The following is a 120,505-nucleotide window of genomic DNA, read 5'->3' on the forward strand; positions in this document are numbered from 1 at the left end:
CAGCCTCTGGCTTCAACTCAGCAACCCCTGCCTCCCTAGCTGGTGGAAAAGCAAACGGCAAGCGCACAGGTCTTCCTCATCCAGCCACCACCTGAGCTAGGTGAAGCAGAGCAAAGCAAAAAAGAAGCCTTTCAGGCAGGCAAACCATCTGCCATATACTTCTGCTGCGCATCAAAAGGGCAGCAACAAATGTTCCTCTTCTGATGAGAGCTATGCACTGCTTCTGGTTTGGACTTTGCTAGCCAAGGTTATAAAAGCAGGCCCTAGAGGCACAGATATGTATTCAGCAGACCTCCAGAAACCGAGATGCTCTTAGAGTTCTTACTCTAGCTGCTTCTGAGACGCTATTCCCCATAGCTGTAAAAGACATCTGAAACAGTCATAGTAACTCAAGGTTCAAAAGAATCAGCAGTAACTTCATATTGTTGCCATTTCAGCATTATTTGCTTCCAGTAGTACCACCCCCACTCCCCCCCACTCCCAAAAATCCAACAAAAAAACCCATCCTTCTACCATCTGGGTGCTTTATCACGTACTGAAGCAAATTGTTACTCCCTCACAAAAATCACAGTCAGAATTCATTAGTCTATTCCCTCACCACCTACCATTTCTCACATTAAATGGAGAATATTTGCGATCTTAAGCAATCAAGTTTCTAAGGCAGAGAGCAAAAATTTGGTATTAGAATAGTCCATCACCACAGGCCTCTCCTTCCTTCCTCCCACCCACAACCTTAGAGGGAAACAGTTACAGCTCACTGGGAACAGAGGGAAACACCTCCCATTCAGCAAATCAAGCTCATGCAGATTGCCCTACAGAAATTCCTTCTTGGGCCAGGTGCAAATGCATGAAGAATACTTGGTACATACACGTTTGCACCCCAGATGATCTTGCCCTCTTATTGGGACAAACTAAACCATCCTAATAAGAGAAATGTCAGCAAAATTTGTCAAAAGGCTATTTCAGAAGTTAAGAGGTCCAAAAGTCAAAACATGCTAAAATTCTCCAGAAGAGAAAATGCTGACCTACCTCTAGGTGAGGCTACCCAGCTGCCCTCCTGTAGAAAGAAGCAGCAGCTGTCAAAGGATTCTGCAATTAAGAAAACAAGACACTGACATGTATTGACAGTTCTGGCAATGTTAAGGTTAATTTAACCTCCTCAAACTGTGTCCGCTGTGCTCAGACTACTATTTCTTCCTCTTCAGCTTGAAAGACTTGTAGCTCTCTAGACTCCCCCTCCTGCAGATGAGGAGGGATGAGAAGCAACGTACTGCAGCCACCAATGCCAAACTGTGCTGGTCTGTAGATTGTACGACAAAGACAGACTTGCCATGCTGACCTGAAGATACAGGTTTTACATCCTCTTCACCAAAGCAGGCACCTAACTACCTTGACTCACCTAAGCTTACGTGTGCTACATCTTGGCAACATTCTCATCTCCCAAAAAGGATGACGCCCAATATTCAAATCCCAGGACCAGGACAGAAGAAATCCTTCTTCTGCCATCTTGCTAGTAAACTTTTTTCTAAAACAAAACAAAAGAAACAAAAAAACTCTGTATAACAAACCTATTCTGCTAATTTATTTCACAATGTACCTAAAGTCCTAAGTAATTAGAAGGAAAGTTAGAGGACTTTGCACACTCATAACAACAAATCTTGCCCACCTAATTTTCCAAACAAGTTGAGAACCCAGATCCAACTACACACGTGTCATTTGGCTAGCAAGGAGGACTTAACTTACATTAATGAACACATGCCTTCATTAAACATAGTTTTAAGTTTAGCAATATGACAGAATAATCTATTGAAGGAGGAAAGGGACAGGATTGAAACTGCAGACTCAGTTATTTCTTGCTACTTATCACTAACAAATTAATAAAAATTAAAAATCAATACAGCAGGATAGTGCAAGACAAATGCTAATGTCTATGAAGAGGAGATGTGTTAGAGCCATCATCCCTGTGCTGCCAGGCACATCACTGACTCTGCAGGACTGGAGAGGACAGGGCCAAGTTGCTTTCCCCATCAGCAGCAGAATTGCATCAGCTTCCCCTCTGCACTCGATTTCCTGTTCTCTCATGCCCAAACCATCATCATCTTACGTAGACAGGACTGGTACCAACTTTGAATTTACTATAGTGAGGAAGCTTGTCACAGGGCTACTCGAGCTATTTGCTTCTGTCATTAAAAATGACCACAGAGTGAAAGGGAACACATTTATAATATTTCCTCTTAAGCATTTTATCCTAGACTATTTGCAAGGCCACTGATGACTCCAGTAATCTTGGGTCAGTCAAAATCCAAACCACATCAGCCTCAGGTGGAAAGCTGAAAATGAATGCAAAGGATCTAACATGTGACACTAACCATGCACCATGCAAGAGCAGTTTTTCCATTCTTCAAATGTGACTTCGGCAACACTTGTTGAAGTTACTGTGCAAAAACCAGTATGAAAATAGTATATAAAGCTCCTGGACAGAAAAAAGTTTTCCTCACAGGTGCTTAGCATAAAGTTACATTTTGACAAATTTATTACACGGTTGCACTTACCACAAGAAGGAAGAAGGAAAACTGGTGCCATGAGTTGAGAGAGACTTCTTCTGTATGACCTGCAATTTAGGTATGTTTCATACACAAAATGCAGAAATTTCACCATCATGGCAACTCAGAAAATATTCATGAAGGTGACTTGCCACATTTTATTTAAACTGGATTGATACCCTTTTATTTTTTAATTGCTCTAGGTAGGGAGACCTTCTGAAAAAACAACAAAAAAAATCACATCACTTTTACATTCAAAAATATCAATCCTCTTTCGGTTCCGTAGCACATGTCTCATAAGCACATGTATACTTATTCTCCTATCAAAAAGGCAGCTACAAATACCTAACCTTCAAAGTGTTTAACAGAATTAAGCATGTATTTAATTTTAATTTAAAAAAAAAAAAAAAAATCAGGCATCTTTCCCTTGTCAGTAACTCCCCACCCATGGAATTGATCCTTAAATCCTAGAGTTGTTTCTCCTTTAACGTAGACAACTATCTTTGCATGCATACGTAAAGATGACAGTCCACTGTACCCTCTTTCCAACTACTTCATAGCAACCTAAACATTTAATACATATTTCTTTAAAGAAATTTGAGTGAATTTATTGTATAAAATTATGATTGGCATGGTACAGAAAAGTTCCTTTTAATGCACATTTCCCATTAACTTGTACACAAATATTACAAGTATCGAGCAAAATGCAAAAGTCTTAAGAACTAATTCCATACTACAAAAGTGTTCACATAGTGAAGTTACTCTGGTTACAAAATGTCATGGAAATAAAAGCACTTCAAAATACATATTTGGGAAATGTTCTCGAATAATAACACAACCTTAAGTTAGTTTAAAAATGCAAAGAGATACCCTCTTCAAAACACTATTGTTGATTTGGCAAGATGGAGCAAAGTTCAGATCAGTTCATTTACTGAAGGATTGTTCTTTCCAAGAAAAACAAAATTAAAAACCTTTAGTTAAGGAAGGGCTCAATTATACTATGATGACAAATAACGCCATCAAAAAGTTATCTGGCTCTCTTGTTTTCACACAGGAGCTGTCAGAGGCAGAGATGCATAAATGAACACTTCCAGGCATATAGAGATTGCCTTTTCAAAAACAAATGAACCAAAAAAAATACCAAGCCCCAAAACAACAAAAAGGAGACAATCTGAACTTTGTTGTTTCATTTAACTAGTTCAGTTCCTTAGGTCACAAGACCCAAGAACAGCGGTTTGCAAAGGATACATACTTAAAGAACAAAATTGAACTTCCACTACCAAGGAATGCGTAGATGTCAAGTTATGCAAGTACTATACATCCTCACAGTAAGACTGTTAGAGGCTATCAAATCTCTGCTTCCCAACGACCTTGAAAACCTGCTATTCTCAACAAGACAAAAATGCTTGAATGCAACAAACAACCTTACAAAAAGGAGGCACCATCATACTATTAGAAAACAACAAAATTTTGAAGACTGAAAGCATCCTTGAAAACTTACACAAAATAACTACAAAATAAGCAATACATTACATTATTTTTGTATCAGATGACTTGCATGTATTTGAGCAATTGAACATTGGTACGTATTTCTACATGAAACTCACACCTACAAGACATCATGTTCAGGCATTATTGTTGTTTTCTTTTTACACACACACACAAGTTACTATCGGGTTATCCAGTCTATTCAAACGCAGTGAAAAACAGTCCACAGCACACATAAAAGGAGCATTATCCAATACAGTGTTGTCTTGCAAAAATGGAGTCAGAATTCCTGAGTCTCAGAGACATTACTGTCCTCCTCTGTTACTGGATTATTTATTTTTCCAAGGAGAACCTCTAGTTTTCATATCTTCACTCTGATGAAATTTATAATAGATTGCATCTTTTAAAAAATGTAGAACTTTTAGCAAAAACATGCCAACCAAAGTGAATTTTTAAAGCTTTTTAAAGGGAGGGGGGGTTCACTTACAAAATAAAGGCCACCTTCATGTACGATTGGTACTGCCGGTATCCCATCACTTTGTTTAAAGGAGAGATTTAGCTCCCTATTCTGGAAGCCTTATTACATGCAGCCATGCGAGTTGAAAAACTCCATCCTTTTAACAATTAAAAATATTATAAATAGGACTAATGTGGAACAGCCCTTTGTTACAATCACCAAGGTGGTAAAACCAAAGCAACAATTAAGTCATGAAGTCTCCTTCAAACAGTCACTGCAATCTATTATAACTTCTGTAATTTCCCTTTTACTTTGCATATTACACAGTGTAACTTAAAATGTTATTTAAGAGCACTTCAGTCCCACAATGTAGGATTTAAGCTTGTGTGAATACATACGCATGGCTCTGCAACATTTTTAATGACTTACAAAAATACATTCAACCAAAACTTTATATAGGGTTCTCTTTTTTTTTAAAATCAAAAATGAAGGAAAAGCCAAATGGTCCCATCATTAGCTAAATAATACACTCCAAGTTCTAGAAGCAATTCCAAAGCAAAAGCACATTCAAGAATAACATACATTGAATTGCATACTTTCTCATTCATCTTTATCAGTAATAAAATTCTACTGCATATAATTATTCAGCCTTATAAATAATGCAAAGCAGAAAAATATTTACCTCTGTGCTACTTTTCTCAATTTATAGAAGCATTTCTCAGTTTATAGGAGGCAAAGGAAAAAAACCTAAAGTGCAGACTACAGGCCATGACAGGCATAATAAATGACCAAAGGTGCAGCCAAATTTGCATTTACATCTTAAGTTACTTCATCATCTTTCTTTTCTTGCTAGAAGTCACCCCATGTGCAATTGAAGAGCTGGTCAGTTGGTTTGTGCCACAGTACAACCTGTAACCACTTGTAATTTTTTTTAAAACTAGTTGAATTGTCCATAGATATTTCTAGGCAATAGCTTAGGTTCACAAAACCTTACTTTATTAATACTTGAAATCACACAATATTGACACCTCCTCCAGAGAATGCTACTGTCCTTTTGTTGCAGTATGTGGTTGAACCACTGATGCTTGGTTGACTGTCTTTAACAAACGATGTCTTCATTTCCATTTCGCACGCTACAATAGCTGCATTCAGTTCCACTTGAGCTCGGTGAACAACATAAAACATGAGTCCTATACTTATGACAATCTGCAAATAAAATAAAAGAGTGTTGCAGGCTACATAAACTGTAAGCATGAATACAAAGCAACTCTTCTGAACAAAACAAAAAGTCGTCGACACAAAGATTCATGGAGGCATTTGTTAACTCAATGCTTCACGGGCAAAACATTATAAAGGAGATAAACTTAACCAGTGAGTGGCTCTAAACCTACATATGCTAACAATGTAACTAGCATCTCAGAACATAGTCATTACATAGAACTTAATATTTATATGAATTGAAAAGATGTTTTCTTTCTTTCCATTGACATCCACATACTTGTTAGAAAGCAATCCCTTCACTTTCTCTCTTGGCAAAAATGTTTCCACAAATTAAGTGGTGTATTTCTGTAAGTCAAAAGGCTTGTTGTTCTCCACGTACCGAGTGAATAATAGGTTAAAACTGTACTGAGCATCTGCAACTTGCAAAACAGCAGAGACAGAGGATGATGCACAGTAAAGGAAATAAAACTTCTTGTCCTTGCCCCTCTGGTATGGAAGATAGCAGAGAGAAGCAGTGTCACTGTTCTTCTTGGATATCAGGACTAAACAGGACAGATCAGAGTTTCTGAGCGACTTATAGTAGTCTGTATGGGAAGAACTTGGTTTCTGGAGGATGGCTCGGGGAGGGGACAGGATGTTGGTGGTATGATTTTTGGGGTTTTTTTTGTTTTAAGGAAGACATATTGTCTAAAACTAGGGTTTTAGTTCAGGTTTTTGCTCTAAATTTTATTACTAAGAATTTTTAAACTTTCACCACAAAAATTATCAGGAAAAAACTTGGACAATTTTTGCTTAGAAATTACTCATTCAATGACATCAGCATGCACAGCACTTCCCAGAGCAGCCTTTGGTTTCAATAAAACACCAGTTAAATTTTCAGTTGAGATACTCCTTAAAAAAAAAAAAATAAATCTTCAAATAAAAAAAAATAATCCATCTGTCTCATAGTTACAGTCCCTTTGAAAGAAGCAAATTCCTCTGCTTTTTTAAAGAATGTTTTATGAAACTAGTTGGAATCTGCAACTTCCTTTCAAAAAACCAAAAAGGTTATATTGTTTACAACAGAACCTAAGTTTTGACTTCAAAATGTGAACTTCATTATTAATTGGTAGGGTTATGTTTTAACATTAAGGACTATCACTTAAAGCATCTGTCAGCATGGCATAAAAGATGCTAGAATATGACCAAGTAAGATGATTGACAAGTACAGTCATAGGATAATTGCAGCTGGAAGGCATCCCTGGCAGTCTCTATCCCAACCTGCTGCTCAGAGCAGGGCTGGCTACAAGATCAGACCAGGCTGCTCAGGACTTTTGTCCAGTCAAGCCTTGAAAACTTCCAAAGATGGAGATTTCACAACCTCTCTGGGCAACTGCTCCGCTGCTTGACTATCCTTATGGTGAGAAAGATTTTCCTCTCGAATTCAAGTTATACATTTCAAAAACTAGCCAATGTAAGAGTCAAAAACAGACTACAGACACCAAATTCTGAATACAGAGGAAAAATCCTATTCTAAAAGCTTAGCCAAATATTTAAATTTGTCTTGTTTCAGAAATATTACTACCAGTAACCTAGTTCCCTAGATGAGTAATTTAAAAAAATATACACACACAGACAACTATGAAATGTGAACGATTTTTAGAGTTATTTACTAAATCAAAGTCCCATTAAATCCCAGCAAGGCAAAGCACCAAGCAGATGCCTGAAAGTGGGAGAACATAAGTAATTCCTCCACTAACAGGCTGCCCTTGACTTAGGTCCCAAGGATTGCTCTCAAGGAGGTGAGCACTCCTATTCATTCACCCTCTCCAGCTAGCACTTACCTAAGTGACAGTTATGGTACAACCTATATATAATCCACAAAGAGGAGCCCATGTCATTTAAAAAAAAAAAATTAATGGAAAAAAAAAAAGGGAAAGACCACTAAAAACTACTACCCTGGAAATAACATTTCATGACTAAAATGAAAGCTGATCAAGTAACCATTTATTTTCTCTTTGATCTATTGATCACATTTACAAAGGCATTTTTAATACTCATAAACCTGTCCTATGAAGTCTATAATTTATATGTTCTTTTTAAGAACACATAATTTGGGGGGGGGGGGGGGGGGTGTGCACGGTTAAAATGGTTCTAGACTTAGTTTTCTATCTTAGCATTGTTAAACGTCACCTTTATGATTGTAAAAACTGAGGAAGATAAATGACTGCAGTACCAACTAAAAGTCTGCAAACCATGGTAACTGCTGGTCAAAGACAGCCTGAAGCACCGATATTGTCAGAGCAGGTTTTAATATATAATCTGGTTCTGAGATACTCACTATCTCTGTGCTCGTAATGGTCTCAGACTTAAGGATTACCGCCAAGATTTACCGACAAATTATTTCATTGGCTAAGCTCATGTAAAGGTACAATATACTTCTCACAAATTTACTCACTTGCAAAATTAGGTGCATTTCTACAACACTTTTCATCCTAAATACCTATGCAAAATCAGGAGTGTTCAACGCTAATAGTGAACACTGAACAGGTGCTGGGTCTAAGCACCCTGAGCACACTACTTCACAGTTGGTGGCACATCAGCTTTTGTGTAGGGGGGCGTTGACAAGTCTACAATTCAGCAGGAAATTACCACAGAGGGCAAGAGAAGAAAACTTGACAAAACTGTGGCAGAAAGTGAAAAAGAGAACACTGAGTAAGTTCTGCTTTGTGTCACGTGAGGTATGAAAGAATTAAATTTTTCTAACAGAAGAAAGCAAAATCAAAAGAGAACAGTACACTGCAAACCCATTTCCCTGGGTATCTAGCAGTCAATAAGCCTGTGAAAAAGAAACGTCAGCTCAGTTTTACACAATCTACTGAAAATACCAATAACAGAGCTATACATCAAACACTTTTTAAAACCTGTTACTTTTCAATACCACATGCCATACTTGCTTGGTTCTCAGTCTGTAAGAGGTCGGCTGCCTCAGACTAGGGAGCTGTTATGCCAACAAAGAGCAGCTCTTAAGCCCTGAGACATGCATTGCCCCAAACCTCCTGCAGCCCACCCCTTTTACACTGCAGGCTGTACAGTCTGAAAGAGAAATCAGCAATGCTGAATCTCTCTACACCTCATACATGTTCCTACAGGCATGCAGTTTCCCAAGCTAAGATTCAATGACTTGAAGAGACAAAGCTACAGGAAGGAAAGTTGCCTACTGTCTCCAGAAGCAAAGTCCTGTCTTGAATCCCACTGGTACAGCAGATGAGCAAGAAATTAGGGGGATAAAGAAATAATCTCAAACACAAGAAAATGACTGTTTCCAAGAATCATTGCTTACCCAAACAGTCAGAGACTGACATTACTGTTACCAAGGTCTATGAGAGCAATTATTTTATCTTACCTGTAAACTGAATATAAAATAGCCACTAACACTTTGTTCTGCAATCACATCCTCCATGGTGCGCAAGGTAGTGCCCAAGTATGAGTTTAGGAGCTGAGTAGGAAGCAGCCCAACTGAAGAAGCCATCAGGTAGTTCGGTAGTGACAAATCTGTAATCTGAGTAAAAGAAAGTGTAAGAAAGCGAGCACCACTCCAACACAATCTAGGTGCAGAAACCACCAGACTGCTGCTCCCACAAGCACCCATGCAAAAAAATGAAATCATTTATTACATTCCTTCACTGAAACTTTCCACTGTATGTGAATCTAAGATAACACAATAAAACAGTACGTGGCTAGTTTTCATCTGGCCTTTTTGAAGTTACTAGGTTTTATTTCATTTCATCTTACATTACACAACATCTCTGTGCAAAGGTCATTAACTAAGGATGCAATTACACTGTTCATTGAAGATGTTTATTTCTTCATGGTGAATGGAGCCCTACAATTTATGAGAATTTGCTTGCGGGAAGAAATTACTTTACCAAATGTGAAGGTCTAAAGCAAAAATCTATTTGCTTTGCTTTTTACATGTATGGCAACTAATAAAAGAGGTAACTGTTCAAAATGTCACTGTATTAAATATGATCTAGGTAAACGGAATGGCAGATACGATTTGCCCCTGCAAGGGAAGTTATATACTCACTAAGATACATATATCTATCAGTGATCTCTAGTAGCAATATCTATTATCTATCAGTGACACACATGGGTATCATTAAGATTCTCTACCAAAGATATTTTGTGTCACACTTTAATTAGTGAAAAAAACCAGTACATGGGGCTGTAGCTGTTTGTTAGTTTCTCTGGAAAAAACCACTAATAATACTTCAAGATATTTTCCTCTCTTTGCTGTGAAATTTCTGTTCTGAGTCAGTATGTGGACAGTTTACAAGGGAACAAAGTACACAGCACTAGCTAAATTAGTATCAGCAGCCATAGGGAAATATTAAATTCAAGAGCCAAGAGGCTAAAAGATATTTACATAAGAAAAATGAAAACAGGAGGAAACTATGGGTTAAAAATTAGTATGAAAAGGGGTGATTTTGAAAGAAGCAGCCTAAGGAATTTTCCAGACAATTCAGTTGATCACATAGTAATAAAACAAGTTCTAATTAAGAACAGCCCCTAACACTGGGAGCCTACATTGAAATTATTGACCTTGACAGTTTTGTACAATGTCGAAGACAAGAGAATAGCAGCAAAGTTACTCATTTCATCATCCTATTCTTAAAATAAACTTTGGTTACTATGAAAGTCACAGTGCTGAATTCTCAGAGCTCTAAGCACCATCAGTGTTAAGTTTCTGGGAGGACGGAAGGGCAATGGTGGAGGAGAATGCAGCGAAGCATAAAGATTAAGAATAATTCACTGGAACAAGACCCATTAAGCCAATTCCAAACTTCACACTGCAAATTACACGTCCCACAGACTGAAATATATACAAGCAACGCAAATAATACATTTCCCTTTCTATAAAAGATTAATTTAGATTTCAAATGAAAAAGCACTATGGAATTATGTCAGAATTTCATATTTGACTGATGCTTTGAGAAGTCTTACTTTTTAATTTATTTATTTATTTTTAAATTTATAGTAATCTCGGCCTTGTAATAAGAATGCACAACCAAAACTTCCCGTATTGGCAAGGGAATGAAGGAACTGCTATTAAAAGTCTCTGAAATACTAATGCTGAGGCAAGATTTGCTAAGTAGGACGCTGTCATTAAATCTAATGGAGCTGGGAAACTTCCCAAAGATTGTTTTAACACTCCCAGGCACCTCTTTCATTTCTGTATACATATTAAGGACACTTTGGTTGCAGAGCAACACGTTTGCACAGCTGGATTTGTCCTGCAGCAACTGGACCTCCTGGGCCATGAGAGAGACTGTTTCCAAACCAAGGGGAGGCTGCCAATGGACACGCTGGACGGAGACTTGTGCTTCCCACTAAAATGAAAGTCAAGGGCGGGGGGGGGGGGGGGGGTGGGGGGGGTGGGGGGGGGGGTGGGGCAGAATTTACAGGTGCCCTTTTAACTGCTGGTTTGCAGGGTTTAGACCTACAATGGTATCCTTTCCCCGGAAGGCAGAGGAAGTGGACAGCATCCCTACCCAAGAAACCTGAGAAATTTTCAATAAAACTTACAGCTTTCCATGTCTTTCCTTCTACGAAACTTTACCTGTTCTAGAAACCTGCCAGACTGGGGTCTGTGTGGCCAACCTGCCAAACAGAGGCTACCACGACTCTGTTTCTACAGAAAGCTCAAGCCAGCAGAAATTAACAGTGAAATCCCAATGCAAGCATGGATGCAATTGTTATAGGCCATACTGATGTGTTAAAACAAACCTAAGAACTACCTAACCACTCTGGTAACAAAAGTGTTAGCCAGAAATTCTCCCACTAAACCTTGGACAGTCCTTGTCCAGTAAAACTTTTGTGTATTCTTTGCAGCTGACACCTTTGGATCAGTCCTGTCAAAGAATAAATGCTTGTGTCAGGACTTTGTTGGGAGCTCACATGCCTTTGGGGATTGCAGCAGATTTCTCTCCCCTCAATTTATGAAATCCTGTGTTTCAGATCAGATAGCAACCGAGACCAAAGAACAATTCCGATGCTCTTTAATTTCTCCAGAAAACCCCACCAAAAAACCCAGGTAGCAAATAAAAAACAAAACAAAAAATAGCTAGCAACTTTCCAACAAGCAAAGTAAGCAGCCTGCATGTTCCTGCAAAGCAGGTACCATTTCTTGAACTCTGATTTCACTGTGTGCCTTTCTCGAAACGGAGATGCACACTGGGACACATCATTTCCTCTGTACAATACTCCTCTCAGAGGAGAAAGAAGAATTATGAATTCTGATCTAAGCTACACCTGGCACTGCAAATAATCAGTCTGCACAAATCTAGCTCCAGGGACCCAGTAGTGGGAAGGAGGTGATAACCTGCATACCAGGCCTCCTTCCAGACCTGCCTTCAGAACACTCAGCTGTCAAGGGGAGAGGGCTGCGCATGGGCAAACACTTAGGAAGAGCTATTAGGCCACCCTGGCACCACAGGAACGATAAGTAAGCAAAACCCACTCAAAGAGGAATACAAACATGCCTTCAGTTAAGAAGTTTCTAGGTGTTCCAGAAAGGCAAGTAAATACATTACCCCAATGCTCCTACTATCAGCTCTTTCCCAAAGAGCAGCAGAATGACCTTAAGAAGAAAGATGTTCACGTCTGGCTGGTGAGAAACTAAGACATCCGTGTTAATTTTCTTCTTGTGCTGTTTCAAATAATACGATCCCATCACTAATCAAACGCTAGGAAGCTCTTCCTTCCTTCTGTACGCTCCTCTGCAATTCAACCTCCCCAGAACCCTCAGCAGATGGTACACACCACTAAACAAGTGCTTGTAGAAACTCATTAGTCCCAGCCCTGCCGATGACCCCTCTCACATCAAGGTTATGCCTTGTCCTGGACCTCATGTGTCACTTCCTCCCTTCCCTCTCATTTAAGTATTCTCAGTATCTCCAGTTTACTTACAAATATGCACAGAGAAAACATGCATAGACCAGACTGCTGGCAAATTAAAGATGTGCAGGTTTTCTTAAGTTCACTGTTCTTTCTTCTACTATTAAGAGCAATCCTTTTCAAATTCATTCCTGAACTTGCTAGCACAGGGAATGGATAGATAGTTAGGGCACCCCAAATCCCCTTGCATTATAAATGCAAGTAGACCATTAAATTTTCAAATAAATCAGACTTCAAAGAAATGACAACTCAGTCTGTGTAGGCAGAATTTTGTATTCTATACGTAGCTTAAACTTGACTCACAGCGAGAAACTGCCTTGAATTCCCAGATTTGCATGCAACATTTTATTTTGCAGTAATCTACTAGTTCATACTAAATGTTCTCGGTTAAAAATTGAACACACTGTGCTTTATTTGACTATGCTGCAAAGTAATAAATCCAGAATAATAAACGTAAACCAAACTAATTTTAGCAGGCAACATTCAAGTTATCTGGCATACTCAAGAATCTGGTTTCATCTCATTTCCTATCTGTTATTTTAATACTGATACCTTCCACTTGGAAAGAAAATTATTTAGCTTGCGGTACTTAGAGAATACAAAGCACTGATCTACAGCATCATTTTAATATTGCACTGGCCTGACTACTCTGCTGAATCTTGTTTCCAACAGAATGGTTATGCCAGGAAGGAAATCATTTTAACTCAGTAATTCTCTGGTCAGTTCTTCATATCCAGTACTGCCCTACAACATCTGCTGACTACAAGTGACTCCCAGAAGCTGTGAACAACCAAAGCACAACAGCTCTCCCCACTTCAGGAGAGTCACACTAGAGCAGAAGCTTCATCTGCTACACCAGGACCTTGGGCTCCAGGGGTACTCTGCTCCTGGCTGCATGGGTCTAAGCTTCCTCAGTCCTGCAGTAACACAGGTAAACAAATAAAACAGCTGAGGGTCTTCTCATTCATAACAAGGAAATGGTTAATGGATCTGCTTAAAAAGAAATTATAAGTTGCTACAGCTTTTACGGGCAGGAGATTGCAGCTCACGAGGCAAATGCCCCAGCACACACAGTTTTATACACAGCAATTTTAAATAATTGTTGTGGGTGTTAACCCCTAAAAATTGTGTGGATTAATTTTTTCTTAAATAACAAATTTGGTATTCAGTGACCTACTCATTTCAACCAGATGATTCTGCCAAAATTAAACAAGCGCATCAGAAGGGTACAGGATCAGGAGTGCTGATGGGGGGTGGAAAGCGTGCTATAAGAAAGTGGCACACCAAAACACTTGTTTATAGGGTCTCTTACATTAAAGAAGATAGGAGTTACTGTTAAACATTGTGAAGTATTTCACAATCTGGTTTGCTCTGTTTTGATTTCACCGAGCTAGCAGACACCACTGAGGCATAACACACAGCCAAAACCATATCCTTCAGCCAAAGCATTCAGGAAGAACTGACGGTCTGAAATTGTCATCATCAGCATGATGGCACTCAAAAGCAACACCCTCTACATTCGTCTACACTTTCTCCTTTATGATGATCAAAGAGAACAGTGAGATCATAAGTTTTAAATAATTTTTCTTAAAGAATGTACCAATCTTCATCTAAAAGTAGAAAGAAAAGCAAGTCCAACCCTTTTCCGAACTCAAGTTTAAATTAACTTTCAGTACCACTCCGGTGCACCAAGTCCCTTTTCAGCTGTGAGCCTACATCTTAATGCTCTGTCCAAACTGCGCAGCCTCTCTTGTGTCCATGGACTTAACACTCTTTATGGATTTGCTAGATGTATGCTACAAACAACCACCCAACTGAGCAAGAATTTTAATCTGTCTGCTCCTTTCTTTCCAATATGGTTATTTATATTAAGTAGCTGAGGGAGATCTGGCAAGACTGCTTAAAAATCCAACTTTTCCTCCACTCAGATCACTTTAAAAACACAAGCACTTTAAAACTGCTGAGTTCTCCGCAGATTTTGCTACACAGCTCTTTGGTGCTTCTTTCTAACACCAGAACAGAGTCTCAAAAGCCGGAGAGCAACTCTAACGCAATGCCACTGAACGAGACACCTCGAGAACCCGCCTGCCGTCCCTCCGCAAGCACGGAAGAGCCACTAGCAAGAGCAGGCAGGGGGGCTGCTTTTACCGTTGTTAAAAGAGAAAGAAACCAAAGTTTCTTCCCGGGAAAGGGGGCAACCTCCACCAGCCACCCTGGCCACCACGCTGCGAGCCATCCTCCCAGCCAGAGCGTCCTCCTCGGCCGCAGCCACCGCGCTGGGGCACGCGGCCCGGGCCGGGACTCACCGCGAAGACGGCGTTCTGCAGCCCGAAGGGGATCGGCGTCAGCCGTGCCAGAGCCACCACCTTGAGGCCGCCGCCGCCCTCCACGACGCGGACGACGGCGCTGAGCGTCTCGCTGCCCTGGATCCTGGCCCGCGCCCAGCGGGCCAACAGCCGCTTGCAGGCCACGTGGGCGACGAAGGTGCCGACGAGGACGCCGAGCACCATCAGCCCCATGCCCAGCACGAAGCCGTAGAGGTAGCCGGCGGCCACGTTGAGCAGGATGTAGCCCCATCCGCAGGGGAAGGACACGACGATGAAGCCCACGGTGAAGAGCAGCACGCCGGCCAGGCTGTCCAGGCTCTCGGCCCAGAGCAGCAGGTCCCGCAGGTACTGGCGCACCAGGGCCAGCGAGGCGAAGCAGAGGGCCGCCAGGACGCACACGCTGAGGCAGCTCTTGCACCAGCAGGTGCCCAGCAGGCAGCAGGAGCAGCGCCAGCCCCGGGCCTCGGCCAGCCCGGGCCCGCCGCCGCCGCCGCCCGCCTCGGGCAGCTGGCAGAGCAGCAGCTCCGCCGGCGGCAGCCCGCCCTGCTCCGCGTAGGGCCCCAGCAGCAGCCCGCCGGCCCCCGCCGCCTCCGCCGGGACGAAGCCGACGGCGTCCCCGCCGCCGCCTCCCGCCGCCGTCCCGGCGGCTCGGGACAGCCAGCGGCCCAGGTCCTGCCGGGCCCCCTGCGCCGCCGCCTGCTTCACGGCCCGGGAGAGGAGCTGCAGCGCCGCGGCCCCCGCGCCCCACATCCCCCCGCCCCGCCGCCCGGCCCTAGCGCCGCCGAGCCGCCCGGCCCCGTCGCCTCCCGCCTCCCCACGCAGCCTGCGGGCAGGGGCGGCCGCTCCCTCATCGCCCCGCCATGGCCCGGCTGCCGGCGGCGGAGCCCAGCCGAGGGCCGGGCGGGGGCGGGGAAGCGGCAGTGGGGAGGGCGGGGAGGAGGGGGCCGCGCTTCGCCGCCGCCGCTGCCGCGCGGGCCCGGCGGGCGGAGGGGCCGCGGCGGGCGGAGGGGCCGCGGCGGCCTCCGCGCTGCCTCCCCTCTCGGCCGCGCCGCCGGGGCTGCGGCGTTAGACGGCGGCGCCGCGCTCTCCGTCCCGGCAGAGGCGGCGGCGGCCCTGGCGGAGCGCGAGTCCCGGGGGGCGGCAGCGGCGGCGGCAGCAGCAGAAGCAGCGGCGGCAGCGGGGCTCCATCTCCAGGTGCGCTGGGCTCCCGCGCCGCTCCGGCAAGCGCCTTCTCGGAGCGGCGGTGCCGATGTGGCAGCCCGGGCGCCGCTGGCAGCCGAGGGGGAGGAGGCTCGGCTCCGGCGGCGGCGGCGCTCTGCCCCGCAGCGGGGCTCGGCGGCAGCGCCGCGGCCCGCCCCCCGCTCCGCTCGGCCCGGCCCGGCCCCGCCGCGGCCCGCCCCCTGCTCGGCCCGGCCCGGCCCCGCCGCGGCCCGCCCCCTGCTCGGCCCGGCCCGGCCCCGCCCCGCGCCGGTCCGGCCGGTGTGTGCCTCCGCGGGGCGCCGCGGCCCCTCCCGCCTCGCCCTCGCCCTCGCCCTCGCCTCAGGCAGCCGCCCGCCGGCGTCCCCGCCGTTTTCCCGCCCCGTCCACAGACGCGCCCTCCTGGGCGGCGGAGCCTTAGCGGCGGGATGCGGAGGGGCCGTGCTGCAAAGCTGGTTGTTTTCTGTCAGAGGAGCGCGTGGTTGAGGCGTCTCTGACGAGACGGTTACTCTTGGGCTCCCGTGACGCGTCGGCCGCTTTCCCTCCCTTAGGTGAAGGCTTCGTGTCACAAACGCCCCGGTGTTCTCCTCTTCACCGGCGAGACAAGGCTCTCCCGGCCAGCGGCCGGAGGTTTGAGCCGAGGGGTGACAACCGAGGCCCCTCAGCTCCGCGACTGCTGCGTGGTGCTTGCGGCATCGCCGCATCGGGACAGCTTGGCTCACCCAGCTGCCGGGCCCACGTGGCTGAAGGCTCAGACACACTTTTGGATGGCTTGAGCTTGAATTTTGAGCCATTGCTAGAAGGAAAGAAACAGCCTGAATACGCAGCGAGGGCTCAGTTTCGAGGGGTGTTTCCTCAGGAGCCTCGCTGAGGCTTGACAGCTTTGCGGGTCGCTGTTGCTCTGGTGTTACTAATGCCAGGAACTGTATAGTGCAGAAAGCGTTTTGTTTTCGTTCCAACGCTTAAACGTACAATGTGCTCCGGCAGAGTTATATTCCTCTCCTGGGAAATTTGCAAGTGTATATAAAATGAGAATGTGTGTGGGAGTTGTAAAGGTTAAAGGGTGAGTGGAAACACCCCCCCCAGAATCTCAAAATGAAGAGCATATCTTGAAGAATGTACTGCAAATACATTCACTTGCAAAATACGCCATTAGAAATGATATAAACTGGGAAATGCAACAAGTCAGCAGCCTAAGAAAATGACAGATGTCTTTGAGCACCACAGCAGAATAAAACAAACCTGGGAGACTCTGTACAGCAGGGAAGTTGCAGACAAACACCTCCAGCATAATCTGCTTTCTTACTGTTACCTGTATCTGAATGTGAGCACTTCATTTTGTGTGTGCTCTTTACTTACGATGCAAACACAGGCAGGGCATGCATCCAGAATAGGCAAGAAAGGTCTGCATTACAGCTTGTAAAGGATGGCGGGCATGCTGTACATCCAGGAAGGCATTTCAGCAAACTGGAGATGGCTGGAAGTTCAGTAGAAAAACAAGAACACAAAATATTAATTTCTGGTTTTATACTAAGAGCACGTATGTCTTTGATGTGGATTCAGCTTGTATATATTTTTGTTTTATGCTGCCCCTACATTTCTGCATTTAAAGTGCATAACCTTGTGCTCAGAGCTGGAATGAATCTCCTGCTGCAGCTCCTAAAAGCTACAGGGTTCTGTATGTATAATCACAGAAAACGTACGTGGAAAGGGACCACGAAAGGGTATGAGGAACATAGTGGTCTATCTAAGTGACAGTCCTGACATTACACTCCAACCTATAAAAATATTTTAACTAATTGGTTAGTGGAGATGCTTCTTCAGTCCCTAGGAATAAACAGGCTGAAACTCCTTGACCTCATCTATTGTCTGGCCACCCTAAAATAGCTAATCCTGGCATTGTACAGATCCTTGGAGCAATAGCTCAGGAAGGAGAGACAGCACACAGTCAGATTTTGAGTGACGCAGACCATGGTCATAGAGCAAAAGCTGAAGCATCTTTGGATAAACATCCAAGCGCGGCCGCAGGAATTCAGCAGGACTCAGGCAGAGCTGGGAGCCTCTCCCGCCTGCAGAGCGGATACAGCTACAGAGCTGAGAGGCAGCGTCAGCTGGCTCCTGTGTGTCTTCGCGGTGCGCTCTTACCATCTGAAGGGGTAAAAACCAGAACTCACAGCCCCTTGAAAATGTGCCACATTGGCACATTGCTGGACAAAATGCTGGACAAAATGGTCCGCCTTTCAGACTTACTAGTCAGTGAATCATGAGATATTCCCATACTATGGATGATGCAGTTGCAATGGTGTGATGATATAAACAAGGCAAGATCTGCAAGGAAAAGCAGTTTTCTTTTAATAGACCAATCGTCACACTTAGAAAAACAGACAACCTCTTGAGCACACAGCTCCTGGACAAACACTTTGCGCTCCAAAAGATAGCGCTGCTTTTTTTTTTTTTTTTTTTTTTTTTTTTCCAGGTAGGTTAGTTGATTTAGTGAATAATTTCCAACAAATGTTGTCTCACCTGTTTTTTAAAAAAGCACTGCTGGCCTGATTAGCTTCAGAAATTATTTGAAGTAATAGGAATAAAAATTACAGGTTTAGTACATATGGAGTGAAATGATTACATTACATCAACTAAAACTGCTCCTATATTTCCTCAGGCTGAGTTACTTAGATTCTCATTAAACTCATCTTTCTTTTGAGCTGATTCCTTACCTGTCTTTACATTTAATTTTGATATTTGTCAGCAAATCAATGTAAAACCTGAGAGGCACAGGGTAACAGCCAGAGGACTGTTCTCCTTCAAGAAAAGGTGTTTCTAGAGAAAGATGCTCTCATGATGATGTAGATTGTAGTGGATATTGAAGAATTTTTGCCATGTGGGTGTATTTTCCAGGCCCGTGTTGTAAGTCCAGGGTATTTCCTTGATCTGCCACAAGCAGCTGAGAAATGCTATTTTGCATTTTGAAACTCTGCTTCTCCTGTCTCATTTTTTATTTCAAGGAATATCAGGATGCAAACACACCCAACTGAGTGTATGAGTCATCCTACTGAAATGAAAGACGTGACTCATTTAGGCCCATGCAACTGGTCCACACTGAACAGGGGTCCTGAAGCCAGAGAGTAGGATACATTAAGCCACAAATCAGGAGCCAAAAGAATTCTGAGTTGCGAGCTCCTGAAAACTTGCCATAGTTATTTCTGAATTGCTCTTTGGGAGGGAGAAGCAGGACTTTTTTGAGAAGATGATGTTAAGGACCATAACTCCAGTGTACTTCTAAGTGCCTGTGCTGTTTAATTTTGTCAGCATTAACGTGAAGGTCCTTTGTTGGGAACTGCAACATTGACTAATTTGTGTCAGGAATAACCATTCTTTGGCCACAGCAGGCTGTCATTAGAAGTGCCCTCATCTTGTCTGCAGTCTTCCTTGTCATGTGTTCCTTTCCATCCATATGAAGGAAGGTGCATACACTTTGCTCATGCAGGTATTACACTTTTTGCTATTTAACAGAGAATGAGTTGCAGGGATTTGGGGGAAGATATTAGCAAGGAGCAAGCCATGACCAGAGGAATTACTCTGGTAGATGAAATTAGGTCTGTAGGCTATAGCCTGGGCACCACTGAGTTGGGTTGTTACATTTTAAATACATGTGCATTCATAGCTTTGTCAAAGTGAATGAGAAGTAAGCTGAAGGAAAACAATGCTATCATGTAGCTATATACGAGGTTGGTTAAATTCCCAGTGAAAGGTGATAGTTCCGAAGTTACTGCATCAGGAATGGGAGGTGTGAGAGGAGAAATGGCACTATTAGCAACTTATTTTTTGACAAATATTGATGAAGATGTAACAAAGCTTGCATTGCTTTCACCTGGAGCTATCTAGATGAGAAAAGATCTTTAAATAAAAGATACAAACATAAAAAATGAAATGTCCATAAAACTCAATAAATGTATGCATTAAAGAGTACTACTTTTTAAGTCTTAACGTGGGAATCCAGACTGTTATTTTGCAGCTTGACTGAGTAGATGTCTACCTATAGGACTAGAAACTTTATTACTTTATTTATAGTCCCAGCCTCCCAGATAAGTGCCATACAATCATGTTGAAAACATTGAATGACTTGATATACTATCATAAACTTATGTAATTCAGAAAATGAAAGTGTTTATTTTCATACATGTTTGTACAGTTAATACAGTGATGTAATAAGAAACATTTCAAGCAGATTTTATTACAACTATATGTAAGGCATGAACAAAAATTAAATACAGTAAGCAATGTGCTGAAATATTTACATTGAAGGGAAGATTATGAGACATCACTCTGGTATTAGTTATTATATAAATAGTGACACACCTAAAGCAAATCTATTTCAGTAGAACTGAGGATTTATATGACTTGCATAATATTCCTTAGAGTGTCCTAGCCCAGAAACAGCAAATGAGAAACCTTAAATATCCTTATACATAAGGCAAAAATACAGCTATATACTTGATACATCTATAGCTGCTTTCAGCTCTTGCAGTAATGGAAAACTTTAGCTAATTAATCTTAAAGACTCACATGGGATTCTTCCTCGCAAAAAGATGTCTTTAGGTCAACAGAAGAAACTTCCACCAGTTTTTCATTCCATGAAATGACTGCTTTGTTGCCAAAAGACTGTATTAATCAGGGGCTGTTGGTGTAATGCAGAGTAGCCTAAAGTTTAGAAGTCACGAAATTGCTCACAAGGACTAGACTAGCATTGGCAGCCCTAGGAAATGGTAAGCTATAGAAGAAAGATCAAATTTATTACATTCATAGTGTCCTCCTGAACTGCAGAGTGCAAACATTAGATGCACCTCAAAATGTTAACCATGTAATTACTTACTTCTACCAAGGCCACAAACTAGGAATCTATATTTTCATGCAACAGAATACTTGAGGCAGTTCTTGAGAGCACTAACATTTAGAAGGTGTGCTTTCAAAATGAATTTGGGGTACCATGAAATAAGGTACAGTAAGCAAAGCATATCTGAGGAATAGGAAATTCTCTCGGTAAAGTAATTTAGTGAGGTTGTTTTGCACACAGATTCTTCTCCCCTTAAAAGTGACTAAAAGAAGAAGTGTATCTAAATATATACCGTGCTCAGGGCACTTTAATGGGAGGGGGTTTGGAAAATGGAATTGTTAGCATATCCTTAGGGTCATGTTTTCATCAGTTCCCACACATCTGTGTTTCTAGCAATATACTTTGATATTCTTCAACAAGCTATCACATTCCTTTTGATACATCTGCAACGCTTTTTATCCAATCCCGTATGTAAAAGCTATGTCTCTCTCCTTTCATATATATACCTTTAGAGTATACTACACTAAGTTGCAAAGCAAAGCGGACTGCATTTTCACTATTTCCATGGCAAGGGTATAGTCCTAGAAGGTTATGGATTGGAGGTCAGTTTCTCCTAATATTTTTGGATCAGTGATTTTTGTAGAACTATTTAACATTAAAGGTTAACCCAAGATCCAAAGAGTCTGTTTTAACAGCACAGTAATATTTGACTGAGTTTTACTATTAAGCTTTATTCAACAGCTTTAAGGTTAGCTTCAAGTCAGCACTGAAGCAGAACATTGTATTTGAGTTTGTGGGTTGGATAAACAAACACATATTTAAGTTTGCTGGTGTAAAGCAGGCCACTGGTCTCAGTTACAGCAGTCTAAGATCAGAAAGAAGCTCATGGATTTATTTTTTCATGTTGTCTTGATTTATAATTAGCTTTTACTTAGCAAAGTTTTAGCAGCTCTTTCCCATCTTTGTTGTTATTCCTTTATCTGAGAAACCACAATGTGGTAACCGCCAGCAGGCATTGAACATAGCAGGCTTTTATGCCTCTGTAGGAGGATGAGGATTGAAATCATCCCAGCTTCTAAAATCAATGGCAGAACCCTTGTCTGAGTGTTACACTATATCAGGCACTGTCGCTGCAACAAAGCACAATTATATCGGTCTACATGTTTACAATCTTTGTTGTGGTGTATCTACTAAATTATTTATTTTTCTTAGTTTCCAGCTAGACAGACTGATGAATTACAAACATCCTCTGAGGAAACATTCACATTTTACATTAAACACTGGTGAAAACATGATTTGAAGCCTAATTTGCCTCCCATTCTAATTGTTATGGCCCTAGCCACAGGCAAAAGAGCATCTTAACTAGAAGCCCCAAAAGTCAGAGTTTGGTAGACAGCCTGACTCTCCTCTGCTGTGTAGTTTGAAGGAGAGGCAGATTATGACTAAGTTTGGAAAACGGTTCCCAGTCTTTTCTTAATGGTCTCACCTCATATGTGCTAAGACTGCAAAATGGTAACTCCACCTCTTGCCTGCTCTTTCTAGGCGCTGGTGACTGCACCGCTACTCCAGAAGCTGAGGTTGGGGACACAATGAAGTTGCAAGAGCAGCAATCCATTAGGTTTGCAGTAAAGATTTTGCCAAAGGCTTGGAGTGTCCTCTCTTTCTTTTGAAGCATTCAGTAGTCCTCAACAGGCTTAGCTGGCACACAGGAACTTATAAGAGGCGCTCCACATCAAGCAGCTTAGGAGGTAGACACAGAATACAAATAAATGAATGATCAGACAAGATAGCCAGGGTTGACAGGACTTAAAGAATATTAGTGTTGATAGGAAACCACATGAAAAAGGGTTGTGTGTTCTTTTCAGTCCCATTCCCCTTCTCCCCCAGACACAAGAGGTGCTGTAAACATAAAAATGCCTTTTAGTACTGCTTAAATGGAGTTATACAGGAGAAGGTACAAGAAACAGGGTAGAGCAACAGGGTCTGTGCATGAAAAAGCCTGCTCCCTTTGGCCCCAAAACCACTCTATCCAAGGCAACCTCCATGCACCCTTTTCTGCACTTGAGGGCAGCTTTTCCATAACAAGGAGGAACCTCTAATGCTGTAAGAGACAACCTTGCACACAGTAATTAAGATTAGTGGGTTTGCTAAATACGAAGCCTGTGTGCAGAGCAGATCTCTATAGGACACACAGCTTAGGCAAGTAGGAATCCAGGTGCATGGCAATTTGGACTTTTGAAAACAAACATTCCCCAACTGCACCTCTTACCTGGTTCAACAGAGCCAGAATAGCTGTGTTAAAAATATTTAGACGTGTTGAAACTATTTATTGACTTTGAGACTGACTTAAGCTGCTCCTACACTGATATCCAAAAGCATGTGTTTAAACTGAAGTTGTTTAGTAAACCTGGTTCAAATGATATTGTTAGATAAAATCAGATAAAGGTTTCCAGACCTGGTCTTGCAAAGACATAGTAGCACATGGATTTTAGTCATATAAGTCGATACATTGGTCTGCCCTCTTTTGACTGTATCCTGGGCAAAATTGTGCTTTCTGCAACCAATAAAACCCAAAGGAATATTGTAAACAGTTGCATACAGCATTATTAAACACACAGAAAAGTTATACATGTCACTGGTAGAAATATTCAGGCAAAGACATCCACAAAACTTGAAAACATCCAGAGGTTTCCATTGATATGCTCTACAGCTCATCTTTTATCTCAGATCTTTACCTGGATTTAGAGTGTTTGTGAAGGTGGTTGTGTGGGGTTTTGACCCATCCATACCACTGCTGCTCTGTCTGTATTATAAGAGTTTCAATTTCAAGAGTTTTTACTGGGCTACAATAATTTTTTCAACTGTCTGACTCTCCTGTACTTTGTATCCTCAAAACACTATATAAACATTTTGTTTTGCTTTTGCTGCTTCCATCTGTCCCTTGGAGCATTTAAAATTACCTTTATAAATGATGCATAAATTAAATCAAACACATTGTAAATTTGAATGAATCTGCTCTAAAGTGCTTTCCAACTCATCAGGCGAAACAGGCAGTCTGCAAACCCAGCTATCCCCTTGGAAAATAAACACATTGGCAGCATATCAAAACTACCCCAGAAAGATGTTCTCAGCCTCAAAATACAGTCTTTCCCCATTATTCCTCCAAAGAAACAGAAATGATTATGTAAACCATTGTAGCAAGTCCTAACCTAGGTAGAGAATTTCTTCTTCATTCAAAGAGCACCTTAAAAGCTCTCTCCAACATAGAACCGGCTATCTGTATAAAACCCTACATAGTGTTTGCTTCTTGTAATTAGAAATAAGGCAGAAGGGTTAAGTTAGACACAAGGGGATTTAGTACCAAATCTGGGATTTGAAATCAGTTCTTTGCTCCTATTATACAAATTTAGATTTTTGTGAGTTCTTTTTCCCTCTTAAAAAATTTAGAGGTTTTTTTTTTTTCCTTTTTAAAGTAAGTTTGTGCAACAGGAAAAGTTCCCAAAATTTTTTCATGTTTTTCACAGTTTCTTTAATATATTCTGAAATCACTCTTTCAAGGTAGTTTGTATTCCTTCATGAAATGACATGTTTTATTAATATACAGACATCTCATACTGTTCCATCTTTAGGAAAATGTTAGCTTTCATCATTATATATGGTCCCAGTGGTAACACTTAACATTATCCTTTATTCCTTGTTTCCAGTCGATAATAGTGGGAGGTTCACCTCTGTTTTCCTTCTTCCTCTGTCTCCTTTCTGGCATTCTGCCTACGGCCATGGGGTAGCAGGCATATATTATTTCTTCAAGCAGTTACACCAGTTGCTTGAGGCATGTGTATCTCTTCAAATTAACTTCTCCATGCCCCTTAGCATCTGTTGCTGCTTTATCACTTTACTGCCAGATGGGCAGCAGGCACCAGTCCTGAGCCAGGACCAGCCGAGATGCCATTCCATCCTTACAGCAGCAATGTTGTTAAATTCCTTACTGGAAACTGGATAATATAATCAGCTATGTTTTTTCATTAAAATCAGGTTTCATTATCCTTTATCTGTCTTGTTAATATTTGTCAATAAGACAGGACTAATTTTATACCAAAGGAAATACTGAAGAGCTATTATGTAAACATGTATGTATGTTTTTTTAATGAGTTCTAAATGCAACTCCACACCACTCCAGCATAAATTTTGCCTTAATCTGAAATATTCCTAATTTTCTTCTTTATGCATCAAGGCCTTCCAGATTAGTCTCACATCTAGCAAGACATACAAAAGTATTGAAAAGTTTTGATAAGAAATAGATACATTTTAGTGTAAAATCTACCTCACCTCCTCTAAAGTGCACAAAAATTTCCATAAGATAATTATTTGACAAGGAAAAAAGGACAAAAATCATTAAAATATATTTGGAATTGACTTTGATATTTAATAACTTGAGCAAATAGTGACTGTGTGTGATGCCAACATTATCCTTCAGTACAAAAAGCAGACGAAGTTACACTGCTAAACCCATTATATGTACTTTCACAATATTCTCAAATGCACTATCTATCTGGTGTGTAGGAACTAATATGCTATTTACTAATTATGGCTGGAGTAAGACTGTGGCATGCTCTATTATGGGCCTCTCCATTCCACAATAGCTTATTGCAATCATAAGAAAGAGGCTGTGGTGCCTTTTTTCTTAACCTATGAAGTTACAGACTTTTTCTGTAATGCATACCTTGATCCAAGGTGTCAAAAGAGAACTGCTGGATTCCTGCAAAAGCCTTTACTTCCTCACAAAGCAGATGTTGTAAGCAGTTTCCTTCTAGATCTCCTTCATCGACTGTATCATAGACACACACTCCAGTAATGACAGAGACATAAATTACCTCTAGTCTGAATTCATGGACAAACTGTACTTGCTGTCCCTCAGGACTTCTACTGTGCTCAGGAGCACTGACATAAAATGTGCAGGTATCCCAAACTGAGAAGACCTAGCTTAATATAGGTAATATCATTTATTTTACTAATTCTAAGGAAAATTGAGTTACAAATGCAAACTACTTGTCCGACTTATGCATGGTTAATGTGCTAATAGAGGTTGACAAGTATAGAGGAGGATCACATCTTTCTTATTTGCATCCGTGGCATTAGAAACATTTGGGGTTTGGGTTTTTTTTGTTTCTATGTTTGGTTTGTTTTGCTGTAGCTATTATTATTTTTCCTGGACTTTTTTTCTTTCTTTCTTGCATGGAGGTAGAAATGAAGTCTCATGAAGCAGTTCCTTAAAAAATAAAAAAACTGGCAAGAAAACCTGGATGTGAGGTGTTGAGCTTCTGTTGAGAGCAGAGATCTAGTATCTTGGATCTGTGTAAGACCTTCAGTCTTTATGATTTCACCCTCTTGTTTCCTAGTTGCCCCTTCCTTTAAAATTTGTGACGCACTTTAAACTTTCAACCCTTCAGATAATTCATGTTACTTCAGTATCCGTTACTCCTCCACTTGCCCATTTGACCAAAATTTGCTGGGCAGAAAGCAGACTACATTTCTTCAGCAATACCTTTGGAGATTGCTTCAGAATTAAGACAACTGATAATAAACTTGGTGTGTAGTGATAAAGTCAATCCCAGTAGCTTCCCAAGAGATATAGGAAGCTTTTTGCAAAGTTACCCTTTACATAGCAAATACAGGAACAACTCATTGCACTAGCACTGGAATCCATGAAGCATTTATTTATTTTTTATTGTCTTGATTTTTAATTAGCATTTTACTTAGCTAAGTTTGAGCAGCCCTTTCCCATCTTTGTTGTTATTCCTTTATCTCAGAAACTACAAATGGAGTCCATCAAAGGTAATCAAGTTGCTCAGGCATGATTTTCTCTTGGTAAATCCATGCTGACTGCTCCCAATCATCATCTTCTCCTTCATGTTCTCAGAAGACTTTATTTGCACTGTGTATTGTTTAGATAACATGCAGAAAATATTTAATCAGAGTATACTTTTATTGCTGCTACACATTTCTCACCACATATTTTATGGTACAGTACATATACTATGAGCACTGAATGTTACCAATGGATAGCAAACACAAGCAGGGCTGGATCCAACCCTGATCTAGATCTGGGGACTATGCTGTGTGTGAGCCTTCACACCGCGTGTCTGAATCCATGTGCCACACTGGGAGAGGCTAAAGAAGGATGGACAGGGGGAAGAAGAAGGTTAAGGGCCATGTTACCTGTCTCCCCTCCCTCCCTGCCACCTTGCCTCTTCCAGTGAAACCTACCTACAGGGCATTGTCCTCTCATTGGGAACTATTTCTGTAAACAAATAACAAACTGGAGGAGGGACATTATTAAAAACTCTACACAACAAGTAGTTACATAGCTAAAGACTTGATCTGATTCAAAAGAGCATTACAATACCTCCAGGACAAGTTATACTCCTTGATGTCAGACGTTCTGCATGAGCAGAAAAGCAGGGAAACACAGAAGCAGTCAGGCTTACCTAGTCTTCAGTGTAACAGAAGGCTGCTTTGACAACAGAGTCAATAAAGTAGTTGTAACTCTGCTGCAACCAATTATGAAGTTTCTAATTATGAAGAATTATTTAGGATTTCCTCCAAGGAGTTCATTTTAAAGAGTACTGGAGATTATCTCTAAAGACCTTTTCTAACCTGTCACACTTAAAAGCATTCCAGCTTCTCAGATGTGCTGCTCAAGGGAGCTCTTTCTATTTTATTGGTATCCACTAGAGAAAAATAAGCAACAGCCAAGTCGTAAAAAGGTTGGGTTTTATTACTTAACATTACAGCAATTTGCTGTTGCTAACCTCGTTGGGAAATTGCAGGGAGCTGAAGATGAGTGGATGAGCTGATTCACTGTGGAGTATGATTGACTGATGGTGGAAAAATAATAAGAAGTCCCAGGGAAGCACATAGCAGAGAGAAACTTCAGCAAAAGGAGAGTTTTAAAGAGAAGCATTCTATTTTTCCCTCCTTTTTTTTTTTTAACAAAAGCACTCAACATCTTCACCATACACTTTGATCTGCACAATTTTGACTAGGTTATTTTCAGAGAGCAGAAGGCCCTTCTTTCTGTGTGAAAGTGAAAAGGCAGCACTTGCCACCTCTGGAAACAGCTCTAGGATTCACAGTTCACCCAGAGCTCCTAAGAAAGTAGATTCACATCAGTAGCCTGTAGTTCCTTCTGACAATGTAAACCCAGCTGTTTTGAAGCTGATTCTTAAGAAAAGTCTAGAGTAAGTCACCTGTGGTGGGAGAAAGTACATGTATACCATGTATGACTGGACAATAAACTGCCCCTTTACGTGCCAGGGTTTAGAACAGAGCAAAGCACGTGTAAAGCCCCAAAGTATTTCCCCACCTGTTTCCTGCCCTTGCACAGACTGTAACAGTCTCTGTGGTTTGGAAGCAGAACCGAAGAGGGAACCTGTGATTTTAAGGCAGCACAACATGAGGGAAACGTTCAGCGTGGCAAGAGGGTCTGCTGTGCCCACTGTCCTCCAGAAGAGCGAAAAAGTTTCCCTGCTGTTATGAGACACTTGCAGATTCAGTGTGTCTGTGGCAAAGGTCACCACTTTGTGGTTTGGAATAGCATCTCTGCTTTACCATGAGCAGAAAAAAAGGAAAATCTGGTCAACTGAGGGCACAAACTACAGAGCCAAGGGATTTCTTCTTTTTCAGAGCGCAAGGAAGCGAAAAATGTAGCAAGGGATGATGAAGACACTTCATATGAAGATCTCAGAGAGGCGAGGACAAGCATGCGTGAGCATTAGAAGAAAGCCACGCTGAAGGGAAGCCAGCCAGCCTGTCTCTAGCAGACCTTTGCTTTCAGGGGAACTCAGGAAATGGGTGAACTTTCTGGTTCTTGCTCACTACTGATGTATACAGGCAGTACCGTATTATGTCCTACCCTTTAAGGTACAGATTACCACACAAACATGATTCTCCATTTTCAGGTTTTTTGGAATTAAATTTAAACATACACTGTACTAGCACAACTCATGTTACTACCGCAGCAGTTATGCTTTATTTCCTATATTTCTGCAACAGGGCAATTAAAAATTAAAAGAATGAACGGGATTTTAAGACAGAAGAGCCTCCTGTAAAGGAAATAATCTCATCAGCCTTCTGAACTGAATGAAATAGTCCTGTTTCAGTACAGAGCAGAACAAAATTACTACTACACCAAGGTGACTTAAACTTACAGCTGAGCCTTATGCCTTCTCAAGGGACAGCCACACAGGAGCTCTCTTGGAGGGTTTTTTAGAAGCCCCATGTCTTGGACGCTGCAAGTCCCTTGGCAACATTGCTGTCAACAAATACACACAAAATCACCTGATGCTGTACACAAAACTCTCTATTATGACAGCAGAACTTACCACTGAAATATATGCCACAAGATATGGAGATAACGTTTCTTGTAAAACTTGGCTGGAGGCTGCAAGGCTGCTTTAGCAGTCGTGCAAGACAGCCTGTACTGCTTGTGCAGCTCTAGAAAAGGTGAGCAATTGTAAAGGGGTTATTCCCAGTGTTTACTTCAGACATTGCTTTTCAGCCTAACTTCAGTGTAACCAAAGATAAAGAAAACAAGGACTGTATCATCATTAAGATGCTAGTTAAGTAAAGAGACAGTTTAAAAATAAAACAGGAAATTATTCTTTTATTTTTACTTCCCGAGCTTTTGTTAGCTAGCCGACGCAGGCCAGGTCTTGAAAAAGCACTTGTTTAACAATTGGACAAAAATCAAAAGATAAATTTGAAGGCCATCTCCTTGGCAGCTCTCATGACAGACTCTCTTCAGCGCACAGTAAGAGTCCTTTAAAAATGTTAAAAGTCAGTCAATCTAAATACACCACATACCTTTTAGGAGAGGTTCAAAGCGAAACTAATCTGCTTAGAGCCATCACGACCCTGCAATATTTTATACTGTGTGTCCTTATCTAATGTTCAGAGTATCAGCATGCCAATCAGGTTTTCCCAGGGAGCATATTATTAATCTTTGCCGTTTATTATAAAGTCTTGGGTTTAGCTGTGTTGTATACAATATGAGCCCAGGATCCTGTCAAGGACTTGTCTTCTGTGATCTCCCACAGCCCAGCAACATGGGGTCTTCTGAGACTGAAAACACGTACTTTATGATTTCCTTTAGCATATGAGAAGGAGGAGAGAAAAATTGCTAATAATTATACAGAAGGAAGTGTAAATTGCACAGATTACAGTGCCCTGCGTGTGACCAAGTCTGCGCCAGTTTCAGGCATGCAATCGGATGCATATGCTGCAGCAGGTGGAGACACACTCGCGCTTCTCTCTGTGGCTGGAGCTCAATCACTCCCTGAATTAGGCCAGGTTCCCTCTTGGGAAAAGCCCCAGGAATTAGCAGCTCTAATTGCATTATCCAGAGAGATTTTGGCCATGGTGAGCCGAGACAACCTTTAGTCTCTTGCCCATCTCTAGACACTTTTTAGGAAGTTTACCCATTCTAAGTAGCTATAATTTAGCTATATAGGCTATATAGCTTTGTACAGCCAGCTTTAGTGCTGGGGACTGAACAAAAAGAAAATAGGAATACTCAGAGCTGGAAAGCCTGAGAGAAAGAGCAGTGCAAATACAGCCTATCCAATAAAAGATGTGCTTGTGTTTTATTTAGATTCTGTTGCCATTTATGTTTAAAACAGTCTGATTAGTTCAGGTTATTCAGCACCTGGAAGTTCTCTTTACTGCTTGCCAAAAATAAATTATTAAGCCTTATTCTTTGTGATAAAGGACACTGGAAGGGGAAGCCATGGAGAGAAAGACAGGAAAGTAGGCTTTGAGAAATACTCAGAATACTCAGCAATGGGTTTGTAAGCATTTCTAAGCATACCTGAAGCCTACGAGAGACCAGGGTTTCTGGCCCACGAACATGACAGACTTCAGCCACTGCTCAGCTGGAAATGACAGGCCTCACAGGAGTGCCGAATGGTGAGGACCCCTGAACCCTTGTCATATGCTTAGCAAGGGAGAAAATTAGTATTTCTGTAATTTTGCCACTTATTAAGTATGAAATTCTAAGTGAAATAGAGTGTCTTGATGCTCTTTCCCTGCTCATAGAAGATGTTTCCATGCATAGTTCTGTTCATATTTACTGCTATGCCAACAAATGTGCATCAAGTGCTTTTCCACTGCTGCTTTTTTTCTCAGAACCTCTGCCAAACCATACAATCAATTTTTTTCAGTGTTTACAGACAGTTTGAGAGTCTATAAACTCTAGTTCCTGCAATATACACACAAAAGCAAAGGAGAGAGAGAGGAATAAAAATCTCTTGCCTGCTTTGATGGCAAAATTGTCTGTACAACAAGGAAGTATGAATTCTTTTATCATTTTCTTTTAAGTTTCAACAGCTGCCAAACTCATCCTCTGCTAAACTTTAGTATTTCAAAAATGCAACTCCTTAACTGCAAGGGATTTTGCTGATGAATTGAAGTCCCACCCCTCTAGTTCTGAAGCTGGCTTTTCCAAACGAGCGTATGCAGCCCGTTTTGTATCTGCGTGTAGATGTTCTCCCAGCCCCAACCTCAGACACCATCTTCTGCATGTAATGATCCTTCCTCATATTCTCTCCCTTATCTGATCAAGAACCACTTTCATCCTTCAAACTAAAGCTGGAGATGTTAATTAGCAATAATTACACCAATATAGACGTTACAGTTACACAAAGGACTTGCCAGTGGAAACGGGGAAAGTAAAAGCGAAGGAAGAGGAAGAAAGAGAAGAGAGAGTTGTGGAAACCACTTCATAAGCACTAAGGACACCTCTGGTTGCACTTTCTGAAGTACAAAACCAAAGCAAAAACTTGCATTTAGACCCATAAGCCTGGCTGAAACCAGTACAGCTGGCAAATAATTAGGTCATCTTGGGAAACTCTTTCACTAAGCAGTACTCTCCATTATAGTGTTTTTTCATGTCATTTACTCAGTAAAGTGAGCAGAAGGAAAGGGTCATTGAGTGAAGGAGAGAGAAAGTCTCCAACAAAAGGGAGAACACAGTTGCCACTAATACTAGTATATGTTATATAATATATGATCACGAATAATCAGTTACCATCTTGATAATTAAAAGGTAATTGTCTAAACCTATGGCTGTAATGTAAATGGAGATGTGCTAACCCAACTGAAATTTGTGCAAGTATCATCAGAGACTAATCATACCCTTCTTCTCTATAGGTTTGCTTGAATTTGCTTATTTTGGAAACAAAGCAAAGCTTTAACCTTATTTGTTAAAACTGTATAGGCAGCAGAACTAGCTAGTATTTTACTCTGTCTCATGACCTATTAGTAAAGTTCCCAGAATCAGCAGATTTCCAGGTGTAGAAGTTTTAACTGGTGACAATACAAGTGACAGAAGTGACTTGTGGATTGTAAGATTAACGATAAAATAACTACCTCTGATGTATGTCCCAGTGATGTATTCCACTGGTAGATATTTCCCATTTTACATCAGCACATTTCTGTGAGATGTCCTGAAGGTAAGACAACACAGTTGGCTTCAGTCATCAGTTACAACAGTACAGGTCTAGATCAACATCAGTATTAAATTTATATCAGCAAGAGAATGAGAGACCAAGGGCACTTGGCCTTTCTGGAAAGACCCAGAACAAAAAAATGTTACTATTACCTTTCCCGCAAGACTTTACATTGGCAGAAGTGATGGAGGAATGTGGCTACTAATTCACCAGCCTTAGAATTAATTTCTAAACTTTATTATAGTCTCCATTGAGACTCTGAAATTACTTTTGCTATAACATCATTCCAATTATTGTCAGCTGCTTAGCAATCAGAATTTGTAGGAAAATTCCAACTCTTTGAAAGTTGTGCTTATTCTGAATGGGAACAAAATCAACTTTCTATAGTTTCTTAAAACACAAGTTTCTGGAGAAGACAGAAATTTGAAATGCATTACCCTAAGATAATTAACTAGTAAAGAGCTCTGAGTTTCAAACATGACAATTTATTCTGAAAAGGATCAAAAGTAATCACACTGACATAGTTAAAATGCTTTCCAATTCTTTTCATCATAGAATTTCATGAAAAGCAACACATTTTTCAGATGGTTCAGATGGTTTTTTAATGAACCTTCGTTTCCCAATGGAGAAATTTTCCTACAGTAAATTTGTTACCTTTTTAATTTTGTACTTGGTTTTCTATACTATGTTCATCTGACACTCAGTTGTACAAATGCTGAAGACGGACACTTCTACCACCACGACTACCACTTTTCCTAGGTATGAGTCTCTTACTCCATCTGCCAGTACGGAAGTGTACTACAACACAGACATTACAGCTCTATGTATATGGCATTTTATAGTTTGAAGATTGTCTCAGGGTTAAATATTGATAACAAACTATACTAACAAATGCTGTAAATCTACAGTACACCCCAGCTTTAAATCTAGTTTTGATGTTGGAAATACGTGCTAGCTAAATGAGGCCCTTCTACTTTTTAAGAGGTGATCAGAGAGAAATGGATAGATTAGGAAAAGAAGCTTAACTAAAAAAATTAGGAGGGAGGAATAAGGCTTGAAGTTGCAAAATACACAGACAGTATCTTAATTAACAGGAAAAAGCTTTGCAAAGAACGGATGTACTTGGAGCATGGTGAAAAAATTAATTGGTTCTCTTGAGGTTAATAGGGAATTAGAGAGAGGATGGAGTCGCATTGCAGACCTGTTGTGTAATTTCCCTGTCTACTCTTACAAATGAAGTGGATGGAGATTTGCTTTAGCTGGACATTCATTTTCCTGAAGACAGAGAAAAGGACTAACAAATAATGCTCAGCTGTAGGTACAGGCAGGACGCAGCAGGGCTGAAGGGAATCAAAGCAGAAGATTTGTGGGTGGCAAACTGTCAGAGGTAACCACTGACAACTATTTGCTAGTCTGGTTTTGTTAGATTTGAACCCAACGTCTGTTCTGAAGGACAGGAAAAAACCAAGTGTAAAACAAATAGCAACACAAGAATCAAGGCTTATTTGCCAGAGATTACAGACATTTATTACTGAGCACACATATGGAAAGCTGACCTTTGGCAGGAAGATATGATTAGACAGAGTACACACACTGCAGACAGCTCGGCTTTCCCACCAAAGGAGGATGCTAGAAGAAGCAGCGGTTGAAGTACACTGGAGTTATAAAGTGGAGACCGACACATTCTGTGCATGTGTGACCTGTGTCGCAAATAATGCACATTGTCCTCGGGAGGAGGAGAGGGTGCACACCCTCTTTGCCGCTCTGGTACCTCACCAAGTTGGTGAGATGCATAAGATCTGGCCACAGCCTCTCTGGCAAGCCCAGGGTCTTAATCTTCTGCAGATGCATCTTTGCTCTTACTTTAGATAGTCCAGAGTTAGCAGAGGAGTTATTCCCAGGCTCCCACAGACAGTAGTGATGTTCTTTCTTTTACTAAGGGCTGCTTTAGTGGCTTAAAAATGTCTTAGATATAATTTGCTTCCTTTTCAGTGAGATCCATCTGCTAAGTACTTATGTTCACTGTTCAACTGCCTGTACATTCCTCATTGTTGACAACATAAAGCAAGAAGGATGGTAAATCTTTGCTGTTAATTAAGGCTATGCTGAGAGTTTAGGACTCTGCCATAAATGGTCATTTTATTGCCACATGCAAGAACCAAGGAGCACAGCACAGACCATTTTAGTGTGAGTTACAAAATGTGAAAGAATAGTTTACATGTCAGCCAGCTATCCTTAAATTCAGTGTAGATGTTCCTCTGGTACATGCCACCACCCTGGCAGACTCCTGTTTTCCACATATGTCTGCTGAGCAGGTAGGCAGGATGGTCAGGACCAGGATGGTGGTACGATGCTTTGCACAGTGTGAAGCAAGGTTTGTGGGAGGGAAGCTGGCATGGGGATAACAGGACTGCAGAGGCAGCTGAAGGGAGAGACTCCTCTGGACCAAGGCCCTGGGGGTATGAGGATCTTGTCTGTTATAGATAGAAGAGACATCAGCTGGGATCCTGTGAATGTGTAAAAAAAATAATAATAAAAGGGCAAAAATACAGCTGGCATACATCTCCATAAACTTTCTCATCCATACAAGGGTTTCAGACATTAAATCCCCTCTCAGTCAAGAAACTGGAATTGTCTAAGAATATTCACGTTGGCAAATCAAGTGCTGAGTAAAGACAGATGGGGAAAGGATTAAGTCTGGCACTTTTGTAATTTTTTGTGCATTGTATCGATCACAGACTTTCTTCTTAAATTCACCAGAAGTAAAGCTTCCTCCTTGTAATCTTTTCTGATCATTCAGTCACTTTCTACCTTGAGAAACAGAATCAGGAGCCAACAGCTTTGAGTTATTAAAGATGATCCAGTTAAACACACAGTGCTACTAAGGAGAGAGGAGGATCCAACAGACTGCCAGCTTCTGCAAACAGTGCACATGCTTGTCTTCATACAGCCCACAAGGAGAGTGCACTCTGTGTAAGCACTTGCCCTGCTTTAATTTGTGGTTTGTAGAAATTCATAGCCCATTAGTAGGTATCTTAGGTCATCATTCTATTAACTGTTTCATGGTTTAATCAAATACATGACAAATACTACTAACCCTTGTTAACTCCCAAATTCTTATCCGTGAGGAAGGCTTAGTGTGGGCAACGCTCCTTGTGCAGATGGAGTTTGTACATGTATGCGTTTTATTTCTGCTGCTTTCCTTTAACCTGTTTATAGCCTTTCAATTGTAGAAATTTAAATGCAAAATGGAGGAAAAGAAAAGAATATAAGATGGGAGCCAGATGTGACTGGTAAACCTCTTTCCATGCACCACGGCTTTCTAAAGACTAAAGAATGTCATACAGAGGGGAATAGGAGACTAGATTTGCACAACTTTAAAGCTCTTATTTTAATGACTTGGTAGGTCATTAGGTCTTGGTAGGTTAAGATTCAGAATTTCTAAAGTGTTCACTTTCAGAAACACACTGGGAATGACAAAGCCAATAGAACAAAGAACTTATCTTGTTCAAACCACTTTCATGCTGTTTCATCAGATTACAATTCTGATTTTTATTTAAATATAATAAGCTCCAAATGAGTTAAAATTAATATAGGCACAATTTTTATACTTCAAAATATAAATTAGAGATTTACAAACTCTGTTTTCTAAAAAGTTAACATAAATTTCCTGTTCCTTTTACAGTTTAAGGGAGAGTGATCTGAGTGTTTGTGAATGTCATTTTAATGTTTTACAACTTTTGTCAAATGCATTATTCACAAGCATGTTTGATGATTTACTTGTTTAGTTCTGAGCAAACACTTTAATGTGGAAAGTTGGAAAGGTTATTCAAATATTATTAATCTATTCAACCAACTCTGGCTGAGAGCCAGAAGGTGGCATGTTTGCTGAAAAAGTGCTCTTCTAGCACTTTAATTAGGAGAGACTGGAGAAAATTCCCTAAAGCTTTTGGCTAGACAGTATTAGGCTGCAGTGTAAAAAAATAAAATCTAAATTAAAGGAGGAGCACTTCTCTCATGGCAGATTAGAGTTCAAACGGGAGACCAGAACATGCCTGCAGCCTGGGTCATTTTGCTCAAAAGGTGAAAACTTTGGGGTTTGTATGCTTTTTACAGCAAAACTGCAAGAGATGAGAAAAGAAAAATAACAGATCTCTGAGAGTTAAGGCAGGAGTAGACTATTTAAAATAAAAATCTGAGAGCCACATGCTCTTCAGGGGCTTGACAGCAGGGCCCATTCATTGGAGGCAGAGCATCTGCTTCTGTGGCCGGAGGACAGCCCGTGGCTGTGCCCAAACAGTCCAGCTGGGGCACGGAGAGCCCTAGTTAGACCTTTGGCATGTTATATTTCTGTCCTGAGTTCTCCAGTGCGGTCTGCGGCAGATGCGAGTGCAGCATTTCCTAAGGATGTAGGCTGTGTCATACCTGATCTGTAGGTTAATGGAATTCAGCAAGCCCAGCTGTTAATCTCCCACTTTTCAGGAACATGGTATGTATATTTATTTATACTCACATTGATACTCATGAAGGTATAAGCAAATGTGAAGGGAACAAAAGGAAACCATTAAAGTAGAAATAAAAATGAGACTTGTGGGAACTCTGATTTCTAATTAGAAACACTGTACATCTATTATAATTTTAGCTCACAGAGATTAATAGAAAATGAGATCAAAGGCAGCATGTGTTTACCAATGGTAGATCGTGCCAGACCAAGCTTCTTTGATGTTCTAAGAGAACTGAATAGGAAATGTAGATCTCATCTATCTGAACTTCAGGAAAACATTTAATGTGCTGCCACTTAGGACCATATCTGTTAGACGAATGATAAAGGAACTCATAAAAGAACTATAAAAGCATATGAGGTTTGGAACAGTGCAGATGACCATCTGATTCTGTTGGAAGAAAAATGACTATGCTGGAGGGAAGTTAGTAGTAGAGATCCTTGTGGATTTGTGGTGGGTTTAGTCATCTTCTGTAACAGTACTTATACTGTTCCTCCTCCCCCAACCCCATAGGTTCCTAAGGGTTTTTTTTTACCGGATGCTCCAGGGCTGCTCAGCAAACAAATGCGACGCTGCCCTGGACCCTGAGCTGCATCACTCGGCTGGTGGGACCCTGTGTTGCAAGCCCCTTCCCTTCCTCCCGGGGAAATCCTCACCTGGACTGCAAGCGTTTGCTCCAGGGAGGGCTTCAGTACCCATCAAGAACAGGGATGGTAATGCCTCCCACTCTTCTCGAGCATGGACACTTTCAGAAGAGTTCCACAGGGCCACACAAACACCACAAAACCTTCAGGACTCAAGTCCAATTGATAGCACTGCCAGGTAATCTTTCAACTGGTAAAGAAAATAGTTTCCTGGGTTGGGTGGAAGCAAATAATGAACACAGAAAGATAGCTTTCATTCATAACCTTAATACATTATTTTTAATTGAAATTGAAGTTGTGACAAAGCAGAAGGCTGCAATATCATTCAGGAGGAACTAGAGGACCTTAGGGCATGGAGTCATAGCACTGTGATAAGCTTCCATCAATATGTTGTAAGACCATGCCCTTTGGACCTATGATGAGATTTGTGTCACAGACTGGGAGTTAATCATTTGGGGAGATGATGGACCAGGCATTTATTTTCAGAGAAGCAAACGTACCTAGAAAGTGTTGTCTGAGCTACTTTTAACAAAGAGGAGGAAACATATAATGACATTTGCCTTGTGAGCTCTTTCTGGAAGATGGCATAAACCCCTTGTCCCTTGCTTTGAAAAAGAGAAGCAAACATGAACCAGTGCAGAGAAGGCAGGCATGATGAGGGAACTGACAGCTTCTTTTCATGAGAGAAACACTAAGGAGTTTAACTTAGTCTAGCAAAATCAAGGCTGAAAGAAGAAGCCATTATTCTCTGTAAAGATATCAAGACCAAACCTCAGGGAAGGAAAAGGACTTTTTAGCTCACGCAGCAAGACATGGGAATAAAATACCCATGAATATGTTTAGGCTGGAAAATAGGAAAAAAAACCCCAAAACCTATCAGGGAGCAAGCTTGTCTCCCAGTAGAAGCAAATAAAAGCATATGCTATTTTAGGACAGCAGCTAATCAGCATATGGAAGGGCCGCCTTGAACACTGCCATCCTGCAGCAGGAAAAAGAAACTGTAAGAAGCCATAAGGCATTTTTAATTTGCAGCTGGACATACAGAAGCCCAAGGAATACCAAACTGCATGGCAGTAAGTAAAACTACTTCTTCTCTTAATGGGAGAGACTGCTTTCTAAGCATAGTTTATTAACGCTGGGATTAAAAGGCCAGTCCTACATCAGAACAAGCAGTTTCTTTGCTCTGGAGTTATCAGTGAAACTGGAAACAAATCTGTCTACCCCCTGTAGACCCATCTGCTGCTGCTCCTAAAAAGAAGGAACAAAAAGAACAGTGACAAGAAGAGCAACAAACCCGCCATAAGTAACTTCAACAGATGTTCAGATCCACAGCTGAACTGCAATAGCAGAGGGTTGGTTATAAATCCTCTGCTTTGGAAAAAAACACAGGACATTATAGAAAAGCTTACTTACACTTTTGCTATGAATTATTGAAAGTCCAGGTAGAACAGAAGAGAAGGCTCCAGGGAGACCTTATAGCAGCCTTCCAGCACCTAAAGGGGGCCTACAGGAAAGATGGGGAGGGACTCTTTATCAAGGGTGTAGTGATAGGATGAGGGGTAACAGTTTTAACTGAGAGAGGGTAGATTTAGATTAGGTATTAGGAAGCAGTTCTTCACTGTGAGGGTGGTGAGGCACAGGAACAGGTTGCCCAGAGAGGTTGTGGCCGGCCCATCCCTGGAAGTGTCCAAGGCCACATTGAACTGGGCTTTGAGCAACCTGGTCTAGTGGAAGGTGTCCCTGCCCATGGCAGGGGGATTGGAACTAGATGATCTTTAAGGGCCCTTGCAACCCAAACCATTCTATGATTCTATGACATGCGTGCATTTTGAAGGTGAAAACACCTCTGGATATTACCACAATGACAGCCCTTGCTCTCCCTGCCCGCCAAGCCATGAGCCCGCAGAGCTGAAACTTTGGTTTGGGCATGTATCCGTCTGTGAAGCATCCTCCGCTTAACAGAGTGGTTGGACCATTGCTTAGGGGGGTGCCATTTGATTCGTGCTGCCTTGGCTGTGGCTCATGACAAGTTGTTACCCTTCTGATTAAGTTCCAAGCTACAAAACTTTACCAGCTTTGTGCAGACCACAAGATGGCACAGCTGTAGTAGCTATATGGAACTGGATAAAGCAGGCTGGCATGAACAGATTAAAAATAAAAATTAACATAGTATTTAATATCAATTAGAGATGGGGGGAGCAAAAAATACCCTATTCTGGTGAAAAAGCTCTTACTTCTAATTGAAGGGCAGTGTTCTCTAAGCCTATAAACAACAGACAATGCTGAAATCTTATTTTCAATAATCAACTCTTTTATATTTACAAAAAAATAACATTTCAGAGCAGAAAGCACATTTGAACAAGGAAACCAGTTTTGTCTGAGATGTAATAGAATCCTGTGACTTTAGATTCTTTTCAGTTGAATGTTACAATGATTATGGAATAGCTTTTTAGTGATCTAATTTTTTAAGCTGGAAAATTCTTTAATACCAACAAACTCTCTCTGTCCTACAGATAATACCATTTGCAAACACTTTCAATTTTTGAATAGCGAAAGAGTTTGAGAACAATCCCTAATTAGATGTCAGATACCAATGACCTTTTGAAAATAGTCTTTTTATGATACAATCCACAAGGCAATGAATGCACTCTATGAGACGATAATGTTAGCAATATGGATTTATGGGATTCAGATTCACTGCTACAAATGACCCAGAAAATAATATGGAAATTTAACCCAATCATTACGCTGACAGCATATCACACGGACTTCAACGGTATACATTTATTGTCTGCAAGATGTTTGATTTTATTATCCCCTAACTACTGAGGAGATGATTTGAGGTAAAGAGAAGCAGACATATATTGAGGACTAAGAGGTGGAATTTCATTATGTTTATGTTGTGGGGGTTTTTAACAAAAATTATGTGATTTGTATCATTCACCAGTGAGTTTTGCCATTTGTCCTGCAGCTGTTCAGCATCTAGCATAACAGGGTGATAATCCATGATTAAGATTTCTAGGACTGTCTGCAATAAAAATATTAACTTTTTATCCCTTTATGTACTGCCATATTTGTCAATAATTGTCACAAATGCCAGGGATTTGGAGAGGTCCCATTATGGCGGAATGATCAAAATCTAAATATAAACTCATCTAAATACTGATATATGTCCATCAGGAATATCTATATCTAGTCATCTAATCTATATCTGAAGTGGAGGAAAATAATAACGTTATTAGTCATGTCCTTTTGTAGCAAATCAGAATTCCTGATTAGCATCCAAATGAAAAACTGGCCTTTCCAAATGTGCTACATTTCATCCAGGCAAACTGTTCTCTGACTTGAACAGTGAGGAGATTCACAAAAGCCTGCATTTTTTTAAATGAGATCTGAAACTTTAATTAGCAAGTTTTTCATTTGGATTGACAGTCTTCCTTATTTTAACCGGGAAATGCCTGTGACTCTTCTTGTTATGCCTGGTATAATATTTATAAGGAATGTCCTAGTAAGTAAGAATTTAAGTCACGGACATTCACTAATAATCATGGATCTGATTTTCAAAACAACCTGAGGGATTTGAATACTTAATGTTCTTCCCCCTCTAATTCTTCCCATACTTCTGTCGTTATCATCCACTGCAGTATTGTACCTACTTCAGGGCTCAATGCTCCAAACACTGAATGCAGTTCCAGGAAGCCCATAATGATGTGGGAGGCTGAGCCTTCAGATAAAAATCTTTCCCAGGGAAGGAATGCACACTTAGAGGTCTGTAGGAAAAGAAAAAGAAGGAAAAGGAAAAGGAAAATGAGAAAAGGAAAAGGAAAAGGAAAGGGAAAGGGAAAAGAGGAGAGAAGAATTCTTGATTCCTACAGCTCCCACGCTATCTGAAATGAAAGGAGTCAATGTCTTATCTCATACTGTTAGATCCTCTACTCACACCAGCAGCATTGCTTCAGGGGGCTCCTCAGAGCTCAACAGACTGACACCAAAGAATACAATTACTCTTTTCTTATATTAATATAACTCAGCACAGAAACAGACCAAAAAAAGTATAAACTGTCTGTTTATTTTTTAACTGAGGGTAATAAAGAGTCTTTAAAATTTCACAGAGGGGATACTTATCCCATGTAGAAAACTCAGTCTTGCAATTCCCATTAATTTTAATGTGATTTGTACAATCAGTCCCTGAATGCTAAAAACGCCTCTCACAGTGAAACACACACGATGTCACTGCTGTTTTATTGCATCCTTTGAAGATTAAGTTTGTGTATTTTGGCCTTCGTAGAGAATACACACCCTAAAGTCTTGTTTACAGTTCCCTGTTAGTATTGCAGTGAGCGACCACATTTTAAGATCATATCCATATCTGCAGAATTTTGTTTTCCTGCCCCTATCTGTATAGTTATATGCACTGATGAGGTCCCCCCTGAGCCTTCTCTTCTCCAAGCTGAACAGTCCCAGCTCTCCCAGCCAGCTGGAGCCCAGTCACTAGTGGTGCACCACAGGGGCTGATACTGGGACCAGTACTATATAACATCTTCATTAATGACAAGGATGATGGGACAGGGTGCAGTCTCAGCAAGTTTGCAGATAATTCATGGATCCAGGGGCTCCTAGGCACACCAGTGCTACTAAATTATTTGTCTAGGACCCTACAGAAACTCTGCAATATGGCCAGGAATTTAACCTGATTGTCTTGGGGTTGCACTAGCATCAGGGTGTTGAACCAGCCTTCGTAGCCCTGGCTGCTGGGTAATGACAGCATTAGTGGGATGCGTGTGTCCAAATCACTTACTGCTATTCTCAGTCTCAAATCCTATCTGTAAGTAGAACTTCTCTGGGAATATTTTATGGAGAATTTCTCCAAAGAAGCACAATATTCAGAAGCAGGCCAGAACTTTGACATTCATTACTGGAAATTATCTCAATATCTAGTACAAAGTTGCATTTGGATAGCCATTTCTCTGAAGCTTTACACTGTTTGGATTAAAGGGTTTGGTTCTGCCATTTAGCAGAACTGATTTTTTATTTCAAGTAGACACCTATCAATTCTATAATTATTGACCTATTAATTATTGTTAAGAATCAATAACAGAGAAAATCACATCCTAATTCCCGCCCTCCTTTTTTTGCATTTTGTTGCATTATTCTCCTTAGCCTAGGATTGAACATAATAACAGCTGGGCAGCAAACAGAGTGCTTGTCACCAAATGCTCTGGCAATATAAAGCTGCTAGAGATTCTTTTGAAATAAGATGGTTCTATATCTGCTTTTTCTGCAAGAATTCAGTCCCCCCTGCAAATCCTCTGAAAGCAAAACAGAGTATCAGCTGCCATTGTAACAGTAGGATCACAAACATGGGTCAAAAAGACCTTGATGAGCCCTTGGCTTTCCTCCAGGTGAGGAGTACCAGGATATGTGCCACCAGCTGTGAGCATTGCCCGTCTCGGGGAGAGGGGGTTGCCCGCACATTCTGAGCTGTCAGCGTGGCTGTAAGTGGTGAAATCACTGAACAGGAATAAGCCAGGTGGCTGTTTCTGACAGCAGAATTTCAACAACTGCCAGGGGTTTTCAAACTGAAAAGCAAAGAAAAGAGCTGGCATCGTCACCTCAGGTACTACTTCATGGGAGATGTGTACCTTAGGAGCAGTGGCAGCCTGGGAAGGGTAGAGAGAAAATTCTTCATTTCACAAAATCCTTGGAATAAGACAGTTTTTCTTAAAAAAAAAATCACATTTTCTCACATCCAGCTATAGAAATGAATTTGAGATATTCTTCTCAGATCCACGATCTTGTTATTGGATTCATGTAATTAAATCCCTATTGCATATAGAGGATGATGGCCTGCACCTAGAAAAAACATTTGGGCACCTAAAGCAGAGCTTAGGCACTGAAGCTTTGCCAAAGTCCAAAACCATGACTCCATGTCATAGGCTGCAGACACTCTCCCAGATTGCTGTGCTGTCTATTATATGTATATACGCGCTTACTTCTGGCCCAGTTGTGAGGCAGAACGCCTTTGGCATTTTTCTCAATGGCAGTTCTCAAATACTTCTTAATTCAAAACATGTTACTCATAGGTTGGCATTGGTGGGAGGGTACATAGGCACAGAACAAGAAACAGTAATTATTTACACACCCCAACAAGCCTCAAGCACTTCAATAAATTAACCAGGCTCCTAAAATTACTCTGTAGTCAATGGCTTCTTCAGAGGCAAGATAAACCTGGACCCTTAAGACTGGACTTAATCCTTTGGTGGAGCTTCTCTCCCTTCTTCAGCTGTATGGAAAACTGTCCTCCCAGGTTTGACAAATAATTAGCAAGTAAAGCTTTACTATACAAATAACCTTACGATCCCCCTTCTGAAGGGGAAAGGAGCTGGAGTGTATAGACTGCTCAGGACCATTGCTTATATCTGAGTCTGACAGGTACTGTGAACTGGACATCTTTGGGTTTGGATTAAATATGAAATTATTTTTAGCAACAGACTAACAATAGCAGTTGCCTTCTACATTTTTTTTTCTGGGAATGTTGCAAATACAAAGAACGAAAGTGCATCTTTTTTACTGTGCTGTCATGTTGTTACGCTTCTGACTCTCTGTCACATTTCGATCTTTTCCTTTGTTCCTTTTCTTAGACCCTATAAGTAAATATCTGACTTACTTAGGCATCCAGCCACACAGCAGGCTTTTTCTCAACATGAGCCATAGTCTCTGCTGGATGCCCCATTACAGTCATTTTTATTACACTGGTTGCTTCCAAAATGCTCCTGCAGGGCTGGTCGTAAACAGAATGTGCATAGGAGAGTCTACGCGGTATATTAATTATCATCACACATCTTATGCATTTCACATGTCCCTGAAAAGTTGTTCTAAAATCTACCAAATTGTCTGGATCTATGTGAAAGAGCATGTAAAAAAAAAAAAGTGTGTTACATCTTGTGAGGAACAACCCATATTCCATGTACAGCGATGTGCATCTATTTTACTTAGGCACTTCTAATGCACTGCTGTGCATTACTGACCCAGAACTGTTCCATCTTTACTAAGTTTATCTTTATAATGATACTTTTCTATCCCAGGAGTATTATGTGTCCGCTACAGATAGAAAGGGGGGCCAGTAAAGAGAGACCGAGGTTCATAGCTGCTGGTCTAAAGCCTGCCTTAGAAGCCAGGAAACCCAAGGCTTGGCGTTTCCCACTGGCTGGGAAGAGCCTGTCAAAGGCACTGAATTATTAAGAAAAATTAGGCTTGGGAAACTACATGAAAACTGGATTGTATGAGTAGGTCTTCAGCGATTTTCCCAAACATTTATAGGAAAAGCACGCAAATAAACAAAAAGAATAAAATAATGTCCTAGTGCAAACTGTGTGGTTTCCTCCTGCAGAAGGTCTTACCAAGATGGAAGCTAGTATGTCCCTGAATTCCTCATCTGTCATCATGGCTTTACATGACATTTCTTTTCCTGGTGATTTAGGTAAGAGCTCCAATACACACAGACTGCATCCAGGTTCACCTGCTGATGTACATCCCGCATCCCAGTTGTCTACACTGGATTGCCATTGGAGCATGCTGTGGCTCCAGTCCAGCCTGTGTCTGGGTTTCCCTTCCACCAAAGAGTGGGTATGGGACCAGAGGGAAAGGAGGAGTGCAGGAAGGGCGTGGGAGCAGACTCAGGTCTTGCCCGAGGAGGGATCAGGATGAGGATAAAGTGAGCTCCCGAAGCTGGGGACTTTGAGGTGATTTTCATCCGATGACCCAGACGTAGCCACACACTCTCTGTATAGGTAGTTGACCCAATGTTTTCCCAGGCACATCATCACTCCTTTTGGGATCTAGTACATCTATCCTTGCTGTCACTGGCACAGATACCATATGGAAGGGGACTCCCTTTTCCATCCTTACAATCCCATTCGTGGAAACACAGAGCTGTAAAGATACTGGCTCCTCACTTGGGTCAGAGTAGTCCATGTGCAAGAGACAAGGTGATGGAAAAGGTAGGTGGCCTCTGGCATCCTCTGTTACTGCTCATATAGCAAGCCATGGCCACACACATACCAACTCTGAAATTTCTCTGGTTTTACAGCTTATGATCAAGAAAAGCCATGAGGGACCTCTCACAGGCAGCAGCATTTGAGTCATCAAACCAGAGGCTGGTTTGGGGTTGGCCTACACAGCACCAGACCAGGTGGTCAAACCATGACAAAACAACATGAAGGGAGACATGGTATTATGCTAACTCAACTCTTTAGATAGGCACCAATCAACTCCCGTGGTGCAAAAAGGGCGATAAAGCAGATCCATTGCCTTAGCCAAGGGCAAACAGTACTTTTCACTGCAGGCCCATGGGGTACCCGAGCACCCAAGCTGCTCTTCTGCTGGAAGGTTATATTTTGACATAAGCATTATATAGTGTTTTTCCTGTCATTTAGAGGCAATACACATAGCTAACCACCATGGAGTGATTTGGAAACTTGATTAGATGGTTAGGCAGCTCGCAAAAGGAAGCTTTGCTATCTATCTCAGCATCAACGGCTCTTGTTGCACAGCCCACTGCACGGTAAGTGTAAGGTAGCTCTTGCTGCCAGTTTTCATTTGTTTGTTTTTCCCAGATAAAAGGGCAAAATACCTGCTGACCACTTCATTTCACATAAGCAAAGATGTTGGTACAGTGGGCTGGTTTCTAAATAAAAGTTTAATGATTTGACACACGGCAGGAGAAAGAGCAGGCCCTTTTAGGTTTTATCTTCATCCGTGCACGAAAAAAATTATTTCTTGTAATAGATTATGAGCAGCAGGGGTCTGCGGCTGCAGAAGTGAGAGTATCACTGGGTGCTGACCTCTGCTAACCTCGCCTGGGTATTTCAGGACGTCGTCGTCGCCCCATGAAGGCAGTGAGTACCGTAGCTGTACTGCCACGTCGCGGGGAGCCACGTCTCCTCCGCCTCACAGCCTCTTGCTCAGAGACGGAGGGAAATCACTGAATGAATAGGGAAGGTGGTAAAATTCAGAGCTTTCATCCTGCTTGTGTTGTTAAAATTGAGATATTACTTCAGGTACTTTTAAAGTGGTATAAAAAAGTATCACCCGTAAGTTATGCATATACTCTACTCACAGATTTGTTTGCTCACCTGAACCGGAACACTAAAGTCTCTAAAAATGATTACTCAAACAGTACTTTTGCCTTTCTACATCATGCAAAGGTGATTTGCAGAGAAGTTTTTTAATAATGGAAATAATGCTTCCTAATATAATAAAAGGCCTATGAGTTCTTTTTGTTTCTTATGTTTTAATTTTTGCCCTAAAAATATCAGGATTACGCAGTTTTTTTCCTACTGTTTTTAAGGAAGATTTCTGTAAACAAACTTAAAATATTCACAGTGAATGTTAAGACTAATCAAAGGGGAAAGATACGGTTCTTCAACAAAAGTCTTTTCATTCCAAGACAGTCAATAAAGTTAAATATGTATATTATTCTTCTTGTTGTTGTTATAACAGTTATCGAAACCAAGCCTCTCTACGGTCTGAAGAAGCGTTTCCTTATCTCCCCTCACCCTCCTGGCTCTTGAGACAACCTTTGGACTTTTTTCTTCTTTTGTCTCTCTGGGAAGAAATACATTCCCATACTTCCATCATACAAATCAGATTAAATAAAAGCCTTTCAGTATTATTAAAAAGCCCAAATATCCTGGGATGATTTTTCCCTCTCTTTTCCAAGCCATATTTAGGAAGTGAGATAAGAATTTCTCACTCTGTGAAATGCCTTGTCTTTCCCTTCCGGACAGTTCTCGCTCAGGTTTTCTTTTGAAACGTGGAAAGGCAGGTGGACGCAGCAGGAAGACCCACGCGCAGCAAGTCACGCCAGGGCTGGGGCTTTTCATACGTGAAGGTGTTTTAAGGCAACAACTTCACTCTAACATTTGTTAGGAAGCATCACATCCTCTGCAATAATATATAGTAACGTAATACCTAGCGTATCTATTATCGTAATATCGAACGTGTAACTGCAAAGCCATCTGCTGGCGGTGCGTGGTGGGAGAGCCGAGACCAAGCCCCCGTTACGCGACGCCCGTGTAATAACGTTACTCTTGGCTCGTGTCCGAAATGACACGGGGGTCGGGGGGCGTTTCCCTCGGGACTGCTCCCCCCCTCACGCCGGCCCCTCCTCGCCCCCTGCCCTCACCGCAGAGCCGGCTCCCGCCGCGTCCCGCAGCTCCCCTCGCTCCCCTCCAGAAACACCGGCACGCCCAGGCCCCCCCCGATTTTTGGCCAGGCCGCTCTGAGGGGTGTATCGCATTTGAGGACCGTATTTTCCAGCCCGGGTGCTTTCGCGGAGCGCAGCTCGTGGGGCCGCCCGCCACCAGCGGTGGGAAAAAGCGCGGCCGCGGCCCGCCCGCCCCGCGGGGGCCTCAGAGCGCCTCCAGCGCGGGGGGGTCTCGCGGTGTGGGGGACAGCCCACCCGCGGGGACCGCGCTCGACGGGACAGCAGCCGAGGCGACCGCGGACGCTTGGCCTGACGAGGGCAGACTGCGAGAACCGAGCTTCTTCCGTGGCGAGGAGGCAAGCCGAGCCACCAGCACCCTCCAACGGTGCCACGGGGCGGCTGCGGAGCGGGAGGGGCCCACCCCCTGCCGCTCCCCCCGGGCCGAGCAGCTCCCCGAGCAGCCCCCGCTCCGGCCCGTTTGGGGCCGCTTCTCTAGCGACAGGCGAGGCGGGGCCCGCGGCTCGGCCCCCCCGGCAAGGCAGCCACCGCCGGGGCCGGGGGGGTGTGGGGGGGCGGTCCGCTCCGGTCCGCCCCGCCCCGCCCCGGCCCCGCCGCCGCTGCGGGCGGTGTCGGCGGCTGCGGCGGGCGGATGGCGGCGGAGCTGGGCGCGGGGCTGGGCGCGGGGCTGCGCATCTTCCGCGACGTGAGTACGGCGCGTCCTTGAGGCGAGACCCTTCCCTCCAGCACGGGCAGCAGCTGCAAGGGGGGGGGGGAACGGCTATTTTATTCTTTTTTGCCTTTTTCCCTTGTCTTTTTTTATTTTTCCCCTCCTTTTTTTTAAATTTCTTTTCCCCCCCTTTTATTTCTTTTTTTTTTTCTTTTTTTTTTTCTTTTTTGTTTTCTACAGCCGTGATTTCCTCCCTGGGGTGGAAGGGGGTGAAGCCCAGCAAGGCTGTGGGTCTTTCCCTTTTCCTTTCCTCTTCCCTTTCCTTTTTCCTCCCCCTTTCCTATTTTTTAAAATGTTTTTACCGTTTAAAATGTTAATGAGGGGAATGAGTTTGCATCCCATGGCGTGCATGTGTGAGGAGAGCGGGTTAGCGGCTGGGGGTGGTTAGGAGAGGTGCTGGGTGAAAACGCTATCACTTTTCAAAACACATTGCTTGGATGTTTGTTTTTTTTCCTGGGCATTTGACTGAACAGTTTCTCACCCTGCAAAAGTTTTTTTTCCAGAACTGTGCAGGCTCCCTCCCATCCCATTAGACCCTGATGGATTGGAGGTGCCCAGGGTTGATGCGCAGAGCAACCCTGAGCCCCTCGAGGGGGAGCCCAGCGAGGTGCCTGGGCACCTGGCCATCCAACCCCGCAGGGGGGCTGCGCTACACCATCCCCGGGGGCACAGCATCTCACAAGATGCAGCTGTAAAGTTTTCTGTCTAAACTTGCCCAGCACAGAGCATTTCTTTGGTCCAAGGCAAGTCCCAATAAACGGCACACTCCCACCCGAAGATCTCCGACGTATCCCCTGCCCTAGATGAGACCTACAAATCTTCAGACCAACTCTGCTACCAACTCTGATCTACTTCAGACCAACTCTTACACCAGGGTTAGCCCACAATATCAGCTGGAAATGACACATTCTGTGTTAAAGGACCCTTTACCTCGATGTTTTCTGTAATGTGCCCACATTAACTTCCCCAAGCTTTTCCCCAAATTATTTCAAGCAGCCCTCATCTGCTCATCTCCTGATTTCTCTAGTTTCCATGAGAAACCATTTAAATTAGACTCTTGGTGGACTTTTATTATTTCCATTCAAGTGTATAATGAAAATGCAGCTTTTTTGTCTTATAAATAGCACTGGTAAGAGAAACAGGAGAATTACAGGCATCCATCACAAAGACAGAAGAGAAACCTAAGTTCCCAGGAAAGAGTTAAAAAGCATTAAATGGAGCCAACTCCCCAGTTTGACTCAGCACACTGGGTTAGGAAACTGCACATGGTCAGGATATCTGATAAACTGAAAACTTCCAATTTCAGCCAAAGTAAAATATTAATTCAAATGAAAATTATTTGTTTAATTTTCAGCAATTTCTTAAACCAGTGTCAGGTTCATATTTATAGAAAAGCTGATGCCTTTCACAAAACTGGTGAAGAGGAGCGGGGGGGAACTGCTGCTGTACTTCTGCTCTTGCATCTGGAGGAAAACCTTAAATTCAAACCTAGTCTGCCTGCTTCAAAGCAGGGACTGGACCCTGTGTGCCCTTCAACCTGTGAGAGTACACTCATGTCATAGATATTTGGTGGGGTGCAGCTCTGTGATTACCCCTCAGTGAAGTACCTCCACCCCTATAAACACTTAACTGCATATTAAACCAGGCAGCAAGAGGCTGGCTGTAAGGCTGCACAGAAAGGGCAGGCACTGAGGTCCTGGTCCCACTGGGGGATAGGCAGAGACCTAATGATGAGAGAGACCTGACTTCTAATGCAACCTCCTCCCTGGTTTTGTGTCAAAGTCCCTATCAAGTGTCCAAAGGATTTTAACATTTCCTTAAGGTGTTTTGGTTTTGTTTTTAATTAAAATTAATTAATAAAAATAATAAATTAAATACACACAAATCAATTAATTAAAATTAATTTTAAAAGAAAAAAGAAAAATGCAGAAACTTTTGCCACCCTTGACCCATATTTATGGGGCACTTCTAGTTGATTGAAACTCCACTACTACAGCTGTCCCAGTCCTGTATGTCCATAAGCCAAGCCTGAGCAGCCAGCGCTCTTGCTCACATAGATGTCTTGCACAAGGTGTGGGCTGCGTCCGTGCTGGCCATATCGGTCACCTCGCTGAGGCACACCTTGCTCTGTCCCGTCAGAGGTGGCTGCGCACATACCCACAGCGTGCAGCTCGGCCTGGGCACCTGCAAGGCGAGGAGCGGGGTCTCAGCGCTAGCCCCTTTGGGATGCATCTGCTTGGGGGCACCCACTGTTCCCTTTTATCTGGTGTAACTGGGCAGAAGAAAGCCATTAGATCTCAGAGCATCGTGTTTCTCCATCCTCCCCAAATTTCCCAAATCTCTCCACTTCCAGCTGAAAATCTGCAAAAGCTTTCAGCACGCTGGCTTTGCCATCTGTTAACGTATAGTTACTAACTCCAGAGCAGCACCAAGCCCTACAGGCAGCATGGAGGTAGGTACCTTGACAAGCAGACTGACTTTTCCTTCAGGTGACACAAAAAGGAAACAAGGCTGCTTGTCAATGAGATAGGAGAAAGACCAACAGCAGTTCCCCTCAAAATCCAGCCAAACCTGCCGGGAATCTAGGACTGTATTTTACCTGTTAAGGATTGTAGAAAGAGTTTTTATTTTATTCTAATAATGATTTTAATGATCTTTCCTTTGCTCTGCAATTGTTCTTTAGTCCTCATTAGGAGAAAATTTCCAGTTTAAGAGTAAAAATTTTAAATTCCCAAACAGTCCAATGCTCATACTGAAAATTGGGTTGCAATATGTGATTTGCTTGTATATATAGGTGTCATGGTTTAACCCCAGCCAGCAACTAAGTACCACGCAGCCGCTTACTGACTTCACCCCCCACCCAGTGGGATGGGGGAGAAAATTGGGAAAAGAAATAAAACTCATGGGTTGAGACAAGAATGGTTTAATAGAACAGAAAAGAAGAAACTAATAATGATAATGATAACACTAATAAAATTACAACAGCAATAATAAAAGGATTGGAATATACAAATGATGCGCGGTGCAATTGCTCACCGCCCACTGACTGATGCCCAGTTGGTCCCTGAGCAGCGATCCCCCTACCCCCATTCCCCCCAGTTCCTATACTAAATGGGACATCCCATGGTATGGAATACCCCTTTGGCCAGTTTGGGCCAGCTGCCCTGGCTGTGTCCTGTGCCAACTTCTTGTGCCCCTCCAGCCTTCTTGCTGGCTGGGCATCAGAAGTTGAAAAATCCTTGACTTTAGACTAAACATTACTTAGCAACAACTGAAAACATCAGTGTTATCAATATTCTTCTCATACCTAGTTCAAAAACATAGCACTGTACCAGCTACTAGGAAGACAATCAACTCTATCCCAGCTGAAACCAGGACAGTAGGGATGGGAGATGTCATCTTACTAAGTTTATTTCATACTTTATGTGCTGTAAACTTGGTCCAATGCAAAGTTCAGCTTAGAGATCATCAGTGAAGTCCTGGATGTGGGTCACAATTCTGTTAGGTCCCCACCAACCCTACCCTACAGAATACGGCCATGAAGATGCTCCAACAGAGCTTGGCACCTGGATCCTTGGGTTTCTCATGTGGTTTCACCTCTAGGAGCAAAGCAGTTATGGCACATGCTGGAGAAGCTGTTTAAACACTACTAGCGGTTTATCAAACCGGAGAACATTTCCATTGCTGTCAGCTCTCAAAATTATATGTGCTCATTTTGAAACTCTTTCCTTTACTGATATTCATGGCAGCAATAGAAACTATATTCGGAAGATTTGCTTTCTTCCCTTGCCTAAACTTCTTGCAGCGTTGCCCAGACAACTCCCCATTGCGTTTCAGGCTGAAGTAGCGATGGGGACTACATCGGGAAACATAGCAGGGTGACAATGGATGGCAATTGCACGTATCTGAAGTGTCACGTGGTGACCCATGCCATGGCAAAACCACCTCGTCTGGAGAGCAAGGAGCAAAGAAAGTGGAGGTGACCCCTTCTGTTGCGTCCACTCCCTATCCCTGATCCCTTCTCCAAAGTGTGGACTAATGTGGTGGTACCTGCGGCGGGACTCCAGCAGGGACAGGCGGGCATGCCTGCGTGTCACCGGCAGTAAGACAGGGCCAGTGCACCTGCATACAGCCCCGGGTGGGTTGGTGCTGTGTCCCCTTGCTGATGGCAGGGCTGGGCCTGGAAGGGTCTGCCACCTCTCCTCATGGGATGCAGCCCCCAGGATCATCTTCTCAGACTTTGCATGAGAGGTTACAGACTCTCGCCTACGTATTTAAATAGCTCCTCCAGCAGGTGCCATTTACAGCGGGGGGAAAAGGCAGACCTGCACACCGTGGGGGTAAGCTGGGGTCACATACAGTTTTCCTGCAGAAGTATCGCAGGGAAGGATCTACAGCAGGCACCCTCGTGCTGCCCTTGCCTTCCCACCTTATAAACCTCTATCCTTTCCCTCTCCCCTTTCTTCTGTATCTGGTTTCTACTTGCTATCAGAGCAATCCTCAAATTTGCTCCCACACATCTGATCTCGCTGCCTCTCACACCCACTCTGATCCCTTCATGCCACCCGGCTCCTCTCCTGACTTATCCCTTTGCTTCCTCCGCCCACACAAACCCTGAGTCTTTCTCACCATCTCAGATGCTCAGCACATCCTCCCAGCTATCATCCTTGCTCTGCTGCTTGAAACCACTTCTCTCAATCCTGAATCCAGTATCATGGTAGCCATACGGTATCAGGTTTTGTGCCTGAACATTATCCTTATAAGCCATGCTCAAACTAGAAAATAAAGCTGGTTCTTATTATGGTCCTGGTTTTCTGTGCACACAGCACAGGAGGAGTTAAAGAAAGCAATACTCTTGAGGGAAGGATGGAGACACACTAAGGGCTTTTCAGTTTTATGCAGCCTTGTGAAAATATGGTGTAGAGCTGAAACTATAAATGCCCACTAAATACGGTATTTTGTGCTACTAACCCATACAAAAAAAAAAAAAAAAGTGATTCTGTTCTCTCTCTCTTTTTGTTTAGATATTAAGAAGAGCAGACAAGAATGGTAAGACTGGTCACATGTCTTCCCCCCTCCCTTTGGAAAAAAAAAATCCATAGTTGATTCAGCAGTTGAAGTCATGCTTTAAACATCCTAACAGGAAAACCAGCCATCCCTCATGTCATTTTATGTTTTCTACAGGTTCAATGCAATGTATTTTTTTATGCACTGATCCTCCCTACAGGTTCTTTAAAGGGCAGATCTTGTGCTTTCACAATGTGGCATGTTTGTCTGATTTGCACTTTGGGTACACGTGGGTGTTTTCTTAGTGACACTGTGTTCACAAGCAGGTTTGAAATACTTGTTAGTAGCTCCATCTTATTACTTTTTAAGAACACCATAGGCTAAATCCAGCAGACTTGTTTCCTACATTTTGCAGTTATGTATTGGTTTGTCATATCAGTAGGCAGAATAAAGCCTTGAATTCAACTCACATATTTATAACACAAAAGTAATGAGTTTTTTATTATGTTCTTGATCGAAAGTTTTGCCCTCATGCTACTGACTGATTTTCCTTCCCTTATTTAAATTCAGTAACTTGGAGCATAGTACTGTAAGGCTTCACAAATGCTCCTATTTTGGCTGCAGCAGGGAAAGGTCCTTGCTGTAAGGGCCACAAGTGTAACCACTGGAATTTTTTGCTGGTATATATAGTCATGGTCTTGAACCCAACTTTAACTCATTTTTCCATCTCAGAATTGCTGCACAATTTTGGACAAGTTACATTGTCAGGTTTGTGCCACATACCCCAGAAGAGAACTGAAGTCTCTACTACTTCCCTGCATTACACAGAGTGTGAGATTTGGCATGCTCGAGGCTATGAAGAGCTTCTGTAGCTCTGCAGTTACCATAATAGTATTTATACTTAACTCAGATAACCAGAGTTAGATCTTGCAGGATGAGAAGGAAATACAAGCTCACAATTATTTAGCACAGTAATACCAAAGTACGGGAAGGAGAGAGATGCAACTTCATGCAGAAGCACAAGCCAAACTTTGGTCTTTTCCTGAAAGCATTGAAGAGTGTCAAACCCACAGCTCAGACAGGTTTAACCCTGACAAGTAATTCCCACTGAATCCTCAGAAAACAGGTATTGTGCAGGTTTGATAAAGTGTACTCTCTGGTATTTAAAGACATCATGGATACTATTGGGAAAATCAGAGAGGATCACTTTCAAGGAAGAGCTGTTGGACAGTAAGGGGCTACCATACAGTTTGATGGTATAGCTGAGTCTGTCAAATAACTGTTTATTGTTGCTGAGAGGGCAATCCCACCCTGACAGCCCACCTCCGGCTGCATATTCTTGCCCCAGCTCGTGTGCGGCAACCGGCACTTCCCATAAAACCAAGGCAGGCTCCTTCAGAGAGCTCAGGGACCACAAAACCCATCACTGTGAGGGATTTTTGTTAGTGGTTTTTTTTATCTCCCTCAGTCAGCTTGCCAGTGGCTTGGAAGGGCAGTGATGGTGCAGGCTGGATCCCAAGGTGAGGGCTAGGATGAGGAGAAGGACCTTCCCCTTCAGTGGCACTTTTCCAGCTCAGCTGTGTGCCAACCACAGCCAAGCTCTACTGGCATCCCCCACAGACCTCCTTGCCATGTTTGGAATAGATGTTTATGTGTCTGCTGTGAGGACTGATGAGAGTCAGAGCGCGTGGTGCAGAGCAGCAGTTGTCATCCCCACAGGGGGTCAAAAAGAGCCCCTGCAGCTTCATATCCCTGCCCTGGACTTTGGGCTCATGCTCTGTCCCAGTCATGGTGGATCCACAGCACTTCGGTGATCAGGAAGACTTCTAGTCCTCTGTGGGGTTACCCCACAGTTTATTATTGATACTTTGCTATTAAAATTGGGGAAACAGTTCACATGATCAGTGACAAACCTGCTTGTTCCAGAACAATGTGAAGGCGTGTCGGCCCTAGAGACTTTGGTCGCTGAAGTTCATACCTATATATGGATCCTTTACAACATCTTATTGGGAGAAAAGTGGCTAAGGTCAGCCACGGTAGTTCTATTAATTTAAGTCCATGAGCTTGAAATGGTTTCAGCTCTTATGTGCTTAATTGTGTTTGCTCAACCATCAATTGCCCGTGGGACTTCCACTTTGCTAATCTAGCACTGCACAAGCTCATGCCTCATTTATAAGGAGGAGATTTGTTTTAGGGCTGGGATGTTAAGTACCTTCTCAGAAAGTGAACACTCATCTAAAATGCTTACACTGTTGTCTACACAGATTATTAGCTTTTGTTAATGACTCAGATAGTTACACTTTCAGTGTCACCTTTCTGTGCTGCAGAAAACCGAGGACTGGCTTACAGTAACAAAAACTACATTACTGTCCATGACATGATCCTGTTAACCCATACACTTTTAATAGGACTCTCTCAGAGCTGCCATATTCATTCTCTGTGAGATTAAAATATCCCTCAAAAATTTATCATCAAAAACATTACTAGGTACTTGCTTGACAGCAAGAAAAAAATACATCCAAAAAAGTGGATCAAGCTGATAAATAGCAGTATTATAGGAGATAGCATTCTTGCTATGAATTTAGGGACTGTGGAACTTCAGGTTAGCCTTCCACAAGGAAAGACAGCTATTCTTGCAAGACAATATAAAATAAGAGATGAAAAGAGCCAAGAAATCCTGCTGAATTGGTGTTACTCAAAAATACTCTAAGGATTTGTGACAGCTGGGTTTAATTGAAAAACTCCTTTACCAAACAGTCATTCCCCTATTTGAAAGAAGCTGTACAAATGTTGTTTCTTTTGGGGTGGTGGCTTCTTTCTTTGCTAGCCCAGGTACATATATCATTCTGTTACCCTCCTGTTTCTAGAAATACCAGCTATGCACAGCTTTCACAAGAGGATCAGCTTCATAAACTCTTATCTATAGTTCTTATTTCATGGCTGAGCAGCTCCGCTCCATATGGAGCAGATCCACACTCCTCCCATAACTGAAAAGGTTGTGTGATTTTCTTAGAGGGAGAACAAGGCATAGGGAAGGAATATCTCATTTCTAAGAAATATATGGTTCATAATATTGACAAAAGCAACAGAAAACCCTGAGGGAAGAAAAGCAATTTCATAAAGGTGAGATGTTGCACATTGACCTTTTTGGAAAGGAGAAGTTTTGGGTCTGCATGTCAAAATGAAGTTTTGGTCAGGTTTGCTTTACAAAACTCCATACATTCAAAAGAAAGCTAATTTGGAAAAATTCTAGCTGAAAGGAAAGTTCTTCATTTATTTCATTCCTTTTGCTATTTAAACCAAAATCAAACTCATTGGATTCCTCTCAAAAAATAGAATCTTGTCCCTAGACAGCAGAGACAAATAATATGGAAAACTGGAACTGCCAAATGCAGTCTTTCCTAATCAACATCATTTTTTATCTCCTTCATCTCACAGGCAACAGTGGTTGTTCCACACACATGTGACTGCAGCACCTGTATGTGCTTATCCTCCTGCTTGTCTGCATGAGGTGTTTCTCTTATCTTCTGATATGCTGAGGGACATGGGGCACCCCATTAGACTTGCAGTGATTTGCAATTGAGTGAAACAATATCCGTTGTTGGTAAAGGTTACCGTAGGGCCTCTCCTGACCATGCAGCTTTGACATGTGCCCTATTAGTATAGCCTCATGCTATAATTCCCTCCTGTTAGCACAGGAACGGATCCAATCACAAACAGTCTGACTGTCAAAATGGAGAAGAAAAAAAAGCAATAATCTGCTGAGAATGCAACTCTTGATCTTGCAAGAGTAACAGTCTTCTTTCAGCTGTGGCAAGGTGCTTCAACACTGATGGTTCAACACTGACCAGAATTGGGGAGTACCACCAAATAACGGGAGAGCACTGCCCTGCCTTTGCCTGCATCATGGTGGGGGTCATTTCTCTTCCTATCCTCCTGTGGGAGAAGAGGGCTGCTCTTCCCTTTCTACTTTATCATCTCCAGCTTTTTCTTGAGGGGAGCCTGGCTGCTTCAGGTCTATTCCCTTACGAAGGTGGAAATGAATGACTCTGAGCCCAGCACCACGTGTGCCTGGCTGTGGGCTGCTGAGCACACATCCCAGCACCATAACCACCCTTTAAGGTGTGAGCTTCCTCTCCTGCCTTGACATGGCATGCCCTAGCATTTAAAACTCCCCTTAGGGAACATGGCATGCCTTGGCATTTAAAACTCCCTTCAGCACTTTTCAGTGTGGAAATGGCCGTCCAGTTAAAACTGGAGGGAGGAGAGAGCGACCCCCAGCCACGTCCTCCAGAAGGAGAACCTCTGAGCTCTCTCTCTCGCCTCTACAAGTTTAGAACTGGTATTTGATTATGGCCTTGTTCCAGAATTACAGCTTCTGCCCCCAAACCCTCGGATCAGCTTCAAGCAGGAGTTAACTAAAAAGGGCAGCTCTAATATGACAGGTTTAGAAAAGAAAGTCTATGTATAGATGCTGTCATTGATTTGCAAATACAAATCAGTTGTTATGAAAAAGCACTGAGTATAAGCTATATCTCAAACATTCTTAAAGCTCCTAAGAGGAAGATATTTGAAAACACTGTAGGTAATATCTGCTATAGAAGTAGAGACTTTCCAAAGAAAAAAAAACCTTAACTGTAAGGAGCACAGTAAACAGTATGCTGCTGCAGGCAGTCAGGAATGACTGCAACCAAATAAGGGGAAATTAAAAAATTGACTAAACAAAGCAAGACTAAACCTCCAGAGGTGGCCAAACCTGAATATCAAACACCCAGAACAGACCAGCAACAAAATACTATTAATGCCAGAATGAGTGCATGTTTGGTTTCATTTTTTTCTCTGACATTTCAAACAAGCACTCACTGAAAGCTGCTGCCTCCCCCCCCCCCCCAAAAAAGTGGGGTTTATAATTTCATTGAACTAGAATCTGTAAAATGACAAATAGAGTCAGATGAGACTAATCTTCTGTCGTATGTCTTCGTTCAGCACCCCCTGATGTCCATGATACAGAGCAGGGACATCACACTTTTAAATGTAGAATGCTAAAACTGTATAGCATGATAATACTAACAGTATCTTCTGTCTTGCCTTTAACATAAGAAATTATATAGGAAAAGTCCCCCAGTGCCTTCTGTAAAACACACGGCACTCCAGCAGTAGCAAAATTGTTGTTGATTGCAGTGGCCTGGGGATTTCAGACCAGCTCTAAAACCGTGCACACATTAGCCCAACAAAAAGCTGCAGGTCATAAATAAAGGACTCTTTAAAATAAGGCAACAGAGTGCAGCAGTAGCATCCTATAGATTCCACTGGTGTCAGTGTCCAAAGAGACTGATGCACAGAGCATACACATTTACATCACCTGACAAAATTTCCACAGAATAACCAAAAAGCCACCAAGCTGCACCTGTACGATGATCAAGAGGAAAACTCACAATGCTCACTCTAGAGTCAGTTTTGCAGAGACCAGAATAAGTGTTTTCATATTCATTATTTATTGACAGTGCCACCGCAGGACAAACATTGACTATGCAGGTGAGTCTTCTACCAGCTGTGTCTGCTCATGTGTCTCCAGGTGAGCTCTGGCAGGGCGATAGTTGCCTCACTGCAGCAGTCCTCAGATGGTGACTTCTCAGTGGCTCTAGCTTGTAGCCCGGAGTACTAATTTAAGCCACCCCAGAGGACTGAGTGACTATACCTGTGAGAGGCAGGGGAAGCACCTCAGGAAGGGGATCTCCTGAATCACCCTGATGTGAACCATCAGAGTTGGCCTGGAGGCTCTCTGAAGATCACCACTTATGGGATTAAACTTTTTTTCCAAGAAAAGTTTTCGAGTTACACCAAAGCAAAGCATGCCAAGTCCCCGATTTCAGCATTTTTTCCTTGGCCAGTATCTCCTAATCGGAGTCCACAATGTCTTGGCTTCTCATGAGGTCTTCAGCTAGTCCATAGACTTGCCCCCAGCAGTGCTGTGCAGTGGCAGCTGCAGCAGTGTGTGGGCTCTCTGCTCCGTACACATCGACTGGCCAGATATGTCACAGTGTGACAGGGTGACCCAACTCTTGTGTGCCCTTCCTTGAGAAAAACAGCTATGCGCAGGAATTGCTTGGGGAAGTTCTATGCACCATGATACGCAGAAGGGCCAGGTCTTAACATCATAGTGGCCACATTGGAGCTACGCATGTACTGGATGACTTTACAGAACATATATTCTGAACGGGAGCCAGAGCACAGAAACTCTCTGAACTGCAGCATTGCTGATTTGAGCTCCCAAATGATTCAATCAGTACTGGTAAAATGAATTTGTAAGGCAAAACCTTTGTAGACCAGCCTCCAGGGACTCTCGCCACGCTGCTGTTTGCTTCCCGACCATCTGGATCCATTGCAGACACCACCCTGGGTCCTGTTTCAGAGCCCAGGCTCTGCCTGTGGTGGGATTCCCCATCCAACCTCCCTGGGTCCTTCAGGTGCTGCAGGGCTGGACTCTACGCTCCAGATTCCAAACGTTATTATTTCTATAAAGACAAAATTCCTACTTTTAAGCCTAAACCCTCTCCTTGTTAGCCTAGTCCCCTTGGGACCACTTGGTTACATGTGCTAAGGTTTTCCAGCATAAGAGCTGGAATAATGGTTCAAAATCATTATTTCTGGTTATATCAACGCTCAATACAGATCAGAGTCAATGAAAGCTTAGTGCATTTGCCCAGAACCTTTAAAGCTTCAGCCTATGTCTGTGGTTTTTCTTATACAACCCCTTATGCCTGGGACCTGGTGGATATTGTCAGCATACTCTTTGGCACACTGAAATTTATTATTTTGGCAGCTCTTCCATGGTCTGATTCCAGCTCATGTGCCGTATGCCAATAAATCCATTTTTTTTCAACTTTTGCATCTGGTTCAGTCCATCCGTGTCTGTTGCTATGTGTGTGTCCCCACTACCTCATTTTCTCTATGTATAGGGCAATATCTTTTAGCACTCAAGTGCTCTTATCCAAACCTTTTACAGCAGGGATGGACTATCAGTGTCTTCCAGAAAGGCAAGTCACACAGCAGGTCCCCAGGAGCAGGTGAGCTGGGAGGAGGATCACGTTTATGCTGCCTTCCCACTGTGTTTGCTTCAGCCATGCAGGGGACTGTGGCCTGAGTGAGGCACTTTAAGGTTTTAAGTTCTTCAAAGGCAGACAGATTTCAAAAAGGCATAAAGGGGTGTCACAACTCCCGCAAGGGATTTAGGAAGTCATCTCCCACTGAGAACTGTGAGGGCCTGGATGGGGCTGTGGTTTTGGCCCTTGCCTTTCCCATGGCAGAAGTGACAGCTTCATGTTGAGCACTGTCATTTCCTAGTCCCTGTTGTACCTTCCTGGAGAATAAATACTTTCTGCTGCAGGGGATTTTTCCATTTATTGGTTTCACTTGTTGTTATCTCTTCTTCTTTTGCTAATTTTTGCCCTACAAGGGCAGAAGACTGTGCTTGTAGAGCCCCAGACTCTAAATAACCCAACTGCCCTTGCAGTGTGCACGTTGCCAGTCTGGAGGCAGGCTGGGCACCATCTGGTCGGGCTGGGACAGTACCGTGGGCTCTGCTTTCCAAATCCCATCCCGCCAGGGTGAACCCCAGGATGAGCTTTAGCCCAGTGGAGTTTTTTCCTCCAATTGCCATAAGGTCTTCCATGTGGCTCTTCCAATCGTCATAAGTCCCAGGGCTGCCATTCAGCCATACGAGCTCCATCTAATGTGGCTCCTGCTATGGAAAGACTGCTTTGGTGGTCCTCTGAGGCACCCACAGGCATGTTTAACTGCTAGAAAAGGCTCACAGTCCTAACAAGAAGCCCGAAATAGGTGGGAGTGGAAGCTGTTTTGTTGCCCTCCAGCATTTGCTGGCACCTCTGCGAGACATCCTGCTCCTCTACATCACCGTAACTTCCTTCACTGGCTGCGGACTCACCATTTGCGATGGTCCTCAGGCACGTAGACTCCAAATATATACGTGCCCTTGTCCATTATTTGCTTGGTGTCTTTTCACTCATTGAAGTCATCTTTCAGCTCAAAAAGAGAGTATGTGTATGGCCTTCCTTCATCAGATATGCAGTTGTCTATTGAAGTCATAAGCTATCTGAAATGCATCCTGGAGATTACTAGTGTTTCTGGAATGGACTGGCTGGGGGATATCACTTGGTCTTTTAGACATAAAAACATCTATTCAATAGAGAGGTGAATTTTACTGAAATAAATGTAAGAATGCAATTGTAACCTGAAGGAAGGCTCCCCTAAAGCACCATGTAAATATATTTCTAAACTTGCACGTGAAACATGGGGAGATACATTTTATTGTTTATATTTTTGTCTGCCAGTCAGGAGTGTTTTGGCTCTAAGGAGGATGGGCAGCTGTGCCCATTTTTGAAGAAACCCTGCTTTTGAAAGACATCAGAGAAGATACACAAAAGTAAGCAAGGCTTGCAAAACAGCTTCTTTGAGATAACGTTGCCAAGGCAAACGCTGCTGAAGGTTGATTTGTCTGAGGGATGCATGGCTTCAGAGAAGTTTGTCTTTTGTGAATCATCCATCCCCTGTCACTTTGCCAGTGATGAGGATAGAAGCATCTATAATAGATGTTTCTGCTCAGTTGCTCCGAAGCACTTAAACCAGACAGTATTTATCTGGGCACAGCAACGTGAGCCCCAGGGAAGTGGTGCTGAGGATACGTAACACAGCCTTTACACTAAAAGCCATTTGTGACACCTGAAAAAAAAACTGGCTAGGCAAACATGTCTTCAATCAAATGGCACAAGGAGCACTTGTTAGGGGCTGGGTCTGAGCTTCACCTGAGCACTGAGGAAGCGCAGGGGTGGCCTGGGCCACCAGTGGCTGAGTCCCTGGCTGCACTAGCGAAACAGCTACACTCCTACAAAATCAGAGACATGTCCCGGAGAATCAAAGCTTTTTTCAGTAAATGTAATTGTATGAAGTCTGCAAGTAACCTAACAGGTACAAACCTGCCTGGGTTTTGCCAGCAACAAGTTCAGTGATGTGTCAGTCAATGTCAATAAAGTCCAAACTGTTATTGAGAATAAATAGCAATGAAGCAAAAGGCAATGTCTGCTCTTGGATGATAAAATATAAAGAAAATAACTAAAGTGCCCAATCTGGCTGTTGACAGACCATTGATTTTCTGGATTGATCTAAAGCCAATGATCCTGAAGAACAGAGAGAAACAGACAGATGTTTCAGGTTTTGTGTCACACCTAGACGGTTCTTTGAGTAAACTCATAATATGTTTATCTCAGGGAAGCTGTCAAAAATCACTAGTTTCTGGAGTATGTGTATAACATATTCAAATCACCCTTCCCAGCAAAGGCTAAAGCTGCAAAGGCAGTTTGATTAAACAATCACTTGTATCTGTACAAGCCAAAGGAAGCATAGCTGTGAAAAGAAGCCCGTTTCAACACACTTAATATTTGATATTCCTTCTCTGTAACCAGTGCCAAACGGCAGATGTATTTAGAATCTCAATTAGGTAATCATGGCAGCTCCGTCAAAGACAATTGCCTACCTTCAACACAGTATTGTGCCATCTTGGTTTTTAGCTCTTGTAGATCTTGACATTTTATTTTGATGATAACGATGATTATCTCCAGCTACAATCTGTCTTTTCATATTAAACATTTCAAAATGTTTTTGTTGAAGCAGACGTTTAATTTGTACAATTTTGAAACCTCTTGATGATTACATATTTGAAGACATATATTCAAGTCAAAGAAATTGAGATAGTAGCAAGTAAAAGAGTGAGGAAACATCTCAGCTCTGCTCTTCAAATCTGCATGCCATAGTACAGCATGTAGTCACAGGATTCAGATACTGCCTTTATAATAGGTTCTTCACCACTATAAAATTAGGCCACGATATGTTGTAGATTAGTCTGGTGCTTAGGACATCTTAGTCTTATCCTCTACAGTTGTTCAGTGCCCTATGAGCGATTCAGTATGTTACTGAAGGAAGAGAAAGACACATGTGAACTTAAACTTAGTGCTACCCAAAACAGAGTTATGAAGTGTTGGGCTTTGAAAATATTCTTTATGCTTCATGCAAAGGCTCAATCAGTTTAAATAAATTATTATTTAGCTACCATTTAACCATTCAAACTTCTAAATAAAAGCAAAAGGTGGATCTTCTTTCTCTGGCTTTTTTTTTTTTTGCTGATTATCAGTCTTGCATTTAAAACTTACTGCACTAGTCAAAGAGGAACAAATTGCCCTGTTTTAAGGAAGTTACCGATTTGCCTCATCCTGATCCATGCACTTCTTCTGAAGTCATGCCTGTACAGCAAAGAAAAAAGGACTGTTATTCTTCAGGACAGAAGCAAATAGCTATTGCTGAGGGATCCATGATGAAATCTCATGGACTTCTGTGAGGTCAGCTTTCCATTTACAAACTTCTTTCTTTCATTTTTTTAACATCCTGCTGACAAGCATTTGTTGGTTTCTCAGATCACCTTCTATACAATGTCATTCAAAGCGCCGTCCAGGCTCTAGGTCATTTCAGCATGCAGAATTATTTTATATATCTTCCTTTAATTAGTTCCTTCTCCTCAGCCTTGAATCATATACTCAGGAAAAAATCACTTGTGCTGACTGTCATATGCTGTTTAAATAGTCATTGTGATATGATTAGAGGCCAGAATTAAAGTCCAATGCTCCTTGCACCCCAGAGTCCTGCTTTCCAAAACAGACAATAGCCTAAGTCTGCCACTTCTGTCACTGCAGCCACAGCCACACTGGGGTGGGACAGGCTGTCCAAATTGCGGCACATTTTATCCATTTCTGATGTCACCAATAAAAAAAAAAGCATGCAAAATCTGCAGTATAGCAACTTCTCTGGGGTTATCAGACACGCGTAAGCGAGGTGGGATACAAGTACAATCCTTTCTTCAGTGAAATGCTCTAGTAGTTATTGGAATACCCTTTAGAAAGCATTGATGGTTGTGCAGAGTTCAATCTGACAAAAGGAGGATAGAGCCTCAATCTGAAGTGGTAACATCCTGAAAATACCAGATGAATTAATCTGTTCAATACATCTCATCTCAAGGATTTTCCGTCATGTAGTCAAGGACTTGCTATAATTAAAGCTAACTTAAGAAACAGATGAAACAGACTCCACTAAATAATGTAGTAGTGATTGTAATAAGGACTTTCTCCTCTTGAATTAATGTACATTCCGTTACTGTTCTTCTAAATGTTATCATATGGTACTTCCCCTTCCTCTGAGTCCCATTAGTCCTGCAGACACTTTCTAACTACATGGACATGTTATTGGTGATGATCAGGAGGAGATGATCAGGACCCATGTGGTGATGGTTGGTTTTTGTCTCAAACAATGAGAACAGTGGACACTTAGGAAAAAAAGTCAACTTCTTGATAGTTGGGCTTCATTGTATATTAAATGGTCAATTCAAACTCCATCTGAAAATCCATCTGCAGATTTTTACTGACCTCTGATATATGTCCAAACCAGTTTTCTCATTCCTATATTTTGGTGTACTCTCCAGATGAATTACATGCTGGCAAATAGAAATTTATTGTTTTCTATGCTGACCAAGAAAATGAGCTGAAATTCTTTCCAGTGGAAGAGGATACAAAGCTGGCTTCCTATTCCATGAAAGTCAATTTTTTAAATAATTTATTTAGTTAATTACACACCAAGCATAGAGCTTTTTGAGAAAGATATGTTTTACGAAGAAAGAGAGAATCAAAATGCTGCAGACCAGTGCAGTGTATTGGTTAGTGTCCTCAGCTAGAGAGGAGAGCCAGGGTCAGATCCCTGCTGCTATTGAATTGTGCATGTGAGTCTCAGTCTCCCATGTGGGAAGCAGGGAGCAGAGGAAAGAAAGAGGAGGAAAAGGAAAGGGAAATAGCTCTAGATAGCTGAAGACATTTTCATTGAACTAACATGTCCCACTCAGTCTCAGGAGGTCACTGATCTTCCATGCAGAGGCAAGGACACAGGCAGGGAGCAAGTAGGGGAAGCGTGGGGCAGGATGGGGAGAAGCCACAGTTAGTGGGATCAGGGCAAAGACAGGACTCTATTGACATGTTTGTCAGTAGAGGCTTACCAAAACTAAGCTATCTTTGCTTGAAGGATAAGAAGGAGGAAGAGTAACAGAGTTACCAGGCAAACTGAGAACTCTGATAAAACAGCTGATGCATTTAGCATCATGTTCTTTATCTGTCTTGATCAAATATGTGAAGTTTCTACATTTAATCTGAAGTGCTAGAAGTTTTTAATAGTTTCCTCTTCTACTGCATGAAGTAAACAAGAAAAGCCATAAATGAAACTAAGGCACTTCCATTTCTTCATTGTTTCAGATGATGGAAAACTGTCCTTTGATGAATTCAAAGCTTACTTTGCTGATGGAGTTCTGAGTGGAGAAGAACTGCATGAACTTTTTCACACCATTGATACACACAATACTGAGTAAGTACCCCCTTCTTACAAATACAGTCCCACCCTCTGTACCTCAGAACAGAAAAAAGGTATCAGCCTGATTTTAGAAAACAAGTCTAAGAAGAATGCTGCTTCAGGGAAGATAGGCTGTGTCATATGGCTCTAAACCATACAAGTGAAGTGTTTCTAAACCCTGTAGAAATACCTGCATGTTCCAATAAATGTGATTTGGGTACTGAGAACACAGGTTGGAAACTGGATGCCTTCTGTGTTCCCCACCCATGTTAGTAAGGAAAAGGGACTGTGGTCTCCTTCAAGCTTAAAGATGAGTTCCTCAATTCTTGATCACACTTTGCTGATTCATTACATGAGATGAATACTTGGACCGGATGTTGAGCAGGGAAAAAAAAATAAATTAAGAAATCATATATAGTAAAGAGTAGAAAAAGCCATCCTGTCTGCTGCTGGCATGGTAATTGTGTTGGTGGTGTCACTTAGGCTGTTTGGATATCCCCATTACGGTTGGGCTTAACAAGGCCACAGGGAAATAAGCTGACAGGAACTTCATGAAGTTCAACAAGGAGAGGTGCAAAGTCCTGCACCTGGGGAGGAACAACCCCATGCACCAGTATATGCTGGGGGCCACCCATCTGGAAAGCAGCGTGGCAGAAAAGGACCTGGCATGGACACCAAGTTGAACATGAGCTAACTATATGCCCTTGCAGCAAAGAAGGCAAATGGTATTCTGGGTTGCATGAGACAAAGTATTGCCAGCAGGTCAAGGGAGGTGACCCTTCCCCTCTGCTCAGCACTGGTGAGGCCACACCTGGAATGCTGGGTCCAGTTCTGGGCTCCTCAGTACAAGAGAGGCATGGACGTGCTGGAGACAGTCCAATGAAGGGTTCGCAAAGATGATTAAGTGACTGGTGCACCTCATGTATGAGGAAAGGCTGAGAGAGCCGGGACTGTTTAGCCTGGAGAAGAGAAGGATCAGGGGGACTTCATCAATGTATATAAATACCTCAAGGGAGGGTGCAAAGAGGAAAGAGCCAGGCTCTTTTCAGTATTGCCTGGTGACAGGACCAGAGGCAATGGGCACAAACCCAAACACAGGTGGTTCCCTCCGAATATCAGGAAATACTTTTTACTGTGAGGGTGAAGGACTGGCACAGGTTGCCCACAGAGGTTGTGGAGTCTCATCCTTGGAGATATTCAAAAGCTGTCTGGACATGGTCCTGGGCAACTGGCTCTAGGTAGCCCAGCTTGAGGAGAAGGCTTGGACCAGATGACCTCTAGAGGTCCCTTCCAACCTCATCCATCCTATGAGATTACAGCTGAAGAAGAGAATGAATTTCCTTTTTATTTGCTTTCTGGCCATCTGCAGTTATTCACAACAGGTGTCCCATTTACTGTTAATTAGGAGGGTGTTACTAAGCTAGTGGTTTTTAAATCGGACTATTCCTGTGGTAGAGAAGGTCCTGAGGAGAGGCCATTTATTGCTTTTGCTAAGAGGTTATGAAGACATCGTGTAGTAATCATGGTGTGGGTTATGATTCTGGTTACAAGGAGAAAGTACACTGTAAGTCAGTATTGCTTTTCTCAGCTGCATACAGTGGAGCAACAAGTATTAAGATGGTATCACAGCCCTGCCTCCTATGTTAACTGTAAGAAAATGTAGGAGAAGTGTAACAGGACCTTATCTCATCCAATGTCAATCTCCACCCTGTCTCTGGGTTTTTTACCTTCCACAGGGAAACAAAACCAACAGGCTGTGATTTTGTGATTCATCTACTTCGTAAACATCCAGACACTAACTCACGGTGAGATAGCAGTAGCCTTGTTCCTCAGACACATGAATTTGGCAATCACCTTAATACTTTAGGACTTGCACATTACCCCAGGTAGCTCCAGACAGGCCTTTCCCCTTGGCCAGCTCTTCCTGACAGTGACTCTCGTATGCCTTTTTCTCCTTTGGATGTCTGTGTCACAGCATCATGCCCCTCCTTGTTCCCCTCTTTCTCAACTTGTGCCAGCCCTCCTCTGCAAACACCCAATTGCCATGACAGTTGTGTATCACGAGCCCCAAATGCCAGCCCCAGTCCAGGCCCCTCGCCCTGGTGGCCTGTCAATGACCAGGCCTGATGCTGACCGTTGACATAACTACCCTTGCAGCAGAAGGCCTCGAAGTCCCTTTAAATACACAGTCATTATGCAGAACCACATTTCTTTTCTGTCTTAAGAGCTTAGTTGCTTTTTTATAAACGTGTATGAAGTACTGTTCATGAGCAATACTGTCTGTGTGATCATATGGAGATATGAAATATCTACAGTTAGGAATCCTCTTCTAGATCTGTTCTCTGCAGTCCTAAAAGCATTCCCATGGGCACATAATTCATATAAACAGAGGAATATATCCCCTAGGAGTAAATGCCTGTATAACTCTGTGGATTTGTTTTTTAGCTCTGATCTCGCTTATGTTTCTGTAAATCAGGCATAACCTCCCCAGAATCATTAGATTTAAGACAGCACAAAAGAAGCATGGAATTGGACTCCTAATCCCAAGGCCATCCTAAAGCATTCAGTAAACCATTCTGTGCTGAAGATTCTTGGTGCTAGGATGCAACAAAGACAGAAACAGGTTTCCCAGGTGTATCGTTCTCCATAACAACAACACAGGAGAAGCAGCAATATAAACAGGTTACCTCTTATCATAAGAAAAGAGGAGAAGGCTGTCATTATTTCCCTAATTTCCCATATTTCCCTAATTTGTCACAAGTACTTACGTGCTATAAATTCAAAGCAGAAGGTTGCAGAAATACTGCTAAATAAATAGGTACTGTGTACGGAAGAAATAAGTGTAACGGTTTAATTTCCTCAGGTTTCTTAAAATCAGTGGCAAAGACTGAGAAACAAATATGATCTTCAGCAAATACAGTGCACGCAGTCTAACTAATCTTAGCAAAATGAATCACGTGCTTCTTAGAACACCCTGGGAATTTGCTTAGCAGATTAAGGACCTTCACAGAAATTTTTAACCCGGAGTCAAAGACTCATTTCAGAGCCAAATACTCATTCATACAGCTTTGGACTTCCTCCTGTGCACCACATAACTGCATGAGAGTTGTTTTATTTTACCATTGATTCCATTTGTCTGAATTTGTCAGGGAGCATCCTGATAAAGGCAAATGTCCTTGATGACTACATAAGATTTCTAAGAAAAAAGATAGATGTTCTACATCTATTTTTCCTTTCTTTTTATTTGTAAGCTTTTTTTTTTAATTTGTAAAATATTTTTATTTGTAATTTTTTTATTATTTGTAACCCTTTTTCTCTTTAGCAGAGAATATCTGGATCTGAAAAATATGTAGAAAAGTGAGAATAACATTAATTTTTTCCTCCTGGGAGATAGGCATACCTGAAGAATAGGTGTAACTTTGCCGAATACTACAGTTAGTAGCTGAGAACAGGTAATGAAACTGGCACACCAGCCATCTGAGGGAGGGATCATTCTCACTGTCCAAGAAAAGCCTGGCAAAAAGCAGGGCACAAAAGTCACAGACAACCGTGAAGGATCATATTTTCATGTATTTCAGGGAACTGAACAGGTGGAAGACTAAGAAAACCTATTAAATTACTTTTTTCCAATTAGAAGAAAGGGCGCTTTCTATTGACTGGTTAACATTTGTTATAGAGTAGAACCTAGATATAGATAATAAGAAAACATGCTTAAAGCTTAAATTTAAAACAGCAACAAGAAGCTTTTTGAGTATGTTTTTTTCATGAAGTCTTTAACTGATAAAAGGCTTAGTCCCTGACTTTGCAGCTGAAAAGTATTCTACACTGCTTGATCTTTCTCTTTGACAGGGGCAAATATATTTCAAAGGCTTTCCCTCAGCACCTTTGATAGCTTTTGAGAACCCTGTCACCAGGCAGGCAGCAAGATGGAGCATGCCAAATATCAGATGGATATAGCAAAGAGAGACAACTTGGACAGTATAATATAAATTACTCTTTTGTATAGTTTTCCAGCAAAAATCACATGAAGCAGATATAATAATGAGGCAAAAACTTTACTCACTGGCATTTGCTGAAAAGGGCAGATTATGTAAAATGTCTCAAATTAACTAGCTGGCTAAGAAAAGTAGCAAAATGTTCATTGAACCTTGGGAAGTTTTGTAATGTAAGCATTAGGAGAATCATGTACATATCAAACAATCCCCAAACCACCTATTTTGTGATGTTTTCACTTGCAAATTACCCGAGGGAATGAAATGAAAATCGTGGTTTGTGCCTGTAATTCCCAAGTAGTTTATGGCTGGTTTTCAGTAGGGGAGGGTGAGAAAGTCTACTCACCTGTGTATCTAGTAGGAGATTTGCACAGATTATTTTGTCTCTCTCATCCAGTTAAAATACAGACTCTGTCAAACTCTGGGAAAATCATTTATCTTCTCTCTGCTTCACTTAACTATTTACAAAATGCAGACTGTAGTTCCCTATCCCAGAAATATTTTTGTAAGCATTGAGATTATGCAGTGATTTACACTACACATAAATGCCTAGGACAGATGGCTAGGGAAGCATGTCATGATCCACTAGATCATTTCTTGGCGTATCTCAAGACTTCATATCCAGCTTGTCACAAGAGCAGACTTTGGGTTGTTTCCACCTGCATTAAATATTTTAGCTCTGCCAGCATTCAAATCCTCACTATCTGTGTGCATGAGTCTTTGTACTTCAAAGCTTGAGGATAAAAAAGGAGAGGTGGCCTTGGGGTGATATCCATGGGCCACAAGCTCAGGAAATCTGAATTCCCTTCTCAGCTCTGTTGCAGCAATCTTTCAAAAAAATATTCAAAGCATAAAAGACTTACACTGGCTTAACACTTTTAAGGGAACTAAATTAGCCAGGTATTAAAAACCCCTGTTAGACAGATCCTAATGTCAGTCTTGTTGAAGAGAGATTTAGAAGATTATTAACTTTTTAAAAGACCAAGCCAAGCTAATGTAGCATACCTGTTACAAAGCAGATGGGCTATGGAAAACTGCTAAAATGAGCAATTACCATTTTCAATGTGACAGCAGGGCAAATAATAGGGGGGTTAACTTCCCAGTAATTAAGGTTGTGTCTGCCTAACTATGGTCTCTGTGCCTTGCTATTTGGTGCAGACAGGTGTTATCTTTTTATGAAGTAAAAGAAGAGTCAATTGGTACTGCAGTGACCATAATCACCAGGCAAAAGATGGGTAAGAGTTAGTTACCACCACATAAAGTTTCCAAGAGAGAGGTTGAATAGGAATTCATTATGCCAGGATGAATTTCTATTTATAATTTGTCTAGACCCTAAAGTACAGGTTATTCATTCAGGGTAGATCATGGCTTTTACTGAAAATTTGCATTAGCTGAGGATCTTTCTTCAGTACATCCTTTGGACATATATTTTGCAGTTTATGAATGTACTTATGTGTAGACTGGCTATTTTTTTCTTTCTATTTCATAAAATCTACATTACCTTTTTATAACATTTTAAATATTAAATAAACACCAGTAAAGACACGCCATACAAATTGATTGCCTGATTTTTTGAACTTCCATTCCTTTTTTATTTTGATACAGTCAGAAACAAATGTATAAGTTAATATATACCAGGTACGACATAGATTAATAATGATGCTATCGCTATCTAGACAACCAAATTAGGTGAAGTAGTGTGTCCGTGCAAAAAATAAATTATTTTTTCCCATATCTTAGTCCTGCTACAATGTTTTACCTTTCTTGAAGGTGTTTTAATACAAGAATTGTATTTGTAAGAACTGGCAATCAAGAAGATAAATTGTAAAGAATTAAATTTGTGGTGGGGTCTTCCATCCACTGAACCATAAGCTAATATAATAATTAATTTATGGGCCAACTACTAGATACACAGAGTTACATAGAAGTTCCCCCCATGGGCAGACTAGCTGATACCTGTTCACAAGGCCTTAAAATAAGTTGTTGGTTTTTTTAAAAAGCCTCCTGTGACCACAAACAAGAGGACACTGGACCAATGGGCCACTGTGGTGACCCAGTGAATGCCAGTCTCCTGTTTGTTAATGAAGGCAGGGAGATAATACCAAGAATTAATTCATACATTAAATTAATGTTAACGTTCTTCAGTAAAACAAGCAACTTCTGATTATTCAGAGATAGTGTGCTTCAAAAGCTACAAAAAGAGACAGTAGAATGCTTTGATTAGGCCATACAACTAGCGTTCCTGATGTATAATTAGCACAAGGTGACTGCTTTAGGGGGGTACCAGTTAACTGTTCTTCCTTAAATGCAGTTTCCAGTATTGTCATTACTTCAGATTGAAGCTGAAAGCCAATTAGGCGTTTGACTTCCACTGCAAGTCACTTCTATTTGTGCTTTCCAGGATCTCACGAAACCTTTGGGCAATCCCTATGCAATCACATACCATGAAATAGTATAACGAAGCTGTTACGGAAGGTCCCCATTCATATGCCCTCACTCTGTCAGTATAAGAAAAGGCTTTGCATTGATTCAGCAGTTATTAAGGTTTTGGCTATTACAGCTAGGTCTCTAGGTTCTGGTTTCCTAGCATGCGCTTAGCACTTGCATCTACTGCAAAGCAATGTCTTGTATTTACAGACCCTTAAAAAAAGAAAGTATAAGCAAGAAATCGAGAGCAGTGATTATTAAAGACTTAAGCTTCAACCTAGAGTTGTACAATGATCCTTCTCCCCTTATTCATAATGGTTTCAGTGTTTTGCAGATAGCCCAGAAATAAGCACACTAAGCATTTAGGCAACATCTTAAGCTCTGTTGAAGGTATCAGGAGGCCAAGGTAGATCCCCACAGTGTGTTGAGTAGGAGCCAAGCCACCACAGTACGAGTTAGACCAATGTGGGGGCACAGCTGTGAGCAGGGAAGGAGCAAGAGGAAGAGCTTATCTTTGCCTCCTGAATTGATGTATATTTGACATGACATCTATGTTATACATTTGTAATGTCACAGTTGGGAGCTTGTCGGTGCTTGTCCTGAGACATCAAAAAACCCCTCAATGCACTCTACTTGAAAGCTGAATTAACCTCCTCAGAGTTTTGTGAGGGTAAAGGAAACCCGGTGGGGTTCCTCACCCCTCTCTGCCCCCACAACCTCAGCTCCAAGCTACACAGTGCTCAGTGAGGCTCTGCAGGGCTGATGGGAGCTACGGGAAGGGTGTTGGAGGCAAATGCAGGTGCTGCAAAGGCACCAAAAGTCTTTCCCATGGCTGACAAGGAGGGTCACAACACACAGCTCATGGAGAACGTGGTCTGCAGGTCATAGCTGAAGTAATTTTGAAGACGAAGACCCACATGCTCTGCTGTCTCGGAGCATTCTGGTTATGAACTCCTCTATGAAGTGAATGTGAAACACTCATTTTGGTTGCATAGCAATTTGTGCTATGATGGCACGAATGTAAATCAATACACACAGCTCAAGGCAAAGGCTATCACGGTCTGATGCTCAAAGCCACCTGAAGATAGAAGTGAGCTGGTGATGTTAACTATGAGAAGCAGTTTATGTTTTCAAAAATTGCAGACTTTTACAAAGACAATACCTGAGAAGTTAAGGTTGCAACACCACTCCTCAACCCTAACGTTTCTTAACATATTCTCCTAAGAACTATTTTTAGGAGCAGATTGGAGCACAAGAGTATTTTATGGATTAAATAGGAAGAAGAATCATGGAATGTGACTGGCTTTGCTGACTTTCCACCTGAAAAATATTGAAGAATTTTTTTGGTGTTATTTCCATTGCTATTTCATTTCTTGGCCCTTTTGAATCAGTAAATCATAACGTACACACCAAATCCAAATCTGAAGATCTTCTTCCTCCCATATTTGCATCTAATCAGGAACAAAAGTCATATTTTTATTGTAAACTTGATATTTTAAGTACTTTAATAATGTGTGCATCATTCCTACTACCTAGTTTGTATCTTAACCTTTCTATGAGCTCTCATCTGGTTTCTATATCCAATGTGTGTGTACCTTCAGTGCAGCTGCCTGGGGGTTGTAATATTGCTGAAGAAGCTATTTAAACTCCCAATTATCCCAACACAGAAAATCCTAACTTGTGGGGTTACCATTCTCTAAACAATTAATAGATTGCATTACCTGGACTTCGCATTTTACTGAATGCTGCAAGACAGTATTGCAGCACAGTTCAGCTTCAGAGAAGCTAGCTCTGCAGGAATATAGCTGTTTTGTTTACATGTGTTATTACCTGAATAATTGTAGTGAAAGTAGAGAAAAGTATCAGCAGCACAGGTCTTTATATACATGGAGAGAAGCATGCAGGAAAAGTTTGAAATTTGTGGCTTATGGGGTGAACACTTTCACAGCTCATTTCCTCGGTAAATCTGCCCCTGCTTAATTTTAATGTCAACTGTGTACGAGCCTATATTTCAGCAGAGCAAGAATCCTTGACATGGTTAATGGTTTAGTGAATAGATTTTAGCAGTCATTGCAAATGTAAACCTCCCTTTTACTCTTATCCTTCTCCCTTCCCTCCCCTGAGTCATAACTTTCAGGGAAATTGTTTTTGCATAATGGCATCCTCAGGGAAAAGGTGTCAGAAGATAAAGAGAAGATTTGGCAAAGTTACAATCTGAGAGATATGCAGAGGATCTCAAGGAGATTCAGTCTGCAGCACTGCCAGAGAGATAGTGCGGTAAATGCTTCACCGATTACTGACTCATATGAGCCAGTGGGGAATCAGACTTGTTTTTCTCACTTTTCTCATTGGCAATATGAAGTCCTCAGCCAGGGCCTTAGTTACAAGGTAGGAGGGATGCTAGAACTATGGAGGCAGACCTGGGGCACAGGCAACCTCCCAAAGGTAGGGAGGTCCCATTAAACCTTTGCGTGTGGCACAAGTTAAACTATGCACAAGCCAGAGATGGGTTTGGTGAGGACCCGAGAGCCTCAGCCACCTGCAGCGCTGAGCTTGTGCTGGGCATTTGGGAGAGTCTGTCATGCTGCATGTACTGCACATGTAGGGCTGGGACTTGGCACTGTGAAGACACATCTACACATCTAGACTTGCATGTGTATGTGTCAGCAGGGTGTTTAAGGCTCCCTCATAGTCAGTGAAGTCACTGGCACCTAAGTAATTCTGCTCATATAGGCTTCAGCACTGTTGCCCAGTCATAAGGCATTTAAGATGCTCCCACCTGACACATCAGCCCAAGGTGGACAGGATAACACAGGAGATGTGGTTGGGACATGGGTGGTGGGAGAAATGCTGGAGCATCTGAAACAACACTAGATACCTGTGTTATACCCAATTACTCAGACTTCTGTTAGCTGGTGTACTAAAAAAAAACAAATTCATTGAATACACTGGGGCTCCTTTGCCTGGCAGGGGAGGTTGGACACCCAGCACACATATGGCTGTCTACATTTAGGACTCAGCCTCGAAGTGAATCCACCTCCCTCCCTCCTGCCCAGGTCTTCATTAGCAGAGCCCTAGTTCCTCCTTTGGGTCAAAAGAGAAATGCCGAGATCATCTGCCCATCCAAAAGGATGCGAATTTGATGTCTGAGAGCAAGAAGTTGGTTAGCATTATCCTTGCAATTGTGGGAACCATCTGACTGCATCAGCCTGCAGCCCAGTATTGTGCACTGAAACCAAAATGAAATGCATGTTACATGGGACCACAATGCTTCCTTCAAGACTCTGGTTGTAAAGATAACAATGGCAAATCCTCAGTAGTTTAATAGTGCTCTAAGGATAGTAATTATCTGTGCCTTGGATGGTTTTCTTTTGTTTCAGTTGGAAGGCATATTTTAGTCTCATGCTATTGCTGATTTATCACGGTTCAATACAAGCACACAGAAAAAAATAATGAACTTCTAAGTACAATGAGGAAAAAAAAGATTTGCTAAAACCAGCATGAGATACAGACAGGCTCTTTAATTAGGTGAACTGCAGGTGAGTGAAAAGTGCCTTTTTCTAAAAAGGAATTATTGAATGCAAAAAAAATTACAGGAGGAAATTAATCCATTGGGTTTTGACCTTTTTTTAAAACTACAACTTTTCAATTAAGTAAGAATTCCATAGAATCATGGAAAGGTTTGGGTTGGAAGGGACCTTAAAGATCATCTAGTTCCACCCCCCCTGCCATGGGCAGGGACACCTTCCACTAGACCAGGTTGCTCAAAGCCCCATCCAACCTGGCCTTGAACACTGCCAGGGATGGGCCAGCCACAACCTCTCTGGGCAACCTGTTCCTGTGCCTCACCACCCTCACAGTAATGAACTTCTTCCTTACATCTAATCTAAATCTACCCTCTTTCAGTTTAAAACCATTATCCCTTGTCCTATCAGACTTTTCAAGACAATAGCTACAGAAATCAGTTTGGAAATGAAGTACAGAAAAAAGGCAAGATGCTGATCAGAATGGGCTGATTATAGTTTAGTATTTCATGACTGAACAGAATAAGTTCCCTGAGAATGACTTACACAGTCCTGATGCTAACAGATCCTCTGGTCAGACAGACAAGCTGCAAAGAGAGTTGCTTGGAAATTTTCCATATGAATGATTATTTACAATGGAAAATTCAGCTTTCTGCAGAAAAAAAAAAATTAGAATTGCTCACACTGGGAAAATCAAATGGTAATGAGTAGTTTCAATTGCATGACCTAAATGGAGCTGACCTAGAATGTTTCATTTCAGTTCAATTCTTCAGAAGATAACATTGGTTTCCTAGCAGTGAGCTCATTGCTTAATGATAGGTGTAGTTTGAGGGCCTGGTCCCTTCCAGAATCTGAGTTTCCCAGAGAACCACAGCAGCTTTGGTATCTCTATCAACATGTGCATTTCCAACGAGTTTAATTAGCCAAGATAAACATTTTATTTTGTGTAACAATAAATAATTTAATCTCAGTTTAAAAAAAAAATCATCTGGGGACAAAACCAGAAGTTGAAACATTATCATCTTCTATGGGGTGAAAACTCAGAAATTTTCTCCTTGTGGCAAGAGACCCACCATGATGTTGCCTCTCATCTCCTCGTTGAGGTTGGTATCATTCAGACTCTGTTAAAAAATCATAGCTCTGCAGCCCTTGTGCAGTTCTCTACAGATTTTAGCATGCACTTTTAATAGTATTATTAAGACACTTTTAGCACCACAGAGACTGTTATAGCTGGGTTGACTGAGGTGGCTAGCCAGCTGTGTTGTCATTGCATCCCTGTGAATCATTGCCTAATGCAAAGGACTAGGGTGGGTTTTTTTCAGACAAGTTGTCAGTCAGCCAAAAAACTTTTATTCTCTCCTGCAGTCCTGCCACACGCAGAGCAGTAAGTGATGATTCTGAAGTTATCACTTGGCCTGGAGCTAAGCACAAGCAAACTAGGCAATTATTTAGCACAGCTAAACGTGGGACATTAAAAGAGCTGTGACCCCACTGCCCGTGTCAGAGCCCAGAAAGCCAAGCTGGCTGCTGCCTTGGAAAGGCCAGAGGGTGCACAGTCCAGCTAGCCCTGGGGTTGAAGAGCAGCAGTGTCCTTGGGGCAGTGGGAAGTTTGGTTCCCCAGGGGCCAGCCCCAGGAACTCTGTCCCACTTTTGCCCCTTCCTCCTCTCCCTTTTCTGTGGCAAGAGGCCAATGTGGTGTCCCAACACCACATCCTACTGATGGCAAAAGGCAGTTTTGCTTCCACTGATAGGAAACCTTGAACAAACCTGAACAAAAAGGTCTTTGCTCTTGCAAAGGAGCTGTGAAGCAGAATATTCTTAAAATGGAAGTGCACATATAAGGCTCCTGTGCACAACACCCTCTGTAGTGTTAAAGCACTTATGTCATTTTGCTGACCTGAAGTGGGATGGTATGCAGGCTTTCTTGTTGCAAAGAGCTTACAGCTTTTTGGCTGAGATTGTTCATGGATGACTATTCAGTTGCCCTTGCACAGTCTAAGTAACACTTAATTCCTTTCAGTCACAAATTATATGCTTCTACTTAACAATAGGAGATACCAGCCTCAAACTTTCCTCCCTAAAACCAAATTTAGCAAAGAGACATGAAAATGGGACCCAAAAAAAGAGTTGGTTCAAGCCTCTGAAATAAATCCATCTCATATCTGAGAATCAAGAGAGATCTGAAGAAGGAAGTGTTATACTTCTCCAGCTATGATAGTCATGGCAATGAATTCTATAAATTAAGTTAGTTCATAAAGTCTTTCCTATAGCATTGGATTCTTCAATATAACTGCTTTAGATGCTAGAGTCTATGCTTCGTATATAGTTAATTCCTGTACTGAAGAGATGCCATTGCCTCTTCTTGTGGTCCAGGGAAAACATGCAGATCTTCTGCTGGTACCTCTGACTAGAGGTACCTTTTGTGCCAGAGAATGGTATGTGTCAGGTCAATGGATGGGGCTGTGGATCAGTGGATTCACACCAGTGGATGGGTGGAATAGCTTTAACCTTCCCTCCTCCCTGGCTGGCCCCAGCCCACAGCTGACTGTGGTGGGCAGAACAAGAGTGTGATCACAGCTGCTTTGCACGCCTACACTTTGGGCCACTGCCAGGGGTATCACAAATAGGCACTTTTGCCACAGTTTATGGAAGTGAATTTGCTTATGTTTCTGTCACTGAGCAACAGATGCGATCAACTTGGCAGTGATCAGGACTGCTCGGTGGAATATTTGTAATAGTCCTTTAAAAATAGCTCATGTTATTAGGTAGAAAACATTTTAGACACAGAGTCAGACATGTAAAAGGACTGCATTTGGTAGTCAGAAAGCAAACTGAGAGCAGCAGTTTAAAAAACAGTCCTGCTGACATGATGTGAATGCATTTGGCTGCACCCTATGCTTCAGGTGCTTATCATGAGCGGAGTGCTGGCTCCTGGACATGAGTCATCCAGCAAATATTGCAAATAACATGTTCAGCATTGCCAGATTATAGGTCTAAGCAGAAGCATCTTTGGCATACATACCCACTGAAATCATGAAGAGGTGCCCACTATAAACCTGAGTACTGAGTTGCAGAAAGAGCCTTCTGGTGTGCACCTCACTCCTATAGTATTAAATATATGCCAAACTTCTTTAATTGTTTCTGTAGCTTACTGCAGGGAGCTCAAAACTGTTGGTATACAGAAAAGGAATTTCTAGGTTTGTTCACAACTGTGTTTGAAGCAGCATGTTATTATTTCTGAGAAACTGAAATATTCAGTGACACAAAATTATAGTTTCCCTGCCCAGAACAGCATCCCCTTAAAACAGGATGCCAAGAGCAATGTAGCCTCAGAGGGTATTTATAATAGAGAAGGAAATACTACGAGTATGCTAGACTGAAATCCATGCTCTTCGTGTCATTTCTATGTTCTGTCGCAGGCTTCCTGAAACCTGCTGCACAAATCACTTCAGACAATAATTTTGTCATTACTTAGGTGCCCAATTCTAACTGAAAATTAATTCAGCACCTAAATACTTTTCCATTTTTACTTGTAGTCCATTTGCAGCTGTGTCACTCCTGTCAATAGGACTAACAGCGATATTCTGATGACAGCAACGCTGAGAGCCCCCCGAGCCACTCCCTTACTATATCGCTACCACACTGCTGAGGATACTGCAGAAAAGCAAGGACCAGAATGGATTTTAATATGAAATTTGAAAAGAGAGCATGAATTTGACAGGCTAACAATGTGAAACACTGATTTAAACACAGTTATCAAGCTGTACTTTAAGAAATGCAGAAGTGTCTTCTACAAAGACAAGGCATTAAGGCAGATGATGTGAAGGGGCAGAAAATGCAGGGACGGCAAACAAGGAGTAAGCATCATAACAGCAAACTCCTGTCATTTAACATCATCACATTCTGTCACTGCTTTTTGACTCAGGCAATTTTCCAGCTTTCAGGGTTTCAGTTTGCGTTCAAGGAGCGAACATCTGGACTGTTCCAAAAATGACTGCTGAACTGCAGAAGTGGTTGGTCAGACACATTTGATCATTGATGCCATAGTGATCTGTGGTGAACAGCCTTAAGGAGTCAACAGACACTTTTTCCCATCACTTAGTTTGTTGACATAAGAGTTAAGTTTCTCAGCTTCAACACCAATTCTTACAGACTATGAATTTCATTATACCTGCCACAAAGGTCATTGGAAAAATCAGATGCAAGACTCCTTTGCAACCATTCTACCTGGCCCGTTCAAATGCAGATAAGGTCACCTTCAGTTAATAAAAGTTGTGGGAAATCTCTCATTTACATCATCAATTAAAAGTGTTCAGAAGTTTTTATAGCCCTGAGTATGCAAGTTTGTGACAACCCAGGATCCTGCAATTTCTGTCTGTTTCTCTCCATCATGACATAAAAAGCCAGATGTATGAAAGTTAGCATTGGTGAAAGTGACTTTAAGATAATACTGTGTCATCATTTTATTAAAAGGTCAATTTAAAAAAATCCTATTAAATGAAAAAGTTAAGTGAAAAAATCCTAAGTGCAATCAGCCATTCAATATTCACCCCTCAGCAAGATTCCAAAAGGACATTCATGTTTTTAAGTTTCTTTAATAATCAGTTTCTTCTCCTCCTTGGAAGAAAGTCAATATGCTAACTTTCAGAATTGAGCTGTAGGTCAAATGTTTTTTTTCTTTTGACTGTTAAAGCCTCAGAGAGAAAATGTTGCTTAAGAGAAAATATCACTTCAGAGTGGATCAAGATGAAATCTGTTTGAAGTGAGAGTTTTGAATTGTATAGAATACTTGCATATAGTTATGTATTTATATAATGTTGGCATGGGAATATGGCAATACAGCTATACTTTTCACATCACTAATTTTGCTGAAGTTAGTACTGGTGAAATGGTTTTGTATGGCCAGAAGATCTTAGAAATTATGTGTGCTGATGGGCTATGTCTGGTTTTATCCTCCTACTGTACTGTCTCTCCCACAGAGCACTGTTGCACAGTGAGGATTGCAAACAGGAGAAAGGTACTGGGTTTTCCCTCATTTAGCATGGAGGGACAAGCTCTCTGAGCCATGCTGTCCAGCGTGACAGCCACAGAGGAGGAGAACAGGCAGAAAGTTGGGGAAAAACCCAGTTTCTGGTGTTTAGATGGATTTCTGCCAGCACTGGGACCAAACGCGTAAAGCCTGAGGAGCAGGGACTCTGCACCATGATGCACAAAGGCTGCGTGAGGAACTTCGAAGAGGGTTGTCAGTGAGTGGGAAGGTGCCAGTGGGAACGTGATCGGAAAGGGAGGCTGCACCTGCAGCCAGCTTCAGAAGGGCTGCAGCACAGCTACAGCCTTCAGCTTAGAACAGGCGTTCGTTCCTAAGGCAGCAGAGCAAGGCCAGCAAGGGCCAGGCACTCACACCTCCTGCTACAGCCCAGGCAGGGAGCCTTCATATCCCAGTCAGGCTAATCTGTGAGTTCTGCTATTTACCAATGCAACAAAAAATATTACTACGCTCACTAACCTTCTATTCTCTTATCTTTCCAGCAATCTTGACACAGAAGAGCTCTGCGGTAAGTTTCTTTTTGGGCACGAACATAATCTATGCCTGCAGCAGCCCTGTGCAAGTGAACATACTATGTGATATGATTTTTTTATGTTTAATCTTTGTAGCTCAAACAGAAAATAATTTTGATTGAAAGAACTCCTGAGGAAATGCAGATGGCTCAATCTTTTCAGACTCTGTCATCCATTACATGCAGAAATGACTTCAAAAATATTTTTTCCTAATCAATACTTCACATTCTCTGAGCTTCAAGATCTGTTCTGATGTAAAGATAGATAACTTTTATCTTATTTCCCTTTCATGTGAGATATTTTTTCTAGTTAGTTGATCACTTTGAAGTATGAGTGCCTTGGCAATTTTGAAACGGATTATCACATTAGTATCCCACTAGAGGAAAATTCATTACTTTCCTCCAACTTGAGACAGTGAGAACAACAGTTTGACAAGTTCTATCGTCCTTCATCACAAAAAATTCCCCACAAGGCTTAGAATTTGGCCCAGTTACCCATTTCTGTACCCCAGCCTGGGCTGTGAGTCATTTCCCAAAACCCTGTTTGCTCTCCAGCTGATCTTACAGCACCTGATGTAGGCGTGCTGCTTACCACAAAAAACAGTTCACAGAAAATTTCTGCAAGTCCTCCCACAAAATGTCAAAAAACCAGTTATACTTGTCAAAACCAGCCTATTTCTGAGGGAAAGACAGTAGTCTGATAAATTTTCTAATGGTCAACAATGTTGAAAACCTATAAAAGCTGAAAATACTGTCATGTTGCATGACAGCTCATTTACTCACCCACAAGGTGACTCTACCCATGGCCAAGAACCCACTGAAAAGCACCTCAGCCTGTGGCTTATAAATATATGACACGAGACTCAGCTGAATTGAATTGGGCTGTGACGACTTCTGCTGGTTGAGCATCTGGGCAAAATTATATAAAAATGGCCAAGGAAGACAGGTGGTTTTGTTCTACAAGAGATTTACTGCTGTTGGTGTTGTATTGGAGGCTTACAGGTTTGCTCAGTACTTGACCCCACTAGCCACCTCAGGCTAGCAAGAGGGCTGAGGGGTTGTCAACCCAGCACTGGTTCTGTTTACTGTCTGTTTTGATTGAATATGGGCTGCTTCAGCTGCCTTTTAAATTTTTCATAGATTGCCACTACAATGTTTCTCTTCTGTGAATCTGGTACTGAGTTTACTCAACACATGTTTAAGCTAGGGATTATACACCTCTTTCTGAGTTATCTCAGTTCTCCTCAGAAATGAAGCTTCATTTCCAGGATACTAATTGACAATACATTTTCATTCTAAATCATTTAATTCAACCTCTCAGCAATACCAGGTTATGTCACAGTGTTCCTGAATCTTTATGCTTTCATGACTCCCCTGAGAAGCTCATGCTGACCTCTTAAAAACCTCAAAGTATCACTATATATTATTTCAGAAAGCTTCTATCTAATCTTGTTCTTTCTGCCTGTGATTTAGACTTTGTTTTTCATGCTCTTCCAGGTGATCAGATGTCTAAATGCCTTGTCTAACACAGCCTCTAGCTTTAACGTAATTTTCTTTCTTTTTCACACTTGTTCCTTCCTGGGCCTCCCTTTATTGTATTTTGCTGCATTGACTAAATGGGAACTTGGGTCATGATTTCCCAGGTTTGTCTCCTTCTCTTGCTGTAATCCCTCTGAGTTATGCTCCCTGATTTTATATGAGCTTTTTCTGTTAAAATGTCCTTTGCTTTGAGCAGCTAAGCAAGGGTATCCTGCAACCTATGTTATTTCCATAATTTTTATTAAAAGTGTTTTGCATGCATCATATTCATTGAAAATATAATCACAGTACCTGGGACTAGAAGCTTATCTGGCCAACTCATGGTCTCTTCGTTTCTCAGAGAGAAACAACTGGTCTCAGCTGACCCTGACTCACAACAGCCCCCATTTGATCTTATCTCCTCTAAGGGTTTTACCAGAATTATTCATTTTTGTATCAATATAATTAGATTTAGTACATACACATGAAAACTTCATTTCCTGCTAGTAATTGTAAAGCAGACTATTAGACTGAAAATCCAGTTTAGAAAGAAAATGTAGATATTTTGAAAATAGGTCTGTTTCAGCTCTCAAACTGATATTTTAAATTTTTGTCAATTTGGCAATGCATTTATTGAAAGAAAATGTTTTGAAACACTGATTTTGGTATTTTTGGTACTCCATGAATGATTTTTGAGGGGGAAATAATATAAAACTTAAAAATAAAATCATCCTTTTCACTGTAACTCTTGTTCATTTTATATATTTAGATAGTTAATAATACCATAACTGAATTCAGACTTGATAAAATTGATATTTAATGAAATATTGATTTTTCAGGTCATTAATGGGTGATGTGGGTTTTCTTCTTTTAGAATATTTTTCGCAGCACTTAGGAGAGTATGAAAATGTTCTATCTGTCTTGGAAGACTTAAACATAACCATACTGAAGGCAATGGACAAAACAAAGAAAGTAAGTAAAAATGTGACAATTTCTTTACATTATATATTTTATTTGAACATGTATCCAGTATTTTTCTTATCTAGATAAAGTTACTAATTCATATTTAAGTTCTCCCACATACACATGTTTGTAGCAGAAGTCCACCAGGAAAAGGCATGTCAAAATGGTTGAGTATCAAAGATGTAAAGCTCTGTCTGCAAAGTATTACAGTTTGGATATAACCAAAATCGTCTTTGTGAATAATCTGAAGAATGTTCTTCACATTGTCATACTAAGAGAGGGTTCCATGTCCTATAGTTGTGGTTTAACCCCAGCCAGCAACTAAGCACCACGCAGCCGCTCACTCACTCCCCCCCACCCAGTGGGATGGGGGAGAAAATCAGGAAGAGAAGTAAAACTCATGGATTGAGATAAGAACGTTTTAATAGAACAGAAAAGAAGAAACTAATAATGATAACACTAATAAAATGACAACAGCAATAATAAAAGGATTGGAATGTACAAATGATGCGCAGTGCAATTGCTCACTGCCTGCTGACTGACAGCCAGGTGGTCCCTGAGTGGCGATCCCCCACCCCCCCAGTTCCTAAACTAGATGTGATGTCCCATGGTATGGAATATCCCTTTGGCCAGTTTGGGTCAGGTGCCCTGGCTCTGTCCCCTCGCAACTTCTTGTGCCCCTCCAGCTTTCTTGCTGGCTGGGGATGAGAAGCTGAAAAATCCTTGACTTTAAACACTACTTAGCAACAACTGAAAACATCAGTGTTATCAACATTCTTCGTATACTGAGCTCAAAACATAGCACTGTACCAGCTTCTAGGAAGACAACTCTATCCCAGCTGAAACGAGGACACCCATGCCAAATGTGAGTAAGTATTATCAGCATATCAGTATTTGGAAATAGTCTGAATTTGAAAAAAAAAAAAAATCCAAATTTTTGAAGTAGAAAACATGTTGGTAAAAGATGCTAATGTCTTAAACTACATTAATGACTACCATTAAATTAGGTAGGCAAGAGTCATCTGGAGACATACTGGGGAGTTGTATTTATGTTATTGTTAAATGTAGATTCCAGGATAGTTTAAAGAGATTAAAAAGGGCTGGAATATCTCTCCCTGTGTTCCCTGAAGCTGAACCCCAGTACTCTCATGATTATAAAACCCTCCTGTAGGCAGCAGCTGTGCATCCAAACTACTTAGACCCCAAATATAACTGGCCAGTGTAAATCACTTGAAAGTATTTCTGATAGTAACAACAGAAGACACAGAAATTTGGGTTGAGTGAAACCTCCCGACCAAGAACAAGATTTCATTTCCATTTCAGGCATTTTAAGCAAAAACAGCGCTGAGAGTCTGCAAAGAGGAGGTGTTAGGGCTGTTGCCCACCCGCGCAGCGAGGGGATGCTCACCCGGGAGGGAGGAGACCTTTCCCAGGAGGAGAAGCTGGGTTTCTCCATCCGTCTGCCCGACGGGGGATGTAGCTGTGCTGCAGGACGTGCGAGGCGGCTGAGCCACTTGGCACTCAATTCAGTTCGGTCGTGCCTGCTCGTTTGTTCAGACCTGCTCGTTCATACCACATCCTAGCTAGATGTCACGACTTTGGGTAATATGCTCCTTTTCCCTGGCTGAACAGTTAAATATTCTGTGCAAGGTGGAACAGCTTCAAAAGGTGAGGGAAAGCATAAACCAGGGAAGGAAGTGAACCTAGACCCTCCAAACCCTGCCCCAGGCCCACACCATGAGATTATTCACTGGAAGGTGAGCCATCAAGAACAGAAATTTCAGCCAAATGTACTCAATGAGATCCCATGGGGGGAAAAAACCTTTTTTTCAGTCAATCAATGAAGAGATCAATGGGGAGAAAGCTGTGCTGCTTTAGCGAAGCTGTTATCTTTGGCATTTGGGTGTTTGCAAGAGTGCAGTACTCATACATTTTACATGAACTGCCAAAAATAGAAACCTGAAAGTGTAGTTTATTTATTTACTGCTTGAGCCAGTAAGCTGAATGCCTCTCCATTCATGCTGTGCATCTTCCACTCCTAATGAAGTGAATGTGCGCTGACTCACTGCCTCATTGAGCTGGACAGTAAAAAGCAACAGATCAGTTCATTCTAGCTATGCACAATTTGAAAAAAAAAAAAAAATTAGCCCTGTGTTTAAACTACTGCTAAAGGGCAGGATGTCATCTGATAACTACTGGAAGTAAATAGAACACAGCATTTAAGAATTACCTCAGAAGTTAATTACAAGGAGGAGTCCCAGTAGATTAATCAGAGTTGTAAGAAGTAACCATTGGCCTGACTAGAAAAATGGACAAGAAAATCCAGACTATTAATAAGTGTTTCATTTTTCTGCTTGAAGGACCCATCTAAAGAATAACCAAATGACAATTTCTTTGAATTTTGTTTTCCTGACTGAAGATTCAAGCTTAATGGGTTTTCTCTCTTTCAGGAATATTCCAACTGACTATTCATTAGTGGTGGCTGAACTAGAGCAAGGCTAACACTGGGAAGAATACTTCTAATTCCAATTAGTAGAAACAGTGTGTGAACATGGTCGAACAAAAAATGTATCCTCAAATATTCTAAAGTAGAGCTTTCTGCCAAGGATATGCCCAGCAACTACAGCTTTGTACGGAAATTAAATTCTCAATTCAAAATTGGGATTATTCACAACAGGAACTCAGTTCTCAGGAAACAGATAGGTTATGTGACTTGACTACCTGATAAATCAAATCATTGGAGTGCAAATATTAAAATTTCCATCTTAAATAGCCCAAGTTTTTACTGAAGTTTATGGTTTAAAATCTGGAATATATCCATCTAAAACCAGAGCTGGGGGTGCAGTGAAAGCTAGTTAGCATACTGAGATAGCATGGATAAATGATGTTCACCATCAGTGACACACTAGATGTGATGTAGCTCCTAGGTCAAGTTGACTCCCCAGCTCAGAAAAGCAGGTGCTCAGAAATGTGTGGTTGGTTATGAATGGCCATTGGCATGTATCAGAGCAAGTCTTGGGTTTCCTCTCCTGGTACAAAATAAAACTTTGTCACTGCTCTGCCATTGCAGCCACCTGGTCCCTTGAATAGTCACTGAGTAATGGGAGCATTTATTACTATCTTCTAAGCCATCACCTAGTTGGAAAATTCATATATAGAAAAAAAAGCCCAGAAGTGAAGACCTATGCTGTCAGAGCTACAAAGACATGGTGTACCTATAGTGGCTGAGTCAGCTTCCAGTGATCAGTACCAAATTTCCAAGGACCAAATTATCCTATTAAAAACCAAAAGTAAAAACTGCCAAGATTGGTCCTGAACTCTACTCTGCAGAGCATGGGACTGGTTATGGACCCAGTCCTCAGGGTTGCCATGAGCTTTCCACTCCCTCTGACTTTTTGTGGATTGGAGAAAGTTCAGCACCTCTTACTATCAGTCTCTGCTAAACTTTCCCAGAGTTCATGCCACTCTGGCATGAGGTGGGCAAGTCATTCAGTCTTAAATGTTTTTGGGGAAAAAGGAGCAACTTGGTACTTCATTTATTTTATTTACCCAGTTTAGAGTCAGATAAACAATCACCACTCTGTCCTTCCTATAGAAAATCCCTGCTTTCCTTCCAATTCAGGTTGCCCATACTCAGTAGATACTTTGCATGAGAGGCAGCTGCAAAATCAGAGCCCCAGAAAAATTGTTCAGCTTCAGTTTCCAAGGAAACCCCGGAGAAGGAAGATGTGTCAGTCTTCAGTGAAAAGCTGAACATGGATCAGCATGTCTGAAAAATCTAAAACCCTAATCTATAACCCCTCCTTATTCCAGATATAGACAGAACTAGAAATTACACACACACCACACACACCCCCAAATGTATTGTTTAATAGACTTTTTGGCATATGTTAATCTAAGTTTGATAACACTAAAGTGTGTGGCATTATTTGAATCATATCCTTAAATCCAGTACCCAAGTGTGTACCAGGTAGCTTTTGCACATGTTGTCCTGTTTTTTTAATTCACAATCAGTTTTGAAAATCACATGCATTAATGAATAAATACCTTGGGGTTTGTTTGCAAATGTTCCCAACCTGTTCAGCCTTTAGACAAAAAGATCTCCCACCAGGACCAACTGGAGTTTGGCCTGGCTACAGACTCCTGGATTTAAATTAAGATCAACCAAATTGTCCCCATCACTCCAAATTATTTCCATGTGTAGATATTTTTAACCCAACAGATTAGCAGATGACTGACTCCTGCAAGGTAATTGCAGCATAATTTCTGTGTACTTTATTTCCCTCTGTGGTTTGAAAGAGTTGTCAGCACAGCTTTCTTGAACTGAGCTTTTCTCCAGTCTTCCAGTCCTGTGCTATTTGAAAGTGAAAATACCAAGTCATCTATGGGAGAAAACATTCCAGTGTGTTAGTAGGTTCAAGAAATTTTGAAACCAGACTTCTTTTCACTGTTCTGGGGCCAGATCCCTCCAGCCTACAGCACCTGGGAAGACAGGAAGCTCTCGGGGCTGTAGGAGTGGTTCATGCTCCGTTGCTGGAAGGTGCTGAGCTAAAAATGCAGATAACTAGATATAGCAAAGGACATCTTTCAGCAGGGAAAAGGCTGAGTTGCATTTGCAAGAAACATACTTTTAATACAAAAACCATCTTACCAGAGGATGCTAGGGGAGCTACAGTCCTTCTGTTTTGGTACTCGTCTCTTGTGTTTTATCCTTACACAAGGAAAGGAAACACATATCTGAGGATTTTTAAAGAGATTTGTGGCATTTGGTCTTTGATCATTTCTCTCATTAGGGTGGAGAGTCTGCATGAGTTGCTTGTAGAGGAGTGGTGAGGACAGATTAATCATCAGTGTCAGTTATTTTTCCTGTACCTGCCAGGTTGATATTTTCCTGATCAAAGTACAAGCTGGGATAGTTCTGTTTATCTCATTTCTTCTTCATCTTATATACAGGAAGCATTAAAAATTAAAGACTCAGCAAAACTTTACAAATGCATTGGAAGGCTTGCTGCTTTAAGCCTTTTTTTCTGACATTTTTATAACAAAACACAGAAGTATGTTTAATTAAAATATTTAATCTTAACTTTTTTATTACCCAAATAAACATACCATTTTCATCAAGCTGCATTTTTTATTACATTCTGTAGCTTGCAGTCATATATAAATACAATGAAGAGAAATTTTGCAGCCCACAGCACAGAAAATAAAATCTATCACTGGGTAATGATGTAGGTAGATAAAAATCTATCACTGAGTAATGATGTAGATAGATAAAAATAGACCAGGTTTTTTAAGGTGCTTGACATGTTGGTTCTATTGACTTGTGAGTACTGAAAATCAGAAACTTACAGACGAAAGAACATGTCTTCCTTAAGTTATTAAGTCATAAAATTGTTGCTATTTGTCAGCTATTCAGTAAGAACAAGTTTTGCTCTATCATTTTTATTTCTGGTATTGCTATAGTTTATTGCAAATGCAACCTGCTGGTGGTGGTAAACTATTCTGTACTCAGTAAACTAACAAAAGCTCATTTAATCACCAAAAATGTAATTTTCATATGAAATTAAGTTGACAATATAGAAGTATTCAGGGACTTAAACAGGCGTCTAGTGGTATTTTAGAAAACCTGGGGTATTCAAGGGTGTCCAAGATGTCTGCACAGGGCTGACAAATAGCACACAGGACCTCTAGGAAACCCAGGGGCAGGATGAGACCCCCAGGCAGGATGAGGTCCCCTTCTGGGGCAGCAGCTGGAAACCAGGTGGGTCTCTGTAGGGCACCAGACTCCAGTTTAGGTACTTGAATAGCTCTGAGGTCTCCAAAGGATTTTTCCTAGAGGAACTGTCTCACAGAGGAAGAGCTGGTGATGGCTTACCCTGAGCCGACAGTGCCTTTTATCAAAGTCATAACACCCGTTTGAAGTTCACTTTTTTTCACCAGCTGAAGAGCAGTCCCCTCTCCTCCCACCTTCCCTTTTGCCAACAGCACAGGGTCATTTTCCAGCCCCGACGTATCCCCGTGTGTCCCCACTGGCACCCGCACAGTGAAGGCTGGCAGCTGAGGCTTGCAGGGAAGCGGGGACCAATTCAGATGATTTTAACCCCCCTGCTCCTGAGGGCAGTTTGTACTGCAGTGTTGGTGAAAGTCTGACCACAGCTGGCTGGTGGCCAAGTGACTGTGCCAGGGGGATTTCAGGATGGGACATGCTTCCTGCTCCGTGATTTCGGTGACTGTGGGCTTGAGCCTCACCTAACCCACTAGTCTATCATGGAGCCGACAGTGGTCTGAACAGAGTACCAGCTCTTAACTTGCTGGAGTAACTACTAAAATTCAGACTCTCTGCATTGGCACAACAGCGAAGTGGCGGGAATTGGAAATCACTGGGAACAGAGCCCGGCAGAGATGCTTCCTCGGGAGAGTGGCACTGAGTGCCCCTGCAGCAGTTTCTTCTTCCTTGCGAACGCAGTCTGTGTAGCACTCATGGGGGCCACCCTGTGAGCTGTCTCAAAAGTAAATTAAGACCACCATACCTGTTGTAAAAGTGATCCAACCTCCAGCAAAAAGAAGCTTCATATCTAAGCTCTTTCTTAGATTAAATTGGTTATATTTATTAGATCATATATTTTAATTTCAAAAGGAAATAGTGCAATAGAGTTTTTTAATTTATTTTTTTTTAATGTAACCTGAAACTGGCTTTTATAGTTAACTGTGCTTATAAGATTAAACTTCGATCCAGTGTGTAAGAGTGGAGCTTGACCCTATATCACTTTATATCTGAAGCACAAACCCAGTAACTATAATGCAACAGCAACCTCCTGGATGAACTTGGGCAGGACTTTTGTGCAGCCAACAGAAAATATTTATGAACAGCAAAATAAGAAATTCAAATCTAAAGTAAAGGGAACTTCAAAATAACGAAGAAGGACTGTCAGCAAATAGAAAATTGTTTAAACAAATATTGAAGATTTCCCCTTAGTCTGTTCTTCTGTGTCATATTTTCATTATCCTTATTTCATTGTTTTTATTCCATTTCTCTACATCTCTTTTCTTCCTCAAAAGCACAGCAAAATCTTTCTTCCATAGATGAAAGCCAGAAGGTGCTTTGGCTAGAATAGTTAATGTACACTTCTTCAAAACTGAATCAAGAGAGCGATGACCTCTGAGTGCACACTCCTCCTGTAAATACAGAGGTACAGCTCTTTTGGAGACAAAAGCACTGCAGACTTCCATGGAAAGGAATGGCAGGCAACATAGGAAATGAGGAATGGGACACTGCAATTTTTTCTCCTTTTCAGACTCTGTAAAGTCTCACATTCTTTGCTTTGGAGGAACTTTCTTCCCTCCTTTGCAACTATTTTATGAAGGACATGTGTCCTGGTTTCAGCTGGGATAAAGTTAATTTTCCTCCTAGTAGCTGGTATAGTGTTATGGTTTGGGTTCAGTATGAGAAAAATGTTGGTAACACACTGACATTTTTGGTTGTTGCTAAGTAGGTGTTTATATTACATCAAGGATTTTTCACTTCTGATGCCCAGACAGTGAGAAGGCTGGAGGGGCACAAGAAGTTGGCACAGGACAGAGCCAGGACAGCTGACCCAAACTGGCCAAAGGGGTATTCCATACCATGGGACGTCATGCCCAGTATATAAACTGGGGGGAATGATGGCCAGGGGCTGCTGCTCAGGAATTAATTGGGCATCGGTTGGCTGGTGGTGAGCAATTGCATTGTGCATCACTTGTTATGTATACTCTAATTCTTTTATTACTATTATCATTATAATTATTATTATTACTACCACCTTTACTATTATTTTCTTCCTATCCTTTCCTATTCCACCATCTTTATCTCAACCCACATTTTACTTTTTTTTTTCCAATTCTCTTCCCCGTCCCACTGTGTGAGGGGAGTGAGCAGGTGGCTGTGTGGTGCTTAGTTTCCAGCTGTCTGTGATAGCTGGGGACCAGACTCGGTGAACTAGCAAACACCACTTAAGCACCAATAACCATGACTGGTTCATACCCAGCATTTAAATATGCAAAACATAAACATATTAAGTTTAGGATGGAAATGAAAGATAATTCTTTTTCAATAGAGCAGTTAACTTCTGAAATAGAGTTCCAAGCATTTGGGGGCAAAACCCCCTAACTTCTTTCTACACGTTGCTTGCAAAAACATAGAAAGGGGAGTGCATGGTGTGCAACAGCAAGATGCTGGATTCAGTGACTGACACAGCATGTCTAATCCTTTGCTCCTATGAAATCATTCATTTTTCTGCTTTGCTCAAAAAAACTCAAAGCTAAGTGAAGTCAATGCAGCCTTGTTATTACTGGAAAACTTCTTGAACAGTCTAAAATTAGAAGCCAGTCAAAGTAAGAGAGAAGATTATAGGAGCTGAAAGAGTAACACAGGGACATGCAATTTAGTTACTGATGGTGCATTTATAGTAATTATGTAAATCACTGCACTCTGGAGGGTTGATACCTATTATAAACCAGAATATCTAGATTTTTTTTATTCCATATTTGAGTAATAGTAACAGTAGCAATTATGTAAATTATATCACAAAACAAAATAACGGAAAAAAAAAAAAGCTAGACAAGCATATGTCAACAACAGAGTTCCACAACTGACATTCTGTTTGAGCAAAAATGAAGTTTTAATTTTTTTTTTTTTTTTTTATTTTCTCAAAATCTGTGTTAAATTGGCTGGCACCACTTTTTGCGCATGATTAGAATTTATTAACAATTACCACAGAATCTAGTCTTGTTCTCTTTGAAACTGCACTTTTTACAAATGCACCTTTTGCAGAATGAATGTAATGAATACCTGCTGCCAAAGAATAACTTAAGGCAGGTATTACTCAGTTTATCCTGGTTAATAATTTTCATGCATTGGCTTTGAATCTAGTTAATTTGTTCCTTGCAGTCATCACTAATTTTTTTTCAGGTCAGCATCAGTCTAAAATACCATAGCCATCTCCCATGTTGATGTTTTAAAGTGGACAAAATATCCAGATTCCACTGAAAATGAAAAGCCAGAACAAAAATGAGTTATTCATTTTATTATTCCTTATAAAGAAATAGAAATCCTTTCAGGATTAATATTACATAAAACACTGAAGGCAGACAGATGAAGTTCAAGACATAAAGAGCAGCAGGAGTACATACTGCAGCATGCAATGATTAATACTTAATACTGTAAGCCAACTGACAAAAATACTGCAATCTAATGTATTTCTTAGCTGCACACAGTTAAGTCTTCCTGCATATTTGATTGCTTCAGGCTGTCTTTTAATGACAGTTTACTCTAGTGCACTAGTTTAATTGGACATATATTGTATCTCCTTCCATTACAGTGAGTAGTGGTTTTGATTCTCATAATTATTTAGAAGATGTAAAATACCAATTAAAAGATCGTAGATGAAGAAGATAGTTTCACAGAGTGAGTACTGCCTGATTGCCACATCATAAAACATCCTCTCAAGAATATTTATCATCCAACTAGTCAAGCAAACCGCAGACTCAGGATTTATCTTTCTTTCATTAGTAGTGTGTTTTCACATCCTATCTGCTATCTTCAGGTACCTTCAGTGGCTAGGCACCACTTGCATGGATGTCATAAACTAATACCATGGAGGGGAATGACGGTTGAAAGATTTGCTGTAAATTCATGCTTTTCACAAAGGGAAGGACAGAGCCAGAAAATCAATAAAGATGTGGCTGCCTTGAGATTAGGCATTATGTGCCTTGCATTGCCAGTGCCCAGCCTCAAGAATACAAAATTGAATGGAGAAAAAAAACCCCATCCTACCCTTCCAGGCAGATGTTGGCTACATTGCAGCAAAAAAATGCATTAATTGTTGGGCTGAAAGAAGAATAAAAGAAGATTATTTTAGTCAAAAAGTAGTTCAGTTTTTCATTCTAAGAAAAAAATTGCAATAATTTCAAAATTTCATACATACTGTTCGTTCAAAGAAATGACAGGCATGGTGCCACTCCCACCTCCATTTCTCACAGGTGTTTCATTCAGCTTTAATATGAGACCAAACATAGCCCTCTAAAATATTAACAGTGTTCAACATTAGATCTACAAAATGAGAGAGGATTCTAAAGCAATTGTTGAAGAAAGTCCTAAAGACTGGACTTTCTTGACTGAACTCTGAAGAATTGTCAAAGGGTTTTCACTAAAAAACAGAAAAAAGTGGAGTAAAGCAGATGCCTTCAATGCATTTTTGTGGTGTTTAAATTTCAAAGCTAGACAAATTTTTGGTGGGAATTTTTCAACCAATCCTTTTTGAGTAATCAGAGCTCAACAAAGGGATAAAAAGTAGTAACATCAAAATGTCAGAGCAATAAATGAACTTGTACTAAGCTCCATCTGCACTAGGCTTTTAAGAACTGTTCCTATTTGCAGGCATAGTTGTTTCTCGTATTCTACTTTTTCTAGCTAAAATAGCTATAAACCTGTTTAAATGCAGTCTGTAAATTCCTAAAAAGAACTATCAGGAACATTTTTTTCTTTTGACCATGGATGACTTGACCTAAATTCCTTGGGGGTTTATTTTATCATTCCCTAATTTCTGATGAGACAGACTTGCCAGTGGTTAGAACTAGAGTCTGGATCCTTTTTGCATAAACCCAGGTACTCAACTGTTCATCTGTAAACTCAGTTGAAGAGAGGAATGTTGGCGATGGTGCTAAATATATCACCAGTTGCACCCTGCTACAAAGCAGAGAGGGCCCTATGAATGAACAGCTATTTTTATCTAGGGACATTATTAAATGAGGTTTTGAAATTTCATTTCATAGGATTTTTTATCTATAAAAGTTACTTAAGATCGTGATTATTAGTGCAAGTCAAATGCAGATAAATTCTAAAAGCTGCAGGCAATGAATTCTGAGCAGTCGTGCAAGGATATTCCAGAGATTCACCCCTTTCCTCTGAGCTCCTTATCAGAGTAATGAAAACTCTTGGGAACTTCTTTGATCTTTTTTGTAGAAGTCTTATACCTGCTGAGTCAGAAAGAGACAACGCTCAAATTTTTGCTGGTAGGAGAGAACATGTGTTAAGTAGTCAGAACTTAAAAAACCCCCCAAAACTTAATTAAGTTAATATCCATACCTTTAAACATAAAAGTGTATAGAAATAACTTCAGAGCAGAAAAAGAAACATTTAACCTAGCCATTCTCCCACCGATACCACCAACAAAACGACCAACAGCTTTGATGTTTTCCTTGTATTCTTACAACCTTCTCCCAGGAGCAATGGCATTACACATATATATCTCTGCCACCTGCTGATGTAAAAACCAGCCAAAACACAGTTTCTTGTCTCTAAGCTATGTGGTACGCTTAAGAGCAGTTAAATAGGAGTTACTTTTTATCCATGCATGAATTCTTTTGTGTTGTTCTGATGTGTGCCATTACAAATGTGTCTCAATATTCTCCTATAATCACCCATGGCTGCCTATTTTATTTCATCGCTCTTAACGTCAGCACTGCAAGTGGTTAGTAGGGACTGTCACTGTTCCAGTTCTCTAGGCAGAATTTAAACATGTAATTTATTCCAAATTTAATACTTCAATAAACTTGTAAAATTTGTGCCACATCTAAAACTGAAGTTGAAATTATTTAATACTTTGGCATGTTATGCCTTTGCTCACTCTTACAATGAGGATGCTGTAAAAGTTGCATTTGTGTGAAGTCATCACAGTGAGCATCTGTGGATCTGGCTTCTGTTGAAATTATGATTTTATTCTGACTCTGTCCTGATTCCATCCTACAGTCTGAAGAATTAGATCTTAGTGATTGAAACGAAAAAGGCTTAAAATCTTTTTCATTTTAGTACAGTTATTCTGACTAATTTTATATCCTCAATTTAAAGTTGTAAGCCAGGGTGTTGTCCCACTAATGTAGGATCTGAACACACAGGGCAGGACATGGTCCATGACCAAGGGAAATTTAAATAGATTATTCCTTACTGAGTTTTACTCAATGGTAACTACTTTTTACTTGCCCTGAGGATATTTTCTATAAAGATAAGCATAAGTAATTTTTATGAAATTATTTTGATACAACATATAAAATAGGAAACAGAAAATTGCAAAGTAATATAACAGTAATAAATAACTATTATAAGTAATGTTACAAGTACAATAAAACACAAGTAAGTTATAAAGTGTTATATAACATAAACTACTATATAGCAAAATAGCAACATAGGAAGGAGAGGCCAAGGGGACTAGGTTTGTTCAGCCTGGAGAAGAGGCTCTGGGAAGATGTAATTCTGCTGTCTAAAGGAGGGTTGTAGAGAAGACAGAACAACATTGTCTTTCTCAGAGGCGCATAGCAAAGGCACAAGAGGCAACAGCTGCAGCTTGCGGAAGGGAAAACGCTGACTAGACATGCTTTGCGCAGAGGGAGTGGTGCAGCACTGGACCAGGTTGCCCAGAGAGATGGTGTAATCTCCATCCTTGGAAATATTCCAAACTCAGGTGGACATGGCCCTGAGTGGCCTGAACTTGCTCTGAAGTTGGCCCTGCTCTGAACAGGGGGTTGGACTAGATGTGACAGTCAGACATCCTTTCCCACTAAGTTTGTGGAGCTCTTGCCTAAGCTCCCACCCTTTCTGAGAGATTTCAGAGTTCTTTTTTGTCCCAGCCAAGTTTAGTTTGCTTGCCCCAAGGAAGTGAACACAGGAATCTCCCTCCTTCCCCATCTCAAGGAGCTGCTCTTCTGGTAAGTGGATCGGTGTGGTGTCGGGTCACCCAAGGGGAGAGGATCGGGGCTGGCACCAGGGCTCGAGAGGATCCAGAGAGTCGCTGAACCTGTGTTAGCCCTGAGATGTGGACTTCCTTAGGAGATACCCAAGTGCTGCCTCCTCTACCTTCATAAAAGGAGAAAATTTTCTGTACCTTTTAAGATAGCCGCAAGCCAGTTTTAAAGACCACAGTGACCTTTTCCACAGGGACATAACTAATTATGTGTATTTTCGGTTGCATTAATGGAAACTCAGATCTTAGCTGCTTACAAAGGTTGCAGTTGTCTCTTGATGAGGAAGATTACCCTCATTCACTCACAACCAGTAAAACTAACAAGAAGAACGGTATGTTAACACACACTTATTTCATCTGGACTGCCCAAATTGCTGTGCAGTATAATGTATATGCTAATGAATGGTAATTTACAGCTAATGAAATTCAAGAAACAGGCCATTTTTCTAGTTTATGTACAGACACCGTCAGTGGGTCCCAGCATTAACTGGTGGTGCAGTATACTGACAATACAAATGTTGGGCATGCCAGTTAAGCTGATTCTACCATAATATAGACTTAATAAATTGATACACATTTTTCATAATTCAGAATTAACATTTTCTTTCTTCTAGTGAAATCTTGTACCAGTGTGCCTTTAGTAAAATGCAAATGAGGGCACTTTTCTGTAGGAAGTAGAGTGGTGAAGCAGTAACAAAGCATGGCTGGTAATTCCTCATTGCCAAGAAGTGGAGTTAAGGTTTAAGTTGAATTGTAACAGACAATCTTTTTCCCTCCATAACTAAAATTATAATAATGCTGGCAATTTATATTTGCTGAATACCTTCTTTCGTAACAAAGAATTTTAGAAGGACGGGTAGGAGTAGTTACTTTTCAGTGGGAGGGAGTGAAATTATCTAACATTGCTGTGAGCTCAGAATTGCTTGACTCAGAGCCATTATTTAAAGAAAAATATTGAGCAGCCATTTGCCTAACAGGATGCATTAAGCAAGTTAAGTAGTTCTGCATAAGAAAGTTGTAAATACCAATACTTGGGCAAAATATAAATAAGGAAAGAGTCTTTGATAATACCAGACTCCCACAGATGATGTTAGCATCTTGTCTGCCTAGCCCATCTTTACAAAAAAGCTCTGTGTACCTGATAAGGGAACTCTAAGCCATATTTAAAGATCACAAGGACCTTTTCCATAGGGAAGCCTTTAAATACAGAACTTATGGGACAACAGAACAGGAAGAAAAAAGGCTAAATCTTGGTGCAATGCACAAACCTAGAGTAGTTCTGATGAAAAAAAAAACCTTAATAACTTTCAGATGCAGGAAAGTATTTCTGAAGGAGGCAAAAAGCAGACAGCCTCAGGCAGTAGCAAGTATTACACAGCCAATGTTTACACCATCCTCCCATCAGCAAGGGCCCACCTGAACAGTTGCAAAATGAAACAGTATTGATGCATGTTTTAAGTTGTAATTCAGCATCCCAGTATCAGATTTATCGTGACTATGAGCAGGAAGCTATATGGAGCTATCTGTAGTGTTTACTTTTTGGATGTCCACTTTGATTATCCTCCTCTTGTGAGATTGCTTTGGTATTTAAAAACTTACAAGAAACCATCGTTTCTGTCATGTTTTGTTCACTTATTTCTAAGTGCACTGGTGAAAGCTGAAAAATGAAAACGTAACTTGGATTTCTACTGCAGGATTTTGTTTAGCTGTCCATGCTATGCAGATTCATGCATGTTGTTCTAACATGCCACAGAGAATCAAAATTGTTGGAAATTAAATGATCTCTGTCAGCTCCACCAAAGTTTTAAATCAGTTACAATGGAGACAATTTAGAAGAAGGAAAAAATCAGCCTTCCTATTGTATAATAAGATGTAGTAACCATAAAGGCTGCCATAAATGTTATTTACAGAACTGGTGTGAGTCTCAGGTATTCACTTAAAAGGTAGACAAACAATCTCTCATTAGTATCTATTTTAAAAATTTATAAATAAGAAATTATTTGTTGGAGATTGGCTCACACCTCATTACTCTGAAGATGGAAGAGGTAAATATAGAAGACCACAAAGCTCCTGGCTACATAACCAACTGATGATTCACAAGTGGTTTAACATCTGACATTTCTGTAGCAGAAGTCTTCCAACAAGAACTAACAACATTTTGTGAATAGATTGCTCTCATTTAAGAGCAAAGTGCTTTTATTATCTTATAATCTTTTATTTTACATCTAAATTTCAAAACATCTCATATTTGTGTTCTGATTGCAAACGCATACATGAAAAGAGAAGTCTAAACGTCAAAAAGGCATTTCAGCTGTAATTCACATTGGGAAGAACAAGAAACAGCTTTAAAAAACCTCCTATGCATTGCCAAAAATATTCAAATGGGTTCTCAGCTAGGGTAGGAGGCAACACCATTTAAATGAGAAGTTTTCTTTAAAGCTTGGAGATAACAGACCATCATCTATCTTCAGATGTGGTGACTAGAGAAATCTTTCATTCAATGTTCCTCATATTTTATGAAAGCATTTTAGATGGAATTGTGCCCAAAAGCTTTCAAGATCAGCTGAATGGATTTTTTTCACAGATAAACAGACTTAGGGCATATAAAAAATGAGTATCAGCGTACTTTCATCAAAGCAGGAGCCAAAAAATTTTCTCCGAGTTTAGGAGATGGAAGTCCATTTTCCTTCTCCGTGCCTGATGGGAGCTCTACACATTAAGCAGAGGCTCTAGAGGGCTGCTTTATCCTCTTGATTACATTTATTAAGAAGAAAACAACAAAGGGGGTGTTTATATTATTGCATAGGTCACCTCCTCACACAGCACTCACCTGTGTATCGCTGTTTGCAGAACTGAGTTTTGCAGATCTGGGCTTGCTGGAAACATTAAAGTTGACCCCATTCATGGAAACAGGATTCATTGTGCAAGGGAGAGAGCAGGCGTAAGAATTTATTTCTGAAATTACCTATGCAAAATAGGCATAAATATTTTTTAATACATAAAATATATTGGAAATGTAGTTACACAAAGAAACATTAGAGACCACTAAATATAGGTGCAAACTTTTCAAATAGCCAAGCTCCAAATCAACACTTAGCTGCATTTCATGTAATTATGAAATATTTAGATATATGGTTTCAAAAATAATGAAACAAATTAGAGGAACAAAAATCAGTCAAAGACTGTTAAATTCAAAAGGTACTATCTCTGGCACAGGCAGTCCTTCAGTCAAAGTGCAGGTGGAGTTTTCCAGGGCAGTGTCACTAAGCACGTGCCCTGATCAAAGACTGTTCCCATAATCGTTGTTAGAGACAGGCCAGTGGGCAAGATAAACATCTTTTCACAAGAGTGTATCTGAATAAAAACGTTAAATTCACTGCTACAGTTGTCAATCATATCTTGGCTTTTCCATACTTAAGAAATAATTTTGTACTGCCATCAACTGGAGTTAAGAAATGCAAGGAAAAGGTTTTTTTAAGTAGAAGCTAAGTTGTACAACTGTGTACCTGGACCTCTCTCAGCTTGGGTGGGATCAGTACCTATACCTGGAAATTCAGAGCTCTTTTTGTCCAGAAACGTAAAGGTTGCTTATGTGGTTTGCACGTATAAGCACCAAAACACCCAAGCTGCTTCCTTTCTGAATTAAGTCTGAATCTTCCCTCACATATTTCTAACGCAGTAGGCAAATCCTTTCCTCTTTTTTTTTTAAATGCCATTTTTAGGACTATCAGGAAGCTTCTAATTTGGAGCAGTTTGTGACTCGCTTTCTGTTGAAGGAAACACTGAACCAGCTTCAGTCCCTCCAGAGCAGCCTGGAGTGTGCCATGGAAACCACGGAGGAGCAGACCCGGCAGGAGAGGTGAGCAAACCTTCTGCCCAGCTGCACTGAAGGGGGTGAGGAGCGGGGTCACCATGAACCTCCAAGACATTTACATTTCACCCAGAAACTTGATGTAGGGAGTAACAGGAGAAAAATAGATAAACTTTTTATTCCACACAGGAACTCACTAATAGGAATTTTCCTGTAATTGAATACAAGCAGGTTCCAATCTGATCCTCTGGTGGGTTGTACGTGGGACCATTTTGTTACATTCTAGGCTCTTCTCCTCCAACTTCTTTCTAAATCCATTGACTATTTCATATCAAATGCAGAAACCAGACCACTGCAGTATGACAAGGTCTGAAATTGCCAAGACCATTGACTGCCTCCTTGTTTGTTTCTTCCAGCTTTATGATTATTTTATTATTCCTGTTTGCACAACTATCCTAATGTTAAAAGGAGAAATAGCAAGGCTCTTGCTTGTTACAGCTTCTTCCTAGAATAAAGGGCCATAGTACCGGTCAACATCTAACTCTGTAAACTCTCAATCACCTGGGTAACCTATAACCATCCAAGGGGTTTAGCTGAATTTAATACCATGAGCTCATATATGAGGGTTTGTAGGATCAAGGATCAAAACATTTTTTAAAAGGTACTTGGTTTTATGGATCTGTTTTCCTCAGTATGCTAGTGTTAAAGATGATAGGGAAAGCAAAATACAAGCTGTTGTGTTTCATTGACAAGATCTCAACACTTCATACATTTTAAAATGCATTGCTTTTTCATTCTTTCTTTTGGAAATGTCATTTTCTTGTTTGTTTTGCTGTTGGTTTTGAGATTTTTCAACTACATGAATAATACACTGGGGTTTTATGCCAGCAGCTTGACTGCAGGAATCAAGCAGGTTTTGAAAGGCTGAGGGTGTGCCGAGCATGCACAATATATATATCCCTGCATTCATGCATACGTCTTTCCAGGTTCCTTACACAACTGATGGGAGAGAAAGAAGTCTTGAATGGGCAGTTCAGAGCTGGAACCTAACTTAAGGTGCTCTGCATCCTCTGGAGTAATCATTGACTTCTTCTCTGACTTGCCTTTTAGGACCCCCTCTCTAGAAATACAGTCTAGAAAGACCATCCGAGTAACTCAAACTACTCACTTGGGTGTGTAGAGTTGGGTGATATGACCATCCCTTTTGCTGCCAGCTTTCTCATCTGCATTGACTGTCTGGTAGGGTGTTGTGGAGACTTCTTTCTCCAGTTTTATCAGTACGATAGTTCAGAAATATCCTCTTGGATGGTGAATTTGTTTTATAGCAAAGAAAATGAAAAAGAGGTGTGATATTGTCAAGCCAAATAACATCTCCCCCATTTGCTGAGGTAGCAATGGAAAAGCCAGGCAAACTCAGCACTTCAACTACAGCTGTTTTGGAGATGCCTCAGTCCCTGTGTAAAATCATCTTCAATTATGTTTAACTTAACTGAAGGGTAAACTGTCTGAATCAAAATCCCATTAAGACACTCCTAAACTAATTTAAGAGTGCTTACACTCAGGAACTGCCATAATTTGGCTTACTGTGGGGGGATTTTATGCTGCAGAAAATACCATCCTAAAACATCTCCTTAACATAGTGTGTGAGCTTTTGGTGAGCCTTCGTTCTGTGCTTCAGGAGACCATTCTAAAGGTCTTCAGAGAGCTTTCCAAAGCAGTGACCTGGGAATAATTTACTGAACTGTTTAGATTACCGTCTAATACTCGTTGCAACCTCTCATCCAACTAACTGTTTAAAACTAACCATAGTCCTGGTCCTTCATTGCTCTCCAGCTGGATGATGATGAACCACATAGAGACAGCCTTCAGTCCCCACACAAATTCTCAAGCTTCAATGTCTCTGTCATTGTAGTACAAACATAAGTCATTTCTGTAACTGCTATGTTACACTACTAGTCCCAGAAATGTGTCTGTCTTCCATCCAGTATTAGCAAATTCTCATCGTTTTTCCTTCCTTATTAACACATACAGATTGCTGTTTATCTTTTCAGTCTTTAAGCTGAAGGGGTCAATGTTTAAAGTTCACATTTCACTTTTAGCTGTTCTTGTGGCCCCGGTTCCTCTGCAGAGATGCTATAAAACTCCCATGAATGAAGAAACAGTGTGAATGGTTCCTTAGGTCAGAACCACATCACAGACAGACACTGACCCTGAAGTTTCTCTACCTAAAAGACAGGTTTATGCCAGCTTAACCATCCTTTTTTTTTTTTTTTACTTCTGTAATGATTAGCAACCTAAACACCACTAATTAGTAATAGTGAAAATCTGGAAAATAATTCAGTGGTCTCAAGAGGTATTTCTCCTTTTTTAATCCAAAAGGGAACATGAAAGCACATGTTGTGAGAACAGAGAGAGGAGAGCTCTCCTACATGTTTTACCTTATGAAGTCTCCTGTGTTTCTGTGCAGACAAGGCCCAACAAAACCAGAAGTGCTCTCAATTCAATGGCCAGGAAAGCGCTCAGCTCGAAGGCTTCAGAGGAACAACAGCCTGTCGTTAAATAGCCCTCATTTTAGCACAGGTATGGTGTTCCACATTTTAAAGATATTTAAAACACATGCATACACACACACATACAGAAAAATATAGCTGCATATTCCTCAAAAATTTAATTTAGACATGGTAACTAACTTAGATACTTTACTGACAGAAACCAATCTTCAATTTACTATAGAATGTGTTAGCTCAAACTGTAAGGAAAATAAATATGTACCCATAGATCTGAGCTGATAAAAAATAAATACATAACTATGGGCCAAACTGTGATATTGTTTTGGGGATGTGGGTTGATTCAACATTTCTTAGGTAATATTTGTAGCCTGCAGATAAGAATTAAAAGGTGAAGGCTATAACTTATACACAACCAAGTTCTCTATCATGACTTACATCCCAGCTGAAGGGAACAAATAAGAAATGGAAATGGAAATGGAAAATACAAAACCTGAAGGGGAAAAAAGATTTCATTTAAGATGATACGAAAAAATGTGAAACAGCATTTCTGCTTTGGAAAACATGACAGGGTACTTTGGTAAATGGGATTCTTTGGAAGCAGTGACATTAAGCATGAGGCTGCAGTGAAGGCATCTCCAGGCTTAGTGACGTCTCTCAGTATCAAGGCATGTAGATGACTGAAACACCACAGTATGTAACGGGTCAAGCATACTTCTTGACCAGTCATGCAGATCTCACTGCTTGCAGCCACGTGATTACCTCTTCCTTTTTAACCCTCTTTTGAAGGCCCTTCTACCACTCAATGAATGATGCTGTTCATTCAGCACAACGTTGCAGGATGATGTTTGGTCCCTTGCTGTGAGTTGCTGGTGTTCATAACAAGGAAGGTCACGTAGCCTTGTTGCTGCACTCCTAATTCACAGAGTTCAGAAGGAACCCAAACATATCCAAGCTGCACCAAATCCACTTACTGTATTAATGTAATTTTAAAGAGCTAACATCTTTCTGCTGTTCTAATAGCTGTCTAACAGCTGTCTACTTTCCTAGACAAGATCTGTGTTTGTCTTGGCACTTGGTCCTCCTCCTTACTGCCTGCTGCCCACAAGCACAGTAACGCTGTAGATGCGTCTATGCACTCAACACTCACGCCAGCATTTCTTTACCCTTTGTACTTGTTCTGGTAAAGCCACACTCTACCTCCTCTACATATCACACCTGTGGTATGTCCCCAGCAGTAGGATCACCTAGGTTGGAACTAGATGATCTTTAAGGTCCCTTCCAACCCAAACCGTTCTATGATTCTATTTCTTTCTTTGGTCAAAACATAGTCCAAGTGCCATTAGAACTCTCAGCTGGAAAGTGAGCAGGTTAATGAATGCACACATCAAAAGCATGTGTTGAAAGATCTTCAGTTTTTGATAAACAACCTTCCTCTCTCCTTAGAGCAATCACTTATGTACACATTCACACTGTGGGTGATGCCAGGAACTGCTCTCATAATGCACATATCTGTTTCCTTGAGTATTATCCTTTTCATCTCATAGACAATTTTGAGACTTTAGCAAAGCAAAATTTTCCAGAGACTTTAGAGAGGCTCTGAGATGCTTGTGCCTTTGCAGAACAACATTTTCTAGCTTCACCTTTGCTATATGACATCTGGTCATTATACAGTCACAAGTATGACTGCAGAATGGAGAACTAGGAAGTCTTTTGAAAGGGGTATGTCCTGTCCATATAGAAAGACAAGACACAGTTAACATCCAGTGTCCCAGTGTCTTTAGTCTTTCCTCTGCTGCTGAATTCTGTGACTTGGGAGAAAAATAAACATAGGAAAGTTATTACAATGCAACATAATCAGTCTTGAGTTGGTCAAAATTTGCAGTCACCACAGGCATAAATTACACATCTGAAAACCAAAATCTCATTCTAGAAAAATCTAGTGTAGGAAGGCTCAATTGTAATAATCATATTGCTGCAATTCATCAAGCACCTAGGAATGCTGTTTAGTTGGAAAGGTAAAGAAGGATCATTAGCTTCAAGGGACATCCAGTTAATGTTATTAAATCAGCTATAGAGTCCACTGCAAGATTATATCCATAATTAGTGGATGAACACATGAAACCCCCCAGGACAGCGTATTGCAGATGACTGCAACAAAGCTGAAAACCCGCAAGTGCGAGTACAAAAAAAGCTGGTGCAGCTAAATGAACCTTTTCTGAATGGAGAGAAGGCTCCTTATTCTCAATGCATATGAGACATTCTACAATTATGTTCGGAGGCTCCTTCAGGAATCCCTCAATATCAGGATTCCTCAACATGCCATGCCAGAAATGTAGATCATTTAGCTGTACATGTACACCCAATTAATTCTTTTCTGCTGTTCATAAAAATGTATTTTTTGTATTGGGAAGGAACATATACACCCTTCACCTCAAATAATCCTGGAATACTGCTGGAAGCACTGTGTCAGGACCCTAAGAACAGCAACAGGCTGACCACAGCAATGTCCTTGCAATCGGGGCCCTACAGCAGGTCTGCTGTCTCTCTGCAGGAGGAAGTAAGATCCTATCACCTGAGCTGTACTGGCCATGCCAGAATATTTAAGACAGTCTTGGCTGCTTTTCTTTCACCTTCATTATTGCTCTCAGGGGGAAGAGAAACTGCAGACAAGACACAGCACATGGTCCCTCCATGGGATGTATTTGAAAGGAATCCCAAAGACAGGCTTGCTATGCAGCCAAAAAGCTGACTCTTACTCTTATAGAAACTTTCACATAAAGAAGAAATGGCAAACTAAGTAAAATATTAACACAGAGAAAGCTTTAACACACACACACACACACACACACACACCCCACCCAAGATGATTTTGCATTTTGAGCAGAAGGTGTTCAGGTTATGAGCTGGTTCCATTTGCAGAGGAGAGCATTCCTTTCTTCAGGTATCAGCATGATTTCAAAAGCATTGGCATTAATCTAGAATGTAGTTTTCATTCTGTATTGGATTTGTATTGTATCTTAAAAAGAAATAAAATAATTCATATAGTCAAAATCATGCTTTAGTTTAGTTACACCTAAATGAACATTGAACTAGTTGCAGCACAATCTTCGAGAAGCAAAATAAGTTGCAAGCTAAGATAAACTTTTTTATAAAATAAATGAATACACTATGTTCCAGTGTTTAGTAACATTTTATAAATGTTACTTATTTATATTTTCCAAAGGTTGGACTGAGGAAGACAGCCAGTGGATGACCCAGATAAACAGACTCCAAAAGCTGATTGACAGGCTGGAAAAGAAGGTGTGCCTTTCTTTTCACTTGTTTGTTCTCTCTCTTTCAGTAAATCAGTCCTTAAACCACAAATGCTTTCAATGTCTCAGTTGCAGTCCTTCCAATAAATAATAAGTGAAACTTCCAACATCACCCAAGAGAGCTAACACTCATTAAATGCCTACATTTTCCTTCCACCTTCTTCTTTCTTATTTCATGAGAGCATGACATGGTTTTCCCACACTCCCCTTTCCCCTTCCCATCACCACCGATCCAACTTTTCAAAAAGCTCTGAAAAGTCACATTACTCTATGACTGGAGGATGTTACTGTATTTAGTTATGCTTGTTTTGGGGAACACGGGATAAGCATCTTCTTTTAGGATCAGATTTTTTTCTCTTCCTCTCCAAACTTTCCCACTAAAGCTTGACAGAAAGTTCTGTTTCCTCCTTCCCCATCAGAGAATACTAATTTATAGATTAAAACACTTTCCTAGTAAGTACAGTTCAACCAAAAGCCGATGCAAATTCCACCATCCCGCCAGGGAGTCGCAGGAGCCGCCCCAGCTCCAGGGCTGCACCAACCCCCAGGGCCCTGAGACCACCTGCAGTTCCCACGCCAAAGCAGAGCCCTCCGGGAGTCTGAAAAATGACCTGTCCGATCCAACGATACCAAGGCTTCCCAGGGCTTGTAAAAACCTGGGTAACATCAGTCTGCACAGAAAATGTCTATTTCTTTTGTTTTCATTCGGATTTATTGCTACCCTAGGTTTTAAAAATTGTTTTATGTCTGCGTGTGGTGACTTCTTTCTTTTTGGAGAAGAAGAGCAGAAGAAAAAGTAAAGTTATAAATTCCTGTGTTGTTCTCTACATAAAGTGTCCCTACTGAAGGACAGATGGACAATTTCTGATAGGTTCTAAGGGCATGGCTGAATTTGGTGGATTTTAAGACCCAGGGAACTTCTCCCTCCTGGTACACTAGAGACAAGGTTTTAGGTTGAAGTGCTCTCAGACCCAGGAGTTGCTCCAGTCCCAGTAATGATGCTGATGCTGCTCCTCGCTGCAGGTCAGTGCTCACCAGTGGCGAGGCTGTGCATGTACTCCAGAGACATGGATTCACGCACAGCAGCACGGGTGCCTTCACCAGCACAGGTGCTTTCACCAGTGCCCACAGACAGGCAGCGCTCACAGAAACATGAACATGCAACAGCCTGATCCTGCTCCTTCTTTCCAGCTGATCAGGATGGACGTTCCCCTGTGAACATTAGCATGGGCTTTAAGTCTATCTAGTATCTGTGGCTGGACCCATGCCCCTTAGCCAGGCTTTGGCTCAGACCTTGGGTCTGGCAGACAAGCGTCTCCTCCTACTTATCTGCTAGTCCAACTTGAGTTCAATAGCAAATTATACACCTAGAAAATAGTTAAGTAAGGGATTTAACAAGAAGACATAATAAACGGTGGTGATCTGGCACAGGGCTCAGCAAGACAAGCATACTGACCTTTCTCTGCCATTGCTCCCTCCCAAATGAACAAACTGCGCCTACTTATTTCCCCTTTGGTCCCAGCTTGGGACCAAAATGTGGTATTTCTGTTATCTCAGCCTATTACTGATGAACTGCATTACCAATACGGTCACCCCCGGCACTGCTGGCCTTGCAAGACTCTGCTCCCCAAAAGAAGCCCAGTACTCCCTTTGGTTATCCCTGAGGTCTAACAGTCTCTCGCATCGCTTCTCCTTAACCAGCTGTGAAATTCAGCCATTCCTCGTGGCGCTGTCTGTAACTTCTGTCAGCTTCTCACTCTGCTCCTTGCTATGCTCAGCAGCTCCTCATGGTCTGCTCAGTTCATTAAGCCTCTGACCAGGGCATACTCATCTTCCTGCACACAACAGCTTCCTCCCAGAGGTCATTTCTGCATGAGAAAAGCAATTACACAGCAGTTGCCACATTACTGACATTTTAGTAGCAACTTTTTTCTGAATAGATATAAATTGTATTTTGAAATGCGGAAGTCTGCATGAAATGTAACTCTTGCCTTTGGTCCAGCTTTACTCCCAGCTCTCCTTTGGAAGCAGCAGCAGCTGACCACCCTGCCACAGTAACCTCCCAACACGGACTGATGCCAAAAGGAGTTTAAGGAAACTTAACATTTAAAAGAATGTTACTGAAAAAAGAAACCTGGCATAGAGCAATAATGCAATGCAAATGTTACAGAAAACAGCCAACCATTTTGTAGTAAATAAACTTACAACAAAGATGTTATAAAACGATCAAATCTGCTACAGGTAAATGACAGAAAACCTTTGAAAAGCAGCTCAGTGCCAAAGGAAAACAGTGGCAGGGCATAGAACTTCCATAATTATCTCCTTATCAATATAAAACTTGATTAATAAAACATAGCAATTAGACAAACCTACTTTTGCCAATAGACAGACTACATCCACCTTTGCCTAACTTTGCATCTGCTTGACCTTGTAGCTCACGGCCAGGTCTAACTGTGAGACGTGAGTTCACATTTCTGCAGCTTCTCCAGGACCACCTCCTTTGATTGTTCTTCTCTTGGCACTTCTTTCTGGCCTCTGTGAACCCAATTTATTAGGCATGCAACTTAGAAATCATAAAACCTCTGGTCCTATAAAATAAGGCATATTAAAAAGACTACGAGAATTCTTTTGCATTAACGAAATTCCCTTGTCCTCATTTTATTAGAATTTACACTTCATTACAGTAGGAGCAACTCCCTGTGATCCATGTTTAAACAGCATCTAGCAAAACAGTGCCTGGGTCATGACTGGGACAGGCACGTAATGCAAAAAGGATGTTGGTGCTTCTTAGCAGTAGGACACTGTGAGCCCATCTACTCTATTCCAAAGCAAAGTCAAGAAAAGGCAAAGCTGATTGCTTAAATGACCACTGACTTCAGACAGAAATGAATTAAAAACACCAAATGGCTGGTCATCACTTCCCACCTGGGATGAGGCCATTACACATGCCATCTCTCAGCAGTAACTTAATCATTTTTAGCTCAGGTATGTTCCAGGTTAACCCATCACATCCAACCAAGTGTTACAACCAAGCGTTACCTCAGCTGAGGTGAGGTAGGACTGAGGAGGCATTGTAAAGCCCCAGCTCTGAGCTGCAGTCTTGGGTCAGTTTTCATTTCCAGGCTGCGTGGTAATTGTCTGTCAGGAGCTCTCATCTCCACATCGGGCTACTTCACTCATGCTCAGTGTTGAGTCAGCCAATGCCCGAGTGCTTCTTCTGCACAGATGAAGACTGTGCGCCAGTGCTCGCATGCTCCGAGGTCACAGCAAGCTGTCTGTGTAGGCTCACCCCATCTGTGTAAGTCATGCCCTGCCTAATGACATAACGTTACTGAAGAACTGCTATAGATTATTTTTCATTTCTTCAGAGGTCAGCAAGTTATCCACCAGTGGTTCCTACTGGAAAACTACCTGGTGAATGGTTGATTTCGTATTGTCTGTCTAACTGTTCTGCTGTCTTCTGTCAAAGGTGAATTTAACCATCAATCAGTCTTCTAAGTCCTTTTCCTTCTCAAGTTCTGAAGTTATACATGCTGGGAAAACAGATTATTTTTTTTTCTTGATACCTTAAGAGAAAGTTTGCAGTACAACTCGAGTCATTCCTTTCCTCTCTTTTTCCAAACATTTCCCTGGAAAAATTTTGCACTGAAAATACAGATGAACCACAGGAATATGCATTTTCCTTCAGGGTTTTTATCTGAAGTGTCTGCACTGACAAATGTGCTATTAAAGCTGGGTGTTTCCCCCCCCACACACACATTCCATGCCTTTCTATGCACATTCTGCAGGAGAGGTACGGCAACACAGCAGTTACTGTGCGACTGCTCCTTCATTCCTGCTTTGCTCTGCCACCGGCTGCTGGTGGAAGTCCCCTGTTCATTTGAATTCTACCTGCACACCTCTTGTTGGCTTTTCAGCGACTACAGTATTTGTGCTGGCAAAACACCTGCTACCTGAAGTTAATCAATCCTCACCCAGCTGGAAGCAGAAGAAAATTTTTTATCTTTGTTACACAAGAACTGGGTGCAATAAGAAGCGTAGCACTACTAACAAAGAGCACATTTTGCTCCAGCTGCTTATTGCAAATTGATCTGCTTCTTTTCAAGCATATGGATATTTTTCAGAATATCCATATGGCAATGGGTTAGACGGTACTACATGTGCCTAGCATGTAAATTATAATTTTGTGTGCATTACTAGATGGTGTCTGCATGAATCACTGATTCATGAAGTGCGCAACCAGTTTGTGTGCCAAGCAAGCATACTGCTGCCTCACAGATGCATCTGTTTGCTGCTGCCCAGCCTGTCCTCAGTAGCAAGTGCAGCAGTTCAGAAACCTCACTTGGAGCATCATGCACATCTTTTTCAACACTAGAAAACAGTCCCTTGCAACCTTAAATGCCCCGTAGAAAAGTTTCTTCTGTGTACAGTCTTGATTGCATAATAGTAGCTAATAGTTCATTTCAAATTACCATTCTTGCTCATCTCCATAATCCACGTGACAATTTGAGAAGGTATCTGTCTTTTCTCAATTAAGTCCAACATACATTTGTGAACAAGTGGATTTGCTACAAATGAAAAATCACCTGCTCAGCATTACATTATAAATAAAACTTTACGGAACAGCCTGGGTTGGATTTAACCACTGAAGTGTGCAAGATTTTGCAGACATTGCTTGTGTTTGACTTACAGCTAATAAAGAAGGGATTTAATTATAACTTCTGGAAATAAAACAGAATCTAGCTATTGGAACGGTTTGTTACAAAGGTAAGAGCAGAATACAGCTGTAGTATTGCCTCTTATATTTCTATTTTCTTTTCAAATGCCTCAAAGGACCTAAAGCTTGAGCCATTTGAAGAGGAAGTTTTGGAAGAAAATGCAAGATCTGTAAGTGCTTTTCAAGATAATGATTTTGACATTTGATTTTGAATGCCAGGTATTGAGACAACAATCTTACCTGATCTCTTTTGTTAAAAAATAATTTTAAAAAATCACCAGCCTCACTTTTTCCAGTGATAAGAATCCATTTTAGTTAGCAGAATACATTGTGCAAGAGGCAACAAAACAAAACTTAGAATATGTGGGCAAAACTTTTATATTAATTTTTGCATTGTTTTCAAAGGATACAGTAAGCCAAAACCTCAACTCTCATAAGGAGGAAAAGGTGTCATTAATAAGATTTACTAAATTTGGCAGCAGTGTTTATGGGGTGCTAGCATCTCTGCTCCTAATCAGCTAATGCTGCATGCATGCTTTCAATCACAGTTGTACAGCCTTTCTCCCTCCCTCCCAAAACTGCTATAGGAAACCCTATCAGGAAAGATGGGACAGCATCCAGTGCTAAGCAATAATCAATATTAAAACTTACAAAACCAAAATCATGACCAGAAATAAACTTACTGTTAAGGAAGTTTATGTCCCAAGATTGAGCTCAATTTTTCAAATACACTAGCATTCCTAAATTCAGGGCTTTGAACCTAATAAAATGAAAATCAAATACACATGAAAAAATAACCAAAATAGATGATCCATCAAATTCCTTATTTCATCACAGGAGTTGCGTTAGATTTTTATCTTTTTTTAAATGAGATTACACAGTATTGCTAGACAGGCTGCTTATGGTGGAGGGATAATCCATGAGATAACAGTATCAATAATCAGGGCAGAAATGAGTCAAAAACCTGTAAAAAGATTAAGTTGTATTAATCAAGAAGGACATGGTGTTTCTTTAAATATTGCATTAGTAAAGTTGACAAGCTTCAACAGATGAATCAATATGTAAACAAAATAGCTAAACGATAATCATAATAATTCAGGATAAATAGGTCTTCTGTACTACTGACTGTTTCCATAGTCCTGCTTATAAAGACTGTTAATTTTTTGCAGAAAGGTGGAAGAAAAAAACCTTCTCGATTCATGATTTAACATGGGCTACCTTAGGCATCTCATTCAGGTGTGAGTCAGAGCTCTATAATGTAAAAGAGTATGAGAGCACCTCAGTGAAGGTCACACTGCATCCAATGCAGATTGTGGCAATATGCTCTTATGTCAAACCTCATACCTGCTGGCATACAGATTCATCCAAGGAAACATGCTGACTTTATTACTGAACATTTCAAAGATCAACATTTGCTTTGCACTCTTCTGAAGAGACTCTCATCCACAATTCAGACAACTCTCACCTTCTCTAAGGTGGACGCTTGTTTTGGGTGTTTCCATTCTGTGCCTCAGCCTGCCTAGACATAAAAGCCCACACTCGAGCATTTCTACTTCTCAACTCCAGAGCACTAAAACAGGGAATGCAAACTTCAAAGGAACTTTTGTGGGTTTTCTTTGATGATTGTGGGTTTTATTGTTCTATGATAGACTTTTCTGAGTTTAAAGTACAAGGACTTCAGAGGATGATATGGCAGTAATATTGTCATGTTTTTGTATCAGCACATAATGATTGTTCAACGTCAAATGTCTGTGATAGAAGAAGAAATTGAGGAATTCCGGCTTGCTCTGAAGCAATACGTGGAATCTGCTTCTACTCAGGGTGGCTGCTTGCAGTAAGTAATGTTATTGTCCTTGGGCTGAAGGACAGAATGTAGTCTAATTTCTTGACTTACTTTTAAGTGGAGCTGGATTATTTATTAAGGGAGAACCTGTAACATCTTCTTTCCTGGTTGGTTATGCATGTGTCTAAGACAGAGCTTTTCAAAGACAACTAAAACTAGAAAGAAACGTTGAAGTATATGTGCAGACTTTAAGTAGTATCACAAAATGATAATACAGGCTCTCCCAAAGATGCTAAACAACCTTTTAAGGCTTCTCAGCTTTGCAGGTCATCACTTCATGTCTTCTGAAAGCTCCTAGGCTGACACTCTTTCTTGGAAAACTCATTTGCCATCCTTCATTTGTGCTTACCTGGCAAGTGAACAACTTATCAACTTGTTTGCCAGTCCTCTGCTTGGAAGGTTTCAGAACCTTCCCTTTAGGCTGTCATTTTAAAATTTTCATTCATAATAAAGAATGGGAAAAATTAAAAAGCAAAATTTTCAATAAAATAGTGTATTTCTGCTTTGCTCCTTTTAGATTTAAATAAAACATTAGAACTGGGTTAAGAATAAATTTTAGTGACTCACCACTATACTGAATTTCTTACTTTAACGTCCTGGAGAAAGCTACTACCATACACACTACAGACCATTATGAAATAAATATTTTTATAGTGTGGACACAATACAGGATCTTCCTATATATTCAAAGGCTTCAGAGGCTGCCTATCACATCCCTAATTTATGCACCTTGTTGCTATGACATCGTCACACTTAGGATTGTATCAGCAGTGTTCACACAGACCAGAAAAAGCAAGTTAAGCTGGAAGAAGAACAGAGTGTCCTTTTTGCAGTGGTTCACTTGTAAAGGCAGACTGATGAGGAAAATAAAATTCTCCTGTGGGCCAAGAGCTGGAAAAAACAAAGAAGAGAAGCCCCCTAGCCCCCTTCCAAAATGAACGTCCAGTAAAACACTGTAGTGAATGCAAACTTGTCAGGGGAGAGAGCTTACATGAGTTCAGAATGCAACTTAACAAATGATGGGAAAAAGCTACTTTCTTTCCCAAGTTTATAGGCGTTTGGTGAGTCTGTAATGCCACCTACCGGTCGGTTTTTACCGTAGCCGTTTATAACTGACGTTTTTTTCCAACAGTTCTTGATATTTTTGCTATTTTACAATGTACTTTCACATATAGCAGGGGGAAACCAATAAATCATATAACTTATTGCTTATTACAGTATGAAATATAATCTGAGACCAGTTTTCAAGCACATCAGTAATCTCACACTTGGGCACTTGGAGAAATACGGATATATACTTTTTGTGCTATACATCTAAACACCAATTTGAGTACCCAAAGGCATAAGTACACTACATGCTGTAAAGCTTTTATACTCAGGATAGTAAGCAGGATGATTCTGTGTAGAGGATCAGCAGATATTCTGTGGGTCATTTTTCACCCATGATAAATTGTTAGCTGAATAGTTAAGAACAACTAAATAGTACCCAAAGTATTATTTAAAAAATGTATCTGCAGCAGACATCAGCCTATCTGGCTGTATACTCCTTTATATATTTGCTTTCAAAGCACCTAAACTCTATGCCACTTTGATGCATCTCTCATACAAAAGAGTGACTTCTCACAGTGTAATTTTTCAAGGAAACAGCATGAGTTATTCTGTAAACTTAACTGAACTGTTCTCTATGTGCAGTATACTGTATTTGCTGCTTTTCTCTGAACCAGAGTTGCCTGATTAATTTTCTGTATTAATGATTAGCATTTCTTTAGAAATTTCTTTATATTATTGGAGCAATATGAAAAATGAGTTTCATAAATAAGAGTACATCATAAGTGTACTAATATTAAATATTAATAAATGAAAAGCCATGAAAATACTCCAAGAGTTTTTTTTTTAAAAAAAGCTCACATAATTTGCAGTATGTGGTCACTTATTTGTTAAATTTATTATTTGGGTTGGATTTTTGTTTTGGTGGGATGTTTGGGGTTTTTTTTTCCCTCAAAAATCACTGCATTTGGTCCTACTCATAAGCAGTTTGGAATAAGATGTGTATTTCCAATAACTTTGTCGTGTTTTATTAGATTATTTCTATCCACAATTCTTAGTGTTTCTGTACAGAAGCTTGCAAGTGACTGCCGCTTCATTGTTTATGAGTTCTGGGAGAACAGCAATGCCTGGAATAGGTAAGTTTTGGGGTTTTGGTTTGGGTTTTTTTTTTAATACAGAAAGTTTTGAAGGTTAGAAAGCAATTGTGTAGAAAGACTGAATACAAATTAAATACTGCTAATGGATGTCTTGCTAAATACATCACAACTAATACTTCAGAACAATAGTTCAATTGCTAAAGACTAAAATATACTGAAACATATAAATAAAAATATCAGAAAGACAAAGCTAATTTGAATAGACCATAAAAAGTCTGAAAGCGAATAGACAAAGGTATGGCATCAGATGGATGTTAGTTCATCAGAGACAAAACAACAGGGAAACAGCAATATTACCACAGTTTAATGATAATGAAAGAAACAAAAGGAGCCAATGAGTGAGACAGGAGGTGTGCCATCCAGCAACACACTTAAGCATGCAAGCAGTCATGGTGAGCTCTCCCAAAACATCCCAAATCCACATCACAAAAACCAATCCCACAGATTCCTAGAGTGTCTCTTTTGGGCCCCAAATAGAAGTTATAGTGATTAAAAGTCCCACCAGCCAAATTCTAGTCTGCGGCAGGCAGATGGCTAAGAAATTGAGTAGAGACAAAAAGATTTTCCTTAACTACATTTACTATTAAAAAACCAACTGACCAACCAACCAAATCCCATGATCCTAAATTTGTAGACAGAAACCATTCTGAAGGAAGACGGAGGAGTCTCTTGAAGCTTAGCTGCTTTTCTTTTGAACAAAACCCCAGTTCAAAGTTTACTTTCACAAAGACTCAAGAACACTAGTAATGCATGTCAACGCTATACTGGGTCACAACCAAGAGATGAGCATCAGAGTAACAGTTAACTGTACAGAAGAAAACCTGTGTTTAATATAACATGAAAGCACTTCACAGATTATCTGGTCTCCTCTCCCACTACCATCATTGCCTAAGTTTTGAAGCACAAAATCTTTGTTACAGCATTAATTGTAGAAATTTTAACACTCGTAAAAAGAAAAATTAGCCCCTTTAAAAAATTTGATATGTTCTTATTTTCTACAATTATTTAGCCACCTTCAAATGAATTACAGCAAGACATTCCAGAGAAGTAATGTGGACTTCTTGGAAATTCCAGAGCTCATCACAACAATGCTAGTCCCTGGTAAACATCAATTTTTCACATTATTTTGTTTGTTCCCCGTGAAGAATTCTGCTATATTAGTGTGTTCCATACGCAGGACCACTGCATAATACCACACCTGGTCAGATCTTCTTTGGTAAAGTATGGAGGAGAAAGGGACTCCAAATGTTTTTAAGCATAGAATGTAAAACGCATCAGCAAGAATAAGACCCACAATGCTTTATTTTATATAGCGCAAAGTTATACTAGCATATACTATTTAAGAAAATATCTAGAATAAACAATACTATTTGTGAATAGTAAAATAGACCCCATTTAAGGTTTTCAGGCAAAAAACTGCCTTCTGATGAAGACTTCAACTTAATCATACTTACATTGACTGAAAGGAGCCTTAATTACTGATAATTGATATTTACTAATCAATTTATTATACACACTTTCTGCTATGTTAAAAAAAAAACCAAACAAACTACTTTGAAAAAGCAAGGTGTTAAAGATTGCAAATTATTATTTCTAATACAAAACAATGAGCATGCAACATCTTCTTTCTCCTAGAAACAATAGTTAATAGAGACAGTGCAGGATGAAGCAAAGCAAGCATCAGTCCCATATTTACAGAAGGAGGACAGCAAATTTTTTATCTTGGGGAACACAAATCTATTACAATGAAACCCTAATTTCTCCTATGTTTGAGTACAAACTAAATTTAAAATAGTAAACCCCCACCTAGCTGAAAAAGAATTACATAGTTCTGTACCTGGGGTGTCTCCTTAAAAGAAACCAGCCAAGACATTTTCAGACCTCATAAGCCTGATCTGGACACACAATTACAGGCCAGGGATTCCTGCAGTATCAGGAGATGGTACTTAACGAACCAAGAATCCCTTCAAATCTTGTACCTTACTGAGAAATTGCTGCATTTAAGACAAACTTGCCTGTAGGAAAAAATGCGGCCTTTTCCCAAACTTCTTTGTGTCCAAGAGCTAGCCTGCGTATGACCCAGGAGCATTCCAGGGGTGGTTTACTCACAGCTAAAGTGCAATTAACATAAACTAAAATGTAAACATGATTTTTAAATGCCTAAATATAGAAGTGTCTGAAATTGGATTCAAAATGCTTCTTAAAGCATCGACTCTGCCTGCTAAGAAGGATTTCAGTCTGCAGCACTCTATACCAGCAGACAGTTGCCATAGAAACAGCATTTCTCACTGTGCACTCCTTGCTGGGGGGGGCCAATGGGAAGCAATGCATTCACAATTATTTTTACAATTTTATAGATGATCTACGGTTTAGAAATCTGTGCAGAAATTCGAAGTTTTGTTTCATGAAAAGTACTTCCCATGTTTGATCTATACAAATCATATTTGTATTTGAAAGACAGAAAATGTTCTTGAAGTAAAAAATGATGGCTTTACGAAAGAATTTTAGACACAGGAAAGGGATACCGCTGTAAAATCAGCAAAAACCAAACCTGTCTGCAACTAGCACATATCTACCCTAGCTCAGACACATCCATGCTTTTTTACACATCTGGGTAACTAAGAACTGAAACAACTGAAAACTGTAATCTAAATCTGATTCAATCAAAGATTACAACCCAGGAGTCTTTACTCCACCTATTAATTAAAATAAATAAGGATACACTTATCCTAAAGCAAATTAATTTACCATCAGTTAACAGGATCTACAACCTATTATAATCACTTGCACACCTGTTAAGCGACCAAGTTGCTTCAGGCCAATCTACCACGGTGGCATGAACCACGCAGTTCATCTTCAGTGAATGCCTAATTTTTATATAAGATCTGGACCTGAGGATACTAGAGAGCCTTCTGGTGAAGAAAAAAGCTGGGGAAACCCACTGAACACTTATGGCACTATAATCCATGAAATAAACTGTTAAATTGGCATTTTTTGGCCAAAATTCATTAATCCACTGATGTGTCAGAGACCACTAGGCTTTCATAACCCAAATTCAGGTAAGATTCTTAAGTATCTTCTCAACATTCTTCTTCAAGAATAACATTTTCCATAAAAATGGCATAAATTTAAGTATTTATGGACACATTCACAGAAACAAGTTAATGACTTTAATCCCCAAACTGTGTAGTACAAAACCTACTGAGCCTAGAACACCCCTCCACTAAGGGACTTGGCATCTCAGATACAGTCACAATTCCCTTCCTTCCTTCCTGTCTCTCTCCAAAAATCTTGTGGCTCCTCTCTGCATAAGGTTCAATTTCAAAAGGCCAACGGGTAGGGACTGTGGGGAAAAAGTGCAAATGTGTTTCACTCCAGCCCTGCCTATAATCTGATGGTTACAGATCTTCTTTTATGGGAATGACATTTTACAAGTCTATCAATTCTCTTACTTTTGGGACAAACCGCTTTTATTTAATTCCTAGAGTTGTGCAAAAAGAACACCATGTCTGAATAATATCACGAGGAAAGAAAGTCATTAAAGTAAGCAAAATCACCCAGGGGACACAGAGCTCAGCTTAAATACTGACACGCAGCAGAACAGGAGTGAGGATTTATGTGGTTTGCTCTCTGGGATCTGCGTGCTTAATTCTATGCAACTGCACCTATGACATTTTAATGTTTCTTTGGATGTTATCAAAAGGAGATATAAATTCTTCTGCTAAAGCCATCCCCCCACCAGTTATATTCAGCTCTCCTAGTATTTTAAGTATTCTTCCCCTGCCCAGAGAGCTTTTCTCCTTGAAAGTATGCAGCTTTCAAATAAAGTATTATTAGCTGCATATATAAATGAACATTTCTTTATATACATTATAGCTATTTTATTTAGCATTTTTACAAGAGGTAGAAAAAGAAATACTGTTTATGTTAACAAATAAATAAATTCTCCTCTCTTTCAGCATCATGGTGGGTCCTCAATAACAACTAGAAGCTGTGGTTCCAAGTAATGTTAACATCGCACTGTTTTTCATTACAGTAACATTCATATAGCAGTGTACAGGTGTGCTGGATTATGAAGTTATGAAATGATACTGTTTGTTATTATGGATGTGATCTTTTCTGTTTTAAAATATGGAAAACTGCACATTATTACCTTCTCTTCTTGTGACCAGTTCAGTGAAATGATGCATTCTAAAAGCTGAAATAAGACAAATGTGCTAAACATTTTTATTGTGTATATTCAGTCCAAACTGTCACAGAAAAGTGCATCTTGATTGGTATGACTAAATATTTGTGAAAAGCTTTAGTCTTGTGTTAATAAACAGTTGTTACTTAATGCTGCTGTTTTCTCCTTTTACAGAAGAAACAGGTATGAACATGAACACACATTTTCATAAATGTCGTATGCTTCAGAGAAGCTGTAAGTCATTAATTAGGAGAATAAACATAGGGACAACTTTGTGTTAATACACAACTTTACTCATACAGGGTATTTTCTGCCCATGACAAGACAAGGCAGGACCATTTTCTCTTCACAGCCTCTAGCCCCTACCCTCACAAGAGGATACACAACTGCCTGTCTGTCAAGCCACTATGGACTCACAGTCTTAACATTTCACGACCAATTTGCTTTGAACCCTATGTCCTGACCACTCAGAAAATATTTTCATTAGATCACTGGCAGCTCACTGAAAAGTCATTAGAGAAACTGCCGTTAGAGCATAACCAGCCATAAACCTGCAAGAAGAATTAATTTATTCCCTAAGAAGTCTTGCTGTTGTCCCCTGCATCTGAGCAGTAGGTGTGTCCTCCAGCCCAAGAATGAAAGGCAAGTGACTATTGTAACCTGACACCTCCAACACAGGTTGACAAGGTCTACATGCTAAATGACCACTCTCTCCACTCATCTAGCAGTCCAAGGTTACAAACAGTACCCAAAAAGTAACTTAAAAGTCACATTCAGTAAAATATCTTCTTATCTATTTTTACTTCAACTCAACCAACACATTACCACATGTAATCAAAAGCAGAGAATTTAGACTACATACAAGCAATCTTCATTGTAGTAAGGTTCTGTATTCCAGAAACCACGACCAGGATTGAGCTCAAGATTAAGAAAGGTGTCTCATTTAGATACCTGCACGTGACCAAGGCACCTTAGCTCCTATTGTATCAATGGAGTTCTGAGGCAAACTAGTTGCCTAAACAAAGGCATCTAGTTAGTACATGCAAGATGCTCTAGGGTATCCCAACTGGTCTTCAGCCCCCAGCTGAGAAGGACATGAGTTACCTATAGGTTGTGTG

The 120,505-nt window shown here is 41.1% G+C and overlaps 2 protein-coding genes across 3 annotated transcripts; one reads left to right on the top strand and one right to left on the bottom strand.

The window, feature by feature from the left end:
- Nucleotides 1–2,635: 2,635 nt before the first annotated feature.
- TMEM64 (transmembrane protein 64) lies at nt 2,636–16,038 on the bottom strand. Its single transcript, XM_075023572.1, has 3 exons — nt 14,955–16,038; nt 9,095–9,250; nt 2,636–5,694 (listed from the first exon to the last, which is right to left on the bottom strand). The coding sequence occupies exons 1-3, from the start codon at nt 15,723–15,725 to the stop codon at nt 5,500–5,502; spliced, it is 1,122 nt and encodes a 373-aa protein (XP_074879673.1). The 5' UTR covers nt 15,726–16,038; the 3' UTR covers nt 2,636–5,499.
- Nucleotides 16,039–48,472: 32,434 nt separating this feature from the next.
- On the top strand, nt 48,473–119,520 carry NECAB1 (N-terminal EF-hand calcium binding protein 1). Of its 2 annotated transcripts, XM_075024363.1 has the most exons (13): nt 48,473–48,566; nt 53,615–53,639; nt 65,957–66,065; nt 81,523–81,548; nt 83,944–84,041; nt 100,528–100,664; nt 103,084–103,196; nt 106,350–106,426; nt 111,271–111,324; nt 112,876–112,988; nt 115,103–115,180; nt 116,211–116,302; nt 119,161–119,520. In XM_075024363.1, the coding sequence occupies exons 1-13, from the start codon at nt 48,513–48,515 to the stop codon at nt 119,187–119,189; spliced, it is 1,005 nt and encodes a 334-aa protein (XP_074880464.1). In that variant the 5' UTR covers nt 48,473–48,512; the 3' UTR covers nt 119,190–119,520. The 2 variants fall into 2 exon arrangements, with proteins under 2 accessions (XP_074880464.1, XP_074880465.1); XM_075024364.1 differs by lacking the exon at nt 111,271–111,324.
- The last annotated feature ends 985 nt before the right edge of the window (nt 119,521–120,505 follow it).

Source organism: Buteo buteo, chromosome 3 (assembly GCF_964188355.1).
Source record: "Buteo buteo chromosome 3, bButBut1.hap1.1, whole genome shotgun sequence".
Classification (NCBI taxonomy): Eukaryota; Metazoa; Chordata; class Aves; order Accipitriformes; family Accipitridae; genus Buteo; species Buteo buteo.

Bases quoted from the DNA above. Each gene is read 5' to 3' on its own strand.
- TMEM64 (XM_075023572.1), bottom strand. From the start codon at position 15,725: ATGTGGGGCGCGGGGGCCGCGGCGCTGCAGCTCCTCTCCCGGGCCGTG. The intron at 9,251-14,954 runs GTGAGTCCCGGC...TCTTTTACTCAG, and splicing joins TGCAGAACGCCGTCTTCGCG to ATTACAGATTTGTCACTACC. The intron at 5,695-9,094 runs GTAAGATAAAAT...TTTTATTTGCAG, and splicing joins ATTTTATATTCAGTTTACAG to ATTGTCATAAGTATAGGACT.
- NECAB1 (XM_075024363.1), top strand. From the start codon at position 48,513: ATGGCGGCGGAGCTGGGCGCGGGGCTGGGCGCGGGGCTGCGCATCTTC. The intron at 112,989-115,102 runs GTAAGTAATGTT...CACAATTCTTAG, and splicing joins ACTCAGGGTGGCTGCTTGCA to TGTTTCTGTACAGAAGCTTG. The intron at 116,303-119,160 runs GTAAACATCAAT...CCTCTCTTTCAG, and splicing joins CACAACAATGCTAGTCCCTG to CATCATGGTGGGTCCTCAAT.